At 47.4% G+C, this 132527-nt stretch overlaps 4 protein-coding genes, 1 long non-coding RNA gene, 1 other non-coding gene and 1 pseudogene across 11 annotated transcripts in view; 5 read left to right on the forward strand and 2 right to left on the reverse strand.

The window, feature by feature from the left end:
- DIPK1C (divergent protein kinase domain 1C) overlaps positions 1 to 9557 on the reverse strand; it is a 17891-nt gene extending 8334 nt beyond the window's left edge. The window contains exons 1-2 of the mRNA XM_020877033.2: positions 9329 to 9557; positions 1 to 41 (exon numbers count right to left, since the gene is read on the reverse strand). The exon at positions 1 to 41 is cut by the window's left edge and continues 631 nt beyond it. Of these exons, the coding sequence (XP_020732692.2) occupies positions 1 to 41; positions 9329 to 9526 (239 nt within the window). The 5' untranslated portion in view covers positions 9527 to 9557. The remainder of the gene's footprint in view (positions 42 to 9328) is intronic.
- On the forward strand, positions 8061 to 8133 carry TRNAG-CCC (transfer RNA glycine (anticodon CCC)). Its single transcript has one exon. It is a non-coding gene; the product is annotated as a tRNA-Gly (tRNA).
- Positions 9558 to 25488: 15931 nt separating the features above from the next.
- LOC139030426 (nucleolar RNA helicase 2 pseudogene) lies at positions 25489 to 36158 on the forward strand (annotated as a pseudogene).
- Positions 36159 to 37502: 1344 nt separating this feature from the next.
- Positions 37503 to 50968, forward strand: CNDP2 (carnosine dipeptidase 2). Of its 4 annotated transcripts, none has more exons than XM_070452973.1 (12): positions 37503 to 37600; positions 40732 to 40822; positions 41926 to 42069; positions 44192 to 44354; positions 45196 to 45284; positions 46590 to 46790; positions 46990 to 47074; positions 47726 to 47886; positions 48679 to 48843; positions 49641 to 49782; positions 49931 to 50078; positions 50444 to 50968. In XM_070452973.1, the coding sequence occupies exons 2-12, from the start codon at positions 40763 to 40765 to the stop codon at positions 50511 to 50513; spliced, it is 1428 nt and encodes a 475-aa protein (XP_070309074.1). In that variant the 5' UTR covers positions 37503 to 37600; positions 40732 to 40762; the 3' UTR covers positions 50514 to 50968. The 4 variants fall into 4 exon arrangements, with proteins under 4 accessions (XP_070309074.1, XP_070309076.1, XP_070309077.1 ...); XM_070452975.1 differs by lacking the exon at positions 37503 to 37600 and adding an exon at positions 37646 to 37903; XM_070452976.1 differs by lacking the exon at positions 37503 to 37600 and adding an exon at positions 37991 to 38015.
- Positions 50969 to 52322: 1354 nt separating this feature from the next.
- CNDP1 (carnosine dipeptidase 1) lies at positions 52323 to 83377 on the forward strand. Of its 2 annotated transcripts, XM_070452981.1 has the most exons (12): positions 52323 to 52440; positions 61326 to 61451; positions 62905 to 63054; positions 65250 to 65412; positions 66062 to 66150; positions 69658 to 69858; positions 71026 to 71110; positions 75346 to 75503; positions 77717 to 77881; positions 79346 to 79487; positions 82421 to 82568; positions 82753 to 83377. In XM_070452981.1, exons 1-10 carry the CDS (start codon positions 52438 to 52440, stop codon positions 79466 to 79468), a joined length of 1263 nt encoding a protein of 420 aa, XP_070309082.1. In that variant the 5' UTR covers positions 52323 to 52437; the 3' UTR covers positions 79469 to 79487; positions 82421 to 82568; positions 82753 to 83377. The 2 variants fall into 2 exon arrangements, with proteins under 2 accessions (XP_070309082.1, XP_070309081.1); XM_070452980.1 differs by lacking the exons at positions 82421 to 82568; positions 82753 to 83377 and adding an exon at positions 78542 to 78954 and having other exon boundaries at positions 79346 to 79432.
- LOC110127030 (uncharacterized) lies at positions 57667 to 59026 on the reverse strand. Its single transcript, XR_011482779.1, has 2 exons — positions 58493 to 59026; positions 57667 to 58444 (listed from the first exon to the last, which is right to left on the reverse strand). It is a non-coding gene; the product is annotated as an uncharacterized lncRNA (long non-coding RNA).
- Positions 83378 to 91113: 7736 nt separating the features above from the next.
- ZNF407 (zinc finger protein 407) overlaps positions 91114 to 132527 on the forward strand; it is a 391880-nt gene continuing 350466 nt past the window's right edge. The window contains exons 1-3 of one of the 2 annotated variants that reach the window (XM_070452977.1): positions 91114 to 91321; positions 115063 to 119767; positions 125172 to 125286. In XM_070452977.1, coding sequence (XP_070309078.1) covers positions 115117 to 119767; positions 125172 to 125286 — 4766 coding nt within the window. In that variant the 5' untranslated portion in view covers positions 91114 to 91321; positions 115063 to 115116. Of the gene's footprint in view, positions 91322 to 108037; positions 108518 to 115062; positions 119768 to 125171; positions 125287 to 132527 lie in introns of those variants that run through there. The other variant, XM_070452978.1, reaches the window with a different exon arrangement.

Here is a 132527-nt window from a genome sequence, read left to right on the forward strand (position 1 = left end):
CACAGGTCTCCGCCCAGCGCGCCGCCCCGGTAGTCCTGGCACTGGAAGGAAGGGGCACGGGTCACCCCGCGGAGGCTGGGCCCCGCGCCAGGATGCTCCTGACAGCCCGGAGAGAACCCTCCGGCATATGGACCACAGGGCTACTCGGGGCAGAGAAGAATTATGAAGTGAAAGGTTTGTGATAGAATTTCACCTTTGTTATTTTCTCCATCAGGCCCAGGACCAGGTCTTAGGAAGCAGGTGCCCCTCATTGACCTGCCCTCACCCCATCCTTTCTGCGGAGCTGGCTGATGCTGGCAAAGGCCGTCTGCCTCTCGGCTAGGTGTCCTGGACCATCAGTGGAAGGACAGAGCCAGGCCAGTGGTTCCCCGTTCTTGGGCTCACGTTGGGTCACCTGGAGAGCTTTTAATAGCCCCCAGCCAAGAACAGCACAGCCAGCCCTGGAGAGCGACCCCAGGAACCACCCTTCAGGTGGGACCGCTCCATAGCACCTGCGGCAGGAAGCAGGGCTTAGAACTGGCCTGGAGGCTGGCAGCATCAGCAGGCCTGCCAGGGAGGACGTGGGGTGAATCCTGCAAGCAGGTGGTGCTGGATTCCTGGTGGTGGTGAGGAAGGCACTCAGGAGCCCTCAGGAGGGGAGTTTCTCCTAAGCTTTGGGGCTCACAGGCCCTCCTGTCCCATGGGGGACTGGTGACCCCCAATCCCACCACACTGCAAACACCTCTCCTAAGAAGATGGTCCATCCAGGCCCTGCCCTTCAGACCTAGTAGAGGAGCCGGAGAAGCTGGTGTGAGACTGATTCAAAGGAGGACATGTGACTCTGTTCTCTCTCTCTTTTTTTAATCTTTTTCAGGAAACCTAAACCTCTGGACCCACTTTTATGAGGGGTTGAGCATATTTTCTGAGCCCACCTGTTCCCCACAATGCATCTTCCTTCCACATGGGCAAAGGCGGGTCACATAGACTTTCTGGTCATTCTGTGCTGCTTGGCTTTATTAACCCAAGTGGATTATAAACAGATCCTTCAAGTCAAAATGCCTGGATATGTGAATAATCCCAAAGTCCAAAAGACCCTGAAAACAACTTTTTCATGACTCATTCACTCTCATGGAGTGTCAAACCCCACCCAGAAGATGAGGCTATCTACAGTCTGAATGTATTTGACCTGTGACTTTGCATATACTTGGATGCAGAATTATTAATTAATTGGATCTGTTTGATTCCTGGCATATCCTCATGTTCACCAGAAGGTATAAATATATATACTGCATATTATCTAACACCCAAAACAGTGTGAATTCCAAAACAGGCCTGGCTTCAGAGCATTGGCCAAGGGATGGTGGATCTTTGTAAATACTCAGAGAACTGTCCAAAGCATATGACCAAAATGTTCATTAAAAAGCTATACTCCTGGCTCTTAAAACAAGTATCTGGATTTTAGGAACCCTTTCAGGCAGTAACTGGACAACAGTCCAAAAGGCCCAAGTCACGCTATCTGACCTGACCCCCTACTGAGGGCGCTCCTGCAAGCTGATGCTCCTCTGCCCAGCATTGGATCTCTGAAGACTGTATTAGGTGGTGGGGGTGTCACACTTGCCAGACTCAAAGGTGCAAGTGGTGGAGTCCTGACCCTGGAGCTTGGGAACAACGCCACCCTGTTTGCCTGGAGCTGGTTTTTTTGTCTTTGGAACACCAACAGCCATAATGCAGCTGTATTCATAAACACCCACGAAACTGCTCTAAATATGCGTAATGCAGTGTTCATCTTGCAATTTAATGTAACACAACTTTGGTCAAATGCCTGCCTTTTACTCTTCATCCTGGTCCCTCTTTCCAGGTTTGGGGTCCTGAAAGGAGCAGCTGAGGATCAAGACCCTGTGAATGGCAGACTCTCTCTGCTTGGAATCGCTTCCATATTGCGGTGCCTTGCAGGAAAGCACCCGCCCATTCCAGCTTCTCTGAGCCCTTTCAGGATAATCTTGGAACGTGGCGATGGAGCTGCCCCGGTGGCTCAGCAGTAAAGAATCTGCCTGGGATGCCAAAGATGCAGGAGACGCGGGTCAATCTCTGGGTCAGAAAGACCCCCTGGAGGAGGGCATGGCAACCCACTCTAGTATTCTTGCCTGGAAAGTCCCATGGACAGAGGAGCCTTACAGGCTACAGTCCATGGGGTCACAAAGAGTTGGACACAACTGAAGTGACTGAGAATGCATGCAAAGTGGGGATGAAAGGTGGGGATGGAGAGTCTCAGGAGTAGAAAGACGTGAATGACAGAAATAATACGGGGTGTTCATGTTACTCATTGCAGCTTCTTCCTACTTTATCTGGTGTTTACAGTTTCATACCTCTGTAATAGTCCTGATAAGAAAAGGCAATTTTTTTTCTTCTCGATTGTCTTATAAGGCCCCCATCCCCTTTGAGTAGATCCAAAATGGTTTAATGCAATCCCATAGTCATCTTTAGGGTGTCATCAAAGTTGTAGTGTCATCAAAGGTGCTTTTCTATGAGGGAGAGAGCAGAACTGTGAAAAAGAAAGAAAAGTGGGTGACAGAACCGAGATGGGCAGGAGGAGGTGGGTCCTGACCGTCAGAATCCTGTAGGGGGATGGGGCGGGGCAGGACACGGGGGAGGAGACACACGTGGCCTGGCCCAGCCGCGGCGCTGCGAGTGGAAGCCTGGAAGGTCAGGTGTGACCGCTGGGGCCTTCACTCTCTGCATCTGGAACCGTGAACAAAATTGTCACTGCCCGTGAGAGATACCTGTGGCAGGGAGTAGCCGTGGGCAAGCTGCTTTGGCCGCCCCTGGCCACCCTCCAGTTAGCAGTGCTGTGTATGAGCTGGGCCACGATCTGGTGACAGAGCCAGGCTCAGGAGTCACAGCGAGGTGACTGCCTCCAGGACTCCCGAATGACAGCAGGGTGAAGCGCTAAAGGAAGGTGGCCAGGCTCGGCTCCGGGGCAGAGCAGTTTTGCCTCCCAGCTGCACCTTGGCTGGCATGTGGCTCGTTTCCAAGTCTGTAACGTGGGAGGATGACTCTGTGTCATGGGAGACCTGTGAAGGTCAACCAAGGTCACGGGTGCAGAAGCCCTGGCAGTTTGCATGAGTGTTGTAATAGCTTCCGCCTGCCCTTTCTGGCCCTGGTCATTAGAAGGCAGGGGACCGGGGATGCGTCTTTCTGGGGGGATACACCTGAGCCCAGTGTTGAAAGGTAAGCTGCAAGTCTGCCTTGCGCACGAGGAGGGAGAGCTCGGGGAAGCACCTGCACAGGGACCCAGACGTGCAAAGTCGCTCGTGTGTTCGGAGGACCAGACGGTTCAGGGGAGTGGAGGGCAAGGTTAGAGCAAGTGCCAGTGTGTGTCCTGCCAAAAGGCCACAGCTGACCAAATGCCTCCCCGCTGCAAGAGTCAACTCCACCTTGCCCAGGAGGCTGCCTCACCTGCCGCTGGGAGCCCATGCCCCCACTCCGCCCCGCGTTCCATCCAGTAAGCCCCCCACCCCAAGTCTCTGTGCCATCCCCGCCCCACTGGCTCCCCACAGCACTGTGTTTTCGACAAAACTGTACCACGTCCATGAAATCGAATTCAAATAGAATCTATATGAGATTCACCCCTGCACATTTAGAAGGCAACTCCACACAAGGGTTCCAGGAAATGTGGCATGTAGTCTACTGGTGATGATGGCATCACCAACTCAAAGGACATGAGTTTGAGCAAACTCCAGGAGATGGTGATGGACAGGGAGGCCTGGTGTGCTGCAGTCCATGGGGTGGCAGAGAGTCAAATGTGACTGAGTGGCTGAACAATGATAACAGCTACTGATTTCAGGAGGGGAACGTTAATTTTGGCTGTTTTTCTGAAGATCAGCATGTTGGGGTGTAAGCCTGCCTCCCAGATGCCTGGGGGATGCTCTGAATCAGGAAGGGAAGAGGCTGGGCGGGGTGCCTAGAACCCTGCCTGGTCCGCCGGCTACTAGAGCTGATGAACTGGGTTTCTCCCTCATTTGTCGTAGGAGAGTCTACACTAAAGCAAGGTGTCCAGGAAGTAGTACAGAGCTACTCTGTGTCTTCCTCCTTCATGATGAGGTATTTTTGGCACATCAGTCCCGCTCTTCAGAAGCAGAATGTAAGATTCATCTCTTCTGTGGCCCATGTGGTTACCAGTGTTCAGCGAGTCTGTAGCATCAGGATGCGTGCCTGTGCTTACTAAACCCAGAGAAAGACTGAGCTTAGCACTTAAAAAACAGTAAACTTACAGATTACAAGTTTACAGGCTAACTAAAAACGGTCATCATGTTAGAGATAAGAGAAATTATTTTCTTAGCAGCATGCCCTACTGAGATAGCTAATTTTTTAACTCAATAGAAGTACTTTATATACTTTAACTCCATTTAAAAAAAAATCACTTTCCTCTGAATAAATGGAGGCCCTAAGAACCAGCTTGAACAGGTACACTTCTGTACCCAAATGTGCATGCACACAAAATCTGCAGGTATCAGATTTTAAGATAAGCTAGGAAAAAAAACAAGTTAATAAAGTCTCATTGTAGTTAACTGGCATTTTCTTTTTAATTAATGAAACAGTGAATTCATATTTTTTATAGTGTTAGTCACCCAGTTGTGTCCAACTCTTTGTGGCCCCGTGGACTGTAGCCTGCCAGGCTCCTCTGTTCATGGAATTTTCCAGGTAAGAATACTGGAGAAGGTAGCCATTCCCTTCTCCAGGGGATCTTCCTGACCCAGGATCAAACCTGGGTTTCCTAGGTTGCAGGCAGATTCTTTACCATCTGAGCCGCCAGGGAAGCCCATATTTCTTATAGATTGTGTACAACTGTGAGAATGCATACTCCTAACAGCCCCAGTTCTTGTGGGAAGCGTCTTTTTGGTGGTGGATAGTAGAAGCTCTCCATCTTGTATAACGGTTCTCAGGCAAAAACAAAACCTGTCCTCTCTAGTCTGAGAAACCGGTGACAGAGAGAGTTCTCAGAGGTCACACCTAAGGGCTGGGTTTCCTTTTGTGTGCTTGCTTTCTTGTTTTTCAGGAGCATCAAGTTCCCATGTGGTTTGTAGCATTCATCTCTCACAGCGGATTTCCCCAACGGAACAGTTACACTGTGCAATTAGCCAGGCCACTCTGCAACCCTTCTTGACCCCTGACAGCTTAGAAGACAGACATTACAGACATGGCCAGAGTGCTCAGGGAAGCAGGCTCAGCCCCTGAGACATGATCTTTCTTGGTGAGTGCCCTGGATGCCGCAGTCCCGCTGGGCCAGGGTTTCTATCAGAGCAAAGACAGATAAGCCAGTCCTGTTGAAAAGAAAGCCCACATGCAGGCAACTAAATGAAAGTACATCAAGACCCAACTAGCCGAAAGAGACATAGAACCTTCTGAATAACAGAGTCTGTGGGAATCTTTCTGAGATGCTTTGAAAGTGACATGCTTGGGAGGGTTGTTGTTGCTGCTTGGCCTCTAGGTAGCATCCATCTCTTCTGCAACCCCATGGACTATAACCCACCAGGCTCCTCTGTGCATGGGATTCTCCAGGCAAGAATACTGGAGTGGATTGCCATTCCCTTCTCCAGGGGATCTTCCCGACCCAGGGATCAAACCCAGCTCTCCTGCACTGCAGGCAGACTTTTTATGATGGAGCCGCTAGGGAAGCCCACGCCCAGCTGTTCCTTCGAGTTTTCAGCGCTGGGGAAGCCAGTGGCGTCACCGTGTCTCTACTATTAGAGTCACGTGCTGGCCCCACGGCACAGTCACTGTGTGATTCGGGACAAGTTATTCACCCCTCTGCGGCTCGATTTCACCATCTGTGAAATGGGGGAATAAAAGCACTTGGCTCCCAGGGGTTGAGATTAGACAGAATATTAAGTGTGAAAGGACTGAACACAGGGCCCGCCCCTTGTGAGCATCCGCGGCTCCACAGCCCACATCCTCACCACCCCAGGAAATGCTCCGCCTGCAGACAGAACCCAGACCTACCAATGGCCGGACCCAACGCTCTGGCACAGCCTCCTGACACAGTTCCCTGGGAAAGCGGGGCTATAGAAACCTCACAGAGATGTTTTGATTATGCGATGTGCTGAAAAGCCGCAGTAGAAAGGAGGGCTGCTATCTGCCTAGAAAATTCCAAAGCTGGAGGACCCGAGATCAGCTCTGGAAGCACTCCAGTTGGCTCTTCCAAGACTCCCTCTTGAGAGTGGCGTGTGGGGGCCCCCTCCAGGGATGGGGTGTGGGTCAGGGGCACAGGCACCCAGGGGCCTCAGCCCCCCAGCTTCATTCACAGCCTCCGGCTCAGCCCCCCAGCTTCATTCACAGCCTCCGGCCTGCCGCAGGCCAGCAGCATCACCTGCATGGTCGGAGGGCCCAGGAACTGCTCAGGGGTTCACAAGGCCCTTGGCCCCGCCCCAGAAAAGGGGGCTCCCGCTGGCTCAGCTGCAGCCATTCCTTTGGTGTCCTGGGACTCAGAGTGAAAGCTAATGAGAGTCTGGAGGGCCGTGAGAAAAATAACAGCCAGTTTATTATGAAGGATAAAAGCCAGGCAGGGTGAATTGAAAGGGCTGGGGGAACCAAGAGACAGAGGCTCAATTCAGTCCTGGGAGAGCACGGTGCCACAATGCCTGCCTCTGCATGGCAGCCAGGGCCCGGCGGAGTCTACAACGTGGAGGGCAGGGTCCTGTTCAAACTCCTGCATCCTGGGCCAGAGGGAGCCCCGGTGCTCCGCTCAGCAAACCCAGGGTGGAGAGGGGACAGGGCAAGGCGGACCCTGAGAACAGCAGCCTCAGAGGGGCCCCTCCCAGTGAGCCCCCTCAAATCAGGCCCCTGATTTGAGAGCAGGGCAGGTGAACTTCAATCAAACAGACAGACACACTACTTCAAGTTCTTTTGGCAGCTGGAAAGATTGCCAGCCTTCAGAGGCGGAGATGAGAGCTTGCTGCTGCAAGCCGTGTGTTCATGACCTCCGAAGGAGAGGGTTTAATCCTGGGTCAGAGACGAGGCTTGACTACTTGGAGCTTTTTGTGTAGCCAAGTTTTACTAAAGTACAACAGAGTTAGGGAAAGCTTCTGCTGTAGACATCAGAAGTGGCAGAGTGCCCCCTGCTAGTTTTTAGCAAGGCATTTTATGTCTGTTAGTGAGCCTTTAATCAGATAGAAGGAATACCTCAAAGCTGCAGGAGATTCGCCAGGCCCTGCTCCCACAATGTGCATTTTTGAGATAGGATGGCACGTGTGTCATCCCTGGCCTTAAAACAATTGACATGAATAATGGTTTGTTGAGCCATTATCAGCCCAAAGTTTGAGAAAAGAAAATGGTTAGTGTTAGGCAGAATGGATTTCTTCAACAGAGAAAGGAAAAAAACATCTGCCACTTGCAGTTTATTTCCTCCTACCACTTGGGACCCTCTGGCCTTCCTACCTGTTACCCTCTCATTATGCATCTCTTCGGACTAAAAAAGACCCATCTGGCTGCCACAGGAGGTATACTGGTTTAGCCTCCAAACAGAATTGGTTTTAATTTATGAGCCGAAATGCTGGGAAAGTTAACAATTAGTAATTACTAAAGTTATAGTAGGCTATTTAATTTCCATTAGGCCTTCTCTCACTTAACCAAACATAAAGAAATGAAAAGAGTGTTTGCTTTTTATTTTAACCTAAAAAGGCTGTTATATTGTTTTTGTAAATGAGTGTTCCATCCTGGCTAGACTATTAATTTTTTACTGTAATTAGTCAATCTGTCTCCCCAAAAAGGAGGGGGAAAAATCTTTACCAGTTAAAGGAATTTTTAGGTGAGTTACTGAGAAAACTGAGGAGCTCTTGCAACTTAAAGAAAAATTGACAGAATGCCAGTGTAAAGGTGAACAGATAGTTTGATAGATGATAGATTATTGAATGGTAGGATGGAGGGAATCAGTGAGTATCTCACCTCTCACCAATGTGAGATGATCCATTCATGATGACATGTCAGGCTCAATCAGGGAAAATGATTCGGTTCAGCCTGCCTATTTCACCTCATTTCTTTAGTTTTTACAATTTCACTTTTAAAAAGCCACTCACTTCAGGACTTCCCTGGTGGTCCAGTGGCTAAGACGCTGCATTCCCGATGCAGGGGCCCTGGGTTTGATCCCTGGTCAGGGAACTAGATCCCACAAGCCTCAACTAGGAGTTCACCTGCCAAGCAACTAAAGATCCTGCATAACAGGTGATTATGTCCTGAAATAAAGCTGCTGCTGTTTTCTAAAAGAAAGAAAAACAGTCCTGCATGCTGCAACTAAGACCTGGAACAACCATAAATAAAATTTTTAAAATTACTTCAAAGCCTTTATGCTGCCACGTTTTGAAATCCTGCAGTCCCCAAAGGCTCACCCATATGCAAACAACTGGGCTGAAAGCTTCCCGTGCATTTCTTGAAGATTTCTTAGAAAATAGATCCCTTTTCCCACCAGAACAGGTTACTGTTCTGGGAAGTGAATAATCAATCAATACAACAATAGCTGCCTGTTTCCTTCACCTTTTTTGGCGTTCCTTCTAGGGATTCGTAGTTTTATCCAAGTCTCCTAATGCGCTTAATCTTCCCAACCAGAGAAACCAATGAGGAGCCAACGTTTGGAATCAACCAAGAGCGCAACCGGGCTGGTGCGCTCTGCGGCCCGCCAGCGGGGGCGTTTCTTTCTCTCCCTAATTGAGGATCTTGTCTAAGGGGCGCCCCCGCCCTCGCCTCTTAGCTGACGGCAGGCCGGACCCCAGCACCGAGGTCTACGGGGGTCCGAGCCGCCTTCCTCGCGCTCCGCTCGCCGGACCGCGCTCAGCCTTGGGTCCCGCAGACCGCGCCGGAGAGAGCCTTGGCTCTGCGGCGCGCGGAGGAAGGGGCCCCACTGGCCGTCTGCGGGGGGCTCGGCGAGGTGCAGCCCAGATCGGAATCACAGAACGGCGGCTGAGAGAGAGAACCGGGACCCCAGGGGCCGAGGCGTGGTCCCCGCCCGACCCTAGGGCCGCGGTCCGAGTCAGAAGGCTGGGAGCGGACCCGTAAACTTTGCTTAAGAGCGGGGTCTCGGGGCCTGCGGGAGAATAGTCGGACAGGAAAAGCATCTTCGGACAAAGGACCAGTTGGGCGACATGGGGGAAGACGTCCCCCCAGGCGCTCAGAGGACTCCCGGGCAGAGTCCCGGGCTAGAGACCGGGTGGGACGCGTCGGGCATTCCACGCCCGGTGTCCGGACCCCCTCCCAGTGGATCCACGGCCGCGCCTGAGTCCCCGGCTCCCAGGACCTTCAGAGGGCGCCCCACCCCGGCCCCGGGGCGCGCGGCGCGGGGCAGTGCGGCCACAGCACCTACCAGCGCGGCCAGGATGCGCCGGCTCTTCTCGTCGCTGCAGCGCTCGGAGGGGACGCCCGGGTGCGCGCGGAGCAGCAGCGTGGCCGCCAGCACCCAGCCCGCGGTCCACGCAACGCAGGCCAACAGCGCGCGGCGCCCGCAGCGCCCGCCCAGCCCGCAGCGCCCGGGCCGGCCCCGCGCGCCCGCCGCCCGTGCCATGGCCCGCCCGCCGAGCCCGCCTAGCCCGCCCCAAGCCGCCTGCGCCCCACGCTCGCGTCCGGGCTCCGCGGCTCCACCGCCCGGCGGGGGAGGGGGCGCGGGGGAGAGGCAGCGCGAGGGGAGGGAGGGGAGGCCGCCGGGTGGCCGGCGCCCGGCCGTCAGCGGGGTGGGTTGGGGTGGGCAGTCCTGTGGGCACAAGCCGCGCTGGCCCGAGCACCGGGGGGCCACGGGGTATCCGCGCGCCCTGCTCTGCGCGCCGCACCCGCCACCATTTCCACTTTTTTTCTTTGCACCTTTCCCCCAAGAAGACCGGTCCCTTCTTGAGCAGAATTCAGGCTCTCCCGAGTTTAGACTCCTGGCTCCTCTGTCCGCACAACTGTAATTCAGACAGACGCTGTCCCCTTCTCCCTCCGGGCAACTGTTCTTTTTACGGATTCCCCCACCTCTTAGGTCCCTGGTTGCTGTGGCTGCACCCACTTTTACCTCTACTAGACTCCTCCGTCCCCTCTACTTGGGTCTCCTCCGAGCACTCCCCGGGGTGAGGTTCCGAATCGGGAGTCCAGCACAGTCTGCGAAGGTCGTGGAGACCCCCGCCCACCTTTCCCAGGCAGCTCCTGAATCCCACGGCCGCCCCCCAAGGCTGCCCAGAACTCCAGGACCGCTTTTGCTGGGGTGAAAAAGCACCACACTCTCTAAACAATTCCCTTACCCAGTCGAGAAGAAAGTGTTCCCCGACTGTGTCTCTAAGTCTGTGTGTATGTGTATTTGCGGCGGCCTTTGGGGAGCAAGCTTCAACGTCCAGCGGCAGTGGTTTACATAGAATGGGCAGGAGCCCCTGGCCTGCAGAACTGTTCTTGGTTCTTGCCAGCCCGCCCCTTCCCCACCCCAGCTGCTCTGGGCTCCCTGAAAGCGTTTCTCCCCTAAAGAGACAGGGTCCTGGGCGGGTCATCTGTCACAGCTGAAGGCCCGTGAAAGCTGCCCCGCCCCAGAAGTTCAACAAAAGCTTATTCACCGCCTGTTGTACAGGCAGCGTGTCCTGGTAGGTCAGACCCCACCTGACTGTGCTGCGCCTGAATTTCACCTATTCCCCACCCCACCCGCAGCGAGGAGCTAAGAGAATTGTTTTCACCCTTAAGAAGAAGCATCCTGTAATTACCCCTGAGAAACTGACTTCTTAATGTTGTCTGTTCTGCAACTCTCTGGTTTCACTCTGAGTTTCATGGCTCACTGGTGGAGTCTCCAGGAATTATGAAACATCCAATTAAATGTTCAGCCCTAAGGAACACTTTGGGTACACCACAACTATTCCCTAATGCAATAGACACTTGGCATTTGGGTTCACTCCCCTGGTCGCGGTAGTGCCTGTTCTAGTTCCTTCTTGTTTTTGTCCAGCTGTTTGTGACCCCATGGACTGTAGCCTGCCAGGCTCCTCTGTCCCTGGGATTTACCAGGCAAAAATACTGGAGTGGGTTGCCATGCCCTTCTCCAGGGGATCTTCCCCACCCAGGGATCAAACCCACATCTCCTGCATTGGTAGGCAGATTCTTCACCACTGAGCCACCAATGAAACGCACCCACCAGAAGAACCCCATGGGGATTTTTCTCTAGGCCGCTGTGTCAGAACTCCGTCTCTTCTTTCAAAACAGTCATGAAGCAAAGGAGGCATCCTGAAAAATCCTTTAAAATCTCTTTGATGATGTAAAGCTGATTGTCTTTCCCAGGAATTTTATGGAATGCGACAGGATAGGAAGAAGATTCAGATAAAGAAGTGTTAACACATATCCTTTAAAATCTAGGATTGAAAACCACGGGGAAAAGCAGAACATGAAGTCAAAACTAACATTAGGATTTTCAAGTTAAGTTCTACTTAAGTAAGTTTTTAAAATACATTTTTAATACTACTTCTTTGGGCATTTTATAAAGAAAAGTATACCAAAGAAAGAAAAGGATAATCCCCCAGTAAAGAGAGCATTTAAACATTCAGCATTCTTTAAATGGAAATTTAGTTGATGTACATGAGTGTAGTTTGAACACAGAAGTGATGGTTCTCTCTAGAGCCTGCAGTGCAGAACCCAAGCCGGCTGCCACGCTGTTGTGCAGTCTGCGCACTGCACGAAGCCAAGGTGGGTTGGATGGGGCTGGGGTCACCAGAGCTCAGACCACCGGACCCTTGTCCTGGAGCCTCCATCTGACCAGAGCGGGTGACCTGTGCAAAGGGGGCTTTTCTGGGGAGTCACATGACGGTGCCTCACAGGCCAGCCATACCCTTGGTGCTAGATATTCCCCTGGAGCAGCAGGCAACTAAACAAATAACCACACAAACAATAAAACACGAAGCTTTGGCTTAACCAAAAAGGACGGACGAGTCTGGTCTCCTCTCCCCTGAGTCCTGCCTGCCGGGCACACCAGCAGGAACTCCTAGCGCCCGGTAGCATGAGGGGGCTTGGCGGGGGCCCTGCAGGTCAGGGTCAGGTGCAGGCAGAGCTGCGCTGGGAGTGGCTTGGTCCAGTGCGGGCTTCACTTCCAGTTGATCCGAATAGTGTCTGACTCCTTAAAAAAAAACATCGAATGAAATCAAGAGCCGCTTTCCCCACTCCCTTACCCAAACTATGAAAACTGAAGTCATAACATGAGAACAGGCTTGAGGGCAATGATCCCGCCAGTCACACTCTGTTCACGAGAAATGCACAAGTTGGTTTTCCTTTGTCTTGAAGGAGACAGAAGCATGGCTCTTTATAACCAGACGAGGCAAGAAGTCCTTTCAGCCAAAGAAAGGGACCCAGGTCGCAGGGCCCCGTGCCCACACTCAGGCAGCACTAAAGCAAGCTGACAGGTGGCCCATGTAACCAGGGTGTGTCTGTCTTACCTCTGCAGTTAGACGGCACTGTATGTATTCGTTTGATGTCCATTACACCAGAGGCTACTTGAGGGTCCAGCATCTAATCGGGTACCTTAGTCACAGGAGGTGCTTAAAGAACTGCTAAAAAGTGAGTGGAATACGCATCCAAGCTTTTCCTCTGAAAGATCAGAAAACTTTGAGCTCCCTGTGGAATTTTTCTTGAGAAAGTGCTTTTAACACAGAAGTATATCTTTCTGATTTCCCTAGGCTAAATGGAGAGATCCAGACACGTCATGAGGTTAGGAATATGTTTGAACATATCTTCTGGGTTCTGAACTCATCTACTGACAGTTGAACTTGTCACTGAGAACAGAGTATGAATATTTTGCTTATAGGCCTTTCCTGGAAGAAAGAGTAAAATTCTACAGTTTTGGCTGTTATTGTACTAGATATATAGGTTTATTAGTGCTCAATTCTGGGAGTTGGTGATGGACAGAGAAACCTGGCATCCATGGGGTCGCAGAATTGAACATGACTGAGCGACTGAGCGACTGAAATGAACTGAACTGAACTGAGTTCTTAATTCTACTACATTTTGGGGCTTCCATTGTGGCTCAGCTGGTAAAGAATCCACCTGCAATACAGGAGACCTGGGTTCAATCCCTGAGTTGGGAAGATCCCCTGAAGAAGGGACAGGCTACCCACTCCAGTATTCTGGCCTGGAGAATTCCATGGACTATATAGTCCATGGGGTTGCAAAGAGTCGGACACAACTGAGCGACTTTCACTTTTCATAAATGACTCGACTGAACGACTTTCCCTACTACAATTTTATGAGCTTATCAACGTATTTTTTTTCCTAAAAGGACTTTGACAACAACAAATAGACCTCAGAGTGTATAATACTTGATATGTTCCCACACATTAACTCATACAATTCTCCCAGTAACCTGGCAGCATGTGAATGTTGTTATCTAATACTTTACAGAAGAGAGTAATAGACTTAAAAAAACAAAAATCTATGATCTGTTAGTGGGAGTAACAGGGTTGGTGGCCAACTTACCTGCTTCTAGGTGTGATATTCTTTTTCTAAACCAATATTTATGAATTCATATTTGGCTGCACTGGGTCTTCACTGCTGCGTGAGGCTTTCTCTGGTTGTGGCGTGCAGGGCCGCCTGCCTTGCAGCGCCCGGGCATCTCGTGGGGCGGTTTCCCTTGTGTGGACCACGGGCTCCAGACGCGCGTGCTTCAGTGGTGGCAGCATGCAGGCCCAATATTTGTGGCATATGGGCTTAGCTGCCCCGAGGCATGTGGAATCTTCCAGACCAGGGACTGAGCTCATGGCCCTGCATCCACAGATGGATTCTTATGCACTGTATCACCAGGGAAGTCCTAGGTGTGATTTTCTAATTCCTGTTTCCATGTTGGAATTGCCCACTTTGGGAGTCAGTGGGTGGAGTGTTTGTACATCTCACAATCATTTATTGACGTATCCTGCCTCCGGCCAAGAACATTTCAGATATTTATCTGCTTTACCAGCCTTTTGCAAAACTGTAAGAATAAGATTTTAGTTCATCCCTAGCTTGGCCTGAAATGCGGTTCTATCACAAAAGGACCAAACTGCAGGACAGGAAAGAATTACCACAGAATCTGTGGGGCCACTTCTGGCCTTTGGAAGTGAAATGATGGCTCTTCATGAGGAAAATGCACTTTCAGGGCCCTGAGTGCGGCTCCTTACCCTGCGGTCTGGGGCACCAGTGATAGTGGTCAAGTCCATGAGCTGGAGACCTGCACGCTCGCGGCACGATTTCCTGTGCGGTGCTGAAGAGGAGACTCTACCACCTCCCTCTGCAGCCTTTGCTGTGCTGTTCTGCTGATGCCTTTGCTGTGTATTGAGTTTGGCCTGAAATCTTCACATAGGACGCATCGCCGTGTTCCTTGCAGGGTTTGCCTTGGTGTGTAAAGCCCCTGGGGTCTCCTGCCCACCCACACACTTGCACTGCACTGTTTGGGACGAGCTTGAGGAGCTTTCCAACCGTTTTTGGCCTCCTTTCTTGCATTTTCATTCAGTTGGAGACACAGCTGCTAGTGGGGATTTCCTGCCAGTGCGAGAGGGGAGATAGGGGATGATCACACCTCCTCCCTGTCCATGGACGCCCTTGCTCCAGCCCATGCCTCGGGGGGCGGGGCAGTCATCACGGAGCTCGCCGGAAAGAGGGGATCAAGCCCATTCCGTTCCTGTGAGAGCTTCTCTCAGGGAAAGAGTGCATCCTGAGATTTGGCCTTGGGACTCCTACCCCAGGGCTCTTAGGAAAGGGTGACGTGCCAAAATACTTCCCTTTCGGCACATGACAAGCTGCGCCACGTGGAACGTGCTGAGAGTAAACCGTGCCGGAGTCATCTGCAGCTCCAGTTGCTTGGCGAGCGTGGAGCTGGGTCCTGTTGGTGGGTCTCCGTCACCAGCAGGTGAAAGGAGAAGGCCGTCGGCTCTGGGGGGCCCAGGCCCCTGAAGTCGAGAGAGCCTGAAACCTCGGCTTCTGCTGCTGCGCCAAATACGCATCCTGAAAATACCGATGGTTCTGGAATCAGGGTCTTCTCGGCAGATTACTGGGCGTCAGCCTACGAGAAGCCATGGTGTTGTCCATCACCCCGTTCCCCTCCCCGCCGTGAACCTTGGCTCTGCAAGCGCTGACAGACGCGGTGGCCTCGTGAGAGAAAAGACCGTGCGATTGCATCCAGGCGGCCGTATGCCCCGAGCCTGCAGCCCAGACAGCGTCTCCCAGCCTTAACCTCACACAGCTTTCAGCTCCTCGGGGCAGCGGGCTGGATGCCAAGGAATTCAAGAGGAGGAGACACTGCTCTTCCCAGTCAGGGAGAAGCAGGTCTGTGAGACACGCATGTGCTCGGCGTTCAGACACGGGCAGGTGGAGCCAGGGGAGGGGCGTCGGGTGAGGCCCTGAGGGGCCTTCCTGGAGGGGAGTCGTGACAGCTGGGCAGGGGCCACCAGCAGTGAGGGAGGTCTCGGGGCCCCAGGGGCAGGACTCGGAGGTGCAGGCGGGGGGTGGGGGGGTGGGAGGGGTGGGGGCCCTGTGTCAGAGGGCACGGGGCGGCCCAGCACGGAGCCGTCCGGGGGCCCGGGGACCCAGAGCGCGGCAGTCGCTTCCTTGCCCGAGAAGACAGCTCTCAGCGCCGTGCAGTGGGGCTGGATGCAGCTGTGGGGCGAGGATGGGCCGTCGTCCTGGAAGCGTGGCTGAGAGGCCTGAAGGGCCCGCTGAGGCCTGTAGTGACCCGAGACTGGAAGCGCGGTGCCGTCCCCCAGCTAAGGGAGCGTAAAGATAACCCTCGGCCCTAAGTTAGCTGCATGGAAGCCTGACAGATTTAGCTTTCCCACTGATGAGTATTCTCCTGCTTCTCATGAGCTATCCAAAAGAAAATTAAATCACATTCGACAAACATCTTGAGTTTTCGTGTCATTCAAGCATGTGCTCACAAACCTCACTAAAAAAAAAATACACTCAACATCACATGTCCTCAGGGGACTGCAAGCTAAAAAAACAGTGAGCTATCACTACACGCCTACAAGAACGGCCAAAACCCGAAACACTGACAAAACCCAGTGCTGGTGAGGATGCGGGATAATGGGCGCTCTCGTGCACTGCTGGCGGAGACGCAAAGCGGTTCCATCCACTCGCATGACAGTTTAGCAGTTTCGTACAAGAGTAAACATATTCTGACCACATGGTCCAGCAGTTGTGCTTCTTGGTGTTGACCCAAAGGATTTATTTCCACACAGAAATCTGCATGTGGATGTTTACAGCAGCTTTATTCCTGATGGCCAACATTTAGAAGCAAATAGTATGTGAAAGGATAAATTAACCTGAAATGTATATAATTCTCAATTGGAAACAAATTTTTTTGTATGGTAAAATATGTAGAACATTAAAATTTACCATTTTAGTGATTTTTGAGTGTATAGTTCAGTGGCATTAAGGACACTCATTTTGTTGTGCAAACAATACCACTAACCATCTATAGAACTTTTTATTTTCCTAATCTGAAAATCTCTCCCCATCAAATAATAAAACCCCACTCCTCCCTGTCCCCAGCCCCTGGCAACCACTGTTCTGCATTCTGTCTCTAAGAGTTTGACTACTCCAGGTACCCTATAGATGGAATCCTGCAGCATCTTTCCTTTTGTGGCTGGTGAATTTCGCTGAGTGTAATGTCTTCAAGGATCATCCACGTTGCAGCAGGTGCCATGACCGAGTCATGTTCTGTTGGATGGCTAGCCCACATTTTGCTTGTCCATTCATCTCTCCACAGACACCTGAATTGATTCCACAAATCAATGGCTGTCGCAAATAATACTGCTGCGAACACGGGTGGACTAACATCTGTGCGAGTCCCTGCTAAAATGCATGATTTTTAATAAAGGAAAACATCAAACGACAATGAAAGTGAGCCCGCTGATAAAGCACGGCGGCTTTCGTGAAATCAGAAAACAGATTCTCTCCAAAGCACAGTTTAGGGCTGTTCTGATTGCAGCTAACAGATACCAGAAATGTTTTTTCTTAAGTTACAAAAACTATGTTTCACATGCTTGCCAAGGTACAGGATTACTCAGAAAGAAAAATCTCATACAACAAGTGCCAGTTGATGCACATAGTTGAGTAACTCTGGCCAGAGGGGGAGGAAAGTTGTCTTTCATCACGCAGACCAGTTAACTCACCTCATTCCCTCACCTGCAGCTTCCGCAGCATCCTGGCTCCCTGTTCAGCCCCATGTCAAGGTCGTCTCATTCTCTCACGTCATTTTCTTCCCTTATTCGCATGCTCCTTCTGCCAAGTGCACTTACCCTTTTGTTTCTACAGGTCTCAGTTTTAATGCGGAAGATCTAGGCTCTGAGACTCACCCACCACTCACATCACAGTGGTCTTAGATTGTAAATTCCAAGAAGGAAGGGAAGGCACTGGTCTTGTTTACTGTGAGCTGGGACGTTGCGGCGTCTCCTGTCTCTCTCGGCGGTGGACCGTGGATGTAGTGAAGGCGTCCAGGGTGGGGCGGTCTCAAGTCTTGGCCCCAAGCTTTTGTTGCTTCCACATGTCCTCACGGTCTCCTCACCGTGATGAATGGGCTTGTCCCGTTCAGAGCAATCAGCAAGCTGATTTCCTCGTAACATGTGGTGTTTTCAATGCTTCTGGCGCCTGACGATGGTCTGGCAGTTCTCACAGCTTAGTCAGTTTCGGTGCTAAAACAATAACCTGTTTTCTAAGTAGTAAAGTCTTTCATCCTGTTCATCACAAGGGTCCAGAGGTCATCCACAGATGCCCTCTTTCCTGGCTCAGGTCAGCCTTGGTCCAGAACATCTGCGCCGAGGAGGGGGTGCACCCCCTTTACTGTGTGTTTCTTAGCCTCCCTCCCCCCCGACTTGCAAATGATGATGATTTGCTTTCTTCCCTTCCAATCCTTCTGTCTTCTGTTTTTTTATCTTCCCGTCAAAGTTATTTAGAAACAGTAGTAATAAGCATCCATGTCTTGGGGTTCACTCAGTTGTGTCTGATTCTTTGTGACCCACAAACTGTAGCCTGCCAGGCTCCTCTGTCCACAGGATTCTCCAGGCAACAATTCTGGAGTGTGTAGCCATTTCCTATTCCAATCCATGTCTGACTCCTACATTATTTTTTTCCCTGTGAATAAATCAAATTTGTATAACTGAAGAAAATGGATAACTGGTATTGGGCACTTTAAGGAATTCTGCTATAATGAGGACTTTGAAAATACTGATATCATTGAAAGTACATGGGAATAATCATTGGTGCAAGTTCCAACTTGCATTCTTAGCTTCTACTGTTTGATTTTTAAACCAACATACAGTGGAGCTGACTTTTGTGTGGGCGTGTGTACCAGTTTGGGAATTTTCACAAGTGTGTGGAGTCATGTAACTGTGTATGTGGAATAGTTCCACCATGCAAAAACCCTCATGCTGCGCTTCCCCTCCCACCTCCCCTGGGAATTGTCGAATTTTATCCTTTTGCTCCAAAATCACTGCAGATGGTGACTGCAGCCATGAAACTAAAAGACACTTGCTCCTTGGAAGCAAAGTTATGACCAACCTAGACAGCATATTAAAAAGCAGAGACGTTACGTTGCCAACAAAGGTCCATCTAGTCAAGGCTATGGTTTTTCCAGTGATTATGTAGGGATGTGAAAGTTGGACTATAAAGAAAGCTGAGCACCGAAGAATTGATGCTTTTGAACTGTGGTGTTGGAGAAGACTCTTGAGAGTCCCTTGGACTGCAAGGAGATCCAACCAGTCCATCCTAAAGGAGATCAGTCCTGGGTATTCATTGGAAGGACTGATGTTGAAGCTGAAACGCCAATACTTTGGCCACCTGATGAGAAGAGCTGACTCATTTGAAAAGACCCTGATGCTGGGAAAGATTGAGGGCAGGAGGAGAAGGGGATGACAGAGGATGAGATGGTTGGATGGCATCACCGACTCGATGGACATGGGTTTGGGTGGACTTTGGGAGCTGGTAATGGACAGGGAGTCCTGGTGTGCTGAGGTTCATGGGGTCGCAAAGAGTTGGACACAACTGAGCGACTGAACTGAACTGAACTGATCCTTTTGAGACGGTCATAGGAGTGGAACCATGGATTTTTGAGACTAGCTTTTCCCATGCAACATAATGCTTTTGAGGTTCATACAAGTAGTTGCTTGTATCAGTAATTTATTCTTTTTGTTGTTGGTGTTCAACCTCATGGGGACTGAATGGATGAGCCATCTTGGCTCATATTTCAGGCTGGCGTTTATTTTATTTACATTTTTTATCATTTATTTATATATTTTTGGCTGTGCTGGGTCTTCAATGCTGCGTGGGCTCTTCTCTAGTTTCGGGGATCGGGGGCTATGTCTAGTGGGTGTCATGAACTTCTCAGTGGCCGTGAGATGCAATGGCTGGTCTTGCTGTGGAGCATGGGCTCCAGGGCACTCAGACGTGGGCTCAGCAGTTGCAGTTCCTGGGAATCCCAGGCGGATTTCTTACCACTGAGTCGCCAGGAAGCCTAGTAACTTATTCCTGTATATTACTGAGCCATATTCCACCGTGTCGATATATCGCTGCTTATCTGTCCACCTGTGGAAGAAGATCTGAGTTGTTTTCCAGTTTGGGATGAATATGAATAGACCTGCTGTGAACAGTCATGTCCAGGATTTTGTGTGAATGTGCATTTTTATTTCTCTGGGAAAGTCATACCTAGGATTGGGATTGCTTAACTTTATAAATTGAAGTGAAAGTCACTCAGTTGTGTCCGACTCTTTGCGACTCCATGACTATACGGTCCATGGAATTCTCTCCAGGCCAGAGTACTGGAGTGGGTAGCCTTTTCCTTCTCCAGTAACTTTATGAGAAACTGCCCAAATTGCCTCCTGAGGTGGCTGCACCATTTCCCATCTCTGCCAGCAGTGCCGAGAGTTCTGGGGGCTCTGCATCTCTACTCAGACCTGCTGTGGTAAGGATTCCTGTATTTCAGCCACTGTAGAAGAAACAAGTCCCCTGCCCTCCTGGAGTTTACAGTCTGAGATGACCTTGCTGTGAAGAGGCCTGCAAGGCTTGTAGACCACGCACAAGGCCTTAGTTTGCATGTCCCTAATATCTCGTGATGTCAAGCATGTTTTTATGTGCTTATTTGCTGTCTGTAGATCCTCTTTAGGGAAGTGTCTGCTCAGAGTATTTTCCTAATTTTTAGAGTTTTCTGACAATTGAAGTTGAGGGTTCTTTATGTATTCTGAAGAAAGTTCTTTAACAGATATGTGGCAGGTATTTTCCCACAGTGAGAAACATTCTCCTAACCACGGATTTCAGTCTTGCAGTTAATTTTTTAATAAAGCCTCACGATAAGGTCCCTTTTCTGCATATGGACGTCCAATTGTTCTAACACTGGTTTCTGGAAAAGACTGTCTTTGTTCCATTGAACTGCAGTTTTGCCATTGTCAGAAATTAACATGGCTGTATTTATGTGGGTCTAATTCTAGACTCTGTTCTCTTCCATTGATTTATGTGCTAATCCCTTTGCTGATATACACTGATGTGATTTATTACTGTTGTCTTTACAGTAAGTCATAGAGTTGAGAAATGTGATTCCTCCAATTTTCTTCTTTTTCAAAACTGACTTTTCTAATTCTTTTGCCTGTCTATATAAATTTTAAAATTAGATTGTCTATATCCGCAAAATAATCCTTCTGGGGTCTTGCTTGGAATTGCATTAAATCTGAAGACTGTTTTGGGAAGATTTGACACCTTTACTATTTTCAGTCTTCCAATCCATGTATATAATACATTTCCTCGTTTATTTGGTATTCTATGATTTCTTTCATCACATTTTCAGTTTGCAGCCTACAGATTCTGTATTTTCAGCACACACATCCTGTTGTTTCTGACCTTGTTGTTTCTGCCTTTAAAGGAAATAATTCTATTAGTTTCCCATTTATGATGACTTATGTTGTACGGTTTTTTTTAAGATTGTTTTTTGTCTGTGGTGGGTGTTCGTTGCTGCACGGAGCGGCGTTCTCCAGTTGTGGCAAGCACAGGCTCCTCCCTGCAGCGGCTCCTCTTGTGGCGGAGCACAGGCTCTAGGCTCATGGGCTCTGTCGCTGTGAGGTGCCGGTTTAGTTGCTCCCCAGCACGTGGGGTCTTCCTGGACTACGGATCGAACCGGTGTCCCTCGCATTACAAGACAGATTCTTAACCACTGGACGAACAGGGAGGCCCCTGTTGTAAGTTTTTATACATATTCTTTATCAAGTCAAGGTGCCTTTTTATCATGAATGGATGTTGAATTTTATCATGCTTTTTTCCTGGATCTGTTGATATGATCATATATGGTTTTATATATATGTATGTATAGCTATATATATATATATATATATATATAACCACTTAGGATCATTTGCTCTCTTAATGTAATAAATCAAATGTATAGATATGAAAATATTAAAGAGCCTTTGAATTCCTATGACTCCAACTTGTAGCATGTTATTTTTTTCATGTGCAATTAGATTCAGTTAATATTTTATTAGAACTCATCCATATTAATGAGTAAAATAAGGCTCTAATTTCTTTTTTTCATGCTGTTTTTATCTGGTGTTGGTATCAAAATTATACTGGCCTCCTAGAATAATTTGGAGAGCATTTCTTCTGGGAGAGCTTCTATAAGATTGGAATGATCTGTTTCTTGAAAATTTGGCAGAATTTTTTGGATCTACCAAAAAATTTTTGTATTCTTTTGGGGAAAATTTTTAATTACTCCTACTTTTCTATAATGGCTTTAGGATTATTTGAGCTTGCTATTTTTCTTGCCACATGTAGTAAATTTTTATAGTTTCTAATAGCTCCTCTGTTTAGTCTTGTCCTCTTCTTCATTTATTTATTTACTATTATTATTAATATTTATTTAGTATTATTATTACTTCATATATTTTTTCACTATTACTCTTCTTTTTTTTTAAGGAATCTACCAGAAGTTTTAAACAACAAATGTTTGGCTTGATCAGCCTTCTTATAGCTTATGGTGATAAATGGTTTTTCTTTTTTTCTCTTCCTTTTTAGATTTTTTGGAGTTCTCTTGTTCTTTCCCTAACATCTATTTTATTTTCAATTGATCTATAGATAATTTTTCCTAATGTCTTAAGTCTGAAACTTAGTTCACTGGTTTTCTACTTTCTTCTTTTTAAAAGATGCACGTATTTCAGGCCATAAATATTTGTATAAACGCATGTTATCGTATACACATAAAGGCTCTGAAGCATCTTGTTCATTCTATCCACAACCTTGCTTGGATAAATCCCACTCAGTCATGTGATGTAATTCTTTTCACATATTGCTAGATTTAGCTGGCTAGCATTTTGAGGGTTCTTGTGTTAATACGCCTTATGGTATCATAAGGTATATTGGTCCGCAGTTTCCTTTTCTTGTGATCTTTGGTTTTGGTGTCAAAGTAATACTGGCTTATGATACTGGAAGTGCTTCCTCCTCTTCTGTTTTTTGGGAAGAGCTATGAAGTGTTGGCATTCATTTGTCTTTTAACACATGGTTGAAATCACCAGTGAAACCAACTTGGGCTTGTCTTTGTGGGAAGTTTTAAGTCACTAATTCAATCTCTTTACTTTTTATCAGCATATTCAGATCTTCTGTTTCGTCTAGGCTCATTTTCAGCGGCTTCTGCCTGCCTAGGAGTTTATCCATTTAATTTAGGTTGTCTGATCTGTTTGCATATGGTTGTTCATAGCATCCGCTATGGTCCTTTTTATTTCTGTAGAGTTGGCAATGGTGTCCCCTCTTTTATTACCAATGTTAATAGTTTACATCATCTCTTTTTATCTTGCTCAGTTTAACTAAAGGTTGTTGATTATACTGGTCTTTCCAAAGAACCAGCTTTTGGTTTTGTTTATTTTCTCTGTTGTTATTCTATTCTTTATTTGATTTATTACACTCTAACCTCTAATTGCTTCCTTTCTTGATTTAGATTTTGGATTTGCTTTTCTTATTCTTATTTCTTAATGTAGAAGATTAAGTTATTCATTAGAGATCTTTTTTTTTAATATAGACATTTACATCTATACATTTCACTCCTTCTGTTGCTTTATTTCAGTGCTTAAGTTACAGCCTGTAAGTTTTGGCATGTTGTGGTTTTGTTCTAATTCATCTCAGAGTGTTTTATAACTCTCTTATGACTCCTTCTTTGATTAATAAGAAGTATGGTGTTTAATTTCCACATATTTGTGACTTCCCCAAATTATCTTCTCTTGTTGATTTCTCATTTCTCCCCATTGTGGAAGAAAGGAGAGAACTGTGGCTCAGGTTGTGCACTGCACAACTCCTTGGGGTGGCTTTCACACATATATGGTGGCCATGGGAGGAAGAGGGCTTCCTGGATGAGGACGGTTGTCATCTGACACTGGGGTCCTTGGGATGTGGTGAATTTCAAATGCTGATTTCTTTCCTCAAAAGATGCTTTATCTTCAGAGATAACTCCCGGGGCTGTGGAGGTGGGGCTGGTCTCTGACCCATGATTTCCTCCACTGTCTGAGACTCCGTCTGGCACTCACACTCCATCCTGTGCCCTCATCTGGAAGCTCTTCCTTCTTTCCTGCCCGTGGAGAAGCAAGTCTTCCTGGCCTGGTCCTTGTCCTGCTCCCCACCTGTGCTCAGAACACATCTACACTCAGCACCCTCTGTCTCCTGCCCCGTGCCCCCACCTGCTCCAAATCCTCGCTGGATCCCGAGGAAGAAGGGCCTTCCCTAGAGATCTCAGCAAGGAGGAGGAGGATGAGACCATCCCCACTACCTCCCCGCCATCACCCTCCCCAAGCGGACCACTCCCCCAGAAACCCCCCACTGCCTCCCACCATCCTCTCCTGATGACACGGCCACAGCAGGTAAACTAGCTTGAATCCTATCTGTGGCCCTCAACCTAGGAGCCTGGGGGCTTTGGGGGTACTGGGGCTCCCATCCCAGCCCCCACCCGCTGCATGAGGACCCCCCCAGGAGACAGCTGTGTTTCCTAAGGTTTCCCAGGGGATGTTCCATAGGCTGAGGTCGTTCTCGAGGATCACCAAGAGGCCAGGCTAAACACAATAGCGGAAGTGTGGGCACCTGTGGTTTCTGCCTTTATATTTTCTGTAAAATTAAGTAGAGTGAGAAGATAAATGAGATTTTTTTAAAAAAACAGACAGGACAGCTTGAGTCAGGAGGAGCCGGCAGATGCCTCTGAAATGAAGCCCCCGTGGTGTCCGAGTGGGGATCCGAGGCAGCAGCTGGGATCCAGGCTGAGGGCCCGAACACCTCACCTGCTAGGTCTGGGCAGCTCTGCCGTCGCTCCTTCGCCCAGCCTGGACCCAGGTTTGAATTTAGGTCTTAGAATTTAGGGGATCTCTTTAGGAAAAGGAACAGAGAACTGGGAATAAAAACTCAGCACACAAGTGGATACTTATTTATCTAGCAGGCGCCCGTGGGAGAGGAGCCCTGGGCTTTGCATGTCATCAACTGCAAGGGGATCTTCTCCGGTTTGGCCCGGACACCCCATCACGGCTCTACTGGAGGCAGCCAGCCAGGCGCGGGCACAGGGTCCAGGCCTGGCTGCCTCCTCGCTGTGATGCCCTGCAGGGTGGCCTTAACCCTCTGGGAAAAGAACTGACATGTTCCGTGTTTACTGCGTTCTAGAAAGTGGGCGGTGAGAGGCTTATCTCCCAGGAGCTCCTGGGGCTGCTCCCAGTACACGTGGTGGGATGTGAGGAGGAGCAGAGGGCCCTGCTGGACAGATGCCCCCGTCTGAGTAGAAGCTCCACCCTGGGCATCATTCGTCCTGCTCTCCTGCCTCCATGCCTCCTCTCCACTAGACAGTCCCTTTCCCCGTTTCTCTTCCTCTTTCTATTTCTCTTCTTCCTTCTAAAGGTGCCAGCGGGGGTCAGAGACTGCTCGAGACCCGGATTGTCAGGGTGTCTGTGGGATGACTCGGTGGACAGAGGCCTGGCAGGGTGGCATCGGGGGGCCACGTGTCCTGGGGGCAGCAGCGGCTTCCTGGAGGAGGGGGCCTGCCAGTGGGGGTGTCCAGCCTGCTGCGCGCAGCCCGTGATGGTGAAATGCACACTCACTGGCGCGAGTTGTGTCCTCTCAAACTCACGTCTGCCTGGACCCTCTGAGCTGGGCCTTACTTGGGAACATGGCTTTTGCAGGTGTAATAAGTGAAGATGAGGTCTTACTGAACTCAGGTGGGGCGCCCTAAGTCGGTGTCTGGAAGAGGAGAGGAGAGGCCACTGGAGGGCAGAGCAGACCCTGGAGGCTGGAGCTCCAAGCCTGGGCCCCCAGGGGCCACCATAGTGGGCGGGGCAGGAGGGGTCCTCCCCACCGCCTTCAAAGAGACCACGTCCCTGCCGAGGCATTGACGCCTTGGCCCTCGACTGGGAGATGACCCATTTCTGCTGTTGTCAACCGCCCCGATTGCTGCAGCAGCCCCGGAACCTAACCGGCACGTATGTATAAACAGTCTCGGGGCGGCCGAGTCCTCTTACAGCAGTGCAAGAGGAAAAGCCCGACCTGTGTCGGTGCCTGGAGCTCACGGACATGGCGTGTGTCACCGTCAGGGGTGAGACCCGAGAGCCCGTGAGCCTAGGAGAGGTGCGCACGACTCACTCAGGCCAAAACCCTGTTCTGCCCAAGCAGCCATCTGACACCTGCCCGCCGGCACCGGAGGAGGCAAATGTCTGAATGCGAGCAGAAATGTCTGTCACGTAGCTGGACGTTTCTCTGTACGTTTGGTTATTTCGCTTGTCCCAAGGAAGAAGCTGAGAATTTCAGCCTGTGTTTGCAGAGTTTGTGCAGTAGATACAGAGAACTATTTAGCAGGCTTGACCTCTCCCGCATCATCTATTTTTCCAGCTTTAGACAAATTGCAGTTGTCCAAAACATGCAGAATTCTTGGTGTTTGCTAGAACATTAGATCACAGTTCTTGATATTTGCTGAAATGTTCAATTTCCCTTTGCTTGTTGAGGGGCTTTAAACTGCTTATATTCTGAAACAGGATAGGTTTCATTGCTTTGTTTCCCCCTCACTTAAAAAATAAGCTGGGAAAGTAGCCTCAAACTGCCAAAGAAATGTAAATAAATCATGAATTTTTACAAATCCCCAAGAATATGTTTTGCTTCTCAAATAGGAAAATGAAAGGTAAGTGGATAGTCAGTCAAACAAAAAAAAGGAAAATAGAAACCCTTATTACCTAACTGTACTTACTTAGAAACAGGTGAAAATGTAACAGATCATGGACCACAAGATAGAACATGTATTTAGAGAATTGTTTTGGCAGAAATCTACTGTGAATTATTGGTAAATGGGTATACTTTCTGGTGAGCAAACATGCTTCTATCATGCTTAATACTCTTTATTTTAAATCTGAAGTTACAACAAGTGTTCTATGCTTTTAATTAGACTCAGCATCTGGATCCTTTCTAGGTAATCAGTGCAAGATGGGGCATGTTGGAGCAGGCTTAAACATTAAAAACTTTTTTCTTGATTAATTAGTAAAAGTAATCCCTAAATACTTGGGTATTTTAAAACTATGATTCAGAAGTTCATACTAGTCTTCTTTCAGCCAAGAGAGATGATATATACCCAGAAGACTCATCACCAAGTCACAGGTGAGTCCTGACAATTTATCATTGTATCAATGATAAATCTCAATTGGTATTATTAGTGGCAAATCTCCAAAGTCAGTATCAAATTCCCACAGTGGTGTGGAAATTGACATACCTGGAGTGGGATAAATGCAAAAGACTAAGATGAAAAATAGATCATTTTTATGGAGGTTAGTGTCATAATAAAGGGAGAGGTGTAAATAGAGCCCAGGCAGGTAAACTTGACGAGCAGTTTTTCCAGACTTTTAACACCCTGACCTGCTGTGACCCGGAGCCCCGACTCTCTAAGCTCACCCCTGTGCTGGCGGGCGGGGCGGGCGCTGTTTACATGTCAGTCCGTCGCGCAGTCGTGTCCGACTCTTTGCCAACCATGGACTGTATCCTGCCAGGCTCCTCTGTCCACGGAATTCTTCAGGCAAGAATACTGGACTGGGTTACCATTCCCTTTTCCAGGGGAACTTCCTGACCCAGGGATCGAACCTGGGTCTCTTGCAGGCAGATTGTTTACCAGTTGGGTACTGCTTAGGGTTCCACTTCCAGACCTCCAAGTGTTTTTGAAAATTTCCGTCCATGTGATGGCCCACAATGACTTCAATTTTCTTTTTTCTTCTCTAGATATCTACTTACAAATGTTGGGTCATTGTTTCTCTCTACTGGATAAGAAGTTAATGTTTTTCTCTGAAGTATAAAAAAGTGAACGACTTTGTGAAGTCTGTACTTAAAAAGTGCCAAATGGAAATTGAAATGCTTTTTGAATTGTTTCCATGTCTTGGCTGTTGGGATTAATGCTGCAGCAAACATGTGAGTACAGATATCTTTCCAAGATCCTGATTTCAGTTCTTTTGAATAAAATAGCCAGAAGTGAGCTTGCTGGATCATATGGTAGCTCTACTTTTAATTTTTTGAAACAAGCTAAATGTTCAGTGGCAGATGAACAGATGAAGAAAATGTGGTGTATATATATACATATATATATGTGTGTATATATATATATGGGAATATTTGTTATTTAGTTACTAAGTCATGTCCGACTCTTTGCAACCTCATGGACTGTAGCCGACCAGGCTCCTCTGTCCATGGAATTTTCCAGGCAAGAATACTGGAGTAGGTTGCCATGCCCTCCTCCAGGGGATCTTCCTGACCAAGGGATCGGACCCACATCTCCTGCATTAGCAGGTGGGTTCTTTACCGCTGAGCCACCAGGGAAACCCATAGGGGAATATTATTCAGCCATTAAAAAGGAATGAATATTTTTTATGTATGCAACAAATGATGAACCTTGAAGACACTATGCTAAGTGAAGGAAGCCAGACACAGAAGGACAAATGCTACGTGATTCCACTTACATGAGGCATCTAAAATAGTCAGACCCATAGAGAGTAGATGGGTGTTAGGCAGGGGCTGGGGAGGGGAAAGTATGGAGCTATAATTCAGGGGGTGTGAGGTTTCAGTTGTGCAAGATTAATCAGCCCTAGACTTCAATGTGGTACCTATTTGTGCTCTTACAAATCTTTCCAGAGATTAGACTTCATGTTAAATGTTCTTACAAGTAAAAAAGGAACTTTTTGGAAATTCTGGCAGTTAACTCTTTTAGTATATTAAGAGTCATACTTAAAAAAAAAAAGTGAAGCCCTGGATTCCATTGTCTTTCAGGGTTTCTATAAGAATCAAGGTGATGCTATCATTACTGTAGACAGAGAAATCCCTTCTCTTTGTCAAGCTAACCCCCCACCCCCCAGCCCCAACCAGCTTAGCTCATTATAAATTTTGAATGAAAATAAGCAGAAAGGTAGCAGGACATAAAGGGGAAAAAAAGAAAAAAAACTGCTTCCATGTCTGCTCTGAGGAGCAGACATCCAGTCAAGAATGGAACTGTGCTTTGTGAGCGTGTAAATATTACATGCTTTGGAAATAGTGCTTTTAAATGAATGTTTATGTACTTTTCCTAGATATAATTAATGCAAGACCTGAAGGGATATTACTACCCATTGAGGTTTAAACTAAACCTGGAGATTTCATTCAAGGATTCCTGATAATGTAAACCATTTGGAGACTCTTTAAATAGATGTCACATACCAAGCTGGTAACAATTCATAGCATCTCAAAATCTGTAAAAGAATTGAGGAGGAGGCTTTTTTCCCCTTCTGTCCAATGATCATGTGTATGGCAGAAATTTTGGTTTGTGTTGAAATTTTGTTGGAGGGTGAAGCGGGAGTGGAGGGAGTCATACTTTTTATTTTTTTACTTTGAAGGCAGTTTCCAAGGCATTCGATTGCCTGTGGACATTTGTAACTTTTAAAAGTAGGATTTTATACATTTATTCAGAGGCCTAGCCTTGGATGATGAGTAAGACTGAGTATTCAGTGCCCTGCATGTATAATTCACCGTATGTATAATTTTGCTGCTGATGCAGGGTATCTGGGGAGAGGGACAGCATTGTGACTTTCCTTCCAGGTCACTCCACCTGTAAGATACACCTGCTCAAGAGGACCATCCGAGGCAGGGGAGGACAGAACAAAAGGAAGAATAGTTTTATCTGTCCATTCCTTTGTCCACTCACTCTCCATGTTTAGTGAGCACCTGCTGCGTGCCAGGCACTAGACTAATTCAGGGCTTGCGACCCACGTTCGGTGTTCTCAGTTACAGCTTTGTGTGGTTGTGACACAGCTGTGATTTTCAGAGCACTCTTTCCAAAAGTGTTACAACATGAAGATCTGTGTGGCAATTGAGATCATCAACAAAACCATCTCTGAAAAGGCAAACATTAAAAAAGAAAATTCAGAGCTTCCCTGGTGGCTCAACGGTAAAGAATCCGCCTGCCAATGCAGGAGACACAGGTTTGATCCCTGATCTGGGGAGATCCCACATGCCACAGAGCAGCTAAGCCCATGGGCCGCAACTACTGAGCCTGTGCTCGCGAGCCCCGGAGCTGGAACTTCTGAAGCCCGTGTGCCCCGGAGCCTGCGCACAAGGGCGCAGAGAGGAGCCTGCGCGTCACCACTAGAGAGCAGGTTGCACTCGCCGCAGCTGGGGGAAAGGGCACGCAGCGAGGAGGACCCGGCACAGTGAGTTAAATCATTTAAAAGAAAGCAGAAAATTCAGCCCTAAACTGACACACCAACAGCTGAACTCGGTCTCCAGTGAGAACTACGTGGCTCAGAATACATTCCGTAAAGCACAGGAGCCTGCCCTGAGGATCTGGACATGATGGCACGAGGCAAGAGCCACAACCGTGGCTCAGAATGCAAACGTGGCACATGGATACTGTTCCAGTTCCCCACGATGGTTTCACTGTAGAAAGCTCATAAACACTAGTGGTAACAGCAGAGTCTTACATCTTGAAGCTCTTTCAAGCTCTTTGACCTTGAAAATCTTTGGCATAGTCAACGTAGATTTTGTTGGGTTAGAAGAGCAAATGGCAGGGTTTTTTATGAATTCACTAAAATGATATTCTTAAATATCCTCCTAGTTAAGGTGTCATATCGTTACAGGCCAGAGAGCAGGAAATGCTGATTTAAAAAGCGAAGACCAGACTTGGCAGCTGCTGCTGCTGCTCTAGTTATTTATTTGGGGCTGGAGTCATCGGAATAATTGGAGTTTCCTTCAAAGCAGTGACTTAAAAGCTGTCACTTCCACTTCTGCTCATACCTCTCTGCCCAGGTTGGCACCTCTAGATTCTTGGATGAAAGCGCCTTCTTGGAAACCATGAGTCAGGAAGTTGGTGCTAAGTCAGGGGGAGATTTTGTCCTGAAGAGAAGGGCAGTTCTGTGTTTTCAGATCCAGAGATGGCATCCTGACCTGACCCCACATGGGATGGAAACTGCTGCCACTTCTGCCAGAATCACCAGAGAGCTGGAGCAGGCCTCCCCAGAGTTCCACTGGCTAAAAGGTTCTCCTGTTCCGTGCCTGTGCTCTGGGAGGAGGACGGGCTGGCGGGGCCCCTGGTGATGCCCCGTCCACGGTCCCGGGCAGACCGCGTCCATCTCAGCCCCTGCAGCACAGAGCGCCCAGCTGAGCTGTGATGTCGCCCCCTTGGCCAGGCTGGGGTCGCATCCGGTGGGGTGCACGACCCAGAAGCAGCCATCAGCATGTGGGCTGCTGGCCTGGATAGAACCCAGCCGGGCCTTCTTCCTGGCAGAGAAATTGACTCCTGGTGATGGCTTACTAAACCAATCAAATGCTGTCTTTTGAGAAGTTTCAACTTGAGACAAAGGAAGTGAATTCTCAGAGTCCAAGTAGAAAGTGGACGCAGACTCACGCAGAGCAGGAACCAAAGGCACGAGTGCTGTGGCTCTGGGGTAACTGCTGGGCCATCAGGGTGGGCGCCAGCGTCCAGGGGCCGTGGCCGTGCGTGCCCCCAGCAGTCTGTGGGCGCCCCCTCTACAAAGCCGCTTCCATCTTAGCACCTGCGTGTTCTCCCGCCCCCTAGAGCTAAAGGCCTAACCCAGGGCTCAGAAGACACACCGGGCCTGGCCCTCACCCTGGAGTGATGTGTCACTGGTGGGTCAACAGAACATTGTGGTGATTGGAAGCAGGATCTAATGTTTTATCAATGGATCTGTAATCGACAGTAACTTTCATAACGCTTGTACTCCCTGAGTTCTCAGAAGTCACATCACTTCTCTTCATGAAGTATCCCTCCACATACCTCATTCTTTATTTTCTCTTGCAGTGTCCCTGTTCCCCTAAAAATCCAGCAGAGAAGAGAAACTTGCTTACTTAGCTCCTTAAACAAAGATCAGAGTTGTCCAGACCAGTGAGGTCGCTCAGTCCTGTCCGACTCTTTGCGACCCCATGGACTGTAGCTACCAGCCTCCTCGGTCCACGGGAGATCAAGCAGGCCGCAAAGCATCCTTTACCAAGGGCGGGGACTGCAGCGCCACCTGCTGGAGATTCCCAGCTGTGCGCCCTTAGATTTAAATACGAGGTCATCGCAGTCTTCAGACTGAGACCCCCTCGGGCGCAAAAAGACTGAACGGAGGGTTCAGAAAGGTTTAAGGGCACTAGTTCCCAGCTGCCCCGATTCCACGTGTTCTCTCTCCTAGAGCAAGTAAACCTGGGACGCCGCCGGCAGTGGCGCCCTCTGCTGACCTTCCTTCTTGCCTTCCTGCTCTCCTTTACAAGACACTCAGAGGGACCCAGACCGAAGGTTTGTGAGCCCCCAAAATTCATGTGCCGAGACCTAATACCCCAAGGGATGGTATTTGGACGTATCTGGGACTTTTGTAAGGTGATAAGGTCATCAGGGCAAAACCGTCATGAATGGGTTTAGTGTCCTTAATAGAAGACCCCAGAGAGCTTTCTGCCATGTGAGGTTATATCGAAAAGATGGCATCTATGAACTGGGATAGGCTTCCCAGGTGGTGCAGGTGGTAAAGAACCTACCTGCCAACGTGGGAAACATAAGAGACGAGGTCAGGAGGATCCCCTGGAGGAGGGCATGGCAACCCACTCCAGTATTCTTGCCTGAAGAAGCCCATGGACAGAGGACCCTGGCGGGCTACCCTGGGGTCACAGAGAGACCCCGGGGACACAACTGAAGAGACATATTGCGCACGTGAACCAGGAAGTGGGCTGTCAGCAGACAACCTGATGACACCTAGAGCTGGGACTTCCAGCCTCCAGAGCTATGAGAAATAAATTCTTGTTGTTTATAAGCCACCCAGCCTGTGGCATTCTGTTACAGCAGCCAGAACAGACCCAGACACTCAACACCAGGCACTGTTCTAAGTGCTAAATTGCTCCAAACAAAGGGACAGTTTGAAATACAGTTTGAAAGTATGTTATTGGAGAATACCTCCTCACTCAAGACCACCTGTCTGTTGCATATTTTGCTTTATTTCTAGGGGCAAGAGGTAGAAAGTTCCACCTCTGACAATTAACATTGTATTTCCCAGTAAAAGAGTTCAATATCAAGAATAAAATTTGCATTTTCTTAACTTTTATTCAGATTTTCAGGACATTTTCATTAACTCTTGCCAAATTAGGTACTGTAAATGCATATTTATTTTTTACTTCCTCTTTGACTTTATTAATTTTCACCACATGCCCATAACATTTTAGTAAACAGGTAATGTGTTATGGATTCTACTCTAAATCACCTTTTTGCTGTATTTTCACCTAATCCTGTCTCATTCTAGCAATAATCTGATTTATAGATACCTAAATTAATTTTTAAGAAACTTAATAGATATGAGTAAAGGATTCATTTCCTAGAAATTACTTAAGTTGCTAAAAATTCTTTACCAAAGCATATATGTTCCTACACATATGTAGAATTTTATCAATCGTGTATTACTAATAATTGTAATGAGAATTTGTTATTGTTGTTATTCAGTCGCTAAGTCATGTGTGACTCTTTGCGACCCTGTGGACTGCAGCATGCCAGAAGACTTCCCTGTGCTTCACTACATCCTGGAGTTTGCTTAGATTCATGTCCATTGAAGTCGGTGATGCCAACCAACCATCTCATCCTCTGCTGCCTTCTTCTCGTTTTGCCTTCAATCTTTCCCAGCATCAGGTCTTTTCCAATAAGTCAGCTCTTCGCATTAGGTGGCCACAGTATTGGAGCTTCAGCTTCAGCATCAGTCCTTCCAGTGAATATTCAGGGTTGATTTCCTTTAGGATTGACTGGTTTGATCTTCTTGCAGTCCAAGGGACTCTCAAGAGTTTTCTCCAACACCACAGTTCAAAAGCATCAGTTCTTTGGAGCTCAACCTTCTTTAGGTCCAACTCTCACATCCATACATGACTAATGGAAAAACAATAGCTTTGACTAGATGGACCTTTGTTGACAAAACATTGTCTTTACTTTTAAACACACTGCCTAGGGTGGTCATAGCTTTCCTTCCAAGGAGCAACTGTCTTAATTTCATGGCTACAATCGCTGTCTGGAGTGATTTAACCCAGAAGAAAAAGTTTAACACTTAGAACTTTCTAGTTATAGGGAAGTAAATACTAATTTAAATTTTATACATATTCTGTTGCAAAGTATGATAGCATTATCAGTAAAAGACGTGGACTTGGAGTCAGACGCGGCCATGGCAAAAGTGGAGATGCCGCGAAAACAAATTGAGAAGAAAGGTAAAAGGAGAAGCCAAAATCTAGTAAGACTGAAGAGGCAGCAGAAGAAAAGGAAGAAATTATTTCTCCCAACACTAAAAAGGTTAAAAAGAAAGCAGAGCCTTCCGAGGTTGACGTGGATTCTCCTAAATCTAAAAAGGCAAAAAAAAAGAGAAGCCAGCTCAAGATGACACTATTTCTCCTAAAACCACAAGTTCAAAAAAATCAAAGGAGCCCTTTGAAAAGACAGTTGTTTCTCCTAAAACTAAAAAAGTTATAAAAAAAATGAAGAGCCTTCTGAGGAAGAATTGGGTGCACCTAAGCCCAAAAAGATGGCAAAAGAAAAAGAAATAAATGGAGAAATTCAAGAAAAAAGCCCCAACCTCAAGAATGGATCCCCTGACTCTGGACCTAACTACAACTGCAAGGAAACTGCCAGTGAAGAAAACAGTGAGTTAGAGCAGAAATGACTGTGGGGCAAAAAGAAGAAGCTTCCTCTAATTTCCCCATATCTGAAGAAATGATTAAACTTCTCAAAGCCCGTGGGGTGACCTTCCTGTTTCCTATACAAGCAAAGACGTTTCACCATGTCTATCGTGGGAAGGATTTGATTGCACAGGCGCGGACAGGAACTGGAAAGACATTCTCCTTGGCTGTCCCTTTGGTTGAGAAACTTCTTGGAGACCTGCAAGACTGGAAGAGAGGCGTGCCCCTCAGGTACTGGTTCTTGCACCCACAAAGGAGTTGGCAAGTCAAGTAAGCAGAGACTTCAGTGACATCACAAAAAAGCTGCAGTGGCTTGTTTTTATGGTGGACCTCCCTATGGAGGACAAACTGAACACATGAGGAATGGGATCGATATTCTGACTGGGACACCAGGTTGTATCAAAGACCACCTGCAGAATGGCAAGCTAGATCTCACCAAACTTAAGCATGTTGTCCTGGATGAAGTTAACCAGATGTTGGATATGGGCTTTGCTGATCAAGTGGAAGAGATTTTATGTGTAGCATACAAGAAAGATTCAGAAGACAATCCCCAAACATTGCTTTTTTCTGCAACTTGCCCCTATTGGGTGTATAATGTTGCTAAGAAATACATGACATCTACATATGAACAAGTGGACCTGATTGGTAAAAAGACACAGAAAACGGCAATAACTGTAGAGCATCTGGCTATCAAGTGCCACTGGACTCAGGAGGCAGCAGTTATTGGAGACATGATCTGAGTGTACAGTGGTTTTCAAGGGTGCAGCATCATATTTTGTGAAACGAAGAAAGAAGCCCAGGAGTTGTCACAGAATGTGGCTCTAAGACAGGATGCCCAGTCGTTACACAGAGACATTCCATCAAAGCAAAGGGAAATCACCCCGAAAGGTTTTAGAAATGGTGATTTTGGAGTTATGGTTGCAACCAATGTTGCAGCACGTGGGTTAGGCATCCCCGAGGTTGATCTGCTTGTTCAAAGTTCTCCACCAAAGGATGTTGAATCCTACGTTCATCATTCTGGGCAAACAGGCAGAGCTGGGAGAACTGGGGTTTGCATCTGCTTTTACCAGCACAAAGAAGAATACCAGTTAGTCCAAGTGGAGCAAAAAGCAGGAATTAAATTTAAATGAATTGGTGTTCCTTCTGCAACAGAGATAATAAAAGCTTCTAGCAAAGATGCCATCAGGCTCTTGGACTCTGTACCTCCCACTGCAATTGGTCACTTCAAGCAATAAGCCAAGAAGCTGATTGAGGAGAAGGGACCTGTGGAAGCCCTGGCAGCAGCCCTGGCCCACATTTCCAGTGCCACGTTGGTAGGCCAGCGCTCCTTGATCAACTCAGAAGCGGGCTTTGTGACCATGATCTTGTGGTGCTCAGTTGAAACACCAAACATTAATTATGCTTGGAAAGAACTTAAAAAGCAGATGGATGAGGATATTGATTCCAAAGTGAAGGGAATGGTCTTTCTCAAAGGAAAGCAGGGTGTTTGCTTTGATATCCCTACTGCATCAGTAACAGAAGTACAGGAAAAGTGGCATGATTCACGGCGCTGGCAGCTTTCTGTGGCCACGGAGCAACGAGAGCTAGAAGGTTCACGGGAAGGATATTGCAACTTCCAAGGACAGTGGGAAGGCAATCGAGGTGTCAGGGGACAGCGGGAAGGCAACCGAGCCTTTAGGGGACAGTGCGAGGGCGACCGAGGTGTCAGGGGACAGCGGGAAAGAAGTAGAAGCTCCAGAGGGCAGCGATCAGGAGGTGGCAACAAAAGTAACATATTCCAAAACAAAGGCCAGATGCGGGGTTTTAATAAAGCTTTTGGACAGTAACTTGAAGTAGAGGATTTATTTGGCGAAAAGAGAACTATGTTCAGCAATGTGGAACTGAACATTATTTTTCATACAAAGTTAAAAGCACATTATATTTCCTTCCTGACCACTTGCCCAGTCCCCATCTTTTGTACAGAGAAAAGCTTCATCTAAATTATTTCATCTGATGGATGAATGTCATTTATAACTTTATTGCTACTTCTGTCTTGGGTATTCCTTTGGAAAAGGTGTATGGATTCATTACATATTCTAATGTATTGTTTATATATTGTAAGATAAAGTCAAGCATGTATCTGCTGATACTTTTTAAGTTGACCTGTCTTTATACTTAGAAATGTCTCTTAATAGTAGGCTTCCCTGGTGGCTCAGATGGTAAAGACTCTCCTGCAATGCAGGATCTCTGGGTCAGGAAGATCCCCTGGAGAAGGAAATGCAACCCACTCCAGTAATCTTGCCTGGAGAATTCCATGAACAGAGGAGTCTGGCAGGCTACAGTCCATGGGGTTGCAAAGAGTCAGGCATGACTGAGCAGCTATCACTCAAGTAGAAACGTGTTACAACTTGACAAAATTCTGTGAGAGATATGGATAGAAACAGGATTTTGAAGGAAAAACAAACCATGTTAAAATTTAGGTAAATTTTCTAATAAAATTTTATAACATATTTACAGTATGTGGGAAACTACATCTCTTGCAACCATTAAACTTGTTATTACAACAACAATACAGAATGTAGGGGCGGTAAAAGTTTTGCCAAATATGGGGGGTAGTACTCTAACAGAAGAAGACGGCATCAGAGGATGAGACGGTTGGACGGCATCACCGATGCAGTGGACGTGAACTTGGGCAAACTCCGGGAGACCGTGAAGGACAGGGAGGCCTGGCGTGCTCGGTCCATGGGGTCGCAAAGAGTCGGACACGACTGGACGACTGAACAACACCACCACTCTAAGAGATAATCGTACCCCCAAGGATCCTTGGAGGGCTTAAAAAGATGATAGCAGAGGCTCAATAAGTAAAAGTGGCTTTACTTCCTTCATTAGTCCCTGTGATTACTGAATTTAAATACTAAAATATTTCCTCTCTCAGTCATGGTACTGGCGAAGGACTGGCGAAACAACTGGCAAAGCGTGAAACCGCGGCACGCTCCGCACGTCCCTTAGGAACTGGGCCGCGCGAATGAGACTGTCGGCGGGATGTCTGGGTTTTATTTTTTCCTCTCCCAAAGCCTGAGGGTTCGGGGGGTGTGGGCGCCCCAACTTCAGACCCCCCTGCACCAAAGACCACCTCTCAAACCTCATCGTGGAGGCACCAGTGGGTAGAGGAAGGTCACCACCCGGGCAGGTGCTCTGGGGCCCCGCTTTCCCGACTGCAGCCCCGCCCCATCCCTGCCCCGCCTCCCCGGCTTCAGCCCCGCCTCCCCGGCTTCAGCCCCGCCCCGCCGCAGCACGTACCGCGCGGTGAAGGGCTGGGCGACGGCAGGGCGGGGCGACGCTATTCCCAGAAAGGCCCAGGATTGATGGACGGCACGGCGGCGGGGGCGGGGCGACGCCGGCTCTTCCGGAAGGGATCCGGGATTGGCGGGCGGGGGCGGGCCCAGCGGGGGCGGGCCCGTCCCGGGGGGCGTGGCCGGGACACGTGGTGCGGAACCGGCGCTGCAGCTGCGGGCGGGTGAGCGGCCTTCTCCGGGCGGAGAGGCCCCTGAGGGTGGTGGGAGCGGGGCGCGATGCCGGGATGTGGGGCCGTGGGCCGCCTCTGGAGAAGCAGGGGAGGCCGGGCGTGGTTGGGGAGCCGCTGATGCCGGCCCGCCCCAAATGGCAGGAGAGGGTGTTGGGTCAAAACGCAGCCCGCTCAGCTCGGGGGTCGGGGCTCTGGGGCTGCGGGGGGCGCGCCGGCCTGTTGACCCTCCCGCGGCGAGGCCCGCAAAGAATGAAAGCCTGGCTCTCCCCGCGGAGCCCTTGGCGGTGGCCGAAGGTTGGTGCTGCGCCCGCGGGGCAGAGGCCCGTAGTCGGGGGTCTCTAGCCCCCCGCCCGCACTTGAGGCCGGAAGGTTGCTCTGAGGCAGCGTCCGCCTTCCCACCGGTCAGGTGCGGTGATGCTTGGTTCCCGGTCGGCCTACACTGAGTTCTTGAGACCCTGATCCTCGCGGTCAGGGCCTCCGACCCGCCCCCGCCGCCCGCACGGGATCCTGGTGCTGACTCAGCGATCTGGTGGAGGTTTCTGCATGCCTTTGTCGTCCCTGGTGTTGGCAGGGAGGAGTGGCCGAGGGTCATTTTGTAGACCTGTATGTTTGCGATTGGACAAACTAGAGGGTTCCGCCCCGTTTTAGTGGTTTTTACGCAGACTTAAAGCCACGATTCTGGTGTGTGTTAAGTCTCTTCCTGAGTCTTGAGTTAATGCGGGACAGGATGGGGCACTCATAACTGAAGGAATCTTTCATGGGTGTCACTGGATGGTCCCAGGTGCTACCCTGTCACTCCTTCCTCTCACACTAGTTCACTGCCGAGGCTGTTTCTCCCTAGAATCTTAGATTCCAAGAGTGCGGTGTGCCTGGCACTCTTCGATTTGGTAATACTTACTTTTATTCCCTCCAGCTCAGGACTTTTACCCTCCTCAGTGTGGTTCACCAGGACATATAAAAGTGGTCCTACTTAATGGATTTGGTGCTGGCAGTAGTGAAACAGGAAAAACTCGAACTGTGAGTGGGAGGGAGAAATGGACCCGGCCCCACCCCCCTGGGTGAGCAGTTCAGAACAGCAGTAGCTTTTCACCCGGCCTGGTGAGGTGGCAGGCCGTGCTGAACAATCTGGTCTCTGTTTACTCTCCTTTGGTTTAAAAAAAAAAGAAGAAGAAGTGCAGCTTTGATAGTTCCATCTTTGACTTTAGCTGGAAGGCCATTGCTTAATCAGGCCACAAAGAACATGGTATTAATGAGAACTTATCACAGTGAGCTTGGGATCTGTGCTATTTAATGACCAGAAACTCAAATGAAAAGTACCTGACTTAGTGTATTTTCCTGCTAAATAGAGTTTCTTTTTCTTTTTTTTTTTTTTTAGAGTTTCTTTTGTGATTGAAAACTTTGACTTATGTGCCTTATGACCCCATCATTGAGATACGGGAGAAGGCAATGGCAACCCACTCCAGTACTCTTGCCTCGAAAATCCCATGGACGGAGGAGCCTGGTAGGGGGGTCGCTAGGAGTCGGACATGACTGAGCAACTTCACTTTCACTTTTCACTTTCATGCATTGGAGAAGGAAATGGTAACCCACTCCAGTATTCTTGCCTGGAGAATCCCAGGGACGGCGGAGCCTGGTGGGCTGCTGTCTATGGGGTCGCACAGAGTCAGACAGGACTGAAGCGACTTAGCGGCAGCAGCCGCAGCATGGAGATAAGACCCTCAGCTGAAACAACCTGAGTTGGCTGGGAGATCTGTGTGCTCTGTCGCTGATGTTGGAAGAGGGTTTTCCTTACTGAACCCTCACTGCACACCCACCGTCTGCTGCCAGACTTTGTGATTCTGAATTAAGTCCCTCGTCTGTTTAGAGCTTCTCATGGCTCTGACGGTAAAGAATCTGCCTACAGTGCAGTAGACCAGGGTTCAATTCCTGGGTCAGGAAGATCCCCTAGAGAAGGTCATGGCCACCTACTCCAGTATTCTTGCCTGGAGAATCCCATGGACAGAGGAGCCTGTTGGGCTACAGTCCATGGAGTCACAAAGAGTCAGACAGGACTGAGCAGGTAATACTTTCACTTCTTTCTGTTTAGAAATGACTTCAAAGTCCTAAACTGAGAAGAAGATACTCTTTAACTACAGTGTGTCCATACATGGGTGCCTGTCTGCTGTCTCTCTCCAGATATCAGTTGCCAGGGTCTTGTGACTCTAAGCTGCAGTTCTAAAATCCTTCCCGTCTCTGCGGTGCTGAGTTTGCTCCTGGTCCTTGAGCTCTTCTCAGTCACTGCTGAGGCTTGAATCTTGCCATGTGATGGAAGCTGAGTTGTTACTTGGAAGGAGCGAGGGGAACCCCCTCTGAAAGTCCCAGTTCTGGGATTTTCTTTATCTCGCGTTGGTTCCAGTTTTTAAAGATGCAGAGTCAAATGGCACCTTCTCCCCTGTGTCAGTAAGGCGGAGCAGGATGTGTTTGGTCTCACACAGAAGCTGGACGTTCGAAAATGCACCTGGGGAGATGGACGTTTCTCTTCCCTCATCAGGCCCTGGTGGACTCTCACACGCTGTCCTGGCCGTTTCTGGACCTGGGCTTTCAGTTTCCTTAACCTGAACCCACGTCCCTCTCCTTGGATCTTGGGTGCTGTGCTGTTGGTTTGCGGTATAAGGACACATGTGACATTTTTGCTGAGCGCCTTGGAGTGATTCTTTCCTCTGTGGTAATAGTAAGTGGCAAGTTCTCTGTGTGCTTTGAGAGTAAGATTAAATTTTTTAAAAAAGTGTTAAGAACAGTGGTGTATCAGTACTCCTGGAAACTACCTGCTTTTAATTATATCAGATTGTCTTCAACTCAGGCCCTTGCTTCAGTTACCTGCCATTCTGTCACACAATTCCTGGGTATGTTTCCTTCTGAAAAAAAAAAAAAAGAAAGAAAGAATGGAGATCAGCCTGAGCCTCTCTGATTGCTTTCCCGAGCCGTTGTCTCTGCTGAGGTCACTTCCTGGAGCCCTCGTGACGGCCGTGTCTCGTGCTGTTGGGGCGGGGTGCAATTTATGATCCTGAACAAGTGCCTCCCGGGTCTGGGGATCAGTCGGGCCCTGTCTCGAGGCAGCACTGACAGGTTCTTCTGCCTTCCAGGAGTCTCCAGGGTCTGCGGTCTGGTTGAAAGATGTCGGCCCTCACCACCCTGTTTAAGTACGTGGATGAAAATCAGGATCGCTATGTTAAGGTAAGGGAATGTTTAGTGACTGTTCAGGTCCAGTTTAGTCCCATGGGACCCAGAGAAACTTCCAAGGAGCTAATATGATTGATGCTGTTCTAATCGAGTATTAAAAATGCTGTCTAGGCAGAGAAAGACAGACGCTAGTGTGATCTCACTTATATGTGGAATCTGAAAAAGTTGAACTCAGAGAAGCGGAGAGTTGAACCCTGGTTGCTAGGGACCGAGGGGTGGGGAGATGAGGGTTTGGCCTAAGGGTTCAGACCTGTTATGGGATGAATAAGTTCTGGGGATCCAGTGCAATGAGTGGTGAATATAGTTACCAGTACTCTGTTACATGTTTGAGTAGATGTTAAGTCTTGCCCCCCAACCAAAAAAAAAAACGTAACTTAAATTATGTATTGTCGAGAGGTCTTTTCCTCTGCTTTCTCATTACAGTATGTAAGTTACTCTTTCGGCTTTTGATAGAAACTCTTAATACATGTTTCTAGAAACAGCAAAGCTAATTCAGGATTTTTGTCTGTTCTTGTGGTAGATATAAAGAACTACCTTACATTGCATGTTTTAAATGATTCTGTAATCTTATATATTAATCTGTTTCTTGATGTTAACGTAAAGAGCCGTGCTTTAAAATCACCTTTGGTAGACATATTTCAGGTGAAATCTTTCAAGTTCTCATTTGAAAAATTCTATTTTAGAGAACATGGCCATTCTCAGGATGATAAATAAGGCAACTTGAACTGTGAAGATATTGGGTATTTTCTGTATCTTCCAGTTTCAATTTTGTCAGAATCAGATATAAACATGTTTATGAAAATTACACATTTCATAAAAAAAACTTACGTGTCTTGCAACCACATCATGCTTGGTGGCTAATGAGTCTCCTGTCATTTTGTATAGTCCTTGATATGGGGTCAGTGCAAACAGTCCTTATATCTTAAACAGAAAGTAGACGCCACAGATCTCTTCCCCCATGTCTGGGCAGTGGGATCCAGATGGAGCAGACAGGTAGCGAGTGAGCTCTGTGGGCCTGAAGATGGCCCACCTGTGAGCACCTTCCTCCCTCCCAGAGCAGCTTTTCCAAGTCCCTTTTGCTTGTTCTCCACCCACAGAAGCTTGCAGAATGGGTGGCCATCCAGAGTGTGTCAGCATGGCCTGAGAAGAGAGGCGAGATCCGCAGGATGATGGAGGTGGCAGCCGCCGACATCAAGCAGCTGGGTGGCTCTGTGGAGCTGGTGGACATTGGGACCCAGAAGGTGGGCAGCGGGCCAGGACAGGGGCTTTCCTGAGTGGCTCCATGGAGCTGGTGGACATCGGGATCCAGAAGGTGGGCGGCAGGCCGGGTCGGGAGCTTTACTGAGGGGTTGGCAGGACTCGGCAGGTCCTCACAAGTTCTGAAGGCTTTGCTGCAGATAAATCACTGGCCTTTATTGTTTCTTAATAATTTATGTATTTATTTATTTTTGATTGCACTGCGTCTTGGTTGCTGCGCGGGCTCTTCTCTAGTTGAAGCGAGCAGGGTTGCTCTCGAGTCGAGGTGCACAGGCTTCTTCCCGCAGTGGCTTCTCTGGCTGCAGAACATGGGCTTTAGGATGCACGGGCTTCAGTGATTTTGGCTCCTGGGCTCTGGACACAGGCTCAGTAGTTGTAGCACACGGGCTTGGTTGCTCCAAAGCACATGGGATCTTGCAGGACCAGGGACCAAACCCATGTCTCCCACATTAGCAGGCAGGTTCTTTTACCACTGACCCACCAGGGAAGCCCAACTCGCTGGTCTTTCAAACAAGCAAAGGTGGCCTGACTTGGATGCTAAACTGGGTGGCTTCTTGAGTCAGAGTGGACTGAGATTCACGATACCCATTGTGTTCTTCCAGGGAGGGGAACTGTTGAGGGTTATCCAAGAGGAAGTGAACAGAATGGTCCTTCCGACATGAGCTGAGGTTCCTTCCCCAGAGCCAGGCAGCCTTCAGACCAGGAAGGTACACTCTGCCCATTAGCTGCAAAACTAATGAAGATGTCCACTCACTCACACCCACTGTGTCCCCAGTGTCACGATTGATAGAACAGTGCTTTTTTCATGACTCGGTTCCTGGGAAAGAGTGACTTGAGGTGTGGGGCACAGGGCTCAGTTGTGTTTTAATGAAGGAATCTGACAGATTCTAACTTGGATGAGTGATATCACTGTGTGGTACCCTATTCTGCTGTTTTCGTTTCAGATGCTGTCAGCCCCGTGTTAACTACATGTTTCGTGCCATGCATTTTCAGCGTTTGTAATCCTCCTTTAGGTTGCAGGGCTGACTGGGTTTGGTTTATCTTGGTTCTCTTGTCTGATGATTTATGTGTCCTTTGAAATCACAGTCCTGGGATTTTAGGAGTGGGCATGCAGCCTGGTCTGCTCTTCTCATAAATGGAAGGACCCAGAGGCTCAGACAGGCTCTGTCTTTCTGGGAAGCAGTAGCAGGTCCATGGCAAAGGAGGTTACAGTCTGGGCCTTCTGATTCCAAGTCCAGTTTGCGTGTGAGGCTTCTGCTGACTACAGACTTAATAGTTAATTTAAGGTTACTTAAGATATCTTGCAACTTCCTGGCACTTTCCCCACTCCTCACTGTGAGAGGACAGACCAGTATTCCTGGAGTTGTTTTCTGTTAGGAGCATACTTGTCTTGCTTCCTCTCCCTTTTTCCTAATATGCTAAAAACAAACAAACAAAAAAAAAAAAACTAGGTGGCAAATAATTTTTAAGAGTTGTTACTTTAAAACAGGCGAAACTGTTCCAACTGAGCACGCACACCTTAGCGATGTATTTTTCCTGGAGAAGGAAACGGCAGCCCACTCCAGTGTCCTTGCCTGGAGAGTCCCACAGACAGAGGAGCCTGGCAGGCTGTGGTCCATGGGGTTGCAAAGAGTCGGACTCAACTGAGCACTTTTAAAGATCATTTTTTAAAATTTGAGCAGGTTGCCTACGGTTATAAACATAATTGTCACTGTGCTCTGGATTATGGGGGCATATATTCTTGTTAATTATTAACTCAGTGGAATGATGTGATATTGAGCTCTGCAATAGAGGGTGATTGATGAGAACAGATACACTTGCCCGAGGCATGCTGATAGCACCTGCTGTAAACCCCACTCTCTCCTTTTTTTTTGAAAGTGGTGTGTAGTTGCTTTCCAGCGTTGTGTTGGTTTCTCTCGTACAGCAGAGTGAATCAGCTGTAGGTCACATACATCCCTTCTGGTCACCGCAGAGCACTGAATAGAGTCCGCTGCACGCCAGAGCGGGTTCTCATGCGTTACCTTGTCTGTGTATGGGAGACTGGGGTTAGCACCGCACTCCCTGACCAAGGACCATCCCCCATGGCCTCCCCTCCCCACCCCCCAGCTCCCGGATGGCTCCAAGATCCCGCTTCCGCCCATTTTACTCGGCAAGCTGGGCTCCGACCCTCAGAAGAAGACGGTGTGCATCTATGGCCACCTGGACGTGCAGCCAGCGGCCCTGGAGGACGGCTGGGACAGCGAGCCCTTCACCCTGGTGGAGCGAGACGGTACGCCGCTCCCTGGAGGAGGGGGCCTGTGACCTCAGGCTTCAGGAAGTGCAGCCTGGCCTGTTGGTTGCCATCTTTCCAGAACTAGCTATTTTCACGGAACCTAGAAATCAGGTTCTGGAAGCTTCACGTCTGTGCTCGGTTCTTGAAACGCCGGGTAGCCTTACTTTCCCGGCAGAGCCTGGTCTCCATGGCCTTGGGCACGCTGGGCTTCCCGCACCTGCTGCCGTTTTCCCAGGAAGCCTGGCCTGAACTGAGCCAGCGTGGCCCCCAGCCCCGGACCTGAATCCAGCCCTACTCTAGGGGAAGCGTCAGCATTTCCCCGACCCCCGCCCCCGCCCCACCTTCATCTCTGAACCTTCACTTTTCCGCACCAGATGTGGCCTTTGGCCCCGTGGAGCAGCCCCTTGTGTGTACCTTGTCCCCTTGGGCCGAGTCCAGGCTGTCTTAATTGAAACCTTTCCTCGGGACATGTTGCATTTCTGTTGAGTCCTCCCCAGCGGCACAGGGGCAGTCAGGTCATCACGGCTCACGTGGTCCCTGCAGTGCACTTGCCATCTTGTCCCTAGTCGAGGGCCTGGCCCCCCGCGCTCCGCCCATCCCCCCTCTTGTCCCCTCGTTCCCTCCCGGCCGCTCCCAGCGGCAACCTGCTCCCTACCCTGCCCCAGGCAGCACCCAGAGGTCACTCTCATCTCACCCTGCTCATCTGCCTTCCCCACACCACCCCCACCCCACCTCGCCCCAACCCCTACCCACCCCCCACCCCCCACCCCACCTCACCCCAACCCCCGCTCCCCAGCCTGTGACCATCACCCAGTGAACCTGCCGATTGCTATTCTAGGCAAATTGTACGGGAGAGGAGCCACCGATGACAAGGGGCCGGTGGCCGGCTGGATCAACGCCCTGGAAGCCTTCCAGAAAACCAAGCAGGTACGTGGCCCACGCCCCGCCACCCGCTTCACTGGTTCCATCTGGTGGTGCGCAGTGGAGCTTTCTGTTCCCGGAGCAGCCAAAGATCAAAGATCACACTCCCCACCCACCCCATCCCCCGAGCGGCATCAGCGCAGCTGGGCCACGCTCCGCTTCATAGCCTGTTTTCTAGTTTTAGGAAACACTGAAGATGCACTGGTTTATGGTTGTTCTAAGGTCACCCTGTTGGTGACTCAACAGGGACCCAGCCGGCAGGGGAGGTGAGAGCTCCGGGCACAGACCGTGCCTGGGGAGGGGGTGCTCACCTGCAGGGGACCCAGGCTGTGATAGCGGACAGACCCCTTACTTCCTGTTATTCTCTTACTTACCCATCTTTTCAAGAATTCTTTTTAATCTAGTTGTGATCATAACGTATAGACAGTTTCTGCATCTTGCTCTTATCTTGCGATGAGATAAGAAGCGTTCTTCTCAGGACTGGAGGGGTACATCTGAAAAGGTTTCAAGTGTACTGTGCTCAGGGGCCCTGGGGTCTGTGGTGGCCGAGGGGAGGGGCGTCCATTCGCAGACCCAGCCCCCAGCTCACCTCTGTTCCCCTGGAGAGGCGGAGGGGCGGGGCGTGTGGTGAGCTACGCTTCCTGGGGCGGCTCTGAGCTGGGACCCCACAGGGTGGAGTGCATGTGGGCCGACCGGCCATGGCCTTTAGCATCAGCTCACTCAGGTGCAGCTCCATGGTCTCACCTGTGGAAGGGGGCCACCCGCCTCAGGGCACAGCACCGGGGAGACCTGGAAACCCCCGGAGCAGAGCAGGAGGTGGTGACGCCTCAGAGTCGCTGTCCGCTCTGGAGGAGGAGGGCCCGCGGTGGGTGGAGGGTGGGGTCGTGCAGGAGGAAGGTGCCCGCCCGCTCACTCTGTCCAGGGGTGCACAGCATGGCTACCGCAGTTCAGATGGAGGCTCCAGCCGGGTTTGTGTCCCAGCCTCTGTCTTCAAGCAGCTCAGCTTTGCCAGAGACGCCTAATCTGTGCTGGGTGCTGGCAGGAAACCCTGCGAGTGAGCCGCGCGATCGGGCTGGGGGCCCCTGGGAAGCAGTCCTTGCAGGTGACCGGCCGGGGCCAGGCACGTGTCCTGGCAGCCCGGCGCTGGGGTGGAGGGTCTCTGCCAACCCCCTTTGCCCGCCCCGTGGTCAGCGCGGGGAAAGTCAGTCGGGTATTTGAAATGCACGATTTCACAACGCTTGGTGGCTTCCTGTCTGTTCTAAGAAATAAAATCCATGTGCGCTGACTGCCCCCTTCACCACCCCCTCCCAGGAAGTCCCCGTCAACGTCCGCTTCTGCCTGGAGGGCATGGAGGAGTCGGGCTCCGAGGGCCTGGACGCGCTGATCTTCGCCCAGAAGGATGCGTTCTTCAAGGATGTGGACTACGTGTGCATCTCCGACAACTACTGGCTGGGCAAAAACAAGCCCTGCATCACCTACGGGCTGCGGGGCATCTGCTACTTCTTCATCGAGGTGCGCAGGGGCCGTTCCTCCCCCAGGAGGGTCTCTGGTTGCGGCCAGAGCCTTGTGATTTAGGGAGCGCCTGGCCAGGCCTAGGGGGCAGCAGACTGATTTCTGAACGTGCCGTGTGAGCCTCCTCTGCCGGCTCTCCCACCGGGGGGTGAGGGCGAGCTCCAGAGAGCAGCCCGCAGAGCGGCCCGTGTGTCCACAGGTGGAGTGCAGCGACAGGGACCTGCACTCCGGCGTGTATGGCGGCTCTGTGCATGAGGCCATGACCGACCTCATCATGCTGATGGGTGAGCACGAGTGGGCCCCTGCAGCGATCCGGGGGTCTTCTCTCCCCCCCTCCCTGGATGCTCCCTCTAACAGGCCCACGTGGTTCATGTCTGCCTCCCCTTCCCTCCCCACCCCCGTCCCCCGGCCATCAGACCCCGCCTCGGGTCTCTAGAATCACGGCCATCCTTGCCCTGGACACAGTGGTGTCTCCCCTTCCTGCAGGGGGTTGCTCTGGTCCAGTTGGCTGTCATTGGCCATGGCGGATCTCCTGTGAGGCTCGCTCTCCGCCCCACTGGGCGCCTGGCCTCACCCAGGGTGTGCTGAGTCACGTTTTCCTCCCCTGTGGGCGGCGTGTGTCATACATGGAGCCGACTTTCCTGGGCCTGGAGTGCGCTCTGTCTCACTGGGTTTTCCCTCCTCAGCTTGGGAGTAGGTGGCTTCTTAGGGAAGGGGCATCAGAAAGGAAACACAGGCCTGACGGTGGGCAGGCCGGCAGGAGCCAGTTTGCTCTGTGTGTGTCCTGCCCTGTGACTGCGGGTAGTTCCCCTGCCGTCTCTGCGGCCGTCTCTTTACCTTAAAGGGAGGCGGCCCCACGCCCTCCCGGGTTGTCACGGTAATGGATGACAGGCGGCACAGGTGCTTCCACTCACCCCCACTCGCCCACCACCCAGGCTGCCTGATGGACAAGAAGGGGAAGATCCTCATCCCTGGCATCAGTGAGGCCGTGGCCCCGGTGACCGAGGAGGAGCTGGAGCTCTACGATAAGATTGACTTTGACCTGGAGGAGTATACCCGGGACGTGGGCGCCAGGACCCTCCTGCATGGCTGCAAGGTGCCCCCCGCCTGCCAGCTTGCACTGCGCGCAGCCCTGGGGCCCCGGGGAGGGGGCTGCAGGCTGGACAGACCTGGGCATACCCCGGTCACGTGAGTGCCAGATGCTGCCGATGTCAGCGGGCAACACGCGCCAGGCTGGGAGCTGGGAGCTCCCTAACATGTCAGGGACCGCCTGTGACACCCCGGGGACCAGGCCGCCTGCAGAGGGGGAGCTTCTCCTGGTTCACACACGCCAGGAAATTGCCCATCTGCCCAGGGGTGTCTCACTGTTCCCCAGAGAGCCAGGTGCCAAGGTGGAGACTGATTGCACAGAATGTTTACTTACCTGTTGGGAGAATCAGGTCTGGATATAAATTTCAGTTCTAAGTACCTGCAGCCGCAGGCTCTGGGGAAGCAAGAGGAGCTCGCCAGCCACCTTGGGGGCCAGCTCGCCTAGTGGCCCTGCTGGATCAGTGCCGCCTCCCTCTGGGCATGCGGTCCCCCAGCCGCCTGGTCTCCCCCGCGAGCAGCTGGTGATGACCCTGACCCACAGTGCTGACTGCTGTTGGCATTGCTGACCCCTAACAAGCTGGTGCTGACCCCCAAGTCACAGTGGGGAATCCCCCAACCCACAGTGGGGACCCCTGACAAGCCAGTGGGGACGCCTGACCAGCCGGTGCTAACTGCCGACCCACGGTCCTGACCCCTGACCGATGGTGCTGACCCCTGACCCGCAGTGCTGACCCCTGATACGCAGTGCTGACCCCTGACCCGTGGTGCTGACCCCTGACTGCTGGCTGTCTCTCTGCAGAAGGACATCCTGATGCACAGATGGCGTTACCCATCCCTGTCTCTCCATGGCATCGAAGGTGCCTTCTCCGGGTCAGGGGCCAAGACCGTGATTCCACGCAAGGTGGTCGGCAAGTTCTCCATCCGACTCGTCCCGAATATGACTCCAGAAGTGGTCAGCGAGCAGGCACGTAGACACGGGGGTGCAAGGAGGGCTGCTGTGCCTGAGGAGATGGTCACTGAGGGCCCCAGGGGCCCCCCGACAGGGAAGGGTGCTCCCCTCCCCCACACAGCCCCATCCCTGGTGCTCCCCAGCTCAGCCATCTCTAGAATAAGCAAGTCAGATCCTAATCAGAGATAAACAAATAAATCAGAGATATGCTGAATAAAACAGCATCCCCCGTGCAGGACCTTTGTCCCTGCTGAGGCGTGCTAAAATTTGATCTCTGACCTCATTCTAAGGCTTTGAAGCAAAGGCTGACTCTGGGCTGAATGTGTTGTGGTGAGAGTCCAGGGTCTGGTCCATGGTGAGCAACAGAGAGGGCTGTGGGGGGGGGGGGGGGTCCAGAGGGGAGAGGACCGGGGAAGGAGATGAGGATGAGACCCAGTGTTCACCCACAGACTCACTGTAGACCCCGGGTAGACCCATAGACCCAGTGTAGACCCTCATAGGCCCAGTATAGACCCCTCATAGGCCCAGTGTAGATCCCTCATAGACCTACTGTAGACTCGCATAGACCCCGTGTAGACCCCTCATAGACCCAGTGTAGACCCCTCATAGACCCAGTAAAGACCTCTCATAGACTTCGTATAGACCCCATGGAGCCCCCTCATAGATCCAGGGTAGACCCTCACAGACCCTGTGGAGTCCCCTCATAGACCAGGGTAGACCCGCCCACCGGAGACTTGTCTCGGAGTGGATCCCCAGCCCTGGACCAGAGAGGTCAGGCTTGTGAGACATTGTCCTTCCTGTCTCTGGTTCAGGTTACGAGCTACTTGACCAAGAAGTTTGCTGAGCTTCACAGTCCCAACAAGTTCAAGGTGTACATGAGCCATGGCGGGAAGCCCTGGGTGTCCGACTTCAACCACCCTCACTACCTGGCTGGGAGGAAAGCCCTGAAGACAGGTGGGATGCACCCCCGGAGACGGGCTGGGCCATGCCGCCTCCCACCCTGGGAGCAGAGCCCTTGCAGCGGGCCTGGGCTCGGGGTTGCCGGGCAGTGGGTGTGTGGAGGGCCCCTAAACCTCCGTCTCTTTTGTTCCGTCCTCCTCAGTGTTTGGTGTCGAGCCAGACTTGACCAGGGAAGGCGGCAGCATCCCGGTGACGCTGACGTTCCAGGAGGCCACGGGCAAGAACGTCATGCTGCTGCCGGTGGGCTCGGCAGACGACGGAGCGCACTCCCAGAACGAGAAGCTCAACCGGTGAGCACGGAAAAGAGGGGCTCCCTGCAGCGCAGGGGGCTGCTGAGAGCAAAGACAGACCCTGCAGGAGGGCTGGGGGAAGGCCAGAGCCCTGGGTGTTAGGACGCAAGGTGGAGACCTCGGCCCAGACACAAGGGGGGCCTGTGGTCGCGGAGAGGCGATGCACTGAGGCCCGGGGTAGCCCGTAGTCCAGGAGGCCAGGATCAGGGCTGGTCCCGATGGCGTGCTGGGCTGGGCTTGAGAACCAACTGGGCTGGAGCATTCGGGACCAGCAAGCCAGGGCGCCGGGCATCCACTCCCAAAAGGAACGCGCGCGTGGGCCCAGAGCTCGGGCGCCCGCCACTGACCCCCGTTCTCCCGGCCAGGTCCAACTACATCGAGGGGACCAAGATGCTGGCCGCGTACCTATATGAAGTGTCCCAGCTGAAGGACTGAGCGCCGCCCCACTGCCCCCGCGCGCTCCCCCGCGTCTCGGGACCGCCCGCCGCTCCTCCCCTCTGTCAGATTCTGCAGACTTCCAGCGCGGACGTGAGAGCGCCCCCGCCCCGTCTCAGGATGGATAAGCAGTCAGGCCCGGGGCCTGTCAGCGACCCTGGATGAGCTGACTGCCCCCTGGTGGTCAGCGTGAGTTGGTCTCCAGAAGATGGCACGCATTCCTCGGTACAAAGTGCTGGATGGCGTCCACAAGGGCTGAAGCGGGGTTCGGGGTCTCCTGGCCCTGCCTCTGTCCCCAAGTCATGGTCGTGCCCGCTCGGAGCATCCCGTCCCAGGCCTGGGGCCTCGAGGGCAGCCTTCCCGATCCGTGCTGTCTCGGGCACATCCTGTCCTGTTCTCAAGACCTTTACCATTACGATATTCCATCTCTGTATTAAAATCCTTCAAAATCTAAACCTGAGCCGGAGGGTTATTTGGTCTCAGTCTGTGTTGCCAGAATTAACAGTAAAAGTGGAGCCTCCGGAGGAATGAGTGCCCGCGCACCTCACTCCACGCAGCCGCGTGTCCGTGTGAAACTGGCTGCAGGAGAAGAGACACGGGGTCGGGCGCGTGGGTCGGCCGCGTGAGCGCTGTCCCGAGCACACAGAGGAACCGAATATGTAGCATTAGAGGAAGGCCTCGGAGCGGCATTCCCTTTTCAGAGAGGACTGTGCCATCAGCCTCCGAGGCTTTGGGGGGATAGGGGGTGGCGGTCAGGACGTTCTCCCCACCCGCCCACCTTTCCCCTCCCGCCATTCCACGTCAGAATGAGACCAGGCGCAGTCTCCGGCTCAGGGCGGAGCCCAGAGCCGTCTGTTGCTTTCGGGTTCAAGCTCACCATCAGGCCTCAGCTCCATTTAGCAGAACCTGTTAGCCCACATCATAAGAGGAGGGCCCCAAAGTGGACAAGTGTGTGCCAGGCTCCTCTGACCTGAGTTCCCTGAGCCTCCCAGAAGAGGCCGGCTCAGTGCGCAAGTCGAAAGGGACAGTCATCGAGGAGGAGCTGGAGATCCTCGGGACCGCAGACGGCCTAGGCCAAATAGCCGGGAGGGGACAGTGTGGACGCGGAGTCAGGTGGATGGACGCGGCCCCGCAGCTGCGATCGTTCCTGTGGGAGAGACCAGGGCTGACCCCCCGGGGGGGCGACCAACTCACAGCCTGTTGGGATTGAACCACGTCCCCTCAAAGTCCGTGTGTTAGAGGGTGGCCCTTGCCCAGTGTGACTGGAGTCTTTATGCAGGGGGGCGTTTGGACAGCGGTGCGCCCAGGGAGAGGGCAATGTGATGGTGAAGGCAGAGGCCGCGTGATGTGTCTGCAAATCAAGGAACTCACCCGGCAGGTGCCTGCGGCTCCTGGGAGCCATGTGAGGCCAGGCACAGACTCCCCACCCCCAGTCCACCCCGGGGGGCAGAACCAGCCCTACCAAAGGTGACAGGGCATGATCTCGGTGCCTCCCTCCAGTCTGCCGACCTCGGGCGGGTGCCCCCGCTCTGTCTTCAAGGTGACACCCTCCGCATGCGCCCAGCAAAGGCCTGGGCTGTCACAGATGAACCGGCTGCGATGGCCTCAGTAACGTCAGATGACCTTCTGGCCACTACCTCATCCCCTGTCTGTGCACGCATTGTTCCTTCCTCCGATACCAAACTGAATGAATCTCTCTCAAGCATCTTTGTTTTCCGAGTGTGAATAGGCCCACTATTTCAGCCTTGTGCTCCCTCTTGGGGAGGGGAGAGGATGCCATCCAACACATTTTTAGGGGGTGGGGGGATATTTAATGTGACCAGCTGGGGGCCTTGGTGAGACCTCCTCTTGCACTTTCCTCTGAGGTTCGGGGGTATGGCTGAGGTCCTCTGAACTGCCGCCCAGTGCACCCCAACTAAGAAGAATGGTGAGTAGACCCTCCACCGCTCGGGGTCAGACAGAGTGTACACCCCACCGCTGAGCCAGGTGAAGCAGCTGATCCCCGCCTGCACTTAACTTAGATGTGTCCTCAGGCCCTCTGTCTCGGCCTGAGCAATGCGCCATCTGAAAGTATTTTATCGATATTTTTTGGGTGACTGTGCTAAATTGCTTCAACTCTTTGCGACCCTATGGACTGTAGCCCTCCAGGCTCCTCTGTCCATGGGGATTGTCCAGGCAAAAATACTGGAGTGGGTTGCCATGCCCTCCTCCAGGGAATCTTCCCAACCCAGGGATTGAACCTGAGTCTCTTACATTTCCTGCATCAGTAGACAGGTTCTTTACCACCTGTGCCACCTGGGAAGCCCTTGGGCAGCTATGCATTCCAATAGATGGTTAAACACTTTTTTCCATCATTATTTTCAAGCATTTCATTCAGTGCCTGGAATCAGCTCCCCTCAGAGGAGGCTGGGACCGAGGTGTGTATGCCAGGCCCAGGCAGGTGGAGAGAACTAGACTTTCAACAGCGCACTTCTCCATGCTCCTATTTTCTTCCCACAAAAGAGCCAAGTTACTCAGGTGATGTCATCATGCAGCATTCTTGCCTGTAGCTAATTATAATCAATGTTTTCAGAGAAGAATCAGGATAAAACAGTAACTCACTGTGAATGACAAAAGACTTGCAATAGCCATGGTCACAAATATGGTAAGAGCTCATTTTTAAAAATTAGTCAGTGGACAAGGAAATTTGGTTATTTCTAAGGCATATGACTTTCAAAGATAAAAATTGGTATTATGGTGGATTCTATGGACAGTAAGGATATTGAGAAACTCCTTGGAATTTGTATGCAGTTTTTGGAACACATATACTAGTTACATATACCAATACAGATATAAACTAAAGAAGGTTAAAATTAAAATCACTTTTACTTTACAATGCTTCTCATGTAATTTAATATATCAAATAAGCCTAATTAGTTTTATATCACTATTTTTATATGGAGAGAGCATAAATCTTTGATATTTTCTGGGGGCCCTCTGGGAAAAAATTCCCAAAGTTGTTTCTAAGTCAAAAAGACTTCTTTTAAAACCTGACTTTGGGGACTTCTTCAGTGGTGAAGTGGTTAAGACTTTGCCTTCCAGTGCAGGGGGTAAAGGTTCAATCCCTGGTTGGGGATCCCACAGCCCCAACCTAGTGGTCAGAAAACCAGAACATAAAGCAGCAGTAATATTGTAACAAATTCAATCCAGTGGTCCACATTAAAAAAAGAAAAAAGAAAAAAAACCCTGACTTGGGGAAGTTCTCAAATATGTCAACAGGTTTAAGATACTTGATTCAATGTGATCACATGTAATGTGAAATGATACTTAGTTATCTCTTTAACCAAAGTAACAAAAGATTTCAAAGACATGGTATAAAGACAGAAAGTTATAAAAAGACTTAAGTTCTTTCAATATTGAGAAGACTCAGTTTTCTGAAGTAATCGAAGACCTGATTAAGACAGCATGAAGTATAGGAAATTATTTTGGTAAGTACAGAATCTTTGTTTTCTCAGCATATTATTCAACAGGTAAAGTAAAATCTTCTGTGATAAACAAGAAAACCTTGTTCTCTTAACACAGAATATTGAAGTCTAGTTTTGCATAGCACACTGTTGATATTAAAGATTTTTTTAAAAAAACCTTTTAATAAATTTAATTTTAACCAGCTTGACCACACAATGTATTGATAAGATTTTCTCTCTCTCTTTCTGTTCTGTAATTTTTAATACCTATTTTTTCTTTATTCTCCTTAAAAAATAATTGAAGCAACAATTAAATAATCTCTAAACAAGAACAAAATTATTTTCCTTTTCCCTTTACAAAAATGCATACTTATACCTTAAACCTTTTTTTTAAACCAAAAATCTCATCTTGCTTTCCTTGCATACTTTGTATCGAGTTTTTTTCTTTATTGTTTTTATTTCCAGTAGTTTCATTTACATATAAGACTAGAATTCTTAACTCTTAGTAATTACTATCTTGTGAAAGTTGGGAGGTAAGCAATTGTGAACTGTCTGTCACATACAGCTTTCTGTAGTAGATGAGCAAATTTACGTATCAAGCCATCATTTCTAGGGGCACATGCTCCCTCCTGGTGGTCTGTGGTAAGTAGCTTCAGTCGTGTTTGACTCGTTGCGACCTCACAGACTGTAGCCCACCATGCTCCTCTATCCATGGGATTCTCCAGGCAAGAACACTGGGGTGGACTGCCATACCCTCCTCCAGAGGGATCTTCCTGATCCAGGGGTTGAACCCACATCTCTTGCATCTCCTGCATTGGCAGGTGGGTTCTTTACCACTAATGCCATCTGGGGCGAAAAAGAAGGCTGGATGACCATCTTGGACAGGTGACATCACCCAGCAACCTTTTCAACTTTTGTTGTCTCAAAGTAGCTTACTCTAGAATGCTACAGATTATTAACCCTTTCCTCCCTACAGCTCCTAGTGCAACTTATTTTCAACGTGACAAAAGAACATATTTACTAACAGACTCAAATATCTTTAGTCTCTCTTTAATAAGCCCAAAGTAGATAATTTAAACTTAGGTTTAGAAATCTCAGTGTTTTATCTTATTGAGAAATGGTCTCAATATTTACTGATTAACCATCATTTAACTGAATGTAAGTTAAAGGTTTGCATTACCCAAAAGATTTTGGAAGCGATGTTTGAGCAGAAGTATTTCATAAAGCCTAATTCTTTCTTGAGTTGCCGTGGAGGAGGTTGTTGAGTGGTGCTGGGAGCCGGGCTCCGAGGGATGTGATTGGAAAGAGAGGAGGTGGTGTGAGTCCAGCCTCAGTCTTCTCAGACACGGCCTCTGACCAGTCGGGCCCCGCAGCACAGGGCTCCTGCCTGAAGGGCCGAACATCACCGTCCACGTGACGGAGCCCAGATGCACTGTTAAACGTCTACTGAGTGTCTCGGGGCAGATGGAGAAACGCTGGAGGCGGGGAATTGGAGTCTGAAGACACCCCCGCCCGAGCTCCGCTCTGGGGACGGTAGGTAACTCTACACCAGGACTCGAGGGGCTTCTGTCCCTAGAGACCCCCCCCTGCTGGCCCCATAACCCCTCAAGTGTCTGCCTCTCAACGACTCTTTCAAGCAACTGCGACCCGCCCCATTCAGAAGCGCTCTGATTGGAAACACGGCCTCTCTGCAGACCGCACTCAGCTTGCGGCGGCACGTAAAGACGGGGGCGCTGTCCTCCACTGACCCCCAAAGAATGGGCTTCAGAGCACGCGGAGGGAATGGGGGCCTCGGGAAAGGAGAGGAGAGTGGTGGAGGCACAGATGGGCTCCCCACGGGCTGCGGGATGGGGAGGGAGAGAGACCCGGAGCTGCTCCGGTGAGGGCGCCCCTGAATCCTGGTTTTAACAGATTTCAGCTCTGCGGTTTCCCGGGTACCTAACGACACACCTGTACCAAGGGCCAAGGACCTCCGCGGCAGTGCTGTGCGAGGGTGGTCTCACAAAGCCTAGCACCCCTGATCACCTTGACCTTGCAGTTATCAGTCCTGTCCTAATAATGATGGAAAAGGGTTAGTCGCTCAGTCGTGCCCGACTCTTTGAGACCGCATGGACTGGCATTGTAGTGCACCAGGCTCCTCTGTCCATGAGGTTGCCAGGCAAGGCTGGGTTCCCGTGCCCTCCTCCAGGGAATCTTCCCAACCCAGGGACTGAACCTGGATCTCCTGCATTGCAGGTGGATTTTTCTTTTCTTTTCTCTTTACTATCTGAGCCACCAGGGAAGCCCATATAAAACAAAACCAGTTAGCAACCCTGAAAATGGAACCAGTCACTACAGTAACTCAGCAGAGGATGTCAGTTCTGACCAACCACCTGCAAGGAGAATGAATGAGCTGGACAGTGGGACTGAGGCATTCACCCGGCAAGTGGGGCAAAGGGATAACAGGATAGAAAACAGAAGATCGAAGACAGCTGGAGGGCAGATGAGATATGAGAGACTCCAGCTGTAGTAGAAGTCCCAGAAAAAGAGTCAAGAAAACTGCCGGGGAAGTAATGTGGGCCTATAGGGTAGGGGTCCCGAAGGAAAAGAATCCAACGAGGATTTTTGACAGAAGAGAAGCCATTTTTGCCCGAGTCATTTTGGGATCTAAGCTTGGCCACCATGCTCTCAGTAATTCATGATCTTGTGAGAACAAATGATCGTCATCAGGCGAGAGACAGAACAACAGCCAAGACAAGGAGTCAGCTGTAAAGACCCCAGGTCTGCTTCAGTAGTACAGATTAGCCCAAAGTGCTCCACCTCCAGACCAACTGGAATCTGAGGGATGACAATATTGACCTTTTCTAACCCTCATGACTTCAATCATCTACCAACTACCTTTGCCCCAGTTCTCTGCTGAATTCTTCTCTGTTTCAGCCCCTTCATTAAGATGCACGTACCCTTAGCTTAAAAGTCCCCAAGTATTCTCCATTCCGGGCGACACTACTTTGAGAAAGATCCCTTAAGTGTTCTCCTTATTTGTTGCAAGTGATAAACCTTCCTCCTCCTGTCCTTTGACTGGTGTGTTATTTTTGGCTTGATCCCCACCAAGAGGTGACCCCAGTGCTGGTATCGCAACTGCCTGCGTGCAGTGTGAGGCATCACCTCTGGGTCTGGGAATGAGGTTCAGCTGAGCTCTCCTGAACATTCACTGGAAGGACTGATGCTGAAGCTGAAACTCCAATACTTCGGCCACCTGATGCGAAGAACTGACTCCTTGGAAAAGACCCTCATGCTGGGAAAGATTGAAGACAGGAGGAGAAGGGGACAAAAGAGGATGAGATGGTTGGATGGCATCACCGACTCGATGGACATGGATTTGAGCAAACTGCAGGATACAGTGAAGGACAGGGAAGCCTGGAGTGCTACAATCCATGGGGTCTCAAAGAATCGGACACGACTGAGCACCAACTGAACACCGACTACTGAACACCAACAACAAGCTCTCCTCTGGGGTGAAACTCAGCCACGAGAAGGAGGAGAAACTGGCGGTTCCTGGGACTTCCTGGGGAGGCCTGATCCTTGAAACTTCTCCTTGGCCCAGAGCCTTGTCCAGGCTGCCCCCTTGAAAGCCCCGCCCTCACAGGCTTGCTGAACTGGCTCATCTCTGCAGGAGTCCTTGGCTCAGTTCAGAGCCTGCAGGGGAATGAACAGAATCCAGCAAAGCTGGCTTTTTTGGTTTGGAATTTTTATTTTTTAATCTTCTCATGATGAGATTAAACTAGGCTAATAAAGCATTTTTTCTGTATCATAAAATTCACCAAAGCAGACACAGGTAGAGCGATAGTTGTAAAACATCATGTGGGACTCTGAAAGACTTGGTAAGTAGCATTCTGGGCGTCCAGGTGAACCCTGGCACTAAAGTTGCTTATGCGCGGAAAAGGGTTTGTCTAATGGGCTGTCGTGTGTACACAGGGGAGCCACCCTTGGTCCCCAGCTGTGTGGGGGGAAGTGGGAGGCGAGAATGCTTTCATTTTCTATTCTTTGTGCTGCTCAACACAAGAAGCTAAGGACACACCAGCCTCCTCCTGAAATGCCTGCTGCTTTCCTGGCAGGACATAGAGAAGCCACATTGTTTGAGGCAGCCCAGGAGCATTCCGAAGCCACCGTCTGCGAAGCACACGGTTCATCTTTCTCCCCAGTTGTTGACTGGAGCCAGGAGAGAGCAGAGAGACCCCCGAGGCCTGTGTCCGTGGCGGGGAGAGGCTTTGAGGAAGTGAAGCTCGGTGGATGGGTGGAGAATGGTCACCACAGAGGTGTGGCCGGGACTGCAAGAGGTCGGAAGTCCTTAGGTTAAAATGGACGCAGGCCAGGGGCTCCGGGAACTCCGGTCCCGTCTCAGAACACCCAGCTGGAGCTTGCAGGAGCCTGCAGAGCAGCCCAGGGCCGGCCCCAGGGAGGACACTAGGGCCTGGGCATCGGCTCCGCTCCCGGACCCCCCGCCCGCACCTTCTCCTCTCCAGGGACTCCTTTCTGCCCCCGGATCCCCGCCCGCACCTTCTCCTCTCTGCCAAGGCCAGGCCAGGGCTGCCCTCTCTCAGGCCCAGGGTTTTGTGGGTGACTCGCTCGTTCAGGTCAAGCATGACTCTGACACGAGGCTCCGGAGGAGAGATTCACCCGGGGTCCTAAAGGCGAGATGAGCGCCCAGGGCCGGCCTCCGTGGGCCTGATGGCAAGTGGAAAGGGGAGGCAAACGGAAACGGAAAGGGCAGACGACAGGAAAACGCGCCCCTGTGAGGGCTGAGGGTGCAGGCCCTGCGCCAGGACCGCCTCGGAACAAGCCAGTCCTCCGCGCCCCTCCCTCTGCAAGTGCCCTGGGCGTCACCATCGAGGTTTTCCCCTTCCTCTCCCGCGGCTTCCTTTTCCTTTTCAGATTTTCCTTGCACATTTCACTGAAGAGGAGCAGCAAATAATTTTTTTGTAATGGAAACTGGATGAAAAATAAAAATAACAGTTCAGCCGTTCATTTAGATGGCTCAGCCGTAGAAGCTGGCCTCCTGCGCGTCCTCACCGTCCCGCCGCGGCGGGTCCCCGCAGCCCCGGCTCCAGGCTCTGCCCGCCCCCGACGCGGGACCCCGAGCCGCCTGGAGACTCGCTCCGGTCGGGTGAGCTGGGAGCAGAGGCGAGGCCGCGGCTCCGCAGCGCCGTCTGCCGGGCCAAACCGCCGTGCGCCCGCGGAGAAGCGCAGCTCACCGCGACACCCACTGGACCCTCTCCGCGGCTTCCTCTGTACACATTTCTCATACTCAGTAACACATTTCTATTGTGGAATGGGTGCTTACATTCCTGATTATTATCTTGATGACAACTGTATTGCAATATGACTCATTTCCCTCGCAGTCTGCCCACTCACAGTGTGCAGTTCAGTGGTCTTTCGTGAATTCAGGATTGATCCGTCACTGTCACAGTCAACTTTAGAGCATTCTCATCGCTGGAGAAGATCCCCCAGCTCATGAACAGGCTAAGCCCCTTCCCCCCCGACACCCCCCACCCCCAGTCCTCCCAGCCCTAGGCCACCACCAACCTACTCTTGTCTCCGTTTTTACCTATTCTGGACATTTCATGTAATTGGACAAATGCAAAGTGTAGCCTTTTGTTTCTTCTGGCTCATGCACATTGTAGCACATGTCAAAACCTCATCTGTCTTCATGGCTGAGTAATATTCTGTTGTGTGTCTCCACCACATTTTGTCTGTACAGTCATTCATTGCTGGTCATTTGGGTTTTTGTCTCCACCTTTGACTGATTCAAATAATGCTGCAGTGAACATGTATAAGTTTTCCGGTGGACGTGTGTTTTCATCCTTCTTGGGCATGCAGCTAGGAGTGAAACTGCTGAGTCGTACGGCAGCTCTGTTGAACCGCCGAAGGATACTGCCAGACTGCTTCCCAATGCACTTATGCCACCTTACATCCCCACCAACCATGCACGAGGCTTCCGGTTTTCCCACACCCTCTCCAGCCCTTGTGGTCATCTGACTTGTTGGTTTTAAACATCCTGAGTGGTGTGAATTGTTGCCTCATTGTGGTTAGATCTGAGTTTCCTGGTGGCAATGATGTCGGACATCTTTTCACGAGCTAGTGGGCCATTTGTGCATTCTCTTTGGAGAAGTATCTATTCAAATCTTTTGCCCATTTAAAAAATTAGGTTAATTTGTCTTTTATTGTTGAGTTGTAGTAGTTCTCTATCTTCAAGACTCAAGTTCTCACCTTCACTCTCTGGGTGCCTGGAATTGGAGGCCAAGGGAAGAAGCAGCCTGAACCTAAGATGTTTCTGAAAAATAAAATCTATTTCAAAACTGTACAGAACCAGTCCGGAAGGAAGAGGAGGAAGATAATTAGCTTCATTCTCAACCTGGAAGCTCTACTCAGTTCTGGACCTGTTTTTTTCTGCTCTGCCCCTAGCCTGGAATCTTCTTTGGGGGTAGAAGGAAGACCAGGGGCTCATGGGCGGTGGGGGTAATGGGGTCTCAGACAAAGGAAGACCGTGGGTCGCGGGCTCCCAGGCAGAGACCGTGGCCAGCAGTGTCTACATGCTTGCCAGTCCTGCCATGTTATTTATCAGATCAAATCTTGTAAAGCTTCTTAGAGTATTCTGACCTCAGGAGTGGATGGCATGAAGCCCTACAACACTGCACAGGATTTTAGTCCGTCCTTAAAAAATATTCCTTCTAGTAAAGTGAATAATCACCCAAATAAATTTTGTTGCTGTTTTATTTTTAAATTAATATTATTAATTCACACCTTTCTCTCCTATAAACACTGTCCTTGACACCTGGGATGTAGGAAGCTGATTATACTTTTCAGGAAGTGACCCCATGTGTGTGCTGCCACTTCAGACAACTGTCCGGCTCTTTGTGACCCCACAGACTGCAGCCTGTCAGGCTCCTCTGTCCATGGGATTCTCCAGGCAAGAATACTGGAGTGGGTTGCTGTGCCTTACTCCAGGGGATCTTCCTGACCCAGGGATCAAATCCCCCTCTTACATCTTCTGCATTGGCAGGCAGGTTCTTTACCACTAGCACCACCTGCAGGAAGCCCCTGAACCCATAGGAAAGATTGTATTAGGAAAAGAACAGAAGAAACTTGCTTAAAGACAAGTTTGTTAACTTGGTTCTGTCTTATTAAAATTCTCTAGCATTGCAAAGGAAGTGTTTGGGAAAAGATGTAGCAAAAAATACATCTCCTGTTCTATTCCCTTGTGTTATTTCAGTTCAAAAGACGGAGAGCAGCTGTGTCGGATAACATTAACTTTATTGAAGTACTTTAGAGATGGAAAGTCCCAAACCTTGTCCTTATTTTAAATGGTCCCCCTGCTGTCGCCCACTTGCAGGCGGCGTCTCTCCTTGCTTTCCTGCTGCTGCTGGTCGGAGGCATGTTCTCCACATCCACCCCACCCCCTGGGCCGCTAGAGAAAGTCTTCCAGTACATTGAACTTCATCAAGATGAATTTGTGCAGGTAAGAGACCCGACAGGCGCCGAACACTTGGACAGTGCACTTTGGGAAGCTGGGAGAATTTGCCGGGAGTTGTGGATTTTTTTTTTTCTTTTTTGCCTGACAACTTGCTGTTCAGTCACTAGGTCGTGTCCGATTCTTTGTGACCCCATGAACTGTAGCCTGCCAGGCTTCCCTGTTCTCCACTGTCTCTTGGAGTTTGCTCAAGTTCATGTCCATTGAGTCAGTGATGCTATCTAACCATCTCATCCTTTTCCTGACAACTTAATTCCATTTAAAATGCATGTGGCTCCTCATTGAATTAAAATAGTCAATGTTGGTTAGATTTAGGTAAGAGATCCCTCCCAGCCGTTCCTCCTGAAAGGGGGCATTCCCAGCACATTTGCTCTAGGTCTGTCTGTTCAGGGATGACCAGCAAGCTCTGGCGAGTCCATGTTTATCCTGGACCATCATCAGATGGCCCATCCTCCCCTCTTCTTCAGAGCGTCCCTCACCGAGGTCCCCTCCACCCATAAACCTGCCTGAAACGTCCCCGTTACATCACCAGCTGCCACAGCACCTGTAAGTCCAGACAGTCCTGTCAAGCTCATGGCAAGGCTGTCGGTTTTGCAGCCCACGCGCACCATGTACTTTACTGCCTCCTTTACGAGTCTCTGCTTCATCCTGACATGTGGCCATCTGCACGTGGTGTGGGCATATGTGTGTGTAGGGAGAGACATGGCTAGTGGGGGCCAAGGGGAAGAGAGAGGCCTGGGGAGCAGAAAGTCATGGGGGTTGGGGGGGCGCTGGACCCACCGTCCCACCTGGCACACCCCCTCCTTCTGCTGGCTCTCCTACCCGCCCACCCCAGCACGCCCTACCCGCATCCACCACCAGGAATACCCTGAGCTCCCAACACTGTGTCTGGCATGTGATGCATGGTCAGTGTCTGCTCATTGGACCAACCAGCCCACGTCAGGAATATTATTGTGCAAACCGACTGAACCCCCCGTGTTCATACTAAAGTACTAAGCTGAATCTCCAGGCTGCTGGCCCTGAGCTGGGCCTTCACGGACTCCTTCCTCATGGGGGCATGTTCACTTGATGGAAATGCCTGTTGAGCTTTCACAACTTTCCTGGGGTGTTGTCCAGTGTAGTGGGGAGAGAAGAGAGAGGTGAGTCAGGGACCCACAAGGGGTGTTCGTGGGAAGCCGAGTCCTCGAGTGGGTGGCCAGAGGCTTTCAGTTCAGAAGCCAGCCGGGTGACGGGGACGGCCCTTCCGTGGGGGCTGAGGCCTGGGGGGCCCAGGTCCAGGCTTTAGAAGCAGGCTCTTCCATCCGTCCTTCCCCCGGGCTCCTGTTCTCACCTCCAGCTGGGTCTCCAGGTTAGAAGAGGGGACCCAGGAGTCCTGCAAGGCACGCCCAGGGGATCAGACATAATGACCCCCCACGCTAACACCTGTCGCCTTTGCCCCCAGACGCTGAAGGAGTGGGTGGCCGTCGAGAGCAACTGGGTGCAGCCGGTGCCCCGCCTGCGACGAGAGCTGCACCAGATGGCGGGCCTGGCTGCGGACCAGCTCCAGGGCCTGGGAGCCCGCTTGGCCTCGGTGGACACGGGCTTTCATCAGGTGCTGGTGCCCCCGCCTCCCGCCTCGGCCAGGCTCCCCTTCCTGGGGCCAGGATGGGGCTTCCCTGGGCTCCCCAGGGCTTCCTAGTGTCCCCGCCTGCCCCATCGTCTCTGGTCCCAGTGAGGTTTTGGCACTGACTTCCTGTCCTGCCGGACAGAGGGGCAAATGGGGCAGGTGAAGGGGGCGCGTGAAAGCCCCTCACCTGTGCTCTTCACGTCCTTCACGTGCCTTGCGTTTCTCCCAAGAGCCCTCTCCCTTAAGCACAAATGCCTCCTTAAAGGAACCACCTCTCAGAATCAAGGTTCCCTGCTGCCTCTCGGGGGAAGGTCGCAGGAGGAGGGCGTGGTGACCGGCTCCTGTGTCCTTGTCTGGAGAATCCCATGGACAGAGGAGCCTGGCGGACTACAGTCCATGGAGTCACAAAGAGTCAGACACGACCAACACAGGGACACACACACTCACACACACACACACTGTCTCATACACACACTCTCTCACACACAATCACGCACACACACACACACAGTCACGCACACACACACACACACAGTCACACACACACACACAGTCACGCACACGCACACAGTCACGCACACACACACACAGTTATGCACACACATACAGTCACACACAGTCATGCACACACACACTCTCACACACACAAACACACACACTGTCTCATACACACATTCTCACACACACACAGTCACGCACACACACATACACACAGAGTCACGCACACACTCACACACACTAACACACACTGTCTCATACACACACACAGTCACGCACACACACTCTCACACACACAAACACACTGTCTCATACACACATTCTCACACACAGAGTCACGCACACACACATACACAGAGTCACGCACACACACACTCTCACACATACACAGTCACACACACACACACACACACTCACACACACACAGTCACATACACACACACACTCTCACACAGTCATGCACACACACACACTGTCTCACACACACATACTCACAGTCACATGCACACAACCACACACACACACACACTCACACACACACACAGTCACACACACACACACACTCTCACACAGTCATGCACACACACACACTGTCTCACACACACATACTCACAGTCACACACACACACTCTGTCACACAGTCATGCACACACACACACTGTCTCACACACACACTCTCACACAGTCATGCACACACACATACTCACAGTCACATGCACACATACTCACAGTCACACACACACACACACGCTCTCACAGTCATGCACACACACACTGTCGCACACATACACTCACACACACACACACAGTCACGCACACACATACACACAGTCACGCACACACACACACACACTGTCTCACACACACACTGTCTCACACATACACTCACACACACACACAGTCACGCACACACATACACACACACAGTCACGCACACACACATACACACAGTCACGCACACACACACACACACTGTCTCACACATACACTCACACACACACACACAGTCACGCACACACACACACACACTGTCTCACACACACACTCTCACACACACACTCTCTCTCTCTCACTCACACACACACACATGGGGGCACATTGACCTTTACTGGAACCTCCCAGTGTCCCCTGCTTCAGTGCCGACATGTGTGCAAAGACTAGTCTCCAGGACTGCGTCCGCCTGCTTGGAGCTGGTGGAGTCTGAGTTCAGACTGAAGAGTGTGCTCAGTCACTCAGTCGTGTCCGACTCTCCGTGACCCCATGGACTGTAGCCCACCAGGCTCCTCTGTCCATGGGATTCTCCAGGCATGAATACTGAAGTGGGTTGGCATTTCCTCCTCTGGAGGATCTTCCCAACCCAGGGATCACACCTGTATCTCCTGCATCTGCAAAATTGCAGGCTGATTCTTTTACAGCCAAGCCACTGGGAAAACTCTCATATGGAAGAGCATGTTCAATTAAGTTTACTCTTGGTCAGTGTGTATCTGAGGAAGGACTTTACTTCTCATGATGTTTACATTAGAAGTGTCTTGTGGTACCCCCTTAAGAGTCAGATAAAAATAATGTGGCTCTCCAAGGACCAGGGGTAGAAATAGACTCCTAGTGCCATGTCTTTGAATTTTCTGGAAGAACTGGTTTTGTTTTGTTTTGTTTTATAAACATTATCCCTTTTCCTTCTGCAGCTGCCTGATGGTCAGACCCTCCCAATACCTCCCATCCTCCTGGCTGAACTGGGCAGTGACCCCAAGAAGCCCACGGTGTGCTTCTCCGGCCACACGGATGTGCAGCCTGCCAGACAGGAGGACAGGTGGCTCACGGACCCGTACACGCTGACGGAGGTGGATGGTCAGTGGTGAAGGATCACTCACAGAGCTTAATGGTTTGAGATGCAGTTCTGCCTCAGGTACCAGGTTTTACCTGTGGCTGTGAGGATTGGACAGAATGCAGTGCTCTTGGTTCACCAGTTGGTTCAATGAAGCTGATTTCTTTCATTTGTGAAAGAAACTATGAGCTTTTGTGCCCCTGGGTGAATTAAGTCCCCAGGATGGGAGTTCTTGTGTTTCACATATTTTCTTTTCAAAAAACATCAAATGTAATTATACTTTTAAAGACAAGAAGAAGAAAGATTAATGGAGACACCTGTGCACCCTTTTTCTTTCCCCTGATAATTGTAAAATCTCAGAGTGAGAGGCTGTGTTACCTGATATTTTGCAACAAATCCTCAGGTCTTTCTCAATGAACTGGGATAAAAATAGCTAACTACTATTAAGGCCAAAGGGCTCTGTATATTTTCAATTAGCTTACATTTGTTGACTAGCATACTATTTGTATATAAGAAATAAAACTTTGTGAGTTAAGAGCAAGACTGCTGCCTAGAAAAAGAGAGAACCTGATTCAAGCAATTATCTGCAAAACTACTTTTGTTTTTGATTCCCTCACTCAACCTGGCAGAGGCATCCATGCTTTTCTGAAAATTCTTCCCCCGTTTTTAAAGGAAAACTTTATGGCCGAGGAACAACAGACAACAAAGGACCTGTTTTAGCATGCATCAATGCGGTGAGCGCATTCAAGGCCCTGGACGAGGTAGGTGCTGGCTGCACTTGGGAGTGAGGATGGTGATGGTGATGATGACAGTGATGGTGATAGTGGTGATAGTGGTGATGATAGGACAGTAAGGATGATGATGATGGTGGTGATGGAGAGGATGGTGATGGTGGTGATGATAGTAAGGATGATGGTGATGGATATGATGGTGATGGTGTTGGTGATGGTGGTGATGGTGATGGAGATGATGGTGGTGGTGATGGTGGTGATGGTAGTGATGGTGATGGTGCTGATGAGGATGGAGATGATGGTGATATTGATGACGACAGTAATAATGATGGTGATGGTGATGATGATAGAGATGATGGTGATGGTGGTGATGGTGGTGATGGTGATGGAGAGGATGGTGATGGTGGTGATGACAGTAATGATGATGGTGATGATGGTGATAGTGATGGAGATGATGGTGATGGTGGTGATGGTGATGGAGATGATGGTGGTGGTGATGGTGGTGATGGTAGTGATGATGATAGTGCTGATGAGGATGGAGATGATGGTGATATTGATGATGACAGTAATGGTGATGGTGATGGTGATAGAGATGATGGTGATGGTGGTGATGACAGTAATGATGATGGTGATGATAGTGATAGTGATGGAGATGATGGTGATGGTGGTGATGAGGATGGAGGTGATGGTGATGGTGATGATGACAGTAATGATGATGGTTATGGTAATAGTGATGATGACAGTAAGGATGATGATGATGGAGATGATGGTGATGGTGTTGGTGATGGTGGTGATGGTGATGGAGATGATGGTGGTGGTGGTGGTGATGGTAGTGATGGTGATAGTGATAGTGATGGTGGTGATGGTGGTGATGGTGACAGTAAGGATGATGGTGATGGTGGTGATGGTGATGGTGGTGATGGTACTGGTGGCAATGACAGTAAGGATGATGGTGATGGTAATAGTGATGATGACAGTAAGGATGATGGTGACGGAGATGATGGTGATGGTGATGGTGGTGATGGTAGTGAATGGTGATGGTGCTGATGAGGATGGAGATGATGGTGACGTTGATGACAACAGTAATGATGATGGTGATGGTGATGGAGATGGTGGTGGTGGTGGTGATGATAGTGATGGTGATGGAAATGATGGTGATGGTGATAGAGATAGTGGTGATGGTGGTGATGGTGACATTAAGGATGATGGTGATGGTGTTGATGACGATGGAGATGATGGTGATGGTGACGACAGTGGCTATGGCAATGGTGGGCTATCCTATCTGGGGAGGACTGTGATGGGGGGTCCATCTCTGGGCACTGTGTCTATAGGAGAAACACAAGGCAAGTGGAGCAGCCCAGCCGTGCCCAATGCTGAGATCCTTGATGCTGCTTCTCCCAAATCCTGTCCATTGAACAGGCCCTGGCTTTGCTTCTGTTTTTTGCTGGAAGTGATTTCATCAGGTGCCAGAGACTCTCTCTCCTGAGAAGAAGCAGAAGAGAGGGTTTAAGTGCTCTCCACTTGACTGCTTTATCTCACTGAGCAAGACTAGCTTAATGAATCGGGACATCTTTCTGGCCGGGCCCTGTTGACCTGTTGTTCATGCGCTCCTCTAAATAAGCCCTTGGTTTCTTTCTCTCTCTTCAATTCTCTCTCCACTTTCTTAGTCTCGTTATCTTTCCTGCCTCACCAGTTTCCTCCTCTTTTTCTGTTCTTCTTCCTTAAGAAGAGGAAAACAATATTTATAAGTTTCTGTGCATGTGTGCTAAGCTACTTCAGTCATATCTGACTCTTGGGACTGTAGCCCTCCAGGCTCCTCTGTCCATGGGATTCTCTAGGCAAGAATACTGGAGTGGGTTGCTGTGCCCTCCTCCAGGGGATCTTCCCCACGCAGGGATTGAACCCGAGTCTTTTATGTCTCCTGCATTGGCAGGCGTGTTTTTTACCACTAGTGCCACCTGGGAAGTGCTGCATACATAATATATAATCCTCCATTCATCCTGTCTGTATGAAGGCAAAAAGCTAGTTTGGTTTTTAAATTTCAGTTCTGAAACTTACATAATCACAAACAAAGCGTATGAAGTCCTCATGGCCCTCAGACAAATCAGTTCATCTCTCCAAGCTTCACTTTCCTCATCTGTGGTCTATGATTGATCGTTTCTATCACCAGGCTTGTTGATTTTATTAAGTGAAGTTACACGTATAAAGTTTCTGTGGTACCTGCAAGTACGAGGCCCTTTATGAGCACTGGCTTCTTGCTTCCTTGTTCCCTCTCATCCCCTTCCTGTCTTGTTCAGCACACTTACACATACAGCACTTCTCTGGCTCATCTTAGCAAGAGGCAGGGAGAGTATTAATACCTGCCTCACATAAAGAAGTGGCTGTCATTCGAGAGGTGACATGGCTAGTCCCCGGCCCCTTGGGTGTTAAGGGACAGAACAGAGAGCCCTGGCTGCTGGTCTCACATCCTTCTCTTGACACTTAATAGCTACTGACTTGTATTTTATTAATCACATTTTGCCAGAAAATTCCAAGGCATTTAAACTGCTCCTTAGCAATTGTTTTCTAGTTAAATGTTAATAAAGAGCTTTCAAATATTAAAATTTCAGAACTTTAGCTTGACTTCCTAAGACACCTAGAAATATATTCAGGGAATGCACTGAGCAAATCTTTATCCCCAAATCCCCTTAACCAGCTAAGTGACCCAAGGTCACTTACTTTCTCAAACATAATCCCCCACTCGGCCTGCCTTTGTTCATGGGGGTGAGTCAGCGTCACTCATTACAACTAATTAGTATGTGTGTGCTGCCTCATCTGCACTGAATCACTTTTCAACCCCTACCGCTCCCATTTTGCCTCGTGTTCCAGGAAAAGCCATTGACCTCTCCTCTCCACGTGCCTCTCAAAGATATGAAGTTATACATTATAAAGATACAGGAAGATCAAAACCAAATGGGGGAAAGGCACATTGTAAAAATTTTAAAGGCGCCCTAATATTAACTAGAGAAAACCTCAAGTTCCATTTTGCTGCAAGATCAAAGCCTTTGAATAAGTTAAAAGGCAGATTGAGCTCACAGCTGAAAAATAACAGATACTTGAAATAAAAATTATCCCGAGGCTTAAACATTAGACAGCCTTTCAAAGGAAAGAGCTCTCATTTATCATGCTCAGGATTATGAGGACAGAAAAGAGACTTGGAATGGAGTAACCCTTCTGGAAAAAGTCCTCTTGGGGAGTGGAAGGATAGGGCCTCTCTGCAGGGCCAAGTGGAACCCTGTATTGTGGACATGGCCTTTTCTTTAGGAACGCCCTTCCCAGATCCTTGGTCACGAACATAAGTTTCCTGCCTCACTGGCCATTACCTTGGTTCCCTCACAACCTGAGTTAAAACTGCTTCATTGTAAACAGAGCTTGTGGGAATGTGTATAACAGTGCAGTGTATTTATGTTACACCCAAACACATCCTGGGTTTTCAAAACATGAAGGGCAAGGGGTCCACTCTCTCCTGCAGCATGATTTGCCCCATCGTTAATGCAGGGTCTCCCGGTGAACGTCAAATTCCTCATCAAAGGGATGGAGGAGGCCAGGTCTCTAGCCCTGGAGGAACTTGTCTGGAAAGAAAAGTCTGGGTTCTTCTCGAGTGTGGACTGCATTGTGATTTTGGACAACCTGTGGATTAGCCAGAGGAAGCCGGCACTCATCTATGGGACGCGGGGGAACAGCTACTTCACTGTGGAGGTATCTGCCAACCATGGCCGTCAGGGATGTGGGGGTGTCCACGCTGGGATCCTGGTGGGAAGATGGAGCAGACGCTGACCTGGCTGCTTGACCCGGTGTGGGGGAACCACGGGGTCTCAGGACTGGGGGGTCCATGAAGCCCCCCAACAGTGAATGCTTCTGTTTTGTCCATGTTTCTGGAGTGAAGAGGCAGAGGGGCTTGTGGCCAGGGGGATGGAGGAGAGATGCTGGGGCCAGAAGGAGGGATAAGAGCATGGGATCCCAGAGGAGCACTACCAACCCAAGGGCTGTGTTCACATTGCTGCCTGAGGAGTAAGTGAAGGATTCATCTGGCAGTGCTGTGAGATGGCGGGGCAGGGAAGGGCCAGCCAGGCAGGAAGGCTGAGAGGGAAGGAGCTGAAAACGATTTAAAAAACACACACACACACCCAAACTCATTAGAAATTGGGAGCTGGTTGGACACGGTGTGCATAGGAGGAGGCCAAGGTCATGAAGGGGATGGAATCACAGGTCCGCAGCCCTCCTGGAAACGACCGCTGAGGGAGGCATCTGTAGAAGATATTCCCTTCCAGACCTCCTCCAGTTCAGCAGCTGGGAGCATGCCAAAGTATTAAGTACCAAAGAAACAGAAGCCTTAGGTCTTGTGGGTGGGTCCAAGGTTAGACCTCGAGGGTGAGCACTGAGACCGTGGAGCCCATGAAGGAGCCACGTGGATCTCACTCCACGTGCAGAGGAAGGAGGCTCCAGGCTCACATTGGGGTGAGCAGACAGAAAAGCACTTATTAGAAGAGACAAGGAGACCTGTCCTGCAGGCAAGAGAGAACAAGCAGAAGGAAGTTTCTTGGAGAATTTCTCTGGAAGGAGGGCTGAGTAAGAGCTGGGGTGAAACCAAGAGGGAGACAGCTCCGTGAACATCACCATGGCCCGGGGTAGGGGGGTGGCTGGTGGTCTGGGACACAGCACTGCTGGAGGCGAGGCTGGGGGCGAAGCCAGTTTTAGGGAAGCCAGTGGGACATGAAGCCCCACGTCATGTGAGAGAAACACGGTGGGGGTGTCAGCTGACCCACCCGAGTCCTGAGGGCCGCCTGGGCGGGTCTGGTGCCAGGTGAGGGCTGTTGTCGAGTGGCCACAGCGGGAGCAGCTGCCTTCCCTTTGCCTGTCTTGCAGGTGAAGTGCCGGGATCAAGATTTCCACTCGGGGACCTTTGGTGGGATCCTCAATGAATCCATGGCGGATCTGGTCGCTCTTCTTGGTAACGTCCTATTTCACTTTTTAAGTCTCAAGGAATCTGCTAACGTGGTTCTGCTGGACTCGGCCCTTTCCTGCTCGGTTTCAGGCCAGCCCTGAATAAGGGCAGAGCAGAGGAAAACCTAGGGCTTCCCTGATAGTTCAGCTGGTAAAGAATCCACCTGCAACGCAGGAGACCCCGGTTTGATTCCTGGGTTGGGAAGGTCTACTGGAGATGGGATAGGCTACCCACTCCAGTATTCTTGGGCTTCCATTGTGTCTCAGCTGGTAAAGAATCTGTCTGCAATGTGGGAGACCTAGGTTCGATCCCTGGGTTGGGAAGATTCTCTGGAGAACGGAAAGGCTACCCACTCCAGTATTCTGGCCTGGAGAATTCCGTGGACTGTGTAGTCCATGGCATTGCAAAGAGTCAGACACGACTGAGCGACTTTCAGAGGATAACCTAAAGCTCCTGAGGCTTATTACATCCATGTTATTTATTTCCAAGGATTGAAACCCTCTCTCAACCCACCCCCTTTTCATTTACTGGGTGTCACAACACATCTGGCCATCCTCGGGGATGGTGGTGGACAGACCCTTCCGGAAAAGCATCCAGAGCCATTGCTCAGTCTGCCCGCGCCTCTTGGCTTCTGTCCGTGGGTCCCCAGGACCCCACGTGGCTCAGGGACACCAGTGAGTCTGTTGCAGCATCAGGGAGCCCTTCCGGGGCCCGAGAGTGGCTCTTGTCTGACACTTGGAAATGAACTGTCCGAGGAGACACACATGCTGACCGAGCAAGATACTTCACTGGGAAGGGGCCCCCGGGGGGACCGCGGCAGGGTAAGGGACCCAGGAGGACTGCTCTGCCATGTGGCTCGTGGTCCTGGGTTTTATGCTGATGGGATTTGTTTCCGGGTGGTCTCTGGCCAATCATTCTGACTTAGGGTCCTTCCTAGTGGCACAGGCATCACTCAGCCAAGGTGGATGCCAGCGAGGAGGATCCTGGGGGGTTGATAGGATGAGTGGCATCTCCATTTGACCTTTCCTGTAATTCTTCTGGTTTGTGGTGGTTTGCTGATTCTGCGTTCCTTACCAGCACGTCCTGTTGTAAAGCAACTCAGGCAGATGGTGACTATGGTGCCTGGCCTGGGTGGGCGGTTTCAGTCAGTGTTTCCCCTAACAAGTTTGCTCGCTGCCCCCCAACCCTCATCCTTAACTTCTCTGGTGGTGGGCCTGGTGGATTCAGGTGAATGTAAGTGTGTGTGTGTGTGTCTCTGTCTGTGTCCAGGGAGCCTGCTCACCCTGCCTGACTCACTGTAGCTCTCACCTACACCTGGACAGCCCAGCAGTCAGATGGATCGTGGAGCTGAAGGAAGCTACATCTGCAGGGTGGCTTGCACAGTCCTGGCAGGGACTCTGCACATGCTGTAATAACTTGTTGCTGTTGTTCACTCAGTGATGTCCAACTCTTTGTGATCCCATGGGCTGCAGCACGCCAGTCTTCCCAGTCCTTCACTATCTCCCAGAGTTTGCTCAAACTCATGTCCCTTGAGTCAGTGATGCCATCCAACCATCTCATCCTCTGTCATCCCCTTCTGCCTTGACCTTGAATCTTTCCCAGCAATCAGGTCTTTTCCAATGAGTCAGTTCTTCGCATCAGGTAGCGAAAGTATTGGAGTTTCAACTTCAGCATCAGTCCTTCCAGCAAATATTCAGGGTTTATTTCCCTTAGGATTGACTGGTTTGGTCTCCTTTCAGTCCAAGGGACTCCAAGGGTCTTCTCCAACATCACAGTTCAAAAACATCAATTCAAGTCATAATTTGCTTCTTTTTTTAAAGAGAGGTTTTCAGGTTAGACAAGCTTCAGACCCCACAACATCTGGATCTTTCTCACCTGGATAAAGGTTGACTTTGTGCAAATTTCACAAGCCCCTTTGGGAAAATGGCCAGAAAGCATTCCAGTATTCTTGCCTGGAGAGTTGTATGGACAGAGGAGCCTGGAGGGCAAAGTCCATGGGGTCATGAAGAGTTGGACAGTACTGAAGCCACCTAGCACGCATGCACCCTCTCTGGGGATCAATTAGCAAAGACCCCTGCTTTTCGCGCCTTGACACAGTGCTACCTCAGCCCTACACGCTCACACCTCGGTGGCCTGGGGCCTCCTCCTGGAAACCACCAGCCCTCCAGCAGACCTGCTGGGCAGTCGCCCCCTAGTCTTCAGCGTCACTTTATTCTAGTGCATCCTGCTCCTTCATTACCCAATGAAATAGCGAAATCCATCTATTGTCTGTGCTCTATCTTCTGTCTGCCTATTCATCTATCACCTATTTTTTAAGGCCTTCTAGTTTTCCTACAATATAACTCTTGGACAGTATTTTCCATGCTTGATGGTTTCAGACAGAAAATAGCGAGCTGTTTTTCTTTAAAGTGTTTAAATTGTTTCCAGAAGAATTCAGATAGCATACAACTTAATATTTTTGTTTTGCAGGGTAGGGGGAGATAAAATAATCTCTGTTTTACCAGACTCATCCTCAGCTGCCTCCCCGCATGGAATGCGTGGCATCCCTGCGTCTTTGGGACTGCATTTAGAGGTCTCCCCACCTGCCCCAGGCACTACTGCCTCACTGCATCTTGGTAGACTGTGGTTTTGCCCAGACCTGGAATTCCATTCAGCCCTGCCAGGGCACAGACTCTGCTAGGAAAAGTCCCACTAGGGTCCTGACAGGATGAAAAGCACATGTTTTCACTTTGTTTTTGAAACAAATCAGATACTTACTCCCCCCAGCTGGCATGGGGAAGGCTGCTTCCATCCCAAGAAAACAGAGATTTATAGGACTGGGCCCCCAGGGCATTTCTGCTGGAGGAAGTGGTGAGCTGCTCCGACCGCAGCCTCAGGTCTCAGATGTCTGTTTGAATCGCCCGTGCCCCACTCAGGGGTGAGGTCTGGCCGCTCCAGCTAAATGGGCACCATGACCCGGACCCTGGGCATCCTGGCTTCTGCTGCCCTTGGCGTTTCAGACACACGTGTCGGTTCTCACCACTGACTGCGCCGCCCCCCTCGGCTGGCCCCACAGGCTGGCCCAGGTGGTCCAACCGCTGGTTCCTTACCTGTGTTTTTCCAGCTGCGTTACCAGCAGGTCTGTCTACCATTCACCTTTGTCCTCGAAGACGAGCCTGGCAGCGGAAGTTTAGGTTCAGGGACAGTAAAGACTCAATGACTGTGTCACTGGTGGGACTTTTAAGTTTGGTGCTGTTTTCATCAGGGTGACAGAAGTTCAGTTCAGTTCAGTTGCTCAGTCATGTCTGACTCTTTGCGACCCCATGGACTGCAGCACGCCAGGCCTCCCTGTCCCTCACCAACTCCTGGAGCTTACTCAAACTCATGTCCACTGAGTCAGTGATACCATCCAACCATCTCATCCTCTGTCATCCCCTTCTCCTCCCACTTTCAATCTTTCCCAGCATCAGGGTCTTTTCCAATGAGTCAACTCTTCACATGAGGTGGCCAAAGTATTGGAGTTTCAGCTTCAGCATCAATCCTTCCAATGAACACCCAGGACTGATCTCCTTTGGATGGACTGGTTGGATCTCCTTGCAGTCCAAGGGGCTCTCAAGAGTCTTCTCCAACACCACAGTTCAAAAGCATCAATTCTTCAGTTCTCAGGCTTCTTTATTGTCCAACTCTCACATCCATACATGATCACTGGAAAAACCATAGCCTTGACTAGACAGACCTTTGTGGGCAAAGTAATGTCTCTGCTTTTTAATATGCTGCCTAGGTTGGTCATAGCTTTTCTTCCAAGGAGCAAGGGGAGACAGAAGCGGATTGTAAGTCAGTTACAGCCAGTCCAGGTCTGTCGGTGCCCAATTTATTTTTGACTTCAATTTTACTAGTGAGTTTGCATCATTTATTTGATATATGATACTCCTTATTGGGCTAAATGAGGGGAATTCATAACTCAGGACCCTCGGGGGCCGATAAGCACACAGCATCTACAAGTACATCCCTGAAAAACAGTTACGGTTGTATTTGTTTATAATGAATGTATATTATATAATAGGGTCTTTAATTTCTTTTTTATAATGAATATTTGTTCTTTAATGGTACCTGTGTTACAGTTTTTGCCTTATGAGCTATGGGGCTTTGGTGAAGCAGATTAACAGTCCAGAAACAATCATGTCCCTCCTAAGGCTCCTCTCCAGGGCTAGGACCCTGCACACATGTAACTGCCCCCGCGCCCGCCCCCGTGTGTCTCGCAGGCAGCCTGGTGGACAAGTCTGGCTGCATCCTGGTCCCTGGGCTCTATGAGCACGTGGCCCCTGTTACAGAAGAGAAGAGGATGTACGAGGCCATCGACCTGGACGTGGGCGAGTTCCGGAGCAGCAGCCGGGTTAAGGGGCTCCTATTTGACACCAAGGTAGGTCACGCCTCGACGGGAAATCTGCAAGAGGAGTGCCGAGAACCCGTGCTTTCCCAGTGCCTGGTTTGCCATGCGCTGCCATTCTGCACATCTCAGAGCTGGGAGCACACGCTCATTAGGGCAGCTTTTCCTTTCAGGGTCCCATCCCAGGGGCAAGATCAGCTGGCCCTTTTCTTGGGGTCCGTCCGGCATGGGCCTCGGGCGGCCTGACTCACGGCCGCGTGTTTCTAGTCGGTTTATGAGACTCAACCCCATGCCAGCCCTCAGCCAGTGAGTTGAGCTTCCTGTCTGTTTAGAGGTTGAGATCGGCTGAGATTATTTCAGTTCCAAGATCCCTAATTGTTTTTTTTTTTTAAATTTTAAAAATTTAAATTAATTTTAAATTTTAAATAAATTTAAATTTATTTTAAATTTTAAAAAAGTGCTGCCATATGACCCAGCAATCCCACTTCTTGGCATACACACCAAGGAAACCAGATCTGAAAGAGACACGTGCACCCCAATGTTCATCGCAGCACTGTTTATAATAGCCAGGACATGGAAGCAACCCAGGTGCCCATCAGCAGATGAATGGATGAGGAAGCTGTGGTACATATACACCATGGAATATTACTCAGCCATTAAAAAGAATTCATTTGAATCAGTTCTAATGAGATGGATGAAACTGGAGCCCATTATACAGAGCGAAGTAAGCCAGAAAGATAAAGACCATTACAGTATACTAACACATATATATGGACTTTAGAAATATGGTAATGATAACCCTATATGCAAAACAGAAAAAGAGACTCAGATGTATAGAACAGACTTGTGGACTCTGGGAGAAGGCGAGGGTGGGATGTTTCAAGAGAACAGCATTGAAACATGTATATTATCTAGGGTGAAACAGATAACCAGCCCAGGTTGGGTACATGAGACAAGTGCTAGGGCCTGGTGCACTGGGAAGACCCAGAGGGATCGGGTGGAGAGGGAGGTGGGAGGGGGGACTGGGATGGGGAATACATGTAAATCCATGGCTAATTCATTTCAATGTATAACAAAAACTACTGTAATGATGTAAAGTAATTAGCCTCCAACTAATAAAAAAAAAAAATAAATGAATCTAAAAAAAAAAAAAAAATGATTGGCCAAAGGAAACCTGGAAGAAATGCCCATGTAAGTGATTTAAACTGCCACAAGCGTGTGACTCAGGGACTCTCCCTCTGAGATTGCTTATGTGTCTATCCACACATGCATGCATGCTATGTCGCTTCAGTCGTGTCTGACTCTATGCGACCCCATACATACTGTACTCTTTTTCCTGCAAATAAACACTTTACGTTTCACTAAAAAAAAAAAAATAAAAAATAAAAAAGACAAAACTAGAGCTTTAGGATTTAATCTGTAAATTCTCCATCACTGCCTCAGTGTAGTAAATAAGCCCACAGCCAAAAGCATTGGCTACTGGCAAATCTGTGCTTCCCAGGTGGCGCTTGTGGTAAAGAACCTGCCTGCCGGTGTAGGAGAGAAAGAGACATAGGTTCGATCCCTGGATTGGGATGATCCCCTGGATGAGGTCATGGCAACCCACCCCAGTATTCTTGCCTGGAGAGTCCCACAGACAGAGTAGCCACAGGATCGCAAAGAGTCGGACACGACTGAAGTGACTGAGCACGCACTGGCCAGTTTAGATTTCTTCATTTTCCCTTCTACTTCTCCTCCTTTTAAGAAACAAAACCCGCTTGCCCCTCCAGTTGATGGGTCACTCTGGCTGGTTCCTGGGGGGGAATCTCCAGGGGAGGGAGGGACCCTGAACAGAAGTGGGGAGTTTATTATCACGAAGTATATCTGTTTGCTCAGACTGGCTTTCTGGGGGCTACCGGCTCAAAGGTCGGCAGATTTCTTTGAAGGCTTCTGGAAAACAAAATGCATTTAGCACACAAGTTATCACTGGAATGACTGGGGACAGAAATTTATAATCGAACCCCAGTTCTAACTGCAGACTTCAGAGCTGGCGTGATGAGGGGCTGTGGTCGGCGGAAGCAGCTCGGGCAGGTCTCGGGTCCTTGGGGAAGCCCACCCATACTGTCATCCAGGCCTGTCTCAGTAAGGTGATAATTAGCCTGTCGTGAGCAGTATTGCAGGCATACAGACACTGGTGAACACGCGATACCACTCGATCGGGTTTTAATGAAACGTTCTTCTCTGTAATAAATGATTTTATCTCATAGGAGGAACTTCTAATGCACCTGTGGAGGTACCCATCTCTTTCTATCCATGGGATTGAGGGTGCGTTTCATGAGCCTGGAGCCAAAACAGTCATTCCTGGCCGAGTCATAGGAAAATTCTCCATCCGGTTAGTGCCGCACGTGGATATGTCTGTGGTGGAGACCCAGGTAACTGTGTGCCGAGTTCTCTGCCCGTGCCCGAGTGCCGCACACCACAGTGTAGGGGCAGATCAGTTGTTAGCATTGAAGTATCATTCTTTTTTCCAATGGAAAAGGGACTGGAACAAACGTCAAGAAACTGATAGAAATTTTTGTTTGGTGAAAATCTCTCTGCTCAATTATATGCAATTACAGTAGTCAGATAAGTGACCATTTGGAGTTGGAGTGATGGGAAATTTTTAAAGAGTAAATGGTAGACATGAAGGCAGGATTGGTTTTCCATCCAGATGGAGCAGCTAACTGCCCGCGGCTGGATTGAGCCGGAAAAATCTGCAGCCGCAGTCATCAGTTTGTCTGAAATCTACTCTCTGAACGCAGCCATTTTAATGACAACGTTATCTGGCGGGAGTTCAGTGTCTAAATTATCCACCAAGTGTCAGTTCACTCAAGTTTAATGGAAAGTAGACTCTGAATAAATGTGCTCAGGAAACACCTCATCCCATCCCTTTCTGTCCCTGTGTTCTATCCCTTTTATTGTTGATCGCATCCACACACTCCCTCCCCCTCCTCCCTCCCCTCCCCCTCCTCCTTCCTCCCCCTCCTCCCTCCCCTCCCCCTCCTCCCTCCTTCCCTTTTCGGACTTACTGTGCCTCTTTCTATAACATACAGATTCCAGGAGGGCAGGCACAACCTGCTTTTGCTCACAGCTGTGACCAGCTGAGTGCTGACCCAGGACACGTGACAGATGTCCACTGGCATCTGCTGAAGCCAAAAGTGGAAGGATTTTTTGTTCTGTTTTTGCCACGTCACATGGCCTGTGGGATCCCAGTTCCCTGACCAGAGACTGAACCCGGGCGCTCGGCAGTGATAGTGTGGAGTCCCAACCCCTGGACCCCCAGGAGTTCCCTGGAAGGACTATTTCAGAGTCTGAAGTTACTCTCGGAGGAGTTCCCTAGTAGCAGCTAACAGAACCGAGGGGAGAGAAGGACACTGATGGCCAGGCTCCTTCACAGCTTAGCTCAGAACTGCTCCCACTTCTGGGAAATTTCCAAATGTATGATGTTCCGCAAATTGTCATGAAGGTACTGATAAGTCCAAAGAGGGCAATCAGTCATCAGATGAAGTTATACTTGCATTATGTTTCATAACTAGCAAAATTCCAAATAACCAGATGCTAACAGACATCGTGCTGAGGAGGGGTTGGGGCGGGGCTGGCCTTGGAGAGTCTAGGGGAGGAAGGGGGGTGAGACCCAGTGTTGCTCCCATCAGATGAAACCCCCCCGCTCACCCCCGAATCCTGGAGAGCCTGCTCACTCCAGGCCAGCCCTCCAGAAGAACTCAGGCAAAGCCCAAAACACTCAAAATTTGTCGGGTTGAGGTTTAATCAGTTTCCAGATGAAAGACGACTGTGCATTCATGGTATGAGAGAATTACTTGAAGGTTTCTCTTACACCTGAAAATGTTACCTTTCAGGTGAAGCAGCATCTTGAATACATATTCTCCAAAAGAAACAGCTCCAACCAGATGACTGTTTCCACGGCACTAGGACTGCACCCGTGGATTGCAAATATTAGCGACCATCAGTATCTTGCATAAAAAAGAGCCATCAAAACAGGTTGGACTTAAGATATTTTGAGTTGCCAGTTTACCATGGGGGGTGATGCCTGGTGGAGCAGTGGATAAGGCAGGGTAAGGTTAAAACCTCAGCGTCATTGTCCTTTTCCTATGGGCTGTATTACCATGCACAATGTTCTGTCTCATGAGTCTTCTCTATTACCTTCCTCATTTTATAAATAAGGCCTGAAGAGACAAAGTAATTTGCTGAAGGGCTCCCAGCTATTAGTGGAAAAGCCAGCATTTAAGCTCACACCAGGAGACTTGAATTTTGGGGAAAATGATGGACTTGAAAACCTCCAGTGCTCATGGAAATGATGGGAGTGTGGAAAGAGTTAGCCGCTCAGTCATGTCTGACTCTTTGCGACCCCATGGACTACAGCCCACCAGGCTGCTCTGTCCATGGGATTTTCCAGGGATGAACACTGGAGTGGGTTGCCATTTCCTTCTCCAAGAGGTCTTCCTGACCCAGGAAATGATGACTAATATTTTAAAACATCCTTTTAAAGGCACAGTTGAAGCTGTATGAAAGTAAAGGAAATCCTCTGGGATTAAACATGAAGCAGCTAAGATTTAGTGGAATGAGCAAGCTGACACCAGGCTGCCCGGCAGGAATTTGCTCTTCCTGGTCACAAGGCGCTGTGGGTATTAATGGTCTCAGGGCATCAGGAAGCAGAAAACAAGACCCTCTATATCAGGCAGGGCATTCTCCAGGAGCCAGGCTCATCCTGGAGGGGTGTGTGTATGTGTCAGCTTGACCCTCCTTGCTTGGGTTTTGTGTGAACACAGGGTCCCCCCGTGAGACTGTTTAACCATGGACCCATTTTGGCATGGGTTTGGGTCTCTATTCCCACCATATATGGTCTTGTTCTTCTGAAGCCCTTGCCGGACTGCCTGGCTGGTGCAAACAGCCCCAAGGCAGGAACGAGCTTCCACTGAAGCAGCTTCCTGGATATGAGCTTCTTGTACAAAATCACAAAACACACGAGAAACTCAGTTCCAGCCCATCTGAATCTAAACCCAGTGGTCCTTCTCCAGAGATGGGGAGTAGCTTTATTTGTAACTTCCTCCATGGTGCCTCTTTCGACTTTCGTACTGACAGGATCCTGTGAGTGGTGAGCAGGGGACACGTGTCTGGGCCCTGGCTGCTGGGGGAGAAGGAATAGCCAGCCTTGTTTCAGCAGGAATGGGACACTGCCAACAATTACAAAATGAGGGGCTCTCCTAAAAGCGGGGGTGGGGGCCTTGGGGGTCTGTCCAAATGTGAGACGGGAAGATACTGATACTTGTTTATATAGATCCATGTGCTACGTTGCAGAGGGGCCCTGGGGCACTCCCCTAACAATGGCAAGCTGGAACTTGGAGTCCAGACCTCCTTGGAGCCCTCACTCTCTATCAGGATGGTCAATCCAGGGACACAGACATTAACCATCAGAGGACAAGTCCAAGACTTAGAGCTACATAATCATCCCCACTGCCAAGTGAAGAAAAGAGGAGGAAGGGTTAGCATGATAAAGGAACTGCCGCTGAAGAGAGGCATGTGATTGAAATGTCGAGACCTGACCTACTGTTGCAGGGAAGCTTAGGCAGCTTAGGGCCTATCTGTGTGCTGGACCATTCTGCTAACAACATTCACTGTCTTTATTCACCTTCACACCTTGCTCTGTGGATGAGAAAGTCCTGGGGCAGATTCTCTTTTGTGACTTTGCTTCGTTGTTCATTCCTGCTCTGTCACCTGCAACTTGTCCTCTAGCCTGGAAGGTCTCAACTCATTGCTTTCTAGACCTTAGGATATCCATTAATACTATTTCCTGAAGTACCTTGAAAGTTGAGTACACAAACACTGAGACATTCAGGTGACAGTTGAGTACAGCTATTTATTTATATGTTGATTACAAATAAAAATAAAAACAAAAAGAAGTCCCACTTTCCCAATAGTTAATTCATGTAGCAACCATAAAAGTGGGTACACCGTCTCATGGTGTTTAGCTCGTTTAGCTCCTGCTTCCAACCGTGAGAAAGCATCAGACAAAGTTAATCGGGGGGACATTTTACACAACAGCCAATCAGCACTCTACAAGAGGGTCCAGTTCATGAAAGTCAAAGAGAGGTGTGAATCTGTCACAAGCTTGAGGAGACTCAGGAGTGATGACAAAATGTACTGTGGGAGTCTGGGCTCAATCCTGGAACAAAAAAAGGGGAAATGTGGTAAAATTCCATTCAGGCCTGAGTCTAGCTATTAATAACAATGTTACTCAGTGTTAATTTCCTATTGTTGATAACTACAGTGGTTCTATGATAACGTTAGGGAAAGTAAAGGATATATGGGAACTCTGTACTGATTTTTGCAACTTCTCTGTAAGTATAAAATTAGTTCAAATTTAAAAACATTTAAAACTATATTTAAATTTTTTTTAACATTTATTTATTTTGGGCTGTGCTGGGTCTTTGTTGCTGCTAGGATTACTCTTTAGTTTAGATTACTCTTTAGTGGGAGTACTTTGCACAGTGGTAGCTTCTGCCGTGGCGGGGAATGAGCTCCAGGAGAGCAGGCTCTAAAGCAGAGGCTTGGTAGTTGTGGCCTCTGGGCTTAGTTGCTCTACGACGTGTGGGATCATCCTGCACCAGGGACTGAACCCGTGTCTCCTGCGTCAGCAGGCAGATTCTTTACCACTGAGCTACCAGAGAAGCCCCTAAAAATAAGTTTTTAAAAAGTACATAACTGTAAAGAAGACAACTGTGGTTTTCTTCTTGACTCTTTTGATGATTTTAGAATATATATTATGTGGAATCAAGAAGCTTTTTATCCTAAGTATCAAATTTTTAATGATTTTTTTAAAAAGAAAAGACAAAGTAAGCAGTACATTCGAGGAGATTGCTTGGGGGTGGTCTTGCCATTGTTTTATTCACATGCCTGCCTTTCCTGCATTTCAGTGTTTGGGACAGAGCCAGATATGATCCGGGATGGGTCAACCATACCCATCGCCAAGACCCTCCAGGACACCACCCAGAAGAGTGTGATAATGCTGCCGCTGGGTGCTGTGGATGATGGAGAGCACTCTCAGAACGAGAAGATCAACAGGTGAATGGACCCCGTGGGCGCTGGTGCCTCCCTGTACAAGCCTGGGGTCTCCACGCTGGTGACCCCAGACAGGCTGCATCCTCTAGTTGGAATGTGCATCATCAAGGCTTCCTGTTTAAATTATAGACCCATTTTCCTCTGTCATTTGAGCAGGAGTAACAGTGTCTCTTATTTCTTTTGTTAGGTGGAACTACATACAGGGATCCAAATTATTTGCTGCCTTTTTCCTAGAGATGGCAAAGCTGCGTTCATCATGGTAGAAACCTTACAGTCTCCATCTGAACTGCTAACAGATTCACCTTTCACATGACCCTGGGCAAGAACAGAATCTAAATATCCAGAGAATTTTGCTCTCAAAAATAATGTTTCCCCTCCAATTTTAGAGTGTCCCTGGACTTTTGGACCAGTAATAAAATATTTCCGAGGCACAGACATTGGATATGGTTTAATGTCGCGGCTGCACACCTTTCTGAAGTCACAGCCACCTTGGACAAGTTGCTTTCCCACGTCCTGCTGCAGTCCTCTCTGCCTTGGGCTTGCAGTGCCCTTCAGGGTGAGGACAAGCCTCTGACTACGTTCTCTGCTTGCAATTCCATTGATGTGATCCCGGTTTGTGCTCCAGGCCTCTAAGTGCTCAAGAGACACAATCATTCCGCCCACTGACTGTCCATCCTATGTCACCCTTGCTCTTACCATAACGTCCCCTTGCTCTTGTTGATAAATGTGTTGGTCTCCTGCACTGACTACTATGATTCCCCTGTGGGTTCCCAGCTAGAGGAGTTACTAAAACGTGTTCATGTGCTAAGCTGCTTCAGTTGTGTCCAACTCCTTGTGACCCCATGGACTGTAGCGCACCAGGCTCCTCGTCCGTGTGATTTCCCCAGGCAAGAATACTGGTGAAAGTGAGTTACTCACTTGTGTCTGACTCTTTGTGACCCCATGGACGGTACAGTCCATGGAATTCTCCAGGCCAGGATACTGGAGTGGGTAGCCATTCCCTCTCCAGGGGATCTTCCATCCCAGGGATCGAATCCAGGTCTTCCGAATTGCAGGTGGATTCTTTACCAGCTGAGCCACCAGGGAAGCCCAAAAATAAGAGTCTCAGGTGGATTGTAAATAACACACCACCCCACCTCCCCTTAGAGTGGGAGAGGTGACCTAAGAATACTGGCGTGATTGCCATTTCCTCCTCCAGGTTATCTTCCAGACCCAGGAATCAAACCTCCTTATGCCTGCTACACTGGCAGGCGAGTTCTTTACCACTAGTGCTATCTGGGAAGCTCAGCTACAGCATGGGACCACCTTAACCTCTTGCTCCCCTTTTCCTTCTTCAAAACTGCTGAGATGGAAATGATCAGTGTTCATGTCCACATGCCCCCTAGGACTCCTTGGGTGGAGACGAGTGTGTCTGAAATTCTGAGCCTCTTTACCTGATGCCAGCTGGCTGCCCCTCTTGCATCCCAGGCTTCCTTCCTGCCCCTCCAGTAAAGGCCTGCCTTTTCTTCAGCGTCTGTGCACATGTGAATGCAGAATTCATCCTGATGGGATTTCTCTCACCCGCTGGATCTTTAGTCAATGACTACATCTAAATTGCTCAAAGCTTTTAATAGCATCAGTTTTAGATAGAGAACTAATCAACCCTGACATCAGTAACACAGTCTAAATTTAAAGCTATCAGCCAATGCAGCTGATCATTAATCACTTCAGTTAACCATCTTGTTTGGCTTGATTGGATTTGATGGTGTAAACAAACAAAAAAATTGCATGTTTTCTACAGTTGAGGATATGTAAACAAGCCGATTTAATAAGTTCATTATTTAAATCACATTAATGGAGAAGGATTTAAGGGTTTATTTAAAAAATGTTTCTCTTATAATTCTAAATAAAAAACAAGCATAACACATCCCACTGCTTCATGGGTTCTTGAAATGTCAGCTGTATAGCTTGCTGCCCCTCATCTAACATGGCTGGACCTGAGGGCCAGTAATTCAGCTTGTCCTGACCCGCGTCACAGATGTAAGACCCAGCTGAGGCCTCAGCCTCACGAGGGCACTCAGGTGGGGGCATTTTTCCTCTGATGCTACAGGACATTTAAATGCTAGTTGTTGGGACTTCCCTGGGGGTCTAGTGAGTGGGATGCCTGCTCCCAACGCAGGGGACCTGGGTTTGACCCCTGGTCAGGGAACTAGATCCCACATGCCATGATGAAGGCCCAGCACAGCCAAATAAACACAAATAAAGTTAAAAAATTAATGCTAGCTGTTAAGTACTGGCAGGTGTTTGATATTCTTTCCTGCTAAGCTTGGTTTATGCTCGCCAGTTTACACTGAATCTTCTAACATCTTGAATTTTGTGGGACCTACCTGGTGTATTTCACAGAGCTCCCAACAACGAAATATAGAGGAAGTTTATGATGCCAATTTGTATTTTGTAAAAATACAAAAAATTTAAAAATGTATCATGGCTAGCCTGGGTCTCCGCTGCTGCACACGGGCCTGCTGCCTCTGAGGCGGCGGGGGCTGCTCTCTGCTGCGGTGTGTGGGCTGCTCGTGGCTGTGGTGTCTCTCACTGTGGAGCATGGGCCCCAAGTACGTGGGCTTCAGTAACTGTGGCTCTCTGGTTTAGCTTCCTCGTGGCATGTGGAATCTCCCTGGACCAGGGATCAAGCTTGTGTTCCCTGTGTTGGCCGCCAGATTCTTGGATCACCAGAGAAGTCCACCAGTTTGTGTTTTTAAAGGGGTGTTCATGTTAGACAACTGACAAGGGTGGTTAAGATACATTGTAGCCACTTCTGAGCAAAGTAACATCAGTTTTACCAAGGCACTAAATCATAAGATTATTCATTCACTGGTCTACCTACCTGCCTGCCTTACTGCTGAGCCCTGCAACCTCTGGTTAATTATTCAGCCCTTGGGGTGAAGAGGGGTCTCTGCAACTCTCTTAGCTCCATCTGGGTTTTCCACCTGGCCCTGAGCCATGTGACAATCTGGGTTCTGCTGTGATTTGGGAGCCAGAAAGGAAGTATTTTCCAGGTTGGTTCCACTGAGAGTGCAGAGAGAAATCGACTGTTATTGGGCAGGAGACCAATGAAAGGCAACTTTTAAAAGCAAACATTTACATTTCTCTCCCATCTCTGTTTTCCATTTCCAACTCATCTCTGTACTTCATGGGTCCAGTGCAGTGCACTGCACACAGTAGGTGCTCAGTATTGCTCGCTGACACTGTCCGCTGGTTCTGAAGATGCATTTTTGGGTTATCCCCAGCCTGGACTTCTATCTTTATGCTCTCTGCCTCACGCTGTTCCTAGATGAAACTGACTTGGGGGCAGCCAGTACTGGGGAAAGCACACGAAGCAAGTCTCGCTGGGGTGTTCCTGCTGCCAGCTCCTGCGTCTCCTGGGCTGCACTGGGGTCTTTGCCGGGGCCACAGACCAGCTGCCATGAGCCCCTCATGGCTCCCGTCACCGTGTTCCACATGGCCTCTTTCTGAACACTTCTGAAGCGGATGCCAGCGTCTCAGAGTCAGCAGACCTCACTAGAATGATGTCTCTTGAGCAACCAGGAGGTTGGGTAACACTGCCCTGCGTTTCCTGCAGGGTGACGGCCCGCTGAGCTGAGAGGTTGTGCTAAGCACAGAGTGTTCCACAGAACGTGTGCTCCATGATTCCCAGAAGTGGAGTAAGAAGGGAGCTCCAATAACGCAACTGTGCTTGGCTTCTCTCTTCTACTGACGGCTACACTCACGTAAAAAACAAGCCCCCAAGCAAATTCCACTTTATGACAGCCCCAACTGATTTTTAAATACTGTATTATTTTAAATATTCAGTGTTGTATCTAGTCAATGACATCTGGCCATTAATTTTTAAATTTTGTTTCAAGGTGGATATTAACTGAAAATGTAATAGCTAAAGAGTTAAATAATTTGAGGTCTTGACTCTGTTAAGATGAAATATTTGTTTCTGTGATAATGTACTCTATGGTTAAATCTAGCATAATCATTTACCTGTTCATAATATCACTGCCATTCATGACAAGCAGTGAAACCTAAGTCCTAATACCTGTGCATGTATTCCTGTTCTTCCATTGACCAACCCTGTAATATCTGCACCTTAGACGTAGGCCACTTAAGTAAGAAAGATAACCTCCCTCTTAATGGATTGAATCAGTTTTCCTCTTGAGGAAGCAAGCCTGGGGAGGCAGAGGGCTGCATTGGGTATATTCTCTTGAGGGACTGTCCAAGGGCTCAATCAATCAGTGAAGTATAGACAGAAATACAGACTTTCTGAAGCAAAGTAATGTAGTCTCATTCTTTCTAGCGTCATGTGGAGGAGAACGGATGGTTGGTGTAATGACTATAATTTCTTAACAGTTATGATAAGTAAATAAATGCTTCTCAGCTTTTTTCGATTAGGTAGATTGAACAAGAAAAAATGGTCATTATGTGGAAAAGTTTTACTTAAAAACATTATTCTAGTGTAATTTCTTATTGAGAATGAAGATGTCAGAGAAATTATGCCTTTGACTGTAACAGAAAATACGAAGTTTTACATCATCTCGCCACCCACTCTGAACTTCACCAAAATGCATCAAGAACTTACATTTACAATTCAAGTGTGGTTAAATGTTTACAGCACACTCTCACTGTTACTGTATGGCACGTGAACGTAATGGCAGAAGGTGTTAATTTAAAGGAAATTAGAACTTTAAACAACACCATTAGTCATCAAGAATGGCTAATCACCAAAAATGACCAAATGCTTCCTTTTTTGGGTTGCATTTCTGTTTATTTCTCCGGCTGTATCAGGTCCTGGAGGCCACACAGGATCTTTCGCTGCAGTGTCTGGCTTCTCTAGTTGTGGCCTGCGGGCTTTCTAGTCCTGGATGCAGCAAGTCAGCTTAGTTGCTTTGCAGCATGCGGGATCTTAGTTCACAGACCCGGGATGAAGCCCACATTCCCTTCTTAACCACTGGACCACCAGGGAAGTCACCAACGCTTCCTTTCAAATTTACATAATTATAACTAGATAAAGGCAGTTATCTAAATTTTATTTAAAGCCCCACCTGAGGAGCCAGAAGGCCAACCACAGGGTTATGACATCAGTGCAGGGTGAGGGGAGGAGTTTTAGCCCCAAGTTCCACACAGTCTGCCTGAGGCTCTGGGTGACCTTGGGACTGTGCATATGTGAGGCAGGTTAAATCCTGCCAGCTAAGGTCGAGGGAAGTCAATGTGATTTCACTGCTATCGTGACAGAGTGTGAGTACAGCCGAAACAAACTGCCTGTTAAAACAGTAACAACAATGTCTGCAGAAAAACATGTGAATTCAGAGTCTCTATGTTACTCAAATATCTAGGATACAATCAAAATTACTGGACACTTAAAGGAAAACATGACTCATAATCAAGAGAAAAGAGCAAATTAATGAAGGTTAATCTGAAGATGATTCTAATGTTGGAATAAGATGAAATGTCAAAGCAGCTAGTGGAAAATATGCTTTTAATAAGTCAACAAATAAGAAATCTCAGTAGAGAAATAGAAATTTTTATTTTTAGAAGTAGAATAGACAGAACCAACTAGAAGTTTCAGAACTAGGAGATACAATATCTGAATTAAGGAAACAAAATCACTAGTTGCTTCTACCAGATGACAGAAGATGACAGAAGAATCAGGGAACAGAGGACAGAGTGATGAAAATAATCCATGCTCAAGTTCTCAGAGGGGAAAAAAAGGCTGAAAAGAAGAGGACCGAGTCTCAGTGAGTCATGCATACTATCAATAGATGTCATGTGTGTCTGGGGCTTCCCTGGTGGCTCAGATGGAATCTGAGCCTGAATCTGCCTGCAATGCAGGAGACCCCAGTTCAATCCTGGGAAGGATTGATCGTATAATTGGAATTCAAGAGAAAAAGAGAGAATGGGAAAAAGTACTTCAAGAAATAGTTGTTTCATATTTTCCAAACTTGCTGAAATATAAAAATTTACAGGTATTAAAAGCTCAGAAAACTCCAAACAGGGTAACTATGAAGAAAACCATGTCGAGGCACAGCATAATCAAGACTGCTGAAAGTCAAAAATACAGAGAAAAATTTGAAAGTAGCCTGAGAAAAAATGACAAATTACATACAGGGAAATATAAAAGGGAAAAAAGATCTGAATGAGCTCTGCCTACCAGGAGAAGATGGAGGCCAGGAGCCACGGAAGGACATCGCCTTAACAAACGTCTCTGAAAGAAGCTCCGAGGGGCTTTACTACACGCGCACTGCTGTTTGGCTGCTACGTGGTGTCCGATGCTTTTGTGACCCCACGGCCTGCAGCCAGTGAGGTTCCTCTGTCTATGGAATTTCCCAGGCAAGCGTTATGGAGTGGGTTGACATTTCCTTCTCCAGGATATCTTCCTGACTCCTTGGCTGGCAGATTCTTTACCACTGAGCCAAGGAAGCCCTTACTCTATATATACACACACACACGTATACAAGGACATACATATATATTATACACAAAATTCCTTAACAAGACAGAAAAACAATCAAATTTTCCCTATATTCTTGGATTCTCTAGCATGACACACAGTAGGTGCTTTATAAACTATGGCTATCACTGTTATTCTGGAGGAGGGCATGGCAATCCACTCCAGTATTCTTGCCTGGAGAATCCCATGGACAGAGGAGCCTGGAGGGCTACAGTCCATAGGGTCGCAAGAGTCGGACATGACTGAAGTGACTTAGCATGCATAGCATCACTGTTATTAGTATCATCTAATGGAACAAAATCTGTTTTACTGATAGTAACAGTATTACTGTGGCTTAGAAATTTGAGAACATCTCCATTTACATTTAACAGAATTTCAAAGGGAACTTTACCCTAAATGACTCATTTTATACATGAGGAAAATGAAGTCGACTTGACTTCTTGAAGGTCACTATATAATGTAAAGGTCCTGCCTGTTTCAGTAAAATAACGGATGGGGAACTGAAAAATAAACTCAGGTTTGATTACACTGCTTCCAGAAGGAAGAGGAATGTCAAATTCCCACGGTAAGAAAAGAAAGGTAGCAAGATCAATCAGAGCTCAAAATCAACAGAATGTCTATTCCACATGGAAAAATGCCAGCTACTGTAACTGTTGAGAAATTCATCACCTTGTCATCCAAAAGATGCATGGTGGACTGGAAAAGGCTGGCTGTAGAGTTTACAGGCGAGTTCCACCTTTACTAGCTGTGTGATCTTGGGAATAGTTGACTCTTCTAAACTGCAATTTCCTGTTGTGGGTGACAGACATGAGGCTTCATATAGATTACAAAAAGAATTTGACCAAATAATGTTTGTGAAAGATACTCTATAAGACAGTGTTTAAAAACGATTATCACCTGAATGTTCTGATTCAGAATCATTGATCTGGAACTGGCTTTGAGAGCTGATTTGGTTGAGAAGTTAAAATGTTAGTCCCTCAGTTGTGTCTCCCTCTTTGGGGCTGTAGCCTGCCAGGCTTCTCTGTCCATGGGCTTCTCCAGGCAAGAATACTGGAGTGGGCTGCCATTCCCTTCTCCAGGGATCGACCCCAGGTCTCCTGCATTGTAGGCCGAGTCTTTACCATCTGATCCGCCAGGCTGAGAAAGCCTATCATTGTAATACTATCCTGAAAAAATTCCACTTACTTAAAAATTATACAAAGCTGATTATTTAGGAAATTCCCCTACCTATATCTTCGAGATAAAGTCAAAACTCCTTAGCAAGCTCTGTCTTTACACTGACCCCAAGTGGGGCGGCACAGCTGCCCCTCCTCTCTGAGCATCTTTGCCCGCGCACTTTTCAAGCTGCGGTCCTCCATCCGGACTTTTGAATCTCCTGAGAAAAGGCTGTAAGCTTCAGGTCGCCCTAAGTTCCCCGAAAAGGGGCAGGAGGGGCGGTGTCTACCAGGCTCCGTCGTGCTGTGCTTCTTGCGCTGTGCTCTTCACGTTTATAAAAACGATTCGGGGGGACGTCTTCAACGCCCGAGGTGTCTTCGGTTCCTCTTGCCAAACCGTCCAACAACCACCTTTGGCAACTCTGCCTCCCCGTTAGTACCGGAATTCGGCCCGTGGCTCCGAGGATCCCTTTTTTTGAGGCGCTCTTCAGGTCTTCCTGAGTCCCTGGAGCCGCGCACGCGCCCGGCGCGGCAGAGAGACCCTGTCCCCACAAGACGAGCGCCGGGCAGCGCTCGGCCAGCTCGGGCCCAGGGCGGCGGCCTCCCCCGGGATCCGCGAAGGCGCGCGAGCGGGGGTGGACTGGTGGGCACGGGGTCGGGAGGGCGGCGGACCGTCCGGCAGGAATCCGCTCGGGGAGCCCAGCAAACCCCGCCTGGCTCTCCGGGTCGGACGCCGCCAGTCGTCCACCCTGATTGACCCGCGTCTCCCCTGGTTTGCAGCCGACCTCTCGGATTTTTCCGTTTTCCTCACTTGGGGAGGGGGCGGGACTTCCTGTTCCATAGCCCAGTGACTTCCGGCAGGAGGCACCAGACTGAACGCGGGAGGCATACAGGCCCGCCGGCCCGTCGGGACAGGGAGGGAGGATTCGATGTGGCCTTCACTAACCCCGGTTCCAAGATCCGGGGTTCTGTCCAAGATGCCCGGGGCCCCGTCCCCGAAAGAGTCTTCCTGGTAGCCGCCGGAAGTGGGGAAGCGCCGAGCCGGAAGTTCCGCCCCTTCCTCCCAGAGGGAAGACGGTGAGCCGGAGGAGTCAGTCAGAGGGGCGAGCGGGAGCGGCCCCGCCGGCAAACAGGTGAGCTACCCCCCGGCCTGGGCGGGGGGCGTGGGGGCGGGGGCCGTCCGGCGTCAGCGCGGGGCCCAGGGGCGGGGGCCTGCGGGCCGGGGCGCGGGCCGATGGGCGCTGGGCGCCCCGCCGCGGCCCTTCGCTCTGCCTCCGCCCCCCTCCCCCCGCCTCCGCCCCTCCCGGCTCGCCGGTCCCTCCCGGCGCCGCCCCGACGCCCCCGACACACGCCCGCCGCCCGCGCCGGGCTCTCCCGGCGGGGCCGGCCGTCAGCGCCGAGGCCTCGATTGCGCGCCCCCCGCCCGCGATCGGCGCTTCCCCTCGCCGGGCTGCTCCGCAGGGAAGCGCAGCGCGCGCCGCGTGCCGGCCGCCTCCGGCCGCGCGCTCCTGGCCTCCCTGAGCCGCGCTGCCGCCGTTACGGGCGCCGGAGGCCGCGGGGCCCGGCCGCTCGGGTTCAAGCCGCCCAGCCCGGAACGTAGACCGCCCAGGCTGCCGGCCGCCACGGGTCCCGCCCGGTGCAGCCGGCGGGCGCGTCCTCCGTGCTCTTGGGTCGCTCGCTCGAGACCCAGCCGGGCGCCGCGGGCCGCAGCAGCGGCTGACCCCTGTCGGCTGCGCCGCGGTGTGAACGGCCCGAGTTGTTTTCCAGGGGAACTTTGCAACAGGACGCCTGGGCGGGGTGGGAACCCACGCGCACATGTGCGGGACTCCTTTATAGATGATCGTAGCCCTGGCGCCGATCGAGGGAGAATTTTACAGTTTGAGCCCCTGGAACTGGTCACCGCCTGCACCTGCCCTGCGTTGAAGTGTTAGTCCAGTGGGAAGACCGGACGTATATGATCAGAGCATCCTTAGGAGCTCGTTTGACAGACTCTGCTTTATTTAGCACAGCAGTCTTGTAGAGTAGGAATTATTCTCTTTCCCAACGGAGACCAAGATTAAATAACTTGACCAAAATTAACATCGGGGATTCCAGTCTCAAATGTTTGTTACTCATTCTTTTTCAAGTTTGTGTTCAAGTCCTCAGTCACTAACTAGTGCCCGAATCTGTGCGACTCCATGGACTGTAGCCCGCTAGGCTCCTCTCTGTCTGTGGGATTCTCCAGGCAAGAATACTTCCCTCCTCCCGGGGATCTTCCCTACCCAGGGTTGGAACCCCGGTCCCCTGCCTGCACTGGCGGGCGGATTCTTTACCACGGAGCCACCAGGGAAGCCTCCTTTTCAAGTTTGCTCCATGTGAAGTGACAGCCTCCTAGTGTCGCAGCTGGTGAACACTAGGGCAGGACTCTCCAGTAGCTTGTGTCTTCTGATGTGACATGTGAGACAGTTGTGATGATTGCGGACAGCGCAGTGCTGCTGGTACCCCCCTGCTCGTCTTTTTAAAAAATTTTTTATTTTCGAATAATTTCAAATTTGCACAAAAACTGCAAGATTGGACAGAGTTCCATTGTTGTTCAGCAAAGCACAGCTGACTTGACTTAAACACTTCCTGCTTCCTGTCAGACACCCTTCTAGGTGAAGGAGAGATGAACGTGTTGCCCGAGATGATCTCAGGGCCGGTCGTGGAGACAGATGCACAGATCCAGTGCCTGCGGCTCAGTGCTGAAACGGAGCGCGGGCCCACACTGGGAGTGGCGGCTGCGGGGGAGGAGCACTGCAGGGTGCAGCCTGGAGTGCGACCTCCAGGGTTAATGGGGGTTCCCTTGATTGATGGGACGTTTCCCCCAGCATTCATTCTAATGAGGCTTTACTAGAGGAGAGCTCTCTAGCCGTTATAAAACAGACTCTTCTAATCTGATTCTCCTCCCACCTTCTCTCACAGCCCTTCAAAGAAGAGATCTGTTCCTCAGGTATCACAGGTTGTGAGAAGAATCCCGGTTTATAAATCCACGAATAGGAGGATAAATTAAAGCCGTGTCATAATGGAAATACCTAAGACCGATACATTTTTTTAATTTTGTGTTTCTCAAGAATGTTTATTACACGAATATTTTAAGAATTGAGAGTGGCACTTAGCTTGAAATGAGTCTGTTTTACATATAAACCTTAAAAGGTATCGTAATTTACTGTGTGTGTTAGTCACAGTCGTGTCCAACTCTTGTGACCCCATGGACTGTAGTCTGCCAGGCCCCTCTGGGATTCTCTAGGCAAGAATTCTGGAGTGAGTTGCCATTCCCTTCTCCAGGGGATCTTCCTGACCCAGGGATTGAACCTAGGTCTATTCTTTACCATCTGAGCTACCTGGGAAGCCCAATGTAATTTATCAGTATACCAATTTTTGGTGGTAATGTGATATATACATAATATATTATTTATCATTTTAACCATTTTAAGTGTACAGTTCAGTGACATTAAGTACGTGTACATTGTGTAGCCATCATCACCATTTGCCTCCAGAACATTCTTATCTTCCCAAACTGAAACTTAAAGTGTACTTTTTTAAAATGAAATACAGCACAAAAGAGTCTTCCAATCAACAATTTTTCATTTTCCTAATTAATTTCCTTCTTCCAGGAAAGAATTACTGCATAATGTCCCACTTGTACAACATTTGCTTAGACCTTTGGTAATTACAACCCTCCTTGAATCCTTATATTGTTTAGTGGAATAGCAAGAGATAATAATAGGCATTATGATTTTGGTTTTGAGTTTCATAGAGCTTATTGAAACAGAAAACATACATATTGCTGACATAAGGTCACAATAATTTTAAATACACAAAAGGAGGAATAATCTTGGTCTCTGAAGGAATAGTGGGGTTATCATACCAAGGTCTGGGGTCACTTGGGATCAGGCTGATAGAAGCTTGGATCAGGACAGAGCCAAGCATGTGTCAGTGTCTGATATAAACAGCAGATGTAGGAAAAATAAAGACAGAGTTTATATTTACCTTGGTATAGCTTAGGCCAAAGGCCTAGGAAACAAAACTTACTGTTGTTCATGCTTGCTAAATGCTTCCTCCGATCTGTTCACACTCATTATGAGAGGTCGCGGAGCACCCTTCTTCTGAACTGTAAGGTGGTGTGTGAGTCCCACGCCAGAGACTTGGAGGGCCGTGTCGGCTTGTGTTGCTGTAACAGACACCGTGGCCTGGCGGGCAAGCCAGCGGACATTTGTTTGTCACCGTTCTGGGGGCTGAGAAGTCCGAGATCCAGGTGCCGATTCCTGCTGAGGGTGCTCCCTGGCTTGCACGTGGCCACCTTCCTGCTCCATTCTCATGTGGCAGAGCGAATGCATGCTGGCCTTTCTTCCTCTTAGGAGGACACCAGTCCCGTCTTGGGAGCCTCGCCTTCATGACCTTACTCAGCCTACCTCCCAAAGGCCCGATCTCTAAATACTGTCACATTGGGCATTAGGGCTTCAAACTATGAGTTTGGTGTAGGGGTTGGGGGGGGGCGGAAGTTACAACTCAGTCTGTAGTGAGGGTTTCTTGGAACTTTTGTTATTATATGGAAGTCCTCCAAAACAGACTTGATATAGAACAAATAGAAAACTGTAAAATCAGAGTTTATATGACTTTCATTTAAGCAAAGTTTATGCAGCTTTATTTAAAATAATGAAAAATATGACTCAGAGACCAGTTGATGAAAGGAAGAACTTTTGTTTCTTTTTGATGAAAAAGAAATATTGAGATGCTGTGGATCTTTTTTTCACTTTTGGGCCTCATAGAGTTGTCACATTTTAGAGGGCATAGGACTGTGGAAGTGATCTATTTCATTCCCTCATTGTCTGATGAGGAGGCTGAATCCCACAGAAGCTAAGTGACAAATCCGTCTCAGAAATTAGTGGCAGAAGAAGGATTAGAATCAGCCCTCCTGGTTTACAGGCCAATCTTTCTGCTCTTTGAAGCATCAGTATTTCTCAAATTTAAGGTGCATCGGAGTCACCTGGGGGGGCTTATAAAAACATGGATGCTGGGCATCACCCAGGGCTCTGATTCAGCAGGTGTGCACGGGGGCTGGGAATTCTTACTTCCGACAGGTCCTGGCTGATGTTGATGCTCCTGACTTGGAGACCACACTTTGGGAACCTGGTCTCACGTGATGTTGCCTTTGATCTCTTGTAAGAGGAGAGCAAGTAAACCTGTGCAGGTTTCATCAGCCTCACCTTTCCTCTTGTGCTCATTACAAACAGTAATGCACCAACATCATCTGATTAGGTGAAAATAAAAAGGACTAGACATGGAGTATTTCTAGAGTCATTTTGGCATTTTCAGGGGTAATTGTTGAAGATGAGTCTAGTGGTCAGAGACACTTACTATTGAAAGGGATACACTTCAGCTGTGAGAGCCCCCAGTCTTACCAACATTCACACCAAAAAGGGTGTCCAGACTGACTGCTGGATTGTCTGGGAGTAAAAAGTTACGTCCAGGAAAAAAAAAAGTTACGTCCAGTGTTGTTTTTCTATGCTTTTCTGTTTGTGTACTAAAATGTTCTTTTCTTATATAGCAAAATCTTGTCAGGCCCAAACACAGGTTTTGTGCTTATAATAGATGTTAAAAAAAAATCTAAATTGAATTAAAAAAGTAAAGGGGAAAATAAGGTATGTCATTTATCTGGAAAGTTACTCTGCTCTCTAGATTATCCCATTCATGGATTTTTATTGAATAATTGTCATTTATTCTGGTTGAAGCCTTATTTGTAATTGCTTTTTTTTTTTTTTTTTAGCACAGTTATTGGAAGAGGTAGTATGTTTTTATGTTAGAGTTAATGGGTGATCCCTGTACATTTTTATCTCTCATCTTAAATAATTTTTAAACCCTTTTTACTTTGAAATAATTTTGGAATTACAGAACCATTTCAAAAATAGTTCAGAGAGTTCTATAACCTTCTAGCCAGGTCCCTGATGTTAACATCTTATGTAACCAGAGCGTAGTTATCGAAACCAAGCTGTTGAGACAGTATTTGAGTTTTAGCTCTGATGTCCTTTTCCTGGTCCAGGATCCAGTCCGGGACCTCCTTTGCACATAGTTACCCTGTCTCCTGCAAGGAGATCCAACCAGTCCATCCTAAAGGAAATCAGTCCTGAATTCCTTGAAAGGACTGATGCTGAAGCTGAAACTCCAATACTTTGGCCACCTGATGTGAAGAGCTGACTCATTTTAAAAGACCCTAATGCTGGGAAAGATTGAAGGTGGGAGGAGAAGGAGACAACAGAGGTTGGATGGCATCACTGACTCAATGGACATGAGTTTGAATAAACTCCTGGAGTTGGTGATGGACAGGGAGGCCTGATGTGCTGCAGTCCATGGGGTCAAAGAGGCGGACACGACTGAGCGACGAAACTGAACTGAACTGATCATGTCTCCGCAGTCTCTTCCAATCTGTGACAGTTCCTTTTAGGTTTATATTCTTTGGCTTTGATACTTCTGAAGAGTGGTGGTGGTGGTGTTGTTCAGTCGATAAGTTGTGTCTGACTCTTTGTGACCTCAGGGACTGCAGCAGGCCAGGCTTCCTTGTCCTTCATTATCTTCCGGAGTTTGCTCCAACTCATGTCCCTTGAGTCAGTGATGCCATCCAACCATCTCATCCTCTGTTGTCCCCTTCTCCTCCTGCCTTCAGTCTTTCCCAGCATCAGGGTCTTTTCCAATGGGTTGGCTCTTTGCATCAGGCAGCCAAAGTGTTGGTGTTTCAGCTTCAGCATCAGTCTGTCCAATGCATATTCAGGACTGATTTCCTTTAGGATGGACTGGTTTGATCTCCTCACTCTCCAAGGGACTCTCAAGAGTCTTCTCCAACCCCACAGTTTGAAAGCATCAGTTCTCTGGCGCTTCTGAAGAGTACTGGTCAGTTCCTTTGTAGACTGTTAGTGAGTTTGAATTTGTGTCCTCTTCTTTCAGGATTAAGTCGAGGGTCAGGTGTTTGGGGCAAGAATACCCCAGTGGTGATGTTTGCCACCAGTGCCTCACACTGGAGTGCATGTGATGTCAGGGTGTCTTATCAGTGGTGAATGTAGCCTTTGACCTCTTGGTTGAGGTGATGTCTGACATTTTTCTGCTCTCAGGTTAAACATTTTCTTTTCATAATTATTGACCCTGCTAATGACTGATTTTGGTGCATAAGTTTGAAATAAATGAACATGTCTTGTCAGAATCCTTTGAGGTTGACGTGAACCATGAGAGATTTCTTGGGAGGCTTCACTGCTGTTTGTTAGACTCAGACAGCAGGAGGTCACTGTTGGGAGACGAGTTATTGGCTCAGCGACTCGTCTGTGATCCCAGTCAGTGTTTGTCTTGAACTGGCAGTGGGGGAGGCTGTTTGTTGGAATTGTGTTGCTCTGGTTCTGCGATCTGTCTCAGGTGTGTTTTCTAGTGCACAGCCTTCCAGGATTGGCTGCGTTTCCGGGACTCCTCCTGGAGCACTGTGGTGGGAGCTGGATGGTCAGCACGGCCTCACCGCTCCCCGTCTCCCACTGCTCACCCCTGGCTGGCCCGGGCCGCTGGGGCGTGTGTACTCCTGGCTCATGAGACTGCTGGCTGTATTACACATCTCCACCTGTAACTTGGCTTTGCTTTCGAAATGTGTGTGCCTTTAATGTCCCAGCCTGGTCAGCTGGAAGATGCATACCTGGTTTGTCTCCTCCCCGGGCCTGGACGCTGCAAGAAGGCAGGGACAGACCTCTTTCTCTTTAAGCAGAACTCACTTGGTACCTGGCATAAAGAGGCACTCAATAAATATGTATGAGTAAAGGAATGTTAGGTGTGCATTTTGTTAACTGTTTTTGTAAGTTCCTAGAATACTGTGAACCTTTCCCCATGTCAGTGCAGCTCTGTAGTCTGCACAGAATTGCAGGGTGGGCGTGCTGTAACAGCTTCATCTTTAACCAGTGCCTGTCACTGGGTATTGGGTTGCTCCCGGTTCATTCTGTTGCAGAGATGTCCATGGTACATATCCTTAACATATCCTTAACCGTGTATTTTGTCCAGTTATTTCTTTAAGGTGAATTCTATAGTCATTGGTAGCTCAGAGAAGATACACATTTGAAGGTTTTGGATCTATCAATTGTAAAATGACCCTCTAGAAAGGTTGTAAAGGTTTATATGCCAGCCAATACTATTGAGAATTCGTATTTTCCCACACTTTCCCCAATGCTTAACTCTCTCTTGCTGTTTCTTTCTTTTTCTTTTTTGTTTTTAAGAATAAGACGACTTTGAGTTTTTTGGGGTATTTTTTAAAACATTTCTTTTTTAATTGACTGATAATTGCTTTACGGAATTGTGTAGGTTTCTGCCAAACATCAACATGAATCAGCCATAGGTATGCCTATGTCCCCTCCCTCCCATCTCCCTTTTGGGGTATTTTTAAGGATTCTGTCTGAAATATGGTGGCTGGGGATCATATTCTGACTAATTTGCTAAGACCTTCCAAGTTTTCCTGTTGACAATGTCCATTTTTTTGTTTGCCTCAATGAGAGATCAGTATAAACCTCAATAAAGTAGTGATTAACACCTACCACTAGTTCACTTGGGGCACATTTGGTAATTGTTGGCTGTGACTGTGGCCCTTGTCTAACTCATATCATTCACCAAAATCAGAGGCTTACAAATAGAGGGCAGAACTGTGAAACTTTCAGAAGACAGTGTAGGGCACTAGTTCTGTTACTCTGTTAGAGGGAAGAGATTCTTAAACAAATCGTAGTAGGTCAGACCATAGAGGAAAAGATTGATGTTTGGCAACATTCATATCAACAACTTTTGTTTATTGAAAGAAATCATCAATAAAGTAAACAGGAAAGTCACAAGTGAGAACAGCTCTTTTCAGTACATGACTGTGTGTGGTGCCCAGTTGTGTCTGACTCTTTGTGACCCCACGGGCTGTAGCCCGCCAGGCTCCTCTGTCCATGGAATTTTCCAGGCAAGAATACTGAAGTGGTTGCCACTTCCTTCTCTGGGGATCTTCCTGACCCAGAGATCGAACTTGTGTCTCCTGTGTCTCCTGCATTGCAGGCATATTCTTACCACTGAGCCACCAGGGAAGTCCAGTGTCAACAGTTAGAGAAATGCAAATTAGGGCCATGGGGTCGTAAAGAATCGGACACGACTGAGCCACTAACACACACTTGCCTTTGTTATTCTAGCATATGATGATCTTGAAAGCAGGAAAAGTAATTGCGTTTTTTTTTTAATTCTAAGGATTGTATCTTCCATTTCTTTAGGAAGTGGTCATATCATGCTGTAGGATTTAGGAAACCATTACTTCTTTGCTTAGGTTGCTAAAAAGGGCACTTTTGAGAAATCTGCCTTCCCCTATTTTTTTTTTTTTAACCTTTGATAACTTTTTTTGCAGTGTCATATGTATCCCATATTATGAGGACTGTTTTTTAAATAAACATTACTTATGCTGTAAACCTTAATTTAAGCCATCATGGTATTACAGTTGCTCCTTGAAATGAGCAAGTATAGGAACAATAAAAAGATGGTTCGAGAAACCCGAAGTCAAATTACATGACCTATGGAACCAAATAGCTCCACTATTTTTATTTGATATTCAGAGTGCTGAAATTGTCTAAAACATGGGAACTGTCAAGTGTTTGTAATTATGTAATGTCATCCTCTCTAGCAGAGCCAGCCCCTCACTAAGGAGCTGACAGCCTGCGAGAGTCCTTCCGTAGCGGATGTCTGCACTTCAGACTCACGCAGCGCTTGTCGCAGGTCCCTGACGGGCATGTGGCGCGCAGGCCTCTTCAGATGGAGTTGAGGTGCTTCAGCTCTTCTCATTCCAGCTGTATTTTGCTAGAGCGAGACACTCTCAGTCCTGATTCTCAGTGCTTTTCAGTGTATTTGATGTTCACACTTCTCTTTTGTTTTCCCTTATATGCGGTACATTCCCCCTTTTGTTAAAAAGCAAGGTAGTTTTAGATAAAAACAAGCAAGGTAATAAGAAACCTCCTTGGGAAAAGACATTGCTTAACACAGTTGGAGTAACACCAGTATGATCTTCCAGTGTAACCAAAGCCTAGCCTGCTTGTCAGTTACTAAATATAATGGAAAACATGAGTTTTAGACCTGCAGCAAGCAACAAACCACTCCTTCCCAAGTATACAGTTCAGTTGTGAATTATTGTGAATTAGGGATCAGAATTTGATATTGGATCAGTTCTTACAGAATGAGGAATCACAGCTTTATAGGACTGTATAAAATTATAAAACTGTTAGAATTTAAACTAAGGTGTAATGTATGTCTAAAAATAGTCTAGAAAATTCAGATCATTCAAGCAGAGGTGGTAGAAATTATAGTCTTTCAGAAAATGAGATTGAGTGGCTTTCATTGAGAATCTTCAGGGTCCATAATCTGGCTTCCCGTGGGGTAGTGTTTAAAACCCTAGGATTTCAGGGTGGCAGATTGAGGCAGTGTTTGCTGAAAGCCACTTTCGGAATAATGTGTGGCCAGTTGTTAGGTAGGCAAACAAGACTGGAACCTGGTGTAGGGGCCCTGTTGAGGGCAGTACATTTTTCTCCCTCCTGACTCCCCTTTTTTCTCTCCTCTCCATCTCAGCTCTGTCTGGTGAGTGTGTGTTAAGTATATAGGTTTTCTTGAGGTTAGGAGGACTTTTAGCCAGTGGGCCCAAACCTGCCTCATCAGAGTCAACCAGAGAGCTGTTTAAAACCACAGGTTTGGTCATCATCCCAGACATTAGAATCTCTCCCTGTAGGCCCAAAGGACTCTTGTTTTGATGATTAGCTAAATTTGCCAATGATTGATATTGTCTGTATGTCTCTTTATTTTACAAATGTGGAACTAATGGCTCTAAGTTGCTCTTAAAGGGACAGCTGCATTTATCAAACCAGGTTTTGGAAAGTCTTATAAAGACCAAGCAACTGAACAACAGCAACAAATAAAGACCAAAAACCTTCATTAATGGTAGAATGACAAGTTGTGCAATAATATTTGGATTGGTGGCAGAGATGGCTAGCTGTCCATGTAACTCAGGCATTCCCTTCCACACGGGCCAGGTGCACGGCTCCAGGGGACATTGTTCAGATTTTCTTGTAGCGAAGCAGGAATGAGTGGAAGTGGCAGATGCCACTTGGGGGCCAAGGCTTTTAAAGAGGCAATGTCCTGCCTCTCTGCTGCTTCTGTCAGTGGGATGCAGAGAATGGGCTAGCTCTGAGGCAGAGCATCGGGATGGAAAGTGCCAGGATCTCGGAGTCAGCTGGGAGCAGCCTGCCTGCCGACCTGCTTACCTGGAGCACCTGCCTGGGGAGTTACAGGAGCGAGATGTGAACCTGTGTGTGAGCCTGTTCAAGTCCACTTCTTACAGCGGTTATGGTATTGAGCCATGTCCACGTCTTACAGCGGTTATGGTCGCAGGGCGCTAGCTTCTCATTAGGGTGATTCTTGCTGCTGTGTGTGTGCTGTGCTTCCTCACTCAGTCCTGTCCGACTCTGCAACCGCGTGGATTGTAGCCCGCCAGGCTCTTCTTTCCATGGGATTCTCCAGACTGGAGTGGGTTGCCCTGCCCTCCTCCAAGGGAACCTTCCCAACCCGGGGTCAAACCCAGGTCTCCCGCATTGCAGGCAGATTCTTTACCATCCGAGCCACCAGGGAAGCCGCGGTACTCAAATCTAAAGGAAAGCTTTGAATGTGTAGAAAATTAATCTTTTGTAGTTTTCCTTCTCCACATATTGGTTGGCCAGAAGGTTCATTTGGGGTTTTGCACAAGATCTTACAGAAAATTTAAATGAACTCTTTGGCCAACCCAATATATAATTCTCTTATTTAATTCTCAGAATGTTTAATTCTCAGTATACAGAGTTAGGACATTTCGTTGGCCACAGTGTTTTCTGAGAGGTATCATCGAGGTGCCAGTACTCATGTATGAAGGCTAGTGAGTGAGGCCGCCTCTCAAGGCTTGCCAGTGGTGGGGCAGGGACTGACTTCCCTTATTTACCCTGATTTACTGACAAATTTAGAGCAGAGAACTCTTAACTATTTTAATTGATTTCTTAGGACATAATTAAAAAATAGTAAATGAGTAAGATATATGTAAGCAGAGTTTTCCATACTTTAGTTGTTTTTCACTGTTTTTGCTATATTTTATGCCATAGTATTTTACCCAATTTTTAAAAAATTTTTTTTCAAACTTAGCCTTGCCATAAGAAGTAACACAGGTGGAGTCATAGGCTAGTATCTCATTTTTTTTTCCTAAAACACTTGCCAAAAACACATACTTATTTAAAGATCCTTCTTGTGCTATGTAACTTTATTGAAGGCCACTACTGTATTTCTGTCATACTTGGGAAATACTGTCCACATGATGAGTGTGCTTAATCCACGAGGTTCTGATGGAAGTGAAGGCACTCAGCTGGGAATCTGCAGGCCTGTGTGTCTGGTGGGGCTTTGGGACAGCGTTTTCCTGTTCACACCATAGACTGCTATCAGTACCCTCTTTGCTACTGGAAGTAGTCATTAGTGTCTTTAAATCTAACCCTGTTAGAAAGTCAGTTCCACAAAATAGAAAGCCCAGAGATAAATCCACGTACCTATGGACACCTTATCTTCAACAAAGGAGGCAAGAATATACAATGGAAAAAAGACAACCTCTTTAACAAGTGGTGCTGGGAAAACCGGTCAACCACTTGTAAAAGAATGAAACTAGAACACTTTGTAACACCATACACAAAAATAAACTGAAAATGGATTAAAGATCTAAATGTAAGACCAGAAACTATAAAACTCCTAGAGGAGAACATAGGCAAAACACTCTCCGACATAAATCACAGCAAGATCCTCTATGACCCGCCTCCCAGAATATTGGAAATAAAAGCAAAAATAAACAAATGGGACCTAATTAAACTTAAAAGCTTTTGCACAACAAAGGAAACTATAAGCAAGGTGAAAAGACAGCCCTCAGATTGGGAGAAAATAATAGCAAACGAAGCAACAGACAAAGGATTAATTTAAAAAATATACAAGCAACTCCTGCAGCTCAATTCCAGAAAAATAAATGACCCAATCAAAAAATGGGCCAAAGATCTAAACAGACGTTTCTCCAAAGAAGACATACAGATGGCTAACAAACACATGAAAAGATGCTTAACATCACTCATTATCAGAGAAATGCAAATCAAAACCTCAATGAGGTACCATTACATGCCAGTCAGAATGGCTGTTATCCAAAAGTCTACAAGCAATAAATGCTGGAGAGGGTGTGGAGAAAAGGGAACCCTCTTACACTGTTGGTGGGAATGCAAACTAGTACAGCCACTATGGAGAACAATGTGGAGATTCCTTAAAAAACTGGAAATAGAACTGCCATATAACCCAGCAATCCCACTTCTGGGCATACACACCGAGGAAACCAGTTCTGAAAGAGACACATGCACCCCAGTGTTCATCGCAGCACTGTTTATAATAGCCAGGACATGGAAGCAACCTAGATGCCCATCAGCAGACGGATGGATAAGGAAGCTGTGGTACATATACACCATGGAATATTACTCAGCCATTAAAAAGAATTCATTTGAATCAGTTCTAATGAGATGGATGAAACTGGAGCCCATTATACAGAGTGTAGTAAGCCAGAAAGATAAACACCAATACAGCATACTAACGCATATATATGGAATTTAGAAAGATGGTAACAATAACCCTATATGCAAGACAGAAAATGAGACACAGATGTATAGAACAGACTTTTGGACTCTGTGGGAGAAGGCGAGGGTGGGATAATCTGAGAAAACAGCATCGAAACATGTATATTATCAAGTGTGAAACAGATCGCCAGTCCAGGCTAGATGCATGAGGCAAGTGCTCGGGGCTGGTGCACTGGGATGACCCGGAAGGATGGGATGGGGAGGGAGGTGGGAGGGGGGTTCAGGATGGGGAACACATGTAAATCCATGGCTGATTCATGTCAGTGTATGGCAAAATATTGTAAAGTAATTAGCCTCCAACTAATAAAAATAAATGAGAAAAAAAAAAGTCAGTTCCAGAAACCTCGGTTCCAATTTAAGGGAAAATCCTATTCGTCTAGAACCATTCTCTGTACCAAAACCTGTATCAGTCAGGGTTTTCTAGAGAAAGAGAACCAATAGGATGTATGCATGCTGTGTGCTAAGTCACTTTCAGTTGTGTCCGACCCTTTGTGACCCCATGGACTTTGGCCCACCAGGGTCCTCTGACCATAGAATTCCCCAGGCAGAAATACTGGAGTGGGTTGCCTTGCCCTTCTCCAGGGGATCTTCCTGACCCAGGGATCGAACCCACATCTCTTACATCTCCTGCATTGGCAGGTGGGTTCTTTACCACCAGCGCCACCTCAGAAGCCTGATAGAATGTATACAGATACATATCAGAGGGTATTTTTTTTTTTTTTGTAGGCATTGGTTAGTGTGGATTATGGCTTGGAAGTGCCATAATCTCTCTGTAGCATGGAGAAACAGGAAAGCTGGTGACAATTCAGTCTGAGTTTGATGGCTCAAAAACCATGAGCGCTGATGTCAGAGGAGAGGTGGATGTCCTAACTCAAGGAGAAAAAACAGATTTACCCTCTGTCCACTTCTCCATCGTTCTGTCCTATCCCAGCCCTCAGTGGTTGGGCACTGCCATCCCACACTGGTGAGGGAAGATCTTTATTCAGTCTGCTATTCAAATGATTGTCTCTTCCAGAAACATCCTCCCAGATGTACCTGGAAAGAATATCTTACCAGCTCTCTGTGCAGCCCGTACTTTTGGTCAGCCGACCCAGGATGCCCTTAATGATGCGTTTTCCTGTCACCGGAGGATCCAGTCTGAGAACACATATCACATTTCGTTGTCATGTGTGTGTGTGTGTGTGTGTGTGTGTGTGTGTGTGTGTGTGCTCAGTCGTGTCTGAGCCCATGGACTATAGCCTGCCAGGCTTTTCTGTCCATGGAATTTTCCAGGCAAGAATACTGGAGTGGGTTGCCACATGTCTCCGCAGCCTCCTGTAATCTGGAACGTTTCCACAGTCTGTCTTTGTCTGTGATGACACTGACATTTGTGAAGAATGCAGTCCTCCCCACTTGTTTTTTTCATTTTCGAATAAAGCATTCCTCGCTCTGTGTTGTCCGCTGTCTCGCCTCGGTTAGCTTCAGGTTTGCCAAGTTTTCAGCTGCAGTGAGCACAGGCGTCCTGTCCTTCTCAGGGTGCTTGTCTGCAGGCAGCCCATGTCCACCTTCACCGCGGAGGTTACTTTTGATCTCCCCTGCAAGATGTAGCTGGTATAGCCACTGTGCAGTTACTCAATTTGTCATCTTCCCTTGCAGCAAATAAGCAGTGTAGGGAGATGGTTTAATGCCACTCAGATATTCTGCATATCAAAATTACCCCCCTGGACTTGGCATCCATCTTGCCTGATACAGTTTTTGTCAAATGATTTTCTGTCCCTTGCACTCGGTCCACGTTTACCAGCTGGTCCTCAGCATTGCTCTAAACAGAGCCGTGCCTTTGCCCTGTCGGTCCATCTGTTTGTCTGTCTGCTTGCCTCTGTCTCCAGTCATCAACATGGACTTCTTCATTCCTACATTTAACGGTACTTAATTATGGTGTACCTACGGTGCCTCAGGCCTGGACCCCACCAACCCTCAGGAGCCCAGGGTCTGTTCAGTGGGGATGGAACGGGAGCCAAGACGTGGGTGCCGGCTGTGCTGGTTGTTACCGGGCCGCCACCTCCTCTCTGAGTTTAGTGGGCAGCCCAGTGGCCACAGGGAGATTTCTTGGTATCCCTGGGTGTTTGACTAAGATTAGACCCCAAACATCTTTGGTTTTTGCAAGTCACCCCCTAACCTTTCTTTTTTATTTGTGGTATTTTGATTCTCAGTTTAGTCCAAGAACCACAATCATAAACTTATTTCTACCTGACGGCTTGCTCTTCCTTTCTTGAGAGGAATCATCATTTTCCATTATTTAACCATGTGTAGGGACTTTTTTAAAGCTTCCCCCATAGTCTTCCTCCCAAAGTAATATATGTAGGAAAGCATATAGAAAAAAGCCAGGAAGAAGAAGGAAAAATTACCTGTAATTTCACTATCCAGTGTGAGTGTGTGGGAAACTATTAACCTTATTAGATAAATAGCCTTGATTAGAATTATATCCATTTTTAAAATTTAATACTGACATTTTCTCTTTTCTAAATATACTTTCTTAACACTCAGGTCTTTGGTACCTAATAATTTATATTCCAGCTATTGGGAGGCATGATAATTTTATATCATGTGTTAGCTTATTGACAGTTGGAATTAATGTTTTCCAGATTTCTTCCAAAATTAGTAGTTTTTGTCTTTTTTTCCCTGGCAGTTCTTTGATTAGTCACTGTATTCATCTCTTCTCAGTGGACCTTGATGACTCTAAGCAAGATCAGTGTAGAATGTGTTTTAGCTGTTTTTAAAATTAGTTTTCTTCCATATTTGTGTTTTGGAAGTAGCCTTTCTCGTCATATTTTTCCTGCTGGAATGAAAAACAGTTTCATTCTTTTTCTTCTTGTTGAGTGGTCACCAGTTTTTTACTGTCAGAGATTTTCTCATGGAATGTAGAAATCTTACATGGAATGAGGAAACTAGGGCTCAGAAAAGTTAAATATTTGCCATGTGTCCTGCAGTGTGTTGTTGAAATACTTGGGCCACCTCACTTGTTTTTTTCTTTTCTTTTTTTTTTTTTACTGGAATTGTACATTTTCAGTGTCAGTCTATTGTGTTTCTTTAATTTTTTCCTCCTACTTGTCTTCCCTTCCTCAGCATTCGTATGCTATGTGCTTTATCCTTTTGCCTTTTGAATAAGATGAAAGGAAAATTTAGTAAAGTGTACTAACTTTTATTATAGAATGCTTTTCTTTATGGCTGCATTATAAATTCTGGAAAATAAAGGGTCTAATGGAAACACTTAATGAGGAAGTAGGGGCTCTGTCACATGTACCCACTCCCTCCTTTTTAGTGAATAGACCGTTTAAACTAAATTAAGTAAAGGATATAAATTCTGTTGTTTCAGTTTTAATATTTCATGACTGATTTTATAGATGAAATTATATTTTACAATAAATAGGAAGAAGAATTTATACAGCCTGTTCTATTTGATGTGAAACAGCAAATCCCATTTCTCTGTAGCTGTAAAGAAAATTCATTATAATGTCTTTAGTTGTAAGAGATGGTTTCATTGTGATTAGTTACATTGATAATAAAACAACCTTTTCAAATGGCATGGGATACAAATGATTCTATGTGTCTGCTTTTAATGGCATTGAATTGTTTCATTTTCTACTTACTCATAGAATCTTCATTCTCTTTACTGTTTTTCTATTCCAATAAGAATTTCCTGTCTTAAAAAATCAAAACAATTAGAAATACTAGTGAAAGATTTATAAGAGATATGTTAAATTTTAACTTTCCAGATAAAATCTTTCATGCAACAAAAGGTACATTGGTTAGAGATGGTTGATGTAAGATAGTCATAAAATTAACTTTATTACTAGATCAATTAATGTATTTGGAAAATAGTACTTGAAGTGTAGAAAGATTTTAAAAAAAGAAATAGCCAGGTAGAAAGGCTGAGCTAATTTTATAGTTTATTTTTGTCCTGTGATTTGTTTTTTGTTGGTATTAATACATCTTCATGAGCAGTGTTGGAAAGGTGCCTATCTTTGCTAATGAAAGGGATGATGATCTACTTATTCTCCCTCTTGGTATGACTTTTTAGTGATTGTTTTATGCAATCAAAACTTAAGAAATATTGTTTTTTACTTTCCACACAGAATCAGATGTTTGAAACAGACCATGCTTCCCTGGTGGCTCAGATGGTACAGAATCTACCTGCAGTGCGGGAGACCCAGGTTCAATCCCTGGGTCGCGAAGACCCCCTGGAGAAGGGAATGGCCACCCATTCCAGTATTCATGCCTGGAGAATCCCTTGGACAGAGGGGCTGCAGGGCTATAGTCCGTGGGGTCACGAAGAGTCAGACACAATTGAGCGACTAACACTTTCACTTTCACCCTGGAAGAGAAACAATATTCTTTTCTGACTTGAGTGAGAACTTTTTTCTCCATCTGATATTTTACCCTTCACTGACCTTTGGGCTCAGGAGCACATAGTTCGAGCCTGCCTGTCTTCAGTGTCTTTGGACCTCCTGGGAAGGTTCTCTTTAGGATTAAGCTTGACATGCGTGTGAGATGCTTTGGAGGCGAAGCTTAATCAGGCACAGGTCTTGTGATCAGAGACTCCGGCAACTCCTGAGCTCGGATGCATCCTGCTAGTGGGAGGTGAGGGAGTTACCTGTCTCTGGGCCCAGAAGGATTGTGACGTGTCTAGCCTCAATGACCTGTGGCTCTCCATGTGTTTACTATATGGGCCACCTCAGCAGGTTGAGGGAATGTTAGATAGTGGGCTGCTATCATCCTGAGCCCAGCTTGCAAGGAGCTCCTGGTTACCGTTAGCTCTGAGGCAGGTCTGTGGTACAAATAGTTCTAGGGGCCTCTGAGAATGAAAACCGTCATCTAACACGAGCAGGTCTTTCAGGAACTTTAACTTTTCTTTTATTCTATACAAATTAAATGTAAAACTCTCTCTACCTCATCTCTTTAGTAACTCTTGATTTTATTACACTGCTTTTTCATTGTAATGATCAATGACCTGATTTTGGTAGTGGGAGAGGCATGAATGTAAATGTTACTGTCTTAAGTTCTAAAATCTTCTTACACATGTTTGACAGGAATTTTGGTCTTGATATGCATTTCAGAGTGTAATTCTCTTAACATTTGTTGACCTCCTCCTGTGTAGTAGCTTAATACTCTCATGTTTAATACAGAAGATTCCTGTTAAAGGTTGGAGCATAGAGAAAAGGAAATTATGTATAAAATATATACACAGGAGGTGGTGCACTTGAGCTGTGTCTATTCTTGACAAGGTGGGAGAGAGAGAACGGGCATTATACTAGTTTAGTTGCTAAGTCGTGTCCGACTTTTTTGCGATGCTGTGGGGACTGTAGCCTGCCAGGCTCCTCTGTCCATGGGATTTCCCAGTAGTCTAGTGCCCTGAAGCAAATTACGTCAAAATCTTGGGGCTTAAAGTGAGTGTCTGTCTGTCAGGGGTTTCGGAGTGGGCTCACCTGGGGGCTTCTGCTTCTGCAGTCAGTCATCTGAAGGCTCACCTGGGGCTGCAGGAGCCTCTTCGGACGGACAGCTCACTTGCTTGCTGTCAGCAGTTGCTCCTTCTGGCTCTGGGTAGGAGACTTCAGTTCCTCTCCACCCCCCACCCCCAAGTGTCCCCAGCTTCGGCTGCAGGGTGTACGCTCAGCAGGGCTCCCGCTCCCCCAGACGGAGGGCAAGGAGGGAGCAAGCTGCAGGCATGGGGCCTCCTAGGAGGTGAACACCCTCACTTCCACTCCGCTCTGTCCCTTCTCAGCAGGTCAGCAAGGCCAGGCCACACCAACGGGAGGGGTTTAGCTCCACCCTTTAAGGAGTGTCAGAGGATTTTGTGCACTCATTTTAAAACACCACATGAATTTATCTGATTGGGGACAGGTACAAATGTATGAACATAACTGAGGAAATCCTTGCAGCCAGTTGTCGGACAGTGAGGAGGTGGGTGTTATCGTCGGACCCAGGCGTTCGTGTTCTGGTCCAATTGTGAATAAACCACAACTATATTACACACCCATTTGTGGTAAATTGCCTCCAGTGTTGTGTAGTACATGGTTTTTAGGGTGTAAGTTATACTCTTTTCTCATGGAAGATGTTATTCAACTTGTAAGCATTTTCATAGAAAGTGATATTTTTGTTAGCATCAGATAGTTTATTTTGTGGTCTCAGAAACTGATGAATGGCAACTAATGCTTCTGAGTTTCTCGTTAACAGACAACACCTGGACGTGGTGGTACTGTATTAAGTTAGTGATAGTCTAGTGGTAAGAGATGTATTTTCAGTAAAAAGTGCAGTAGACAATGGTAGGTTCAGGAAGAGATCTGAGTAGTCCACTGATTTCCCTTTGTTCTCGCCTCAGCCGTCACCGTTGCATGTGGGGCAGGCTTGTGGGCCGCTTTACGGGCCCTGCCTTGTCCTTCCAGGCCTGAAGACAGGGGGGGAGACTCGGGGGAGCTTCTGTGAGTGCCTGCCTGCCACGCGCGTCCCCACCGTGCCTGCGCCTCTGGCCTGCTGCCCGTGCGTGGCAACCTCACAGCGGCCCTTGGGTCAGTCCAGGAAGGATGAGGTGGGATGGCCCGGGTGGGCACAGAGTGCGGCCTTCGCTTGGGGGCGGCCTCACCCTGCTAGTGGGGAGCTTGCACGAGTGTGGGCCAGACCACCCTGGGAGAGGGGCGGATGGCGAGAACCGGTCAGGGTGCGGCCAGTGAAAGTGGAACCGAAGGGGAAAACTTCATGCGTGCTGCCCACGGTAAAGCGAGCGTATGAAGTGGTCCAATAACCGGTCATGTTTCTCTACTAGTTTCTGGAACACTTTTTAAAAAATGCTGAAAATAGTTCCTCTGAGAAATGGCCACCAGGTGTCATCAGAAGGCTGCTATTGATTTGTTTGTTATTAAAAAGTGTATGAATGTTTTGATTTTTTTGCTGCATCTTTTTTTTTCTTTTTAAACCTCAGCAGAGAGTATTTCAGTTAATAGTAGGGATTTTCTTTTGGGATAGTTTCCATGTGAGTTAATAATTTTTTATAGGTAAAATTGAAGATCACGACACTCAGTTCAATTCAGTCACTCAATCGTGTCTGACTCTTTGCGACCCTATGGGCTGCAGCACACCAGGCCTCCCTGTCCATCACCAACTGCTGGAGTTTGCTCAAACTCATGTCCATTGAGTCGGTGATGCCATCCAACCATTTCATCCTCTTTGGTCCCCTTCTCCCACCGCCTTCAATCTTTCAAACTAACTCTTTTCCAATGAGTTAGTTCTTCACATCAGGTGGGCAAAGTATTGCAGTTTCAGCTTCAGCATGAGTCCTTCCAATAAATATTCAGGACTGATTTCCTTTAGGATGGACTGGTTGAATCTCTTTGCTGTCCAAGGGACTCTCAAGAGTGTTCTGTAACACCACAGTTCAAAAGCATCAATTCTTTGGTGCTCGGCTTCCTTTGTAACTAACTGTCACATTCATACATGACAACTGGAAAAACCATAGCTTTGACTAGATGGACCTTTGTTGGCAAAGTAATGTCTCTGCGTCTTAATATGCTATCTAGGTTGATCATAACTTTTCTTCCAAGGATCATTCTATTGAAGTTCACTATATACATATGTATATATGTATGTATGTATATAGGTAAAATTGAATATTATTTTTTTTTAGTTAAGGGACAACCACTGTCTGAGAATTTGAGTGAGAGTAGAAACTATAAATGGAATTGCATATTTGAAAATCTGGCAGAGTGAGGATGTGTGGTGTGTTGAATAGTAATTGATCAATTTGTATAGGAACCATCTGCTTTGAGAAGATTTGGCTTAATAATACATCTCATTAGTTTAGTCTAAATTCCTACTAAGTCTGCTGAATTTTGGAATCTTACTGTGGGAGGAAACGGGAGGCTCACGGTCTTCTCCAGTGAGCACAGGGACTAGGACTTCGAGAGAAGACAGGGATCTGCCTTGAGTGATGACCTGCCTGATCTGTTGTTTTGCTTTGTTCACAGAGGGTTGAAGTACTTTCTGACACATGGTCGACTTCAGTAAGTGTTGAGCAAATGAATTCAGCCTATCTCCAGAAACGAGTCCTTGAACTTTCCCAGGGGTGGGTTTTGAGTTCTGCTGTAATAAACTAATAATCTTTCTGATGAAAGCGTTTCTTTTTAAATTTATATGTGTGTAAGCTTCCTCATTTCCATCGAGTCATCTGTCGATCACTCTAAGATACTTACTTTGGACTCATGAGTACTGATGTCATTCCAGTTCAGGCCCTATAACTCAAAACAATTAGAATGCTCTCACTCTGCTTCTAGACTTTCTCTCCCTATGATATGTCCTGTTTACTGAAAACTGAATCTTCCTGCATCAGTGCTGCATTTTGGTGACTCCCCGCTGACACTGCTGAATGAATTCCAGCTGCTAATTCAGAGCCTCCTGTGATGTGGTGGATGGTCCTCTGCCTGGGTTTTCAGTTGCCCCGCAGTGGAAAGCCAGAGCGGCAGCTGTCTCTACTGCTGCCTGTCTTGCATGCTCATCTGGTGTGTTCTGTGGCTTTGCTAATCCCTTTTTTCTCCTTACAATGTTTTAACTGCTCCTACCTGCCCCCTCCAGAAAAGAAAAACAAAAAAGTTTTGTTTCTTTGGGGTTTAGCTCTAATGATGTTTCTGGTCTTTTAGCCAAATAGTCTACTTGGCAGTAGGACTGCTTGCTGTTTGTTACTGCTGTAGTTCTTAGTTTATATCACACACGTGATCCCATGTGGGCTTGTATCAGAGTTCTTTTCCACATGTGTCACATGGCTCCCAGTAGAATATGAGCCTGCTGAGGGGAAAGAATGTGTTTTGTATCATTAGAGTTCCTTTCACAGTCTAGGCAACTCAGTGTCTATTTGTTGAATGTTTGTTATTGTTTCTTGTATAATGAGATGCTGAATTCTTTCATTAATTTTCAAAGCCATTTGGGAAATAGCAAATAATGAAACATTTTCTCTTTTTGTTCTAGAATTTTTGGAGCCATTATATAGAAGATAACAGAGCCTCATTATTTTGCTTCTGCATATTAATATTCTTTCATCTCCAAAAATGTATGAGTCAGGCGCCCTCTATGGAACATTGACTCTGAATAGATGTACATGTGTTTGGTGCGTGTGCGTTCTGTGCACGTATGCCTGTGAGTGTCTGTCGTGAAGGTGGTATAGCTGTGGGCCACAGCGGTCTTGGAAGAGGAGGAAGGAAAGGACTCACTGAAAGGAATTCATGTCATTTTAGGCTACATGTTAAAAAGGTTTTTAAAAATAACTCTTGTTGTAGACACTTCCAAGCATATACATGTGCAAACACATAGAAAATGGATAGGGTGTCAGTGTCACTCAGCTTTTAGCATGTCGGTACATAGCCTTCGCTAGGCCCCTTTCCCAGACTATTGTGAAAGACATCTCAGACAATTTTCATTTCATCAATAAACACTTAGGAGACACTTCTTATTTCATAATGAGCTATTTGTTCATTCTAAAACCTTCTATGTACTTGGCATTGTTCTTGACTCTTGGGACATGTGAGCAGATAAAGCAGGCCTTTACCTTCTAGCTCAGGAGAGAGAAAGAAAGCTAGACACATAAATAGCCAGAAGGAGAAAAAAAATTATTTTATCAAAATTTAAAGCTTCTGCTTATAAAAAAAATAACATTTATGAAATGGAACGGGAGAAAATACTCAAAATGTATCTGGCAGAGGATTTACATATTTATATTTATTGATTTGCAGAACGTTTTCCCTACTCTGTAGCTTCTCTCTTCATTTTCTTTTTGGTGGTTTTTGAAGATAATGTCATTTGAAATTGTTTAATTTTGATAAAGGCTAATTTATTAATTTTTTATATTGTTTCTCATGGTTTTGGTGTCATTATATATATTTTATGGTCTTTACTTTTAGCAGAGTCAGAGCAACAGCCTTCATTTGGTTTGTCATTGTTACAAAAAAATAAATGGACAAATAGTTAAAAATAGTTATCCTTAGCTTCGAGGCCGTAATACTTGATGGCATTTTATTAGCATCAAATCAAATGGCATTTGGCTGAGAATTCCAATCATGGTATAAAGTAAATGGAAAATGATATGTTTTAATAGAATTAAATAGCACAATGAAAAATGAAATCAATGTTATTGATTTTAAAGCATTTTATTCAATAAAAATTTTTTTTTCTCCCCCTAAAATTTACTTCATTAATTCTACTCTATCACTGACATTTCCCTTTGCCATTAACCTTCAGACAACACAAAATGGCTGTTAGATGGAGAAATTGGTGATTGACAACTGGGATGGGAGTGGCTTTCACTGGTGGCAGAGCTTGAGCTTGCTGGGTGGTGAATATTCATTTTCATTTTTAGAAGGACCATCAGAGAAGGCAATGGCAACCCACTCCAGCACTCTTGCCTGGAAAATCCCATGGACAGAGAAGCCTGGTAGGCTGCAGTCCATAGATCCCTAAGAGTCAGACACTACTGAGCGACTTCACTTTCACTTTTCACTTTCATGCATTGGAAAAGGAAATGGCAACCCACTCCAGTGTTCTTGCCTGGAGAATCCCAGGGACGGGGGAGCCTGGTGGGCTGCTGTCTGTGGGATCGCACAGAGTCCGACATGACTGAAGTGACAGTGGGACTCTGCTCTGGGGGACGGGTTGAAGCAGTTGTTACCTTTCTTTTTACACTGGGACTTGGGCTTCTGTTGGGAAGCCAAAGAGGGGAAGGCTGGCTTCCTGACTCATAGCAGATTTTGTTTAATCTATTTTATAGAACGGGAGTTCACTGAAATGTAATTTGAAAAGATCTTCTCTTTTTTTTTTTCTTTTTTAAGTAGTAAATTGAAATGGACCAGTAAAGAGAACTAAAACATGGGAGTGTTTTTGTAAGCCGGTTGAAAGTTACTTTTTCTATCAAAGTTACTGCAGTAATGCTCTCTGAGTTGGCTGTGTGGTGACATGCAGTCGCCCAGTCTGATTTCATTCGTTTCATGAAGGACTTGGCACGTGATCAAGTCCATCTCAATGTAAAGGAGATGTCGAGGCTGATTTTGGGATATTTTTCATCCGGCGTGTCACTTTATGTTGAGTTTCGGGCTGACGTCTGTCTTTTCTGTACGTTCAAAGGTGTAACACTGCGTTTATGTTCTTCACAGGCTATGAGAGCCCAGTGACCGCCGCTGACACAGAAGCTCGCCGGCACTTTATTAATGATGGATCCCCGGAAGAAGCCGGGGAGCGATGAGGGTGACCGTGTAAACGAGGAGGCAGAACACCCGAGCCACAGTGCATCCCACGGCGCGGACTGTGGGCCCGTATCTGATGAGACAGCGGACACTGCTGAGAATTCCACAAACAAAAGGGGTTTTGTAGAGTCCTCGGACTTGGACCACATTGTCGAGGAGGACGGCGGAAATAAACGCGCTTCCAAGCGAATGAAACTAGCAGAGGCTGAGGCCCTGCGGCCCGGAGAGCCGGGCGCCCCTGGGTTAGGGAGCCCCAGAGGCGCGGGCCGGGAAGCGGGTGTCGCATCGCCGGGGACTGGGGCAGGGCCCCTCCTGAGTGGCCATGACGGCAGCCCGGGCCTTCCCGGCCACGGGAGCCCAGGGGAAACGGCTGCTGGGAAGGAGCGTGCTCAGGAGACGACAGCGTTCCTCGATCTGGGAGGGGAGCCTCCCTCGCCCTCCAAAGAGATGCAAGGGAGCAGCCCCCTCGGGGGCCCGGGCGTGGCGCTGCAGGGCGGCACACGTGCCCCCTCGCCTGCCTCCTGCCCGCACGTGGAGAAGCATGCTGCGTGTCCCTCGCCACTGCCGGAGGACCAGGCCTGCGGCCCTGCGGCTGACGGCGGCCTGGCCTTCCCCGGGCACGCCGGGCAGGCGCACGGCCCGCCGAGGGCCTTCTCCTGCGAGCTCTGCGGCTTTCAGTGCGCCGAGGAGAACCTGCTGAACGCACACTGTCTCGGCAAAACACATCTCAGGCGGCAGAACCTCGCTGCCCGCGGAGGGTTCGTACAGATCTTAACCAAACAGCCTTTGCCCAAGAAGCCGAGTCCCGTGGGAGCGAAGGCCGGCCGCACAAAGCCGAGAGCGTCTAGGCCGGTAGCCAGGAACGGCGACTCAAAATCCTTGCGGAGCATTGGAGCGGGCGCATTTAGAGATTTCAGAGGAAGCTTTTCTAAACAGAGTGGGCGCGACAGCGAACTGCTGGTTGAAATGAGTCCGTCCAGGAACACCTCTCCAGAGAAAGTGGAGGTGGTTGAAGAAAACGTAACCTCCCATGATGCAGCTGGGAATCCCGAGAACCAGAGCAAAAAGCTGGGCGTGGTCGTCACCTCCGAGGGTCTCCTAGATAGGCTGGAGTCCAACAGAAACACGGCCCAGGCAGCCACCGGCCTCAGCATAGCCTCAAGACCCAGGGCCGATCGCGGCTTCCTCGTGCTGGGCAGCGGCTTCCGACGGCGCGCCGGCGCCTTCTCCTTGAAGGGCCAGGCAAAGAAGAGGTGCACGCTCCTAGGAGTTAGTAAAAGGGGCACTAACGAAGCGCAGAGGCTGTATTCGAAGCACTTGAGAGCACAGGTGAAAACGAGCGACGCGGAGTTGGCGCATCAGCACGGGGACCCGCGCGCTGTCACCCAGGCCCCGTGCCTGACGCTCCTGGAGACCCAGGCCCTGGAGACCCAGGCCCTGAAGCAGGACAGGGCAAACGCCCATCTCCCTGGCTCCTTCGACTCTCCAGCAGGGAGGCCAGCTCCCGACCACCAGGTGGCGTGTGCTTGTTCGGCCTGTGGTCACACAGCCACAAGCAGAGCGGAACTGGAGATCCAGGTGACAAGGTGCCACGCGGGCGAGTTGCGGTTTCACTGCCAGACGTGTGGCTTCTCCAGCGCGTCCAGGAGGGACGTGGAGGAGCACGTGCACAGCCACCCGCATCAGCAGACCGCCTCTGGCCTGCGTTGCCAGTGTTGTGCATTTACTTCCCTGAACGAGATGGACCTGAGTGACCACATGAAGGAGAAGCACAGTATGGGTTTCCTCTGCCCGCCTTGTCATCTGTTTTTCTCTTCCGAGAAAGACGTGGAGGAACACAGAGCAACTGAGAAGCACATTAACTTGTTGGGTCAGCCGAAGACTTCTCAGTCATTTAATGGTGATTTGGCATTACAGACGTTCCCCTTAAGTACTTTAGAATCAGAAAATGCAAACGTTTCTGTGGGTGAGGCCGGAAAAGCAGCTCAGGAAGAGCCAGCTAAGTCCAGGGTAAGCCACGGAAATGAAGCGAGGCATTCGAGTAAGCCTCAGTTTCAGTGCAAGAAGTGTTTTTACAAAACAAGATCTTCCACTGTTCTCACGAGACACATAAAGCTCCGCCATGGTCAAGACTATCACTTTCTTTGTAAAGCGTGTAATCTTTATTCCCTGAGCAAAGAAGGAATGGAGAAACACATCAAGAGAAGCAAGCATCTTGAAAATGCTAAGAAAAATAACATTGGCCTAAGCTTTGAGGAGTGTATTGAAAGGGTCTGCATAGGTGCAAATGACAAGAAAGAAGAGCTTGGCGTCCCTGGGAATGGGCGGACAGAAGGCCACAGCGGAGGTGTGCAGTTCCGGGAGCAGGCCTGTCTCGACCAGAGCATCCTGCCTCCCCAGGAACTGTCATTGTCCGGTGTCATTACCAAAGAGGGTGAACTAGCTCCACCCCCCACTCCAAAGAGGGGGCGACCTAAAGGCAACATCTCTCGGACCTGTTCACATTGTGGTCTCCTGGCCTCGAGTATCACAAACTTGACTGTGCACATTCGGCGAAAACACAGTCACCAGTACAGTTATTTATGCAAAGTCTGTAAGTATTACACCGTAACCAAGGGAGACATGGAACGGCATTGTGCCACCAAGAAGCATAAAGGACGTGTAGAAATTGAAGCAAGTGGAAAACAAAGCTCAGATATCATTGTTGGCCCTGAAGGTGGTAACCTTGATGCCGGTAGGAAGAACACCAGTGTGGCAGTTTCAGATGAACCTGCCAACCCTCCACTGGAAGCAGACACCTCCATTTCAGAACAGCCATCACTCGAGCAAGGGAATCCAGTGGAAGTGGAAGTTGAGAACGTGTTTCACCCTGAAGATGGGGAGACTGGCAGTCACCTTATTGAGAAAAAGGAGCAAACCTCTGTGGATCCAGAGGACCTTCAGGGTGACACATGCCTTCAGAGAGATGATGCGAGTACAGGTGAAAACAGATGTACGCACTGTGAGTTTAAAGCGTACTCTTCCACCTCTCTGGAGCTGCATGTAAAACGGAAACATACAAGAGAGTTTGCCTTTTATTGCATGGCATGTGATTACTATGCTGTGACTCGACGGGAGATGACCAGGCATGCGGCAACAGAAAAACACAAGATGAAAAGGCAGTCTTACCTGAACTCTACTAATGTAGACGCCAGTTCTTCAGAAATGTCCAAAACCATCATTATTCCCCACGGGCAGCAGAAACAGAACTCTGAGGAATTTCAGATTATTTCAGACCAACCCTCTGAAACTCTCAAATCTAGAAATGCTGCCGATTGCTCTATTTTGGATGAGAACACCAGTTTAGATATGTCCAAGGTGTTCTGTGCTTCTGAGTCTGTAGAAGCTGAGACTGAGGAGGAGTCTAACCTCAGTGAAGATCACCCCTTTTGTGAAACTTTCCAGCAGCCCCTTGCCAAGGACAAAGTTATAAAACCGGAGGAGATGGTACCCCTCAGTATTTCTTCTAATTGTGGCTCCCCAAGCAAATTTCAGGATGAAAACTCAGGAAGCTCAGCTTTGAATCATGAGACAGCAAAGAAAAAGCACAGTATGTTGAATGACATCAATAGTCCAAACACACACAGTGAGAGTGATGGAGGAAAGGCAGAAGACAAAGCTGATAAAGTCCTTGGCAAACACGGGTGTCCCAGAGCTGTAGATGGAGAGCATCCAGCCAAGAGTGCCATGCTGAGAGCTCCCGGAGAACCCCTCAACCTGGGGAGCAGTGATCAGGACAGAGCTGGAAGCGTGCAGAGTTCAGGGGACTTGAAAGATGTTCCGGAAGATCCTGTTCTGGAAAGTAAGGAGATTCTCATGAATTCCCAACATGAAACCAAAATGATTTTGGAAGAGGATGGTCCAGCTTCTGACAGCACCACTGACAACAATGATGTTTATGAAACTATAATCAGTATTGATGATAAAGGGCAGGCTGTGTACAGTTTCGGCCGGTTTGATTCTTCCATAATAAGGATCAAGAACCCTGAAGATGGGGAACTCTTCGACCAGTCTCAAGAGGGACTTGTGGCAGCGGGAGTGAGGATGAGTGAGCTCCCCTTGAAGGACTGTGCCCAAGGTGTGAAGAAGAAAAAAGCAGATGGTAGTTCCTTTGCGGAGTCCACCCGGATTCGCTGTGATGACTGTGGCTTCTTGGCAGACGGTCTGAGTGGCCTGAACGTGCACATAGCCATGAAGCACCCGACGAAGGAGAAACACTTCCACTGTCTGCTCTGCGGCAAGTCCTTCTACACGGAGAGCAACCTCCACCAGCACCTGGCCAGCGCCGGCCACATGCGGAACGAGCAGGCCAGCGTGGAGGAGCTGCCCGAGGGTGGCGCCACCTTCAAGTGCGTCAAGTGCACGGAGCCCTTTGACTCTGAGCAGAATTTGTTCCTGCACATCAAAGGGCAGCACGAGGAGCTGCTCCGAGAGGTGAACAAGTACATCGTGGAGGACACTGAGCAGATCAACCGCGAGAGGGAGGAGAACCAGGGCAACGTGTGCAAGTACTGTGGGAAGATGTGTCGCAGTAGCAATTCGATGGCGTTCCTGGCGCACATTCGCACGCACACAGGTAGGTCCACGCGACCTCTTTACCCGCCAGGGCCGGGGGCGTGCTCGAGTGGGGACCTGGGTTCCCCCGGAACGTGGAGTCCTTAGAGCCCCTGCCTGGCGGCCCCCACCCAGCTCAGCTCCTGCTGCCCCCAGCCCTTGCCGGGCTTTTGGTTGACACTCAGCGTATCTCCAGGTTATTAACTGAGACTTAGTGATTCCAAAGGCAGGCTGTTTGGCAGATTTCTTTGACCAGAAAGCCTAGTCCTTCTGATGCCTTTGTTACATTCCTGCCTCTCACAGCTTTTCAGTTGTCTCTAAGTCCTTTAAGTGTTTGGTTCTCCAGGGTGTCTGTTCAGTGGCACTTTGGGTTTCAGAGGACCTATTAAATGGCTTTTGAAAAATGAAGTATGACTATTTCCTTACAGTTTTAGGGATTTAGGTGTATCCATTGCCAGATAGTTTATATCCCAAAGTGTAACTCACAGGAAACAGGATTCTGCTCTCAAAGATCAAAATTAGTCAACACTTTTCAAAGTTAATATGTTCTGGGGATTTGGTTTTCATGGAGGTAGCACTTGATTTAGTTTTTGTGCTGTCTGGAGTGTTGCATTTTAATGTTCAATTTTTAGGTAGAAATTTTCTTTTTGAAACTTTTTTTTTGTGGAAAATACATAAGCCACTATTCTAAATTTATGTAAAAATTCACTGCACTGTTTCTATAAACCTGCCATACATTCTTTATTTTAAATAGACAGCTTTTCTAAATCATTGTGCTCTGCTTAGACAAGTTCTGTCTCCATGGTTGAATTTATGAGTGGATTTGAATAATAAATTCACATTTCAATGAACATATTTTCATTAAAACTGTAAGGTTTATTTTACTGTACTTTTAAATAATGGCTTATTATTAAAGCTATACTTTAGATTCATGCAGTTTTTGAAACTTAGTGCATGGTTATAAGGAGGCAGACAGAAGAGTATGAAACATTGTTAATAGTTGAGGGTGATTAAAGATAGATAAAAGTTTTTCATTGACAGAAGTAACAGGGCCACCAGCAGAAGATTGATCTAGGTAAATAGACACATTGTTCTCTTGATCTCAGCTCTTCTCAGGCAGTAGAACCACTGCTGGGGAATAATTTCAAATACAGTTATTTGTTGGTATCATTATCATCTCTGTTGGTATTGTGTTATTGCTCGGTTCCTGAAATGATATGGTTTTTAGAAACTAGGCTCGTTCACACGTACAGAAAATAGGTACTTTCTTAGCATGCCCTCTTAAGGCAGATAAAACTGAATAAAAGTAAGAGGAAGATGCTAATGGAGCTCTTTTTAGAATTCTTTATGCAACTGTCTGGTCAAGACATGTTGCTCATAATTGATGTGTCCATTACTTGAATTCTCTTGTAATTATAGTCAATAAGTCTTGTAAATGTGTTAAAGCTCACTAAAAGCATACAAATTCAAGAACAGAGTAAGGCTAATAATTTAAAATAATCAATGTAGGCATTTCAGCACTTAATTTCCCTTGTGTGTTGATAGCTGATCATTCTTAATCCATTAAGATTTATTTAGTCGTTTACAATGCAAAATAGGTTTGCACTGGTCACTTGTGCCATTTGAAAATGTCCACCAGGTTAAGTGCAGAATGTAGTCCATTAGTCTTCCTTGACTATATGTATTAATTGCATTTAAAATCAAGTTAATGTGGATGTGAAAGTGAGGTAACTATCAATATGTGACAAAGTAACCCTACTTATATAAGTTACATCATTGATTGTAACATTTAGTAAAAGTTAGCATACTTTTAAACAACTGGTGTTGGGCTTATCAGCAGGAACATTTTTATTGTGTTCTGAGGCACCAAAAAAAGTGTTTCTGAGTACCCAATGTCAGCCCACATTTCAATTTTGCAAGTCATTTTTTTGGGGGAGGTTGCTCTCCAGGTTTTAATCCAACTCCCCTCCCCGCCCCCGGGGGCATTTTAGAATGAAGTGCCTCTCTGATTCTTTGCTTATATCCATGAGATAGTCACTGAGGGATGGTTATTAATGACTGACTGGAAGAGTGCTTATTCTTCCAATCGCTGTTTTCATATTTTGTGATTTACTATATATTTTATGTAACCTTTTCTTCCCATCCTTAACATGATAAAAGCAGCACTAGAAGAAATAAATGAGTTTTGGTCATCAAGGACTGTGGGGAAAAGACTCCCCAGCGCTTGCTGGTGCAGCGGAAGCTTCAGTTCCGCGCATCGGAGCTCATCAGGCCGAAGGCTGTCTGAAGCCCTTGCTTTCTGTTCCTAGCCGCTCTCAGGTGCCATTGGCACCGTCTTCCTGTGGGAAGACGGGGAGCGGGTGGCTTCGCCGGAAGGTTCCCATGTCAGGGCTGGTACGACGCTGTGGCAGCCGGGTCAGCGTGGGCAGAGGTGCTTGGGGGGACTCCGCGTGCCCACGTCCGGCGCAGGGCGGCCGCGTGCCGCGGCGCTCACTGCTCTTTGTTGAATGGAGGAAGAAGCAGGAGGACTGGTGAAGTGCTCAGTGTCAGGAAGGTTGTGGAGTGGAGAAGCTTTAGGTGGGGGGTTGAATCTGTCTTACTTGACTCTAAGACCTAGTCTTGCTGTGATTTTTCAAGTGTCACGTCCGCGTGTGCATAGGGGTTGGCCGTGACTGACATTGAGGAAGGCCAGTGCAGGCCTGAGGAGAGGCTTAGTTTTTAACGTCTTGGGAACTCTTCTGTTTTTTTCTTTTTTTGGGGGTGGGGGCGGGCGGACTTCTTTAGATAGAATTGTAAGAAGGTGCCAGAAGGCTAGAGAGCCTCTTCATTTATCCCTTTCAGAAAAACCTCACAGACCAAATTTTATTTATTATTTATTTATTTATTTATTTTCAAAATTTAAAAAAGAAAAAAAACAAAAATCAAGGAATGGGACTGTTTAATAATAAATAATAATTTATTTATTTCTAATAAATACGTATCTAATAATGTCAGTACGCCTAAAGTGTGAAAGTGAAAGTGTTAGTCACTCAGTTGTGTCTGACTCTTTGGGACCCCATGGACTGCAGTCTACCAGGCTCCTCTGTCCCTGGGATTCTCCAGGCATGAATACTGGAGTGGGCTGCCATTTCCTCCTCCAGGGGATCTTCCTGATCCAGGGGTTGAACCTGGGTCTCTTGCATTGCAGGCCGATTTTTTTAGTGTCTTCTCCAGGGAACCCCTAAGACAAATTTTAAAATATGAGGTTTTACAAATTTTGCCTGATAATACTATGCCTGGATTCATGTTGGGATAGGCCTGGCAAGTTTAAAGATGGAAACACCATCAGTTAGGAAAAAAGTGGAAACGTTTCTTGTTTTCTTGTACAGGAAAATGTGACCTCTAGTCTCCAGTATTAGAATTTTCATGGCACAGAAAGGAGATGTTAATACATCTCCTTTGTGCGTTAGATACAAGAAGCAGTTAGGGCCTCCGTGATTTCTGCATGAAAACAGTCAGCAAGGTGACTTATGTAGGTGTTGTCAGCGCACCAGCAGTGATGGCTGAAATCCGAAGGAAAGGCAGCCTCCACCAGGGAGCCACGTGCCTTACATTGCAGACACCTGAGGTCTATGGAGGTCTATGTCGCACTCCTGGGGCGGAACTAGAGGGCCTGAATCACAAGATACTTTGAATCCTTTCACCAAAATTGTAACACACGTGTTGAGAGAGCTTTATCTTTTTGTTTAGAGCCCTGGTGTTCTTGTTGATGAATAATTTCCTAATTACCTTACCTTTAATGCAGTGTAATTTAAAGTGCAGGTAATTGATTCTTCTCACCCTGTTCTTTCACAAGCCCCTTTATAGAATTCCCTGTCTAGAGGAAATGTTTCCAAGTAGTGATAGGCTTCGTTTCTTCAGAATCATTTAAATAAACTGTAGTTTCTAATGTGACTGATAGAATGGGATTGCTGTAAGCTGCAGTCTCAACCTGCTTTTGACATTTAAACATATAAAGCTGACTAGATATAACCATTCAGGTGCTAAATATATTTTACATCTACTTCTCAGAGTAGAAATGGAAGTATTAAGAGATCTGGCTTCATTGTCATTGAACTGTGAAATATTCAACCTTGTCTGCCTGTGCTTAGTACTGTTGACTTTTTTATTTCTGTTAGAAGATTAAAATTAAATGCTTCACTTTTTTTTGTCAGCTTTTGGGAATTAAATTGAAATTTAAGACTCTAAAATTTTTTACTGAGTGCTTCAGTTTCAACAAAGTATTCTGGGAGGATTTCTTTTCCCAAGGGCATTGCACCAAGTTCCATTGATCAAAAATGATTTATTGCATTTTTTTATTTGAGCTCTTTTTGTGTATTTATTAAAGTCCACATATTTCACATTCTGTCTGACTATATTATAAGAGGTACTTCACCAAGTAGGTACTATATATGCTATGAAAAATTTGGAAACATTGTAACAATTTTAAACTGATTTTTAAAAGATGATTTTGATTTATTTGAGGATTTAAAGGTTAGAAATAGAAAATGATGTATTCATGTTACACTTTGAGAGAGTTGCTTCTTGTTAACATGGGTACTGATGATCTTTAGTACCCATTTGCCAGGTAGAATCTACCTGTTACTGACAGTAAGTTTGTGGGCTCTGAAATAATTTTATCTCCTCACGTTTGAGTATGGGTTAATCTTATTTATTTATGAAATAAAAGAAGAATGTTGGTACTGTGCCTTTCATGTTGAAATACTTATTCTTGAAGTCAATAATAGCCAAAATGTCAGTTCTTCTGATTTGTTGAATCATCACAAATTTTTGACTGTAAAATGATCATAAAAGCAAATAACTTATCCACTATATATTCTTATACTGTGTGCTATTAAAAGTAATATAGGGAATAATTTGGGATAAATGTCAGGAAAAAATCTGAAGTACCATTATTAGTGTGAATAAATTCAAAGTTGCAGAAATATGAGGGAACCAGGATGTGGCCACTGAGAAATTTATTTGATAATAAATATATTTTAAAAAGTATCAGATACTCTATAAGCATCTATGTTTTAAAAATGTTCCATTTAAAATGTTGAGTGACTTTAAAAGCTATTTTTGTGAATTGTAAGAAAAATATTTGAAATTATTTAGCTCATCTTATCTGTTAATACTTAGTACTGCTCAAGTGCATCACTTTTGACTTTAAATTTTAGAAATGTTGTTGAAAGTTAGAAATACTCATTGAAACATTTTAAAGTCTTATTGGTGGAATAATTATGAAATGCATGTGTGTTCAAGTTAGAAGAGTATGCAAGTGTTCCATTTTGCGGACAGAAAATTGTAATTAGACTATAAGTAAGATTTAAGATCTAGGCCTGTTTTAAAAATATCAGTAATGTATTATTCAAATTCAAATCATATTTTATGTTAAATTTACTTAGGATCAAAACCATTCAAGTGCAAGATATGCCATTTTGCAACAGCTCAGCTTGGTGATGCCAGAAACCATGTCAAAAGGCACCTTGGGATGAGGGAATACAAGTGTCATGTCTGTGGGTGAGTAAATTGAAACCATCTCTACCGTGGTGAACCAGGAAGCACGTGCGGGATATCCATTGTTTCAGGATTCAAAACTGATATGAGTAAGAGTGGCTAGAATTATGCATGCGTATCCTCCTTTCCATTGTTATGGTAAATTCCTTAAACATAGTTATGACATTCTTCTCCCACTTCTAATCCTGTGCTGAAGATGAGCAATTTTATGGGCTACAAGGTCAATTTGAACCTGTAATCTGTAAATTGACTAAATTATAGGATGTTCATTCACATTGCCAGAGAGAACTGTAAATTCCATTTAAAGACATAAAAAAATACATAATATAGCTTTAGGAGTGTATATGTCTGTTTTTTCCCTTTTTTTCTTTTGCTATACTGCTCTAATTTTAATCGCATTAATGGTTCTTTGGATCCATTGGACATATTCTATAAGGAAAAAAGCAGAAAAAGATTTCATTTCAGAGAACTGATTTTTGAGGCTTAAAAAGCCAGTGTGTATAAAGTATGTTTTTGTGTAACTTTATTTCAAAACTTGTTATCCTGTTTTAGTTAATGGCTCTTTCCTCTAAAGAATCATTCACAATGTTTAATTGTCACTCAAATGTCTTACATTTAATAGGAAGCACTGAGACGCTTTAATGTAAAACTAATTAATTTAGCAGAAATGTTTAAAAGGCTTTAAAATGCCATGACATCTATGGTATATCATAGGACATTCAGAGCTGGATTTTTAATACGTTACTTCAGATTATAAGTATATTTTAATGTTATTATGCTAGAGAAATGAATTAATAAGTGCATCATATAAAAACACTTTATGTGAAACCTGAGAAACCTGCAGTTCTTATGGTTGGTTCACAAAACACTTCAGATTCAATTAAATTATGCAATGTGCACATGTTATATGAGGTTTCTTTTTTCAGTGGAAGATTCTTCTGGCTAGCACTACTGTATAAATACCTTTTAAGTCACAAACAACTTCTGTTTTTTAATGGATGGTACATTTCATCCCAGGATGCAGTTGCATTTTTTGACCCTTAAGATAGTTTTACAAATAACTTTACAAGCAGTTTTATTAACCATGGTCTGTGATTTATTCATTGGCAGAATTGATGGTTCAGTGACTTGGAGCTAAAGTAAATGAAGATGAACCTTTGCCCTAAAGCCCCCTGAAGATCAGTGGGAGAATGAGTTTTGTTGCTACTGATTGTAGCTGCAAGGGTCGAGTGCCAAATGGTGCATTTTAATTGCTCCAGGTCTTGGAATTTTAAAAGATATTTCATTTCTGTTTTTACCATGTGAATTATAGCAAGGAGGAAGGCCCAGACTGTGGTGAAGATTTGCTATAAGTTGGCAAAAAAAAAAAAAAAAAAAAAAGTTTCTTCCTCATTTCTGGGAATAAGTAAATAGTTTTTGCATACTGTGTTATTAGAAACCTGATTCCATTCCTTTTTTATTAGTGTTAGCAAGACCCGGGAAGAGAAGGAGAGACTTCTAGAGAGCAGCTTCTGACACATGTAGTGTCAGGACCAAACCTGACTGAGTAGCTCTGGGTGTGTGGTTTTGAGCACTGCACGCTTGCTTAGCTTACTGCTCACAACGCACGACTGGCGTGTTGCACTGTGGTTTATACAGTGATTCCCAAGTAGACTCCCAAGTAGAGTTGTAAGTGCTTGTAGGTATGTTGAGTTTTATGCTGCTGTCATAGAGGTCTACGTGTGTGTGTGTGTGCGTGTGGAAAAAGCAATCTAGATTCCCAAACTGTATCTCTTAGAATTACAGTAGTTGTTGAATTTTATTTGACCAAGAAATAATATTTCTTAATTTTTTTACATAAAATTTGACTTAAAGTCACATAACAATAATTTGTACAGGGTAGATATTTTTACAGTGAAGCTAAAAGTTCTGAAGAATTTCAGTAAACTGAAGAATGCCTATTGAGTCTGTGTAGTTGACACAGAACAGTAGTGAGTGAAATACCCTTCAGTGCTAAAGAAAAAGTGCCATAGGTTGTTCTGTATTTCATGTGTTTCAAAGGGATAGAGCAGTATGTAGGTTAAAAATTAAAGTAAAAAACATGAATAAAATGAGAACTGGCTATCAGGTCAGTGGCAGTAGGGAGCACTGGCATGTTCACATCACTGACAATGTCGATTCATTATCATTGATGGCTGAATAATCTTAGAAATGCTCGGTGGACCCATTCGTTCCTGAACATAAGCAGCTCATGCTGCATTTCTTCATTAGCTTTAATTGCTATCAATTTTACCTTTTAAAAAATCATGCTTTTAAAGGTGAAGTGATCTTTCAGGAACATTAAATCTCTAATTTTGTCACAAACAGAAGGTCCTGCCCTATGTTTTCTTTTCTTCAGTAGTTAGCATTTTAGTGTCTGTCTTAAAATTTTATCCATAATCCTTTCACTGTTTGAGTTGTAAGAAAGAAATGGTTTTTCAAACAGTGCTGATAGAGTTGTAATATATGAAAACAGTGGGGCAGGCACATTTTTACAGTGAAAGTATTACTCACATTGTTGTACTATTTTTCCTTAGTAACCTCTTCAATAAAACCTGATATTTTATGGTGAAATTGATGAAAACAACAAATGGTGTGTTTTGTTGAATTGAGCTGAGAATTAATATATCAGTTTATTTATGTGATTTTTTTCATATCTTTATTTAAGAAGCTTTTAGATGCTCATCAAATATGTATCATATATATATATTTTTTTTACTAAGACTTAATTTAAGGGTTGTGCATTAGCTACTCCCTTAATAAAGACTTCCTTCTAAACTTTTAATTTCCACTGTTTGAACCTACACTTATCTTTGAATTTTTAAGCTCAATTTTAACATCTCTCTCCCCGTCATCGACAAATCTTAGCTACAGCTTATCATGGGTTTAAGTTATTTGACAGAAGAAGCTGAGTGTATGAGATGTCTAATTTCTAATGCTGGCTAGGATTCAGAGCTCAGGATTTAAGTTTTGTTGACCCATGGTTTACATGCTTATGTCAGGGTATAGGTTTCAAGATGTATTACTCTGAACTTCCTGTTTTAAGAACATGTTATAGATAACTCATTTAAAAACCTTTCACTCTACTTTCACTTTTAGGAGGAGCAGTTTTTGAATTACAGTTTCCTAATGTTTTTCTTACTTCTGAGCATGACCTCAAGAGGAATTTTATAGAATTTAGGTGAATTTTATAAATAATGGATAGTTAAAATGAAAGTGTGCCCCGGGTTGGACATAGGGCTTAGTGGGGGAGGAAATAAAAAAATAATAGAAAGCACCTTACAGAGAAGTTAATAGTTTTGTTGGAAACATATGTTTAAAAATAGGTAGACACATTTTTACTAAGTCCATGATCTTTACCTTTGTTATTTTTCGGTAGTCAGGAGCTTAAAAATCTCAGTGGTTTAAGGACATCATTGTGGAAACCATGTTTTGTTACATTCATCTAAATTTATTTTGATATTCTTTTTCTCCATGTTTGTACGCACACACACGTGTATATATCGTACTCTCAATTATAAATAGTATTTATGGAGTGCTGTGGTTTAGGGTATACTTCATTACCATCCATTTCATTTGTTGATTCCAGTTTCGTGAGACTGCTCATCCCATGTTTATTACTCCCACTGTGCAGATGGTAGCTCTGAGAGTAGAAGAACTTTTAGTGGTGGAGGCAGTTCATGTGGCAGTAATGGTAGACCCCTCCCTGTCTCCTTCCTTTTAGCTGTGCCTTTTAGTTACTTCTTTGCTTTTGTTAAATCTGTTGTTTTAGTTACTAATTTTCATTTGTACTTAGTTTTTTCTCCCTAGGTTGTTTTCTCTAGCGTGTGGTAACTGTACTTGCTTCCTTCCAGCCTCTAGCCACTTTTGTTTTCTGCTTTTCTCAGACTTACATTATTTTAAAAAATTGCTTGCACTGTGTTTTACTTTAACATTCTGGTATTCAGTCTCTTTCTCTTTCTTTTTTCTGGTCTCTCTCTGTTTCATTTTTCTCATATTAAAAAGTTGTTTTAAATAATTTTATTTTTCCCCGTTCTTTATGTGTTGATTCATTGTGCTTGAGTGGTTAAAAATTGAACATGTTAGTATGACAGAAATAATCCCTAAAAGAGTAAAGATTTTATTGTCTTTCCATTAGAATGAGAGGGATAAAGTTGATCATCTTGGGTTTTTGTTTTTCCTTACTAGTTACTACAAAAAAGAGTTATTAGAAAATTAGTAAGTGGCCTGTGATTTCAGGAAACCTGGGAGATGAAGCCTAACTTTTTATGCCATTATTCACAAAAAGCCAGTATCCATGATTTAGGGATTATGTAATTTTCTGACTGCGTTCCCTGTATCTAGTCTTGAATCTTGTATATGGAGATAAACAGTTGAGTAGTACTTACCTAGTCAGGAGGGAATAAGAGCATTTACAGAATCTGTCATCTCTGGTTCATGGAAAGATTCTAGACATTTTCTATTGTATATTAATGTGCTTATGAACTGTTTATTCTCAGTTGGCTTAAGAAACCTTAAATAGAAAGTTACTAATGCAGTGAAACTCTTTTTTTTTTTTTTTTTTGTGCGTGTGGCATTACCTAGTTTTTGTGCATTAGAAGGGATCTCTATGTAGATGATTATAATGTCACTTTCTGACCTTTGCAGCTTGAATAATTGTAAATCATTGCTTCATAGCGTGTCAGAGAATGTCTGTACTAGGCAATTAAATGGCAGAATATAATAGACCAAATTATTGCCTGTCATGTTTTCAACAACACAGTTAGTATTTGAGTTACACTTAATCATTACGTGCATTAGCAACTTCATTGGAATCCAGCTTCAGGCTGAGCATGAAGTACATTACATTATTTAAACCTCTAATGGTACAAGTCATTTATTTGTGTTGAAGTGTACAACATGCAGAGTTTCATAAAGCAAGGAACACTTGAGAGCTTAATTTATCCAAATCAAAGTCTAAATGCAGATAAACACAAGTGGCAAAAATTAGTAATTTTTATAGGCTGGAAATATTTAAAAATACATGGTTGTGGGTAATTGTAGGCAGCAGGAATAAATTAAAATCACTATTTTTAGTCTGCTTTGAGAACTAAAGCTGTGTATACCTAAATCATTAAAAGCACCATGGAATTGCATTTTTAGCTGAACAATTAATTACAGCCATCATATCTACAGATGTATCCAAAGAAAATAAGCTTTTCGTTTGGCTGATTGTTTCGGTTAAAGAGACATAGAAAAAAGAGACAGAAAAGATTTGTTTTATATTGTGTCACACATTATACTTGTAACAATATGAAGGGTAGCATCTCCCAGTTTTTTAAAAATCAAAACTAACATTAAAGTACTTTTTTATACAGGACACATTGCATGTTTTACCTCTATAATACTTTAATGCTTTTTGTTTAATGATATACTTTGCCTTTAGTTTGAAAAATCTAAAATCCTCATGTGATGCCTATTGTCTCTCCCTGTCAGTGAGGAATAACCACGTTTACACTGTTAGGGTGTTTTTCTGATGCTGAAGTCCTTGAAATACCATTTAAATAGTGAATGGATGTCATTTTATATTTTTTTTAAACAAATCACCTTTATTTTGAAAATCTAAGAGATACCACAGTAATTATATTAAAGTAAATCACACTCTTTCTCAGATATGATTATAGGAGTTTTTCCAGTGAGCTGTTTTGTGAACCCGGGAGAGCGTTGAGGGCAAGGCTGGGATAATGGAGAAGAAGAGGAAGAAACCCTCTCCTGTCTCTCCTCACAGGGAGCGAGAGCTTCTGTGTCAGACCGTGTCCTGTGCTCCTCTTTTGTGATAAGTGTTTTCTTGCACTTTTGCCTCAAACAGTCGGCTCATAGATTTATTCCAAGGCAGTAAGTATAGATCAACTCATTAGAAAATAGGAATAGAATACACATTGTCCTTTGTTGGTGTCATAGTTGAAAACATTGACCTCTGTCTCTAAGGTCTTTTCCAGTGAAAAAGTCTTATCTCAGTGACTTAAGTAATTTTTGCTTTATTTTTATTTTAAAGTGTTCCATGGTGACTTTAAAAACCTATTGTGGAATCAGGGGATTCTTTATTATTTCCCGGGAGTGAAATGCAGGAGGGCAGCTGCTCCCCTCGTTTTCTCGCCTGCCCCGTGTTTTCTTTTATTATTACTGGCCTGTTTTCTCCCTCCCTCTTCCTGTTCATGTGTTTCCCACAGGGCTTTGCTCTTTGATTTGTCCGAGACTGAGGGAGAGACACTGGAAATGCAGATGGGAGGGAAGTATAAGGACTGAAGCATTCGTTCACTTCCCATGGGGCACATTCCTGAGCATTTCCCTTCAGTGGGCTCAGGTGGTGCAAGGGCCCTGTGGTCACGTGCTCCGGGTAGGAGACAGACTCGGAGGCAGACGTATGAGCAGGACACAGTGGTCCACAGCGGAGGGCTGCCCGGCTCTGCCGGGGCGCACCAGGAAAGGCTTCACTCAGGACACAGGTCTGAGTTGGGTCTTGAAGGATGCAGGGGTATTTATTCACAAGGCAGATCAGGACATTTTTTGTTAGTGAGAACAAAAGAGCAAAAGTAGTGAAGTATGGAATAGCGTGGGATATTAAGAACACTGCAAGAAATTCCTAGAGTTTAAGTGGCTAGATGGGGTGAAGTGGGGAATTTTTTTTTTCTGAAATATTAAATATTTATGGATCATCAGGATGTGCCAGTGCTGTAAGTTTTTAGGGTGAAAAGATCACCTAGGACAGGGGCCGGGTGGCCAGGGCCAGGCCACAGAGCTGCGCCCTGCGCCCGTGCTGAGTGCTGGCTTTTCCCTCTGCTTTCCATCACTTTTTTTTTTTTCCCCTTGTCTGTCTGTCTTCCTGCGTTTCTGGACTGTGAAATAAGCAGTGAAGGGAGGAGACAGAGAACCTAGTAGGCAGCGAATGACTACTTCAGAATCCAGGGGCATGGGTATCAGCCATGGGGAATTATTTTTAAGAGAATTTCATTGTTCATAATTTTAATTAGGAATGCCATTGATTGTGGATAGTTGGAATGGAAACAGGTTCATACTGGCTCCGTGCATATAGTTCCAACTGATTAGAAGGACACACAGTTGCATGGTCATGCTGCAGTTGTCCACATGCAACTGGTAACGTTGAAAACAGGCGTTAGAATTGCGTTTCCACACACAGTTCATCTGGCCGGGCAGTGTGCGTTGGATAGGAAACCGTCAATTCAAAA

This window comes from Odocoileus virginianus, chromosome 22 (genome assembly GCF_023699985.2).
Source record: "Odocoileus virginianus isolate 20LAN1187 ecotype Illinois chromosome 22, Ovbor_1.2, whole genome shotgun sequence".
Taxonomy (NCBI): Eukaryota; Metazoa; Chordata; class Mammalia; order Artiodactyla; family Cervidae; genus Odocoileus; species Odocoileus virginianus.

Bases quoted from the DNA above. Each gene is read 5' to 3' on its own strand.
- CNDP2 (XM_070452973.1), top strand. From the start codon at position 40,763: ATGTCGGCCCTCACCACCCTGTTTAAGTACGTGGATGAAAATCAGGAT. The intron at 42,070-44,191 runs GTGGGCAGCGGG...CCCACCCCCCAG, and splicing joins TGGACATTGGGACCCAGAAG to CTCCCGGATGGCTCCAAGAT. The intron at 47,887-48,678 runs GTGCCCCCCGCC...GTCTCTCTGCAG, and splicing joins CCCTCCTGCATGGCTGCAAG to AAGGACATCCTGATGCACAG.
- CNDP1 (XM_070452980.1), top strand. The intron at 66,151-69,657 runs GTAGGTGCTGGC...TCGTTAATGCAG, and splicing joins CATTCAAGGCCCTGGACGAG to GGTCTCCCGGTGAACGTCAA. The intron at 71,111-75,345 runs GTAACGTCCTAT...TGTGTCTCGCAG, and splicing joins GGATCTGGTCGCTCTTCTTG to GCAGCCTGGTGGACAAGTCT.